This window comes from Natrix helvetica (genome assembly GCF_964273705.1).
Source record: "Natrix helvetica genome assembly, chromosome: 6".
Lineage (NCBI taxonomy): Eukaryota > Metazoa > Chordata > Lepidosauria > Squamata > Natricidae > Natrix > Natrix helvetica.
The window spans coordinates 34001141-34145319 of record NC_138553.1 but is presented as its reverse complement, the minus strand read 5'-3'; the positions used below and the strand labels follow the sequence as shown (position 1 = coordinate 34145319).

The 144179-nt window shown below is 40.3% G+C and overlaps 3 protein-coding genes across 8 annotated transcripts in view; 2 read left to right on the top strand and 1 right to left on the bottom strand.

Moving 5' to 3' along the window:
• LOC309395017 (retinoic acid-induced protein 3-like) overlaps nucleotides 1-7934 on the top strand; it is a 9356-nt gene extending 1422 nt beyond the window's left edge. The window contains exons 2-4 of the mRNA XM_081958755.1: nucleotides 1297-2256; nucleotides 4169-4218; nucleotides 5496-7934. Coding sequence (XP_081814881.1) covers nucleotides 1329-2256; nucleotides 4169-4218; nucleotides 5496-5591 — 1074 coding nt within the window. The 5' untranslated portion in view covers nucleotides 1297-1328 and the 3' untranslated portion in view covers nucleotides 5592-7934. The remainder of the gene's footprint in view (nucleotides 1-1296; nucleotides 2257-4168; nucleotides 4219-5495) is intronic.
• A 22444-nt stretch (nucleotides 7935-30378) lies between these two features.
• On the bottom strand, nucleotides 30379-61129 carry HEBP1 (heme binding protein 1). Of its 5 annotated transcripts, none has more exons than XM_081958758.1 (8): nucleotides 60691-61098; nucleotides 52401-52564; nucleotides 48934-49105; nucleotides 48391-48520; nucleotides 44622-46037; nucleotides 35076-35214; nucleotides 34778-34958; nucleotides 30379-33423 (listed from the first exon to the last, which is right to left on the bottom strand). In XM_081958758.1, the coding sequence occupies exons 5-8, from the start codon at nucleotides 44685-44687 to the stop codon at nucleotides 33243-33245; spliced, it is 567 nt and encodes a 188-aa protein (XP_081814884.1). In that variant the 5' UTR covers nucleotides 44688-46037; nucleotides 48391-48520; nucleotides 48934-49105; nucleotides 52401-52564; nucleotides 60691-61098; the 3' UTR covers nucleotides 30379-33242. The 5 variants fall into 5 exon arrangements, 4 of the variants coding, with proteins under 4 accessions (XP_081814884.1, XP_081814883.1, XP_081814885.1 ...); XM_081958757.1 differs by lacking the exon at nucleotides 48934-49105 and having other exon boundaries at nucleotides 44622-44723; nucleotides 45390-46037; XM_081958759.1 differs by lacking the exon at nucleotides 48934-49105 and having other exon boundaries at nucleotides 44622-44723; nucleotides 45843-46037.
• Nucleotides 61130-69557: 8428 nt separating this feature from the next.
• On the top strand, nucleotides 69558-103755 carry FAM234B (family with sequence similarity 234 member B). 2 transcript variants are annotated; one of them, XM_081956807.1, is made up of 13 exons: nucleotides 69558-69705; nucleotides 72886-73278; nucleotides 74648-74746; nucleotides 81025-81213; nucleotides 83447-83577; nucleotides 84012-84159; nucleotides 87587-87728; nucleotides 91596-91739; nucleotides 93045-93126; nucleotides 94415-94570; nucleotides 99537-99639; nucleotides 100553-100776; nucleotides 101909-103755. In XM_081956807.1, exons 1-13 carry the CDS (start codon nucleotides 69669-69671, stop codon nucleotides 101912-101914), a joined length of 1854 nt encoding a protein of 617 aa, XP_081812933.1. In that variant the 5' UTR covers nucleotides 69558-69668; the 3' UTR covers nucleotides 101915-103755. The 2 variants fall into 2 exon arrangements, with proteins under 2 accessions (XP_081812933.1, XP_081812934.1); XM_081956808.1 differs by lacking the exon at nucleotides 69558-69705 and adding an exon at nucleotides 69955-70154.
• The last annotated feature ends 40424 nt before the right edge of the window (nucleotides 103756-144179 follow it).

The window sequence follows — 144179 nt, the reverse complement described above, 5'->3', positions numbered from 1 at the left end:
TGCTTTCTATCAATGTATGGCAGGGATCAAACCACACTCCTTTTTAATTAAATGGAGATTTTAAAAAAAACGCCATAATTTGCAGATTGACAATATATTAATTTAACGAAGTTGGGCTGTGGCTTTGGAGAGGATTTGTGTGTGATTGGATTGCGTTATATTCTTTTTATTGTTGTCGGTATTAGCTTACCCAGAACTGTTAGGCTTGTGCTACAGAAATCAGTGGATATCACATTTCCATTTTTCAGTAGATTGCTGCTGAAATTCAGGTACGGTTAAAAAAAAATCAAGATGTCAGCCATGACCACGTGATTGAAGCCCCACTTGTTTTGTCCAAAGGTCACACGTAACTGTAGCTGCCATTTTTATATTTTTGCCCTCCCCCACAGGAGCATCTGTGTTTATGGGGTCAATTAGGTTAAAGTGGCAGGTGTAACCAGGTTTTCAAAACCCTGTTCCTTTTTATATGTGTTTTGCATGCATCTCATGCATGTAAAAAAGGGTGTGGCTTTGATTATTTAGGCACGCCTGCCGTTTTTGTTGTTTATCTGCCCTGGATGTCTCTGCCCTGCCAATGCCTTCTTTGCTTATAGGGGCTGCTGCTGCTGCTCCTTCAGAAAAATAGAGATTATTGTTTACAACAAAGCCCTGGTGCTTGATGGATCGGGTTGTTCTTAAATTATACAGACCCTTGTAGTGTTTTTCCTGCTATTTCTTCTTCAAGGTAGAAAAATGTGGAGTCCATAAAAAGATGTGCCTCTTTATTACAGTAAGGGCCTTTCCTACGGGATGATTCCTTAATCTCAGTTTAACTGGCCTAGCTCCATCCCATTATTGGGAATAAATTCATGAGTTTGAATTTTAAATTTTATGGTTTGGTTTTAAGGTTTAAGTTTTTAATTTTTATAAATTTGTACAGGGGATATTTAATTCAATTTTAGTTATGTATATTGTCGAATGTATGGTTTTTAAATTTGTACCTGTACACCGCCCCGAGTCCCTTCGGGGAGAAGGGGCGGTCTAGAAGTGTAATAAATTAAATTAAATTAAATTAAATTAATTATTGGATCCAGATTTTATGCCCCAGCATTGTTGCCAATCAGAACAGATGATGTTGGGCTAAGCAAATCAGTGGTCTAACTTGGGATGAGATCATTTTATATTTTCATGTAAAGTAAATAAGAATTTTACCTATATAAATTACTTGATTCCTTTTACAGTAAAATGGCTGATTGTCTAACTTGTTCTGTTTTTAAGCATATATTTATAACCCCAAATTTGCCTTATTTCCTACAGGTTTTCTTTTAAGATAAGTCACCTGAAGTGCCATGCCTACTTCTGAACCCCCCCAAGGCTGTGGCAACATATCCTCTGACTACTATTTCCTCTGTAACACCAAGGTTTATTGGGGAATTATTCTGGAAGCTCTGGCAACAGCTGGTGTGTTTGTCACAATCATCCTCATTCTGGTGCTTTTTTCCCTTATCTGTAAAGCCCAAGACAATGCAAAACGTAGCCTGATCCCAATCCAGTTCCTCTTCCTCTTAGGCACTCTAGGAATTTTTGGGCTCACATTTGGTTTTATCATCAGGCTCAATGAGCAAACTGCCCCCACACGTTTCTTCCTTTTTGGGGTCCTCTTTGCCCTCTGCTTTTCCTGCCTTCTGGCTCATGCCTTGGACCTCGTCAAGTTGGTGAGAGGAAGACAGCCATTTTCAGCACTAGCGTTGCTGATTATGGTCTTTGGTTTGACTGTTGTACAAGTGATTATAGCCGTGCAATATGTAGCAGTCAATATCAAAGCCTTGAAGGCTCTACACCATATGATGGATGAGGAAAGACGAAGAGACTTTATTTTAATACTCATCTATGTACTTTTCCTGATATTTCTCCTCTTCATAGTTTCCATGTTTGTGTTTTGTGGCTCATACAAGAGGTGGAAGAGGCATGGTGTCCACTTATTCTTCACAGCCTTCTTCTCCATAGGCATTTGGGTGGCATGGATTGCTATCCTGATGCATGGTATCAGCGATTTAGGTAGCCCATCAGAATGGAACGATCCTCTCCTTGCGGTTGCTCTGATAGTAAATGGCTGGGTTTTCCTGATTCTGTATACAATACCTGAACTCTGTGTCCTCACTGCTCCACGGAAGCCTGGAGATTACCCTCTGGAGAATAATACTTGCCAGCCAAAGGGCCTGAAAAAAACTTATGGAATAGAAAATCAAGGTTATGCTCAGGAAGACAACACACAAGGTAAGACAACAGCTACTATATTCCAATGAAAAGAAAATGCCAGCTGAAAGAAAATAGTTCAAGCAAAAGATTCATAATACTATTCCAAAAACTAACATTATTGATGAGTAACATATACAGTACACTGATTGATCATTAAGCATTAGTTCAATTACTGGATGTATTAATAATCTTTAGATATACACAACAAGACCTTTATTCTACAGTGGATTCATTTGAGATGATGATGATGAAGAAGAAGGAGACAAAGAAAACAATAATAAATTAAGCAACTTTATGTACCTTGATTCATCAAACAAATTGCTTAATAATTTTTCAAGTATTAGAAAAACACCATTCTATAACATTATAAAGTATTATTTTTGCTATTTTAATATGCAGTGAAAAGCACATTAAAATTTTATGCAAGGTTTCATCAGTTAAAACCTATCTGCTGATTAATCAGCCAAGGTTTTAATTGAACAATTTATTAATTGAAATATGCAACTTTATTTTAAAAAATTCTCTGCTAAAGTAATCTGTAACCAGAATTGATTTAATTAAAACATTATTTGTTGAACTGCTTGAAAAGCTTTAGTTGAACCTTTTGTTGGCATGAAAAGATAAATTTGTGACAGATACACATTGTGAGTGTCTAAATATTTCGTTTTTTTAAAGAGGAGTTAGGATATCTAAAATTGTTCACAGGCATCAATAACAAGGACTTTTTGCAGGAATCTTTTGCAAGAATTACTCATTTCCCTTATTTCAATATGCACAAGAATATCTTATGAATTGCATACATGCAACAAGAGTTGGATTAAATGAGGAAGATTTTAGATTTATTGTATATGCAAGTCCTGCCTCCAAATGTCCTATGGGCTTGTCTACTTCTAGAACATCCACCTATCACTATTTACCCTTTTTTTGCTATAAAATCTTCATAGGTAACAATCAACATACCTGTGGTTAGCTGTGATGGCACAGTGGTTAGAATGCAGTATTGGAGGCTAATTTAGCTCATGGCTAAATTCAGGCTAATTTAGCTCATGGCCAGGAGTTTGATCCTGACAGGCTCAAGGTTGACTCAGCCTTCCATCCTTTGAAGGTTGGGGGCAATATGCTGACTCTCTAAACATTTTAGAGAGGGCTATAAAGATCTATGAAGCAGTATATAAGTTTAAGTGCTATTGCTATTGCTATTCCAACCTGAGATATGCCTCCCAACCTCTCCGTCATCTCACCCCATTTGATTTGCAGCAAGAAAGAGGGCAAAAGGGACATTTTCCACATTAGTTGGCAAGCCCTAGGAATTGATAGGGTTGATACTATGGCATCATGGGGCGGGGAGGGGGAATCCCAGGACCTAGGAGATGGCATGTGACTCATTTTGTATGTATGTTACAATATGCATTCTTATAAAGAATGTATCACTCAAATGGTGATACATTCTTTATAACTCTTTTAAAGCATAGATTCCAAAAATGGAAATAAAAGAGATCCCAAAATTAATATGAAATGTCCTTTTTCAACCTAGTTACACCCAGAGGTGTTGAAATGGTACATTTGAAATGTGCTAGGAATTGAGCACCCATAGCAATGGTTACTGTCTTCAAAATGACTGATGTGGCTTTTTTTTTATATCACTGCAATGTGTCCAATAGATGTCAAAAAGGGGTGGGACTTTGATTGCTCAGTTGTGCCTATCATTTTGAAGCCTCCTGGGAATTCTGAAACTATCGTACCAATAAATTATTATTTTTTGTTTATTTACTTCAGTGGACATGTGGAGCATGGCAGGTTGGGGAAAGCTGGCATAAGTATTGATGCTAGGCATTGTTATTTTGAACCATACTAAATCTATTTATTGACTGTATACTAATTCAAAAGTTCATTTCCTTTTGCCCTCTTTGCATCTCTTTCATCGTTCCAGAAGAAAATTCTGACTCATATGTCCCTTATTCAACTCATTTTCAACTGAAGGTAAATTAAACAACTTTTCTTTCGTTAGGGTAATAATCAAGGGCTGAAGGAGGAAAGTTTAGCATGTTTAGAAAGCTAAGCGTCTGGGAAAAAAGGTGGTATTCATATAGGCTTATTAGTTAGTTAGTTAATGTTGCTTTTGATGTGATAACTAGTTATGGTAATATTTTTGTCAAGATGAACAGTTTCCTGAGCAGAAAAAAGTAAAGTGTTTCTAAAAAGCTTTAAAGTGCTTGTAAAATGCTTGATAAAAATTCATTCTGGGACCTACTACAAGTGATTTGATTAGGCTTATAACAGCAAATATTGCCCTCAGAATACATTCAAAGGTAAATTGTGATTTCAGAGAGAAATGATACATTTCCTAGTTACATTTCTTTATATCTAGTGTTACCAGGTAGATCTAGGCTACAAAAGTGTAGGTAACTACCACATGTAGCTTAGTGTTGCTGCATTTTTTTTGTCATCCAGATGTTTAGATGCCTAGATATCCCAATCCTACTTATACTTTGAAGAGCTTTCGGTAATAATTTACCAAGCTCAGCATTTTTGTTGTGGTCTCCAAAGTATCAACTAATTCATGATTGCAGAGCAGGCATTGCGTTGGTACTATGGAGGCTACTGAAGGCAACCAAAATCAAATTAGAAAAAAAGCCACTGAGACCTTTCCTACTCTCTATTGGAGTGAGGTTGATGGAAAAAGGATGACTGTGCAAATTGTAAGTAAGTGCCATTTCTTATCCCAAAGGTGCTTTTTCAAGAGGCAACTGGACTTTCTGTTTTTTCTTTGAAGACGTTTCCCTTTTTTCTTCTCATCCAAGAAGCTGAAGAAGCTTCTTGGATGAGAAGTGAAACATCTTCAAAGAAAACCCCAAAAGTCCAGTTGCCTCTTGAAAAAGCACCTTTGGGGCAACCATGACCTGGATGACTGAGAATCTCTATAGATGTGCCATTTCTTAGCATACCTGAACAGTCATTAAGGGTGTTCTTGGACCTGCTATGAATTTAGTTTCTCTTTAGTTTAGAGATATGCTGTATAAGCTAGCCATCTAGTACAAAGCATTCTACATTTAACCGATTCATGGTTAAATATCTAAGCTCTGGCTTTCCTTTATATTATTTAATGAGATAGTAAATACTGCCACTATGTCTTTGAAGGAGAAAGGTCCACTCTTTATAGATTACTTAGGTTCCTCACCTGTAGGAGCATAAGAGTCTGCTTTTGGGGATAGATGTTACTTTGTAATCTCAAAGTTATATTTCTCTTCCTTTTTCAGGACCTTGAGCCTCAACAGGAGTTCTCCATTCCCCGCCCTAAAACACGTCCCAGTCCATACGAAGAGTATTCTGGAGGGAAAGGTATCAAGCAATAGCCTCGCAACGAAGAAGGAGAAGCAATGTTGAGTTGACTGAGGTGTTGGTATAGCGGTGCTTCAGTTTTGCAAAATCAGGGACACTGCTCACATTGCCATGGATGAAGGAAGATTGTTTTCATTTTCTTCTGTAGCTCTTCTGGCTCAGCACACATAGCACTTTATACCTCTGAATTCAGTAATGAACCTCTTCCCCCCTCCCCCTCCCTCACACAATTATAGCTACCCTCCATCAAATCTTTATTAACTGGGCCTTCACCCCTTTGATCCATATGTGGGGATGGGAGGCTTGAAGTGGGTTTCTTCCTCTGTGTTTACTGGTTCCCTGTGTAATTTCGATTCCCTCTTTGCATGAGTTCCAAATTGTTCTCTGTGTATGGGGAGCTTAGACCCTGTTTTAGATTTCTCACCATGATGGATGGGAAGGCAGCAAAGCTGCAATGGAAGGACCGTTCTTCCCATCACTCAGAAGACAGTTGGAGGGGACCTTGGAGATCTTCTAGTCCAACCCCCTGTTCAAGCAGGAGACATTATAATGATGACATTTGGGCTGGTTACCTTGTGAAAATGATGATGTCTCTAAGATCTATCAATATTTTTTTTGCTCTATTTGTCTGAGCTCACTTTTCCTCAGCAGAGAGATTTATCCCAATCACAGGGGCAGCTGAACATAGAAGCCGAGAGCTTTCTGACCATTACTAGTCCCTGAATTAACTGTATTTGCTTATTTATTTTTCTATCTAAAGCACTGAAATTAGGATGATCATCATGATGTTTAAAATGCAATTTCATGACCTTCTGTTTTCACAAAGGGGGTCTGGTGAGGCAGTCATAAGAGGGGAGTAGCTTTCGATTGAAGTCTGATTTATCATTTTCCACAGTGTATAATAATAGAAACTATTCATTTGCACCACCATTCTTAGCCTAAACTACCTGGGATGAAGGGAAATGACGCATCTGGGAAATACTAGACTGGGGAAGTTTGCATCAGTGAAGTAGGTGAGCCTAGATAGCAAGAACTTCTGAAATGGTTGCAATGGAAGCAATTGACCCTGCAGTATTTGATTCTTGAGAATAAGCCTTATTATATATAACCTTTGCCAATATCTGTTAAAATGTGTACCAGACACTCTAAGAAGAACAGCAAATGATACACGCCTTAAAAGTGATTTATTTTAGAGAGAAACAGAAGGAAAAATCCTTAGCTCAAGTCAGTGACACCAAAATCTTTTACATTGCTTGATTTTTATAGGAGACAGGTGTTTACATTTCCCCACTGAAATCAATGGGAAAACACAAGTATACGGTATTCTGTATTTTGTGGGAAAGCAGTCCCGGATGGTTGCTTATACGCTTTTGTCTGCCTTATGTAATATTTATTTATATAGTTCTCATGATACCTTGAATATACACATGTAATAAATATATAAATATATATTATATGTGTTTGTACCTCCTCCTTTTGTAATTCCTTTTCATGTAGTATAGCCTACCAAGCAGATGTGCTCTATGCACTTATGATGTACAGAGAGTTCATTATAAGGCCACTAGCATATTTTAGAACATATTATTAAAGGTTATCATCCATGGAGCAACTTTGCTTCACCTGAATTTTACAGCTTGCCAAGAAAAATATCTGGGGGATCTTGCTGCATTTAAAATATGATATCCGTAGCCATAGCATTCCTCTAATCTACTAGCTCAGTATTTGTAAAAAGAAATTGTAAAAAGCGAGAAAAAGAGGAAGGATACAAAACTCGTTCATTTCTTCAGTGCCATAGAATCACTGGCCGATGTGCATGCGTGCACCAGAAACTGGAAGATCATCTTCCCAGCACGGGCATGCGCAGCGAGAAGCTGCTCTTTAGGTTTCTGGCGCACATGAGGCGCACACGAAATGCTCCCATTTTGGCATTCGATGCTGAAAAGGTTCACCAACACTGTCCTATGAGATATGCAGTTTCTGGCTATGGAAAAGTTGTCAGGCCCTAGTTTTAAGGTGCATTTCCTTTAAAGGCTGCAGGAAAAAAAAAGGCAGATCACACTCAGGCACTAAGTCCAAAGGTTTATTTTATCAAGTCGCTATCAGCTACAAATAAATATCCTATAAACATGCTTAAGCTGCACTGAGATTGCTTTTGGTTCAATAAAAGTAAACTTGTAAATGTGTGTACCCAAAGCGATACCCTTTTAAACACCAGAAGGCTTATTTCTTGAATAAACACATTTAACCAGCTAAGCCAGATGCCTGCAGTGATAATCAATTGGCAAATCATGTTACAAATACCCTTGTGAATTGTTTTGAGAATTGACATAGCTAATAAAACTGGTGAAATTAATAAATATTCACACTCATTTTCTCTTCTTTCTTAACTTGCATTTGGTTTTCCACATTTGCTCTCAGTCTGCAGGATTCTTCCTTTGTTGACCTCTATGTGGCTTTTCCAGCTTCTCTTTTCATTCATTCTCGGTATCTTTGCAAGTTTAGTGGGGGTAGGGGTGGGGTGGGGGTCTTCCACAGGTGTTCTTCCTCCCCTCCATGTTTAAAATCAACATATTGCTATATGGTAATCAAAGCAAAAGTATTTCCGTTTTTGTTTACCATGGTGATTGCAGGCAGTGTTGCATTATGAAACAAATATTTTCATCACTTTTATTTTAAAGCAAATGGACAGAAGAAGTGCACGCTTATTTTTGCCTGCCAAGCCAAAATATTTGATAGTGTTCGGCCAGATAATATTAATGGGAAAAACAAATAATCTAGACTGGAATCTTCAAAGAATTCTGATAAGGGCCTTGTGCCGGGTTCTGTTTCTGATAAGATTCAATCATAATTCTCACCTTGGCATTATAAAACTCTCAGAAGAAACTGCCTGGAACTCCAACTCATGTACACCACTTTTGGTATGAACAGTTTTGTGCGTGTACTGGACAGGGACGTGCGGTCAGGGGAGGCAGGTGAGGCCTCACCGCTCTCATCATGAAAAGAAAAAAAAAGTGAAAAGGTGCTGAGGAGCCTCAGGGAATGGGACCATGTGTGCAGGAGGGAGGTGCAGGAGGCTCCTCTAGCCTCAGCCTGCACACGTGGTCCCATTCCCCGCCTTCTTGATGACATCACCAGCCTCACCAACCATAAACCTCACCGCACATCACTGGTACTGTACAAGTTTTTTTTAAAAAAAGTTTTGCTTCCTGAAAAACCTCTGGTGATTATGATACTTCAAACTGAAAACAAATATAATTTCAGAATGACTATATCACGTGGGAATCTTGAGAAATATGAAATTAACGTTTAATGACCGTAATGCATTTAATCATATAATGTTTCTGACATGCAACATGCGTTCAAAAGGACTAAAAGTGATTCGTTGCTGATTTTCATTTGTACTCTGTTCGATGCATCTTACTACAGTGTGTTTTGATGGATTCCAATTGATCTAAAGCTGTGTTTCCCTTGTGGCAATGTCCTGATAAAGGTTTTCGCCATGTTTGTGACTGACAGCACCTAGAGTTTCAGAAAGGAAGTCCAAGTATGAATACAGAAAACAAATCTTCAGTGACATGTTGATGCTATAAGAAGTTTGTAAACCATCTGAATGTAATGTGGTGCTCTAGAATTGCCAAGAAAATTCTCAATGACATCCTTGAATGCTTTCCAAGCAATTCTCTCTGAGTCCACTAACCGATCTTTGAACCACTTGTCATTGATGCTGTATCTCAAAGGTGTCAAACTTGCATTGTCATGGCGGCATCGTGTGACATATCAGGATGTCCCCCCCCTTCGCTAAACCAGGGCTAGGGGTGGCCAGCGGCTGATGCATTTGGCCTGCCGGCCCAGAGTTTGATAACCCTGCTCTATTTGATCTGTGGACCAACAAAAATGCCTTCTTCAATCAGTTATTGTTGGAAAATCTGCCTTAGATATCAAAAGCCTTCGTCTTCCTTCTTCAACGCTCACACAAAATTTTTCATCAGTCCAAGTTCGATGCAAAGTGGAGGCAAAAAATATCTTTATTGAATCAACAAGTGTTTCATGCTCCATATTTTTTCTGTCCTGCAAACCAAATTCTTTCGAAATGACCATTTCTTTTTAATGCAATGCAACTGTCTTGTATGGCTGTTCTATTTGCATATGTAACAACAGTACCTGATATATCCAAGCTGCATGCCAAGGAGCAGAACTGCTACCTTTAGATCTCCACAAATATTCCAGTACTTGGTGTACTGGAGGTGATTCAACAACAGTTCTATGTGTTCATATGTTTCTTTTATGTGTGCAGCATAGTCAACGGGAATTAAATTGCCGAAACACAAGTCTTAACTTTCTAATAAAATGTGTTGGAAAAAATACTGGCAGAGTCCTTCTGATTTTTTTTACAAGCCATATGTGTTACACTGCACTGCTTTCCACTTGGCAAAATATATCCCAGGATAATAAAACAGGATGCTCTATATTATTACAAAGGTTTCACTGGAAATGGAAAGTTACAGGTTATCAAACTTTAAAAAAAATTGTTAAGTGGAATAACTATTACAAGTGAGGCAGGGCATTTATTGTCTCCACCTTTCCAGTAGGCCTGAGAAATCAAAAGTAATTCTATGTCCTGGACTTCCTAGCCTTGAGGGATGGTACTTTGTTGGGAAATCATTTCTACAGAACAAGCACGAACTTGTTGTAGAATGAACATACACACAAAACGGGCCTCTTTGATATAACTTAAAATAATAATAAAAAAGGTTCTGGGCAACCAACATCAGCCCCATTTCTCAGTAAGTTTATATCAGCTCAAAATTGAGCCTGAACTTCTTTGCTGATGCTCGTGGTCCTGTTGTCAACTACTGGCCTTAGTTAGTGTCTGGGTGACTCTGAGCAGACATTCAAGCCCCCAGATTTTTAGGGCCTTACTATAGTACTCTACAGTAGCGGGCGTACCTGTGCCTGCCAGGAGCACCAGGTACCATTCTGGTACGGTGCTCAGGAGGGCTCACCCGCCTGCCCGAGCTCCTTACCTGTATTTGAACTCTTCGGCGCTTCCGGGCACAGAGTGTACGGCGCCTGCGAGACCCTCCACCGAGCAGCTGGAGCATTGTGGAGCCATTGTGGAGCCGTCGCAAAGGTAAGGTGTGTGCGTGCTGCGCGCATGCATGTGGGGGACGCCAGGCCCTGTTGCACCATACCGGTTGCAACAGGATCCAGAACCCACCACTGGTACTCTGGCGCCATTCTCTAGCAGTTCCAGCCAAGAACTCACAGAAGGAAGGTGTAAGATTTCCATTTGAGACCCTGGAAATTAGTGTTACCATCTATATCAGCGATGGTGAACCTTTTCAGCACTGAGTGCCCAAACCGTAATGCGTGCTGGAAACCTGAAACCAATGCACCAGCCAGCTGGTTTTCGGGTTTCTGGCACTCTGCCACATGTGAAGATGCGCGCAGGAAACCTAAACACCAGCTGGCCGCGCACATATATGCTGAACTGGCGCAGTGGTTAGAGTGCAGCAGTGACTTGCGGTGAGGTTTATGGCTGGTGAGGCTGGTGACATCATCTAATTATCATCATGAAGGGAGGACTGTGACAACTTTCCCACTCTGTGTGTGTGTGTCTCTCTGTCTGTCTGTCTGTCTGTCTGTCTCTGCCTCTCCCCCCTCTGTCTCTGGGCAGCTCGACATGATTAAGGCTGTTCTGCTCCTCTTCTGCACTTCTTGCCCACGGGCACGCGCTGCCCTCTTCTCTCTGATAGAGCCCATCTGCGGGGGGGAGGGATCCCCCTCACGTTCCTAGTCTTCCCAGATGGGCTTCGGACTAGCAGAGCCGCTTCCTCCTTTTTAACCAGGCGGCTATCAGAGAGAAGAGGGCAGCGCGTGTCCGTGGGCTTGTGCAGCAGCTGAATCCTCGCCTCCTGTTCTTTGGCTGTTGCACAAGCCCAAGGGCACGTGCTGCCTGGTGCTTGCTGAATCCGGAGCGGCTTCAGAGAAAGAAGGCGTGCGAGAAAGCCCCCCCCCCCGAACGTTTGAATACAGGAGGCTGCAGGCTCCTTTGTCCTCGGCTATGCGATCTCTTTCGTTCTCTGCTGCCCAAAGGAGTGAATGAGGCAGAGGGAGAAAGGAAATTGCGTCGGGCAGGGGGAGCGAGCCAAGCATTATGGACAGAAAAGATGGATTTCTTCCCCACCCCAATTGGAAACGAGGCAACTGTCAAAGCAAGGGGACGCCCCGCCGCCCCGTGCTTTGCTGAGCAAGTCTGGGGAGGTGCTTTGCTGGTAGCCAGGCCACGCCACGCAAGCTACTGCCACCCTGCTGCCCTGTGCTTTGCTGGGCAAGCAAAATACCCCAGGATCACGGTGGCGGGAACAGCAACTCCTTCCGCTGTGCTGTGGAGAAGAGCCACAGGAAGGAGGGGAATGGGACCACGTGTGCAGGAGGCAGCCCTTCATGTTGGCTCAGGAAGGAGGGGAATGGGACCACGTGTGCAGGAGGCTCCTCAGTGCCAGCCTCAGATCAGTGCAGCTGCAGTCCCCTTCATGTTGGCTCAGGAAGGAGGGGAATGGGACCACATGTGCAGGAGGCTCCTCAGCGCCAGCCTCAGATCAGTGCAGCCGCGGTCCCTTTCATGTTGGCTCAGGAAGGAGGGGAATGGGACCACGTGTGCAGGGGATGGAGACCGTGGCTCGCGCTGATCTGAGGCTGGCGCTGCACACGTGGTCCCATTCTCCTCCTTCTTGAGCCAACATGAAGGGCTGCCTCCTGCACATGTGGTCCCATTCCCCTCCTTCCTGTGGCTCTTCTCTGCAGCGCAGCAGAAGGAGTTGCTGTTCCTGCCACCGTGATCCTGGGGTATTTTGCTTGCACGCACAAGAAAGATGAAAGAGAAAAGGGGAGAATTTTTTTTCTTTTCATGAAGGCGAGGCTCTGCCTCCCCTGCCTCCCCTGACTGCATGTCACTGGAGTGCAGTACTGCAGGCTACTACAGCTGACTGCTAGCTGCAGTTCAGCAGTTCACATCTCACCAGGCTCAAGGTTGTCTCAGCTTTCCATCCTTCCAAGGTCAGTAAAATGAGAACCCAGATTGTTGGGGGCAAAATGCTGACTCTGTAAACTGCTTAGAGAGGGCTGTGAAGCATTGTAAAGCAGCATATAAGTCTAAGTGCCATTGCTAAAATACAAAGATTCAGAGGACACAAGCTAGTCAATTGCCTATTAGAGAGGCATCAACCCAGTCACTGTTTTTTCATGAGGTTAGTTTCAGCTGAGGAGTAACAACACTTTTCTCTCCCTTATTCCGTTCAAAAGTATACTATAAATGGTTAGTCTCCATTCTATGGGTGACATGTTTTTCAGTACACATGCAACCGTTGCATTTTTCTGGGGATTCTGTACATGCAATTGTTGCATTTGTCAGAAAGGAAGGTAGGAAAAAAGAGAAAAAAAACCTTTGATGGGAAGCTATATAAGAAAAAGCAAAGTATAAAAAAGAAAAGAAAAAGAAAATAGAAATCCTTCAAAGCTTTCTGTTGGAACAGAAGAATTCTGCATCCCAATATTGCCTTTTAAAGCCTGTGACTTATAAAGGTGAAACAAACAGCAATTTTGCAAACAGGCATTTTCCCCAGAACACAATATGCAAAGCAGCCAGGATACAAAAAACAATGTTAGTTGTGGTTTCAGATAAACCAAAATCACAGTCAAAATAAAGTGATCTGGCTCTAAAAACTAAAGGATGTTCAGAGATCTGTGAGGACTAGAGCAGTGGTGAGATTCAAAATGTTTTACTACCGATTCTGTGGGTGTGGCTTTGCTTTGATGGGTGTGGTTTGGTGGGCATGACAGGAGCATGACCCTGTAAAATCTCCACCCCCTCTCCACTCCAGGGGAAGGATACTGTAAAATCTCCATTCCCTCCTGATCAGCTGGGACTCAGGAGGCAGAGAATAAATGGGGGCGGGGCCAGCCCGAGGTGGTATTTACCGGTTCTCCGAACTACTCAAAATTTCCACTACCAGTTTTCCACAATTGGTCAGAACCTGCTGAATACCACCTCTGGACTAGAGTGATGCAAATATTAGTGGGGAAGTGCCCCAGAAAAACTACACTCCTTACACTCATAAATTTAAAAATAATTGCCGTTTCAAGAAAGTAATGTATAAAGTAGCCCTTGTGCTGTGAGTTTTAAATTGCGTTTCATTCTTGCATGCCATAGCAAGTTTGCATTTTGGTTTGGTTCTGAATTTGTTAAATTCAAATCCATGTCAAATATTAATTTAACAATTTTCATCTGCCCCCAAAAGGCATTATTCTGCCGTGATAATGCTCATTTAATTTCTTAGTGGATGACACCTGGCTCAGAAAGGGATATCATTGTCCTCCTGCATGTTTTTAGTACCTCAATCAGTGTTTCTATTTGAAAACAGGTGGCTCCTATTAAACCTGCCACCTCCTGATAATTGAACAGGTGATATCTGGATAAATACTGATTCCTGAGGGGTGCAAATAAGTACATTGTAGCAAAAGGTTTGTGTGTGCCATTATTTCCTTTGCAGGTTAGCAAGTGGCCACTTGATGGCAGACTTGCATCACAACCCTCTGGCATTGCTTTAACAATTGTTCTGACTGAATTCTGAGAGTATATAAGTCCCTCTCATTCTTTCCCTCCCCACTTGGGTTTTTCTCATTCATTCCAGTCGCCACAAACATCTTTTATATTAAAAGAGGCTGATCCATACGTGATCCATAGTACTATAGATCACAGTACTGTAGCTTCCTCTTTCCCAAGTAACTGGTATCCTGATATATAGACCAGTATTTTACAGCAGAGATCCCCAACCCTCGGGCCGTGGCCCACTACCAGGCCATGGCTGATTCAGAAATCAACCATGGAAGCAGCAGGCTATGCTCGCATGGGCGCGCGCACACACACACACACACTGGCCTGCTGCTTGCACGGGCCAGTTTCCCTCTCCCCTCCTCCACTGGGCTACCAAGATATAAAAGTTGGTGTAAATCCACTAACTTGTATTACACAAGAGTTCACAATAAGAAACACATGCTCTTCTTGGTCCACCAGAGTTGCATTCAGTGACATAGTGGTAGGGGATGAAAATGTTTGAAACTTTGGAAAGGTTGTTGGGGATTACATTTTATTCTTCTACCCAGGAAATGCAAAACAGCATGCTAAGGTGGAATGCTGCTGGTTCGGCCCGAATCAGCCAAACCAGTAGTAGCAGTGGCAGGAGACTCTGCCCACCCACCCGGACGCTTCTGTGCATGCGCAGAAATGAGGCGTGCACAAGTGCACCCAAAGCAGTAGTAAACGTATTGGCAACCCAGCTTTGAGGCTAGCAGTGTTGAATTCTGGCGGTGCAAAGTATAAAGGATTGGATGATATCAGTTTTTGCCATCTGCATACATGCAATTTTGCCTGAAAAGCTTTAGAGCAAACAGTTGTATTTGCAATGCCACTTGAGCACGGAAGCATTATTGAAGTTTTTGGTTGAAAAATAAATAAAGATGAGCTCAATTTCTGCATTATTAATTTTAAAATAAAACATTTGAAAAAATAATTATGTGCTGATTGCAAATTTATAACAAGAATTGTTAAAAAAAATTTTTTTACATGTTTTGATAGTTTAAAAGAAAATATGTGGTTGCTAAGTTTCACACCAAAATGTAAGCACTTAATCATGAGTACATAAATACAGTAAATGCATTTATTATTGTTTGAACAACTCAAATAACAATAAGAAAACCTCCATTTTCCAGTTTTATTTTCTTATTTTCAAGTCTTGAGCTTTTGTGGCAAATGTTTTGATATTTTTCGGCAATAATTAATGTATTTACTTGAATCAATTAAGTGTTCTAGAACTGTAGAAAAGTGCATTCTGCTTCTGGTGTATATTCTGCAGTGTCATTAGGACTTCCACAAATTGTGTTGATTACACAAAGGTTTTCAAGAAATAATGAAGTTCTTTTGACTGGAAATATTGTGAAAATGTTTGTAATTTAAGCACAAGTTGTGAAATGCCATAAGGATTCAAATATCAGAACACTGTTTATTCATATGACTACAAATAATTAGTAGACTATGACTCGGTGATGTTAGAATTCAATTTATATACTGAATATATACCGATATTAAGAGAAAGAGGACTGGAAGAAGATGATCATGGCTCATAAAATTGGAGGCGGAAATTTCAATATCCTGTAAGTAAGTAAGTAAGTAAACTTTTATTTATAACCCGCGCCCTTTCCTAAACAGGACTCGGGGCGGTGTACAGACATATTAAAAACCATGTAGATACAAAATATAAATGTGCATAAATATATAAATATATAAACATATAAACATATAAACATGCTGGCTATGCTCATGATACTACTATGATAACCAAAAATGCAAAAGGAAAATACTAATTGGGATTTGATGATGCATACAGTGAAATGGGAACTAGGCGATACCTTCAGGTGGCAGAACTCTGGAACTTGACTCTATGGTAATTTCATTCCCTACAATGGCCTCAGAGAAGAGAAAAAAAATGAGATAAGACCCAAGCAAAAATAATATATATGTTAAGTTTTTAAATTAAAATTTTGATCATGAGAATTTCTGTTCTACGGAAAGTATTAATTTCACTGCTAATGTAAGTGTCAGCCTGCATCTTTGCTTTCTTTCAAGCTTGCTGCCAGCTGCCATGGAAACGGGTGGGGGGGAGCACTGTGTATTTGGGAGGGGAAGCATGCAGGAGGTGGAAACGGAATTTTTGTGAAGCGATGAGGAGGTTTGGACTCAGCAAGACCAACTTGGATTATTTAGCATTTCCAAGGCCAATCGTCCTGGCATTGGAATGCACAAAGGGCGAAAGGTGCATCTGAACCAGATATTTCCCCAAAACATCTTCTTGGCCAATGATTGAACTCTGGTTGCCTGGCTACTGGGATTTGTTTCAATGTGGTTTTTTTGCACATGTTGTTTTAGATCTTGCCTTACTCTTGCTGCATTCAGTTTTTTTCTGAGAAATCCTGGAGAATGGATGAGCTAAGGAGCTAAGGAGTGACAGATAAATCAAATTGCTTTCCTCTGATAAAAATTCCTTTTATTTTCCATACTCTAAGCATCACTTTATAGACAGTGGCCACGAATTTTATAAGACAATATTTTTTTCTGATTTTTTTTCTCACTAAGTGATTTAATAGGCCCCAGGTAAGTTATGCTCTCATTCTCTCATTTATTCTTGAAGTATACAAGTCCTGATCAAAGTTCTTATTTCTGTGTTTCCATCTTCAGTCCCCCTGGGTTTAATTCAAAAACTACATCTGCCGTTGTTTCTTTCATCCACAGAATGTGCTTCTCTGAATTTCTTTCTGATGGAGAATTACCTCCTCTGACCCCTTCCCTTGAACAGCTGCCATCATATTATCTGTATTATAGAATGTGTATATGGCTATATAATTCCAATATATCTCTTAAACTTTGTATCATCTATTGGTGTGAAGATATAAAAAGGTATGGATCAGTGGTAGGATTCAATTTTTTTTTACTACCGATTCTGTGGCTGTAGCTTGGTGGGTGTGGCATGGGTTGGTGGGTGTGGCAGGGGAAGGATACTGTAAAATCTCCATTCCCAACCCACTCCAGGGGAAGGATACTGCAAAATTCCCATTCCCTCCCGATCAGCTTGGACTCGAGAGGCAGAGAATAGATGGGGGCAGGATCAATTAGAGGTGGTATTTACCGGTTCTCTGAACTACTCAAAACTTCCACTACCGGTTCGCCAGAACTGGTCAGAATCTGCTGAATACCACCTCTGGAATGGATGTAAAATATAGTACATGGCACACATGAAAAACAGACAATTCAGGTACAAGGTTTTGTTCCAGTTAATTTCTACTTACAAAGCAAACGGAATAATGACAGAATGAAGTGATTTGTAAAAGGGCTCAAGAAGGACGGTTCTCGAAGCATGAGACAAATCTCAAAACACGAAGCAATTCACAAAGCTAGATATGGTTCTATGTGAAATGAATCAGGTGATAGCAACTGATGAAGAACCAAGCTGGGACTGGCCAATTCTTGTCAGAGCTTGTAAATGTGGATAAGAATTGTAATCCTTCACATATAATCACGCAGAATAAGATACCATGCACGATTTGAGTTCTTCTCACTTTGACTTTGAATTGGGTGGGGAGACATGTATGGGTGTGTATGTATGAATACAAAATTTTAGTTCAGAAGTGAGTAATCTAAGTTGTAGAACTGCATTTGTTTTCACGCCTCCCATTGCTCTAGAAAAAGAACAATTTTAACCAGAAAAATAAGAACCGAAGTTGTTGTAAAGGCTCCTTTTATGATTCTCCATATGGGAAATAGTGCTGCTTTTATTTGCTCTAATAAATCACCTTCTCTTACAAGCTGAAATGTAGCCATTTGCTTTTTCATTCCTTTTTCCTCCATCAATGCTATTACATTTGCACTAGTCACAGCTAATATAGCATAATGTTTTCAGGCAAAGATGCCCCAAGCATTGCAGGTCACAATGGCAGAATCACATCTATCTGTCTTCACTTCTGTTTCTAAAAGCATCACTAACAGGAATCATTTATTTCTCCTTGTTCCCTTCCCAAGCTTTCAGAGTAGCCATTTACTGTAAGCCTCTTCCTCATGGCCACGTTGAACAGGAATGAGTTACTCCTTGATCCAGCAGAAAACCCAAGTTCTCTCTCTCTGCTTTTCCTGGTATCTGTTGTAAAAGAAATAGGGGAAGTAAGAAATTGGGTCCTTCTCTTGCTGAAGTGGGAAGAGAAAAAAAGGATAGCAATAGCACTTAAAGTTATATACTGCTTCATAGTGCTTTACAACCCTCTCTAAGCAGTTTACAGAGTCAGCCTTTTGCCCCCAACAATCTGTGTCCTCATTTTACCCACCTCAGAAAGATGGAAGGCTGAGTCAACCTTGTGCCAAAGAGATTTGAACTGCTAAACTGCAGCTAGCAGTCAGCTGAAGTAGCCTGCAGTACTGCACTCTAACCACTGCACCACCTTGGCTCTCTATTCTCACCCTTCCTTGCAAGAATAAAATTGTCAGAGCCACTTACCTTCACTGCAGGCTGCTCACAGGGGAAGGGCCTTTGCTGCCTGCACATCACCCTTGCAGGAGTGGTGCAGGAATGAAGGAGCAGGAGAAATTGCTGTATTCTCCTAGAGCAGTGATGGTGAACCTTTTGGCACCAAGTGCCAAAAAGGGAGTGCACTCACTCGTCGGGGCTGCAACCTGGAAGAAGAGCTGCCCAGGGGGCATGAGCGCACCGGAAAGTCAACTTTCCAGCACGTGCATGCACACCGGCCAGTTAGTCTTCCGGTTACTGGTGCACAATGATCAACTGGCCGCTGCGCATACTCATGCCGGAAAATGGAAGACCAGCTTTTCCAGTTTCCGGCACTGCTGCATGCCATCTGATTGTCACACGTGCATGTGCACCAGAAACCCGGAAGAGGAACGGGCAACACCACGCATACCAGGTGACATGGCTCTGTGTGCCATCACAGTCCTAGAGGGAGCACTAGTAAATTGGTTGAGCAGCAAGATGACATGTTTCTATAATGATCTGAAAGCCCACTGGATGATTATTGGGTTCTGTTAGGGAACAGGCAATTATGTCATATAAGGAAGGGCTTCCACAGATAGCACTTCTATGATAATACAAATCTTCCAGGAGAAAAAAAAATTAACAAAAAAAGCTTCTTCCAACACGTTAAAAACAAGAAAAAAGTTAAGGAAACAATTGGTCCATTGCTAGGAGAAAGTGGCAAGAAGGTGACAAGTAACAGGGAGAAAGCAGAACTATTTAACTCATGTTTTGCATCTGTCTTTACACAAAGGGATAAAACAGTCCAACCTATCAAAAAATCACCACAAAAATCAGATTAGCACCACAAAAATCAGATTAGGAACACAAATTGAAATAGGGAAGAAAATGGTAAGTGAGCACCTGTCTACCTTAGACGAGTTCAAATCACCAGGACCAGTGGATTACACCCCAGGGTTCTGAAGCACATGAGATCTCAGAACCACTGAATTATATCTTTCAGAGATCCTGGAACACCGGGGAACTATCAGAGGACTGGAAAAGAGCTGATGTGGTTCCCATCTTCAAAAAAGGGAAAAAATAGATCCAGGAAACTACAGACCTATCAGCCTGACCTCAATACCAGGAAAGATTCTAGAAAAAATAATCAAGCAACGAATTTGCGAACACCTAAAAGCAAACAAAGTAATAGCCAAAAGCCAACATGGGTTTGTCAAAAACAGATCATGCCAGACTAATCTTATTGCATTCTTTGATAATGTGACAAAATTAGTGGACCAGAGGAATGCCGTTGATATAGTTTACTTGGACTTCAGTAAGGCATTTGATAACGTAGACCATAACCTACTACTAGATAAAGTAGAAGAATGTGGGTTAGACAGCATCACCACCAGATGGATTCGTAACTGGCTGACCAACTGCACTCAATGTATAATCCTCAATGGAACTGCATCTACATGGAGGGAAGTATGCAGTGGAGTACCCCAAGGCTCTGTTTTAGGCCCAGTACTCTTCAACATCTTCATCAATGATTTGGATGAGGGAATAAATGGGGAACTCATCAAATTTGCAGATGACACCAAGCTGGCAGGAATAGCTAACACTCCAGAAGATAGGCTTAAGATACAGAAGGATCTTGACAAACCTGAACATTGGGCACTATCTAATAAAATGAAATTCAATGGTGAAAAGAGTAAGGTTCTACATTTAGGCAACAAAATTGAAATGCACAGGTACAGTATAGATGGTACCTTGCTCAGTAGTAGTAACTGTGAAAGGGATCTTGGAGTCCTAGTGGACAACCATTTAAATATGAGCCAGCAGTGTGCAGCAGCTGCCAAAAAAGCCAACACATTTCTAGGCTGCATAAATAGAGGGATAGAATCAAGATCACGTGAAGTGTTAATACCACTTTATAATGCCTTGGTAAGGCCACACTTGGAATACTGCATTCAGTTCTGGTCGCCACAATGTAGAAAAGATGTGGAGACTCTAGAAAGAGTGCAGAGAAGAGCAACAAAGATGATTAGGGGACTGGAGACTAAAACATATGAAGAACAGTTGCAGAAACTGGGTATGTTTAGTTTAAGAGAAAGAAGGACTAGAGGAGACATGATAGCAGTGTTCCAATATCTCAGGAGTTGCCACAAAGAAGAGGGAGTCAAACTATTCTCCAAGGCACCTGAGGGTAGAACAAGAAGCAATGGGTGGAAACTAATCAAGGAGAGAAGCAACTTAGAACAGAGCTGAAGAAGCTTCTTGGATGAGAAGAGAAATGTCTTCAAAGAAAAACCAGAAAGTCCAGTTTTTGTGTGTGTGTGTGTGTGTGTGTGTGTGTGTGTGTGTGTGTGTGACAAATGGTAAAATCACACGACTCCCGAGACACTGCAACTTTCTTAAATGTGAGCTGGTTGTCAAGTCCCTGGATCACAATCACGTAACCATGGGGACACTGCAAAGATCGTAAGTGTAAGGATTGGGTGATAAGCACATTTTTCAAGGTTGTCATAACTTCAAACAGTCACTAAAGGAATGATTATAAGACGAGGATTACCTATATGGCTTCCTAGCCTGCTGGTGTTCTGAACTTGTCTGTCTGATGGGTAAGGAAGCATAATTTGAATTCAAAGCTCACTAAAGATTCCACAATTATTCCCCACCCCTAAGTTTTAAAAAAAAGCTATGAAAGGTTAGAAAAGAAATTATATCAAAAAATTGATTGTAAATTGACTTTTCCAAGCAGATGCCCTTTCAATTCTCAGAGATGAAATGGTGATACAGGAAGATGTTAAAAGTAGTGCTAAGGGCAAAGGTATCATTTCATGCTGTGGGGGAGAATGCAGTGGTACAGTACTCTCATGTTTACTCTTTTCATTCATCCCCACAAGAGCATCATTGTGACATTGGGCCAGGGGTGGGTTCCTGCCAGTTCAAACCTCTTCTATAGAAGAGGTTCCACAAATCTACCGTGCTGTTTAGAACCGGTTCCAGCTGCTTTCCCCGCCCATCCACACCATGCTTGGCCCACCCACTGCTCACTGATTGGCTGGCTCACCAATCGCACCGCCCACCTCTAAGAGTCCTATCTAAACCTTAAAGTCTTAAACCTGTCAAGTTTGAACATCCCTGGGGTTTTTTTTTCTAAAGGGTTAGGGTCTTGTAACTTGATAGCTTTAAAACTTGCACACTTCAGTGCCAGAGTTCCTGAGACAACATGACTGGAGAAGGAATTCTGGGAGTTGAAGTCCACAAGTCTTAAAGCTGTCAAGTTTGAACACCCCTGGTTTTTTATCCTAAAGGGTTAGTAGTGCAAGGGTCTTGTAACTTGACAGTTTAAGACTTGCGTGCTTCAAATGCCAGAGTTTCTGAGACAACATTTTGGTTGCTAAGCAAGAGCGTTGTTAAATGAGTTTCACCACATTTTACAAGTTGGCCATGCCCACCCAGTCACATGACTGCCAAGCCATTCCCACCCAGTCACATGGCTGGCAAGCCACTCCTACAAAGCAGGCCACACCTACAGAAGACGTTCTAAATTTTTTTGAAACCCACTACTGCATTGGGCTGAGAGAAAGTTAACTTGGTCATAGATTCACCATCACAGAAAAACCAGAAAGTCCAGTTGCCTCTTGAAAAAAGCACCTTTGGGTTTCTCCCCAATTGTTTTACCTTGTTCTTATAGAAGCCCCTCCTCCCACTCTACCAGTACAAAAAGAAAGAGAATGAGAGTACACATTGCATGCATACCTCATGGCCTTACACATGAATCTTTTCACAGCTAAGCTTGATACATTTTCTTTTCTTTCTCTATGAGACGGCACTGACCTAGTTTTGTAGGCTTTACAGATTTATTTGTACCTTTATTATATAACATTACATTCTGGAGGAGAGATTTCAAATGTCTACTATAGAATGGTTAGAAAGCATCTCCCAAGATTGCTGCTAAGAGGATTTAAACTTCCACAACTTAAAGCTGTAGAATGAGCAGGGCCCACCTTGCAGACAAAGAAGCAACAGATTCGAATATGCCACGTTTTTCTGCATTCACATTGGATTCTAGTTCGGTTTCCTGGAATTTGTCCTTCTCCAGCCAAAGTGTTTTTGATACCCCAATCCTGTAAGCTTTGCAAAACATCTTATTTTGTTTTAAATGAGGATATTCCTGAGAACTGCACTATCCAAGCTAAGAAGAAAGCAGACGTTCAGACTGGTAATAAGGAGAGGAGCATTATGAATCATTAAGTACAATATTAAAAAGAAATGCAGATGCTTTTTGAGTATCTGCATTATCACGTAAGAATAAAATATCAATTTCAAATAATTATACTTTTTAAAAACTTTTCTTGTTTTTTGTATTTCTTGACTGCATTATGGCTGTAATGAACTAAAATGGAAACAAATATGTTACATTTCCCCAGTGTAACACATTTAATTACACTATACTGCATTGTAATGCACTGCACTTCTCTGTATTACAGTGTAAAATGCAATATTATGCTATACTTCAGTTTAATAGACTACATTATAATATTTGAATACTGGTATACACAAAATGGAATGATAGTTATAGATTAAGTGGATAGTTAACGTAAGCTCCTTTCTCCAAATAGAAGAGGTTGTAATAGAAGACAAATATAATACCGTGTTTCCCCGAAAATAAGACAGGGTCTTATTTTCTTTTGACCCCCGAAGTAAGCTCTTGGCCTTATTTTTGGGGAGGTCTTATTATTTTTGAAGTGCAGGAGGCAGCGAGCGTGGTCACCTCATGGCTGCTGCTATGTTGCAATATTTTCAGGGAAGGCTTATTTTCAGGGGAGGGCTTATTTTAGTGCATGTGCTCAAAAGTCCAATTGGGCTTATTATTCGGGGAGGCTTATTTTCAGGGAAACAGGGTAGATTTTCACAAATGAAGGCTAATATATGTATCCCAGGATGATGTTGCAGGATCCAATCTGGATCAGTCACTGAGACCAGAATTTTGTCTTCTGAGCTTTAGACGCATGTTGTAGCCCATTCTCAGGGAACCTCTCTGTGGATGGGCTCCAGCATGAGTCCAAAAGCTCAGAAGACAAAACCTCTGGTCCCAGCTGACCCAGATTGGATCCTGTAATAGATTCTATTCTGAAAAAAATAGAATATTTCTGACTGGCCTAACAAAAAAGGTTAGCGGGCACCTCTTTTCTAGCATTCCTACTCAGGAAACATGGAGTACCTAAATAGGCCATGTTTCATCTATTTCTAATAAGGATATTGATGTTCCAGTGTTCCCAAGGCAATACATTAGGGCTGTGAACAGTTTTATAGTAGGCGCTATACATCTCTTGTTACTTATAGTCTTGTTAACACTGGTGTGCTTTAGACGGATGTATTTGAAATACTTATTTTGAAGGATAACCAGTTGTACTGATAATCCTATTGCAAAAGATAAATGGCTGTAATTTTTGTCTACAGTCAGGTTGCTAAGCAAGCAACAGGATCTAGCTTAGGATGTATTTAGTTGCCCTTGACTATGAAGTGACATGAAAAAGAGTATATTTCTGGGCTAGCTATTCAGAGGAGAATCATCTTTGAACAACAGAGCTGTGAAAAATCTGAAGGTAACTACCTTTTAATTTGATTGAAAGATGCAAGAAGCCCTTTTCTGGTTGTGTTTAATTCTGCTTCTTAAATGCTTCCTTTATCCAGTATTACAAAAGGTTACCAGTTGATTGACGATAAGAGTTTACAAAAATATTCTACAAATGAACAAAAATCAATTCTCCAGCCCAATCCAAGAGCTTGTTTTGGAAGTAAACTCAGCAGATCCACATTTTTCAATCACAAGCTCTTTGCTAATTAGTTGATAATTAGCAAAGAAGGTTGTGCAGATTTAGACTGAATCATCTCATCTTTCCAGGAAGGGAAGTTAGTCAAGGAGGAAGCATCTGATGTCAGCTGTGGTGGCCCAAAGGTGGAGCTCTTGCCTCACAATCAGGAGGTTGTGAGTTCGATCCTAGGTAGAGGCAGATGTAGGGTTTCCTGCTTCAGCAGGGGGTTGGACTAGATGATTTGCAAGGTCCCTTCCAACTCTGTTAATCTGTTATCCTGCCAGACTAGCCCAAGGGATCTTTTGGTTCAGCCCTTCTAAACTGGTTTTTTCCTGTTGTTTTGGGATTGCCATTCTAGAAGGACAATTCTGGGAATTAACGAATCAACACAATTACAGGTAGTCCTCAACTTACGACCACATTTGAGGCCAAAATGCATGTTGCTAAGTGAAACATTTGTTAAATGAGTTTTGCCCTGTTTTCTTACCATGTTGTTAAGCGAATCATTGCAATTTTTAAGTTAGTAACATGGTTGTTAAGTAAAGCTGGCTTCCCCATTGACTTCATTTGTCAAAAGGTTTCAAAAGCTAATAACATGACCCCTGGACACTGCAACCATCATAAATATGAACCAGTTGCCAAGCATCTGAATCAGTGGTGAAATTCTTTTTTTTTTTTACTACCGGTTCTGTGGGCGTGGTTTGGTGGGCATGGTAGGGAAAGGATACTGCAAAATCCCCATTCTCACCCCACTCCTGGGGGAAGGATATTGCAAAATCTCCATTCTCACCCCACTCTGGGGCCACTGGCAAACTGGTATTAGCCAGTTTTCCGAACTACTCAAAATTGATGCTACCGGTTCTCCAGAACCCATCAGAACCTGCTGAATTTCACCCCTGATCTGAATGTTGATCATGTGACCATGGAGATGCTGCAACGGTTGTAAGTGTGAAAAACGGTCATAAATCATTGTTTCAGTGCCATTGTAACTTTGAACAGTCACTAAATGACTGTCAAGAACTACCTGTAAAGCTCACAAGCTTGGAATGGCTAGTTTAGTTCAATATTCTTTTTCTGATAAAAGTCCGCAGAGTATATGAGCATGTCAAGTGTTACTTGGCGTTTTCTAACAGGATATGGCAATGCCTTTTAGCCATTTCAATTGATCATCCTCAAAGCAGATGATTATATTGCTCCATCTATCTAAAATAAATGCATTTTGATAATGACTCTTTGAGAAAAGAAGTACATTTTAAAAAATCCTCTAGGCATATAATTTGTAAATTTCTATCCTATTCTGCTCTGTAACGGAAAGTCTTTGCTTAGCTTTTCCTACTCATATAAATGCTCCACCTCTTTTCTAGTCATTTTAACTGTTATTTTGTGCATTTTTTTCTCAGCTGGATGATTGCAATTGTTATTTTCCAGCTGGATTGTTTTCCAGCTGAGTAATTTCAACTGTTCACAACATTATTCACACACACACACACACACACACACACACGCACACATACACACACAGCTTGTGTCACCTATTCACGAAGTTATTTTGGAGTATCCTTATTTGACTATTCTTAATAATTGGTCCACAAATTGGCTGCTTCATTGTTCTTCCTTGAATTGTAATCATTTATGAATAACTAAAACAGCAGAGATTCCAGTACAGATTGCTGAGGGATTTTAAATGTTTCTCATACTGTATAAAACATTATTACTGCTTCCTTGATAGTTCTAAATATGACTTTTATTGTGCAATTCTCTATTACATTCACAGAATTTTATAAGCCCAAGACATATTCATCTCTTTGTAAACTTTTGTGGGGTTGTTGTTGGGTTTTTTTGTGGTCATTTTTGCCATCTTCTATGAATAGAAGAAAATATATGCAGCTGAGGGCTGAACTGCAGAGTCCTTGGTGCTCTCTGAGCTTGCAGATGTTTTACCACCCAACTAGATGATATCATCAGTTGTAGGGAGTGTGGAGTTTTCTATAGGCATGCTTACCTGTTGTAAATAACCTGGAACATAACATGCTAATTTTCTGATTTGGGCAACTTTTGAATGTACATTTATAGCACCTTTGGTCGGACATATAGTATTAAGATTTAACTACATACTAAAAAAATCAGCTCTCTCTGGAAACAATTATATAAGACAGATATGGAATGGAATGTTGAATAAAAACACTTTTCTCATGTAAATTGGTTTTATGGGGAAATCCAACATTAAAAATTGGGAAAAATTGTAATATGGAAAAATTGGATGAAGACAGGAATATTGACATTCGACCAATCGATTGATACTGAGGATGAATTTTTAACATAAGCTATGCTGAGAGACTGTATAATCTATGAGATGTAACTCAGCGGCAACATTTACAGCAACAATATTTCTTGGCAATATTACAGAATATTGAACAACAGAACTGGAAGGGACCTTGGAGATCTTCTAGTCCAAACCCCTGATATCATATGACCACTAGTCCTTTTCATTAAACTTGTTGTTGTTAGTCGCAAAGTCGTGTCCGACCTATCATGATCCCATGGACAATGTTCTTCCAGGCCTTCCTGTCTTCTATCATTCCCCAGAGTCCATTTAAGCTCACACCGACTGTGACTCCATCCAGCCACCTCATTTTCTGTTGTTCCCTTCCTTTTTTGCCCTCAATCTTTCCCAGCATTAGGCTCTTCTCCAGTGACTTTTTCCTTCTCATTAGGTGCCCAAAGTACTTGAGTTTCATATTCAGAATCTGGCCTTCTAAAGAGCAGTCAGGCTTGATCTCCTCTAGGACTGACTGGTTTGATCTCCTTGCAGTCTTCTCCAGCAGCACAGTTCAAAGTTCATTAAACTAGACTTACCCAATTCCAGCAACCATTTTTATATGTTTTAGTCTTCAGTCCCCTAAACATTGCTTGGACCAGCAACATTTTCAGCTTCTGGGACACCTGAGATACCAGAACAACTAGTTAAATCTTTTAAGACTAAAAAAGAAACCCCTACCATTATTTTTTTAGAGATATTTATTACCTATTTGATATGCAAAAATTAAGTGATGAGCAGAATAAAGGTTCCTATATTGCCTAGGCAATAGAAGTGTGTCTTAACTTCTATTGCAAGCATGTCAATGGATCTCAAATTACAATTTTTACAACAACAAAAATAGAATTTATTGGACTCCATTATGCCCGTATAGAAAAGGATTGCTTAAGACAACATTTTGATAGAGATGTAAAAAGGTTAATGCTTTCCTTAAAACATGTTCTTACAATGTCCTATACTTACTATATTTTGCAAGAAAGCATAGGGATATATAAATATATATAAAGGGGATGCGATGGCTCAGCGGTTAAAAATGCTGAGCTTGCCAGCTGGAAAGCTAACAGTCTGGGTTCAAGGCCTGCCAATCTAGCAGTACCAAAGCATTCAAATGCAAGTAGATAAATAGGTACCACTTCAGTGGGAAGGTAATGCTTTCTAGTCATGCTGGCCACATGACCACAGAAGTGTCTTTGGAGAATGCTGGCTTCCTTGGCTAAGAAATGGAGATGAGTACCAACCCCTAACTAACTAGTCAGTAGAAACCTTTAAATGTGACTATGACAAAATCTAAAATTTTCAGAAGATAACAATGTCTTGAATTACATACTTAGTACATTGAATTTAACAACTGGGGAATGTAAATGGATTCTCCATGCCCTTACTATAGCTAAAAGACTAATATTGCAACATGGGAAAGATATACTTATGGCCCCATTTACTCAATGGATTGAAGACTTGATTTCATTTGCTATTTATGAGCAGGTTGCCTATAGCCATGATTGCGAACGAACCTATGCCATGTGTGCCACAAGTGGCACACAGAGCCATCTCTCCGGGCACGTGAGCCCTTGCCCATTGTTCTGGTGCACTGGCTAGCTGGTCTTCATGTGTGCAGGAGTGCAGGAAACCGGAAGAGCAGCTGCCCGGTGTGCATGCACATGCTGAGAAGATGATCTTCCGGTTTCCGGCACACGCATACACACCAGCCACCTGGTCTTCTGGTTTCTGGTGCACATGCACATGCAAAGACCAGTTGGTGAAAAAGGTTCACTGATACTGGCCTATAGACATAGACTTTGTGTGGATAAGTAGAATGAAATTTGGGATTCATTTATATAAAACAGAGTTGGTTCAAAAAGTATGATAGTTGTACAGTATAAGTGTGTGTTTCATTATACTGGACCCAGTATAGTGTGTTGTGTTGTGACCCAGCAGGATCCTTTGCAGCTACTGAGTGACTCAGATAGCGATGAACCCTATGAGTCGGCTATGGAGGAGGTGGAGGACCCTAAGCAGAGTCCAGATGCAGTGCAGGGACCAGAGAGGCTGGTTGGCCACCAGGAGGCGCCTGAGGCATGGAGCAGTGGGGAGGATCAGAGGGAGTTTGTCCCTGATGCAAGATTAAGAAGGTCGGAGAAATAAAGGCAACAGCTGCTCCGGAGACAAGCTCCTAAGAGATAATGAAGCTCAGGTGGTTGTGGCGTGGCCCCTCCCAAGAGCGTATATAAGACGGGACTTTGGGAGGAAGCTGTTTGCAGGACACAACCGTTCGTAACAGTATTGAGAAATTCTTGTCTGGTCTGTCTTGTATTCCGTTCTGTTTGATTTGGGTTGCTGCCAACTATTCTTGCATGTGAGTCTTATCTGGGCCTTCAGCCAACGGAGTTGTAATCTTTGTGATTAAAGAGTGGCAAACAGCCAAGCCTGTGTCGGCGTTCATTACTGGATGGAGGGGGTTCTAAAATAATCATTTTGGAATAACATATAATTTACATTTGTCATATTAACACCCAAATGTTTTCCTTTCTCTGGGCTACAGAATTTATTCAAAAAATGGACAGCTCCATTTAAAGCAGATATACCAGAAATATATTATTTTGCAAGGAAAATCCATTATAAATGCTAATTAACTCGATGAAACAGTGGTGCAAAACTTCATTGTTTTTTTTTAAATAAGTATAATCAAATGGTAAACTAATTTTTTTTTTTTAAAAGGAGGACAAATTAAGCCCCAAACCATGAGCCAAATATTCTTTCAACTGGAGAACTGCTGCCAATTTGCATTCTGTAATTTAGGTTATAAGTGAAATTTGCATTTAAATAATATGAGCGTGACTTCAGGAAGACAAGTTACTCATATTATTTATGTCAGAAAGTTTAAGGCAAGTTAAGAACCATAAGAAAAAAAACTCAAGCAGATGTTGAGACCACTCTGGTTTTCGGTGCACTCACTCATTTCTTATGCTAAGGTACTTAAATCTTCTAATGCTGTCTTTGAAAAATACAGTAATTCAGCATCTCCGTCTTACACTGCATCACTCATACAAGTAATGGAAAGTACACCAGAATTCTGCAAAGCTGTGCAGTACAAATCACTGTGCAACAATCAAGCATCCAGTGCCATAAATCAGAACTATTTGGATAATTAGCAAAGCAAAGATCCATTTGATCCAGCTTTCTGTTTATAACTGTAATGAGACAGCAGGTTTGATGTTTACAAGCAGGACATAACAAGCCTTCCGATCTTTGTACCCAAGACTCATCCTTTTTCTCAACTAAAAATTGCATTTATTTTTGCCTGATCTAACTTTTCCAGCCTAGAGCTGGAGTGAAATGTTTTGTGCTTCCCTAAGCCTGTGTATCTGCTATCTAGGATGATGCTCTTATTTCTATTATAGGCACTGCAATATGCAACAGAAAGTCTATCCGCCACAAGCATACTTTTAAATAGAACAAGTGATTGTATAACCTCATATTTTGTTTCTTTTAATAATTTTTGACAGATAAATTATTAATCTTTTCAACTAATTTATACTTATGATAGAGGCAATTATACCCTTAGAAATGTAAAAACTTTTTTTTTAAAAAAGGGATACGTAATAGCAGTTCTGAAATCCATATTTAGGTAAGTAATTGCATAATTATGCAGATGCTGACAAGCCTTAGCAAAAGACACTGGGTATTTCCTGGCTTGAAATTCACGCACCTGTGTAATATTCTGTTGTTCTGCTGCAATGGCATTAAGAATATGCATTCTTGATTCCAATTCTAAGAAGCATGGCCAAAAATAAACCAAGAGAGTATTGGTCCTCAGAATCCCACTAAAGAATAAAGCAAAGAGATACATTCATATTCCAAGGATATTCTTGGAATGTTCTTTGAGCATTAGTATTGTTTTGGTCTCACCCTCTGAACCAAATCTGGAAGATCAGCTTTTGGTAGAGTTGGACTATTGGCTCCACACCTGAACTACTTGAAGTTGGTCATGATCCCAGTGAACCTGAGTCTAGATAACCTCAAAAAACTTCATTATCTGACGAAAACTCTTGCCAGTGGAGGCATGGCATTTCTTCATATTCTTTAACATATGATAGGTATTGAGGAAAGAGGAATTTATATTGAGATTCTAACATCCCTCATTATTAGAAGAGAGAGAAATTAATGTCTTCAATCATACTAAGCGCACACATAGCCACCCCAAACTTTCAGAGTATATTTTTAATTTGTTATTTGTGCTAAAATTGAGATTTCATTTTAAAAAATTGCACAAACCAAAGATGTATCAAACATACAACAGAATTATAGGCATTAGAAACCAGAAATGATTGTACATCATGTGGCAAAAATAGGAAGGGGATATGTATGAAAAACTAGCAGAAGATGGAGTTTCTTATATAAAACATTAAGAGTAATAACTTTATTTCCCATGATCAATCTTCCAAACCTGGCACCATCTTCCCATTGTGCTGAGAAGCTGCAGTTCCACCACATCTGGAGAAGGTTGCCAACTGAGGAAGCAGATCTAGATCTGCTCCACAAAGTGATTGAGACAAAGTCCACAGAGTTTACAATAATGGCCTTTGAGGCATCAGTAACCTGCTAAATTACATTACCTTAGCATGGCAAGCAATGATCAGACCCATGGAAGAATTATGACAGAATATTTGCTACACATCCAGAAAACATTAGGTTTTTTTGACATATTCAGATCAGATTGAAAACCTGTCTGGATTTCTGGAATGCTGTTAGAGAGTTTAGTAGTCACACCGATTCAAAAGTAGCCTATTTACATATTGTCATTTCCCAATAATGAAAATATCAGCAGCAACACAGGAACTGCCTTTTTCAGCTTTCTCTCCTGCTCTTTATCATCTGGGAGACACCAGGGGGCCTCACCAAGAAACATTTTTTGATTTGGCATTTCTTACCTTGCCAAGTTATCAATACTTTGGGTGATTTGCCTTTTTAGGTCAGTGGTCAAAAATTGTCTTTTGGGAACAGGCCCTTTTCAATGGAATATAGCTTTATTTTGATAACATACTTTGTTGCTCTTTATTGTGATGGCATTGGTATTCTTTTTTTTCCTTTTTTATGAGAGGAGGATCAGAAAGTAGGCTATAAATCACCAAATAAATAAATTTGTTGGCTGGGAAATAGGAATATTTGCCTTATTGAGACTTTATTCTGCATGTTATGCCATTCATGTACTGGTTGTGATATCTGCAGGTATGATTTAATGTGGGACTTTTGGACAGATGTTAAAACCCCCACCACTTATCCAGTATATATTTTTTTAAAATCACTTTTGAAGGGCTCAATAGAGTTCCGAAGAAATAATTTTCAATTTTCCATTCATTTATTTCTGCCTTTCCAAATGTAACTAGGGGAAACATAGCTACATTTTTTAAAGTGTTGACTCCTGGTGACTGCCTGGGCAAGTCCTTACACTGCATCATGTTAAAAAGTTCTCTCTCAGGAACAAGAATATGTTCCCTTGTCTAGGGTGAAGACACCTCCCTTATAAATACTTAAAAAGGATATACTTTATTCCTCTGCCATCTATACATTCCCATAGTATCCAGTGTTCATCCTTCCCAAGACTGCTACACTTGGAGTTGGTAACTATTGTCAGGATTGTAGCAAGTCCTGTTACAGACCAAGGTGAACTATTGAACAGAAAATGACTATTTTAAGTTTGAAGAGCCTTGGTTTAGGATTATGAATTGCCCAGTCAACAGCCATCTGTCATGGGCATCTCATGAGATGAATGAGGATATCTGCATATTGATGTCAACAGATGTCATGATGCAGGGCTGTCAAACTTGTGGCTCATGGGCCAGATGCATCATGCGCTGGCCGCGCACACCCTCAGTTTAGCGAAGGGGAAAAAAGTCCCGATATGTCACATGATGTCACCATAATGATGCAAGTTTGACACCCCTGTCATGATGCAAGAAAGTAGTTGCGTGTTTATGTCATTATGGTTTGTTACAGATGTTGTCATCACTGATAACATGAACCAAGGGGAAAATAACTTACTAGAATAGAGTTTAGTTCGGCTGTATTTTAAGGTTTGGGTTAATAAGAACTGACAGAAAAGAGATAACCTGGATTTATTTGAATTAATATTTGGTCTTCCCACAATTCAATAATTGGTCTGTTCATTTGTTCTGGTGCAATAAAAACTATTTCTTATGGCTATTGTTCTTTGTAGAAGGCACTTTATTCTTCCTATTCTGTAGAGGAGAAAAATCATTCCAAGAATTATAAATATATGGCTTTATGAAATAAATGGCAAATACAAAAGAATTTTATGAATATATGTTCATAAAAAAAGAAGAAGAAAAGCTGAATGAATCTCAAAAGCAAGCCCTCTTAGTTTTCTTGTTTTCACTTTCATTGCTTTCCATGGCACTGGTGGATATTTTCCTAGAGTTTCTTTCAGCTTTTTTAATTGGTCACTTTTTTCAACAGCCAAACTTCATTGCGCCGCCCATAGGGTTTCATGGGGGGATCGTAACCATTGCAAAAGTAGAAGTGTTTGTGGAAGGATGCCTCATTTCCTAAAGCAGAGGTTAGCTTGGCTGCATTATTCACATAGTCTATTTCTTTTGCATAGCCTCCAAACAGCCTATGAGGGGGACAAAAAGAACAACAACAATTAAAAAAAGCCCACAGTTCAAATCATGTGTGAATGAATTCCAGGGAGATGAATCTGAAAATGAATGCATCAGGGATGACAGTATTTGTATTTGACAGGAAGAAAAGAGTGAATGATTGAAAGTTGTATGTCAGTGATGGCTAACCTTTTTGGTGTCGCGTGCCAAAAGGCCGCGCATGCGCTTGCATCCATACTGCAATGCGCATGTGATGCCCCTGATCCAGTGCATGAACACATGACCCCACCGCACTCCCTACACACATGCGCACGTGACCCCCACTGAGCCCAGTTTTGGGCCTAGTAGGCCTCCCTGCAGCCTCAAGGGATCAAAAAGGGGCCGTGGGGGATGCACCACACCCCTACTCCCCGTGCAGGTGTGCACAACCTCTTTCTCCCCCTGTGCATGCATCACCCACAGGCACCCCATGCATGTGTGGCAGGGACCTGAAAATCAGCTGGCCGGCGGGAGGAATGCACATGCATGGTGGAACTGAGCTGGGGCGATGGCTTGTGTGCCCGCAGAGAGGGCTCTGCATGGCACCTGTGCCATGCGTGCCATAGGTTTGCCGTCATGGTTATATGTAAATAGTAAAACAATAGAGCAAGCAGATTCATTTGTGTACGTCAGTAAATTTTAGTACTTTAGTAGCTCATCCATTCTCAAGACCTTTGTTTGGGTTGTTTCACAGTTATTCCATTTTACTTCTTCGCTCCATAGAATCTGAAATAGCCGAAGTTCAAGATCCAATTTGATACACCTAATACCGGGTCTTAATTTTGTTGAATTGTCAGCGTATGTAATACCTTACAGAATTATATTAGCAAAATTAAATTGTAAAATGGAACCTCTTGCTTCAATTAACTTAAAAGCTAATGATTTCATACAGTAGTTATAATTCCCATTTGACCCTTGCATCCATAAGAATCATGCCTTGACACACAGATATTGCCTTTGAAATATATGGAAGCGATTGTGAAATTAAAACTATATTTTTGGGTTGTGCTAATAGAAAAACGCTTTGTACCACTGCATGATGAAATAAGCACTCAAGATAACTCACTGATCCAAACTTAACTATGATTATAATCTGCTGAATATTAAAAATGAACAAAGATAATAAAATCCAAAGTATTCTTAGGAAATCTTGGGTCTCCCCAGTTGTTCAATCCTCATAGTCTCTGTAGCCAAGGTCAATACCTTTGTTAGAGAGGCTGATGAGATTTCAGGTGGAATACATCTGGGAAGTACCAACTTAAGGAAAGTGAAGGGCGGGCATGGACAAATCTATGAGTCCTTCACTCAAACTTGTCTAAAGAAACTTACGTAGAATAAACAACCATTTCTTCCCTTTTCTCAACCCGGATGCTCTCATCACTCGGTGAAGGGGGGTTGTCCTGGTACTGGCTTGGAATCCGTAGCAGAACTTTCACCTTGTGCTGCAATGATCCGTCCTCTGCAGGAAAGACTGTGCTACACACTGGGGCCATCATGCCCATGCCAGCTCCTGAGAGTCAATGAATAATTGGTTCTTCATTGAGAAACAAAATGATGTTCACCTATACATACATTTTTTCAGTGTTGCAAATATACAGCTAAGCAACTGAGTTATAAAGAACCTCACCTTGATTATTGCTTCCTCCAACATATTTAAGAAGCTTCAGCACTGCTTCACGTAAAGCCTCGTCAAAGGGCTTTCCGGAGAGTTCAACACTGGCAAACATCCCACCTTCATATGTCCTTTCCTCATAGGCTACATCATCCTAGTATCCCAAGAGATTTTGGGGGAAAAAAGACTAATTGATGCATTGCTATAAATATTCATACAAAAAGTGGAACTCCTTGCAAGAAGTAATACTGGTATATAGGTTGGCTACTTATCTAAGAACTAGGAAGCTCTTTAAGAGAGATAATGAATTATCTATATGTAGGTTTTCTATTCAAAGAGTAGTTTTGAAAAATAAATCCCATTAATCCCATTACCCAATTCTAACCATAACACCATTCTACATGTGATGCTGTACAATTATTGAATAGTCAGAGAGGCAATAATAAGCCAAGAACTCTGTTCTTCTAGCCTAATTCATCTCCTGCCCAAGGCTTTTGCCACCAACTGTCCAATGGCCGATATAAAGTGCTATAATGATTGCAGTATAAATATTAAAACAACATAAACGTAAGAAAGTGAAAGAGGATGCATGCGATAAATAAATACATGCTAATGTCAAGCACACAGAGAAACTTCTTGACAACAGAATATCCACCAAGAAGTAGAGAACTTGCTTCAATCGTGCAAAGACTGAATTCATGAAATAAGTGTTGGGAACCATGTATATGCAGGGATACTCAGAAGTTTTGCAAACTACATCTTCTGTTTAAAAAGAAAACCTGCAGCAGTCTATATTACAAGCCAATGAGATACGGGCTGGCTTAGTTGTCCCAATATACTTAATGGGGGGGGGGGAGTAAATGGGGCAGATGTGGAACTGTGTAGCTGAGATAAGGCCATAGCTGGCAGGCTGGCATGCAGAAAAAGAATGGCCCCACTTCCTGCATGTTTGATTGAGTTTCCTTATTTGCGTATATATGTGCAGATCTCTTTTATATAGCATTTTATTATTTCAATTGCTCTTTTTATTCACTCTGGTATTGTCTGTGAAATAAAGGGCTTGAAATCTCAATGAGACCATTCCGCTGCCCTCTTCCACATAGCGCGGCAAAGGTTGCTGATATGGTAGAGCACAAACTTTGCCAGGAGAATAACTCTCCAGGTGCCTGGGCACCCCACACTCATTCAGTGCAAGTTGTAGCTTCCCTTCTCCCAATTCAACCAGGCAGGCAATACCAAAACCTCAAATGCTTTAAGTGAAAGGGAAACTGTGTCTTCTAAATTAGCCCCAGCCCCACTCCACCTTTCCTCCTCTGTTTGAAAAACCTTTGCCTCATTAAATCCTTCAATAAAATGCACGCACATATTGAAGTTGGCTGTGAAAAGACTGCTCAGCACTGATGTAGCTTGCCTCCTGAAGCATAGTCATGCTGATCTTGGCACAATATTGGGAGAAGCAGGGCTGGAAAGAGGTATTTTAAGCCCAGAATCATCATTGGGGCCATCCCCACACCTTTCTTGTTCCTACAAGTTGGCATACAACTCCATGCAATTAGAGTAGATTTTCAATATACACATAGAACTCCTGTTCTATTTCATTCTCATCTATTTTGCAGTTCTGGGCACTAAATAAACTTTCCTAAATTCCTTAGGGAAAGGTGGGATACAAATGTGGCAACTATGAGATACATTTGGTGCATGCTGAGTAGCAGGAGAAAACACTACCAGCTGTGAAATAGCTACTAATTTGCCTTCTATGCCTTTCATAGAAAGAAAATGTCAGATTTGACTAGCATCTTTGCTGTTGGTTTTCTATATCACAGTGCAAGGATTGGGCTGTGGGTGTGTTATTCCTCAGTGTGCAATTTCCATACAAGAAAGAAAATGTTCACATTATTAGATAGAATAGTCACAGCCACAAGCCTACAGCTGGGAGCTATAAAGGATTTAAGATACGTGGCTTGCTATGTCATGTAAAATACTTCCAAATATTGCAAGGTTTCTCGGCAGATAATTTTGCATCGTCCATGTTGCACCTGGGCCAAATGGAATTATGTGGTAGAAGTTGTGTCTGGAGCCATAAAGGCCAGGACGAAGAGAATAATTAAGATTAGATTAACAGAGTTGGAAAGGGCCTTGTAGGTCATCTAGTCCAACCCCCCCCCCCCCGCCCAAGCAGGAGACCCTACACCATTTCTGACAAATGGCAGTGCAATCTCTTCTTCAAAGCCTCCAGTGATGAAGCTCCCACAACTTCTGAAGACAAGCTGTTCCATTGGTTGATTGTTCTGTTAGAAAATTTCTCCAGATTTCTAGGTTGAATCTCTCTTTGGTCAGTTTCCATCCATTATTCCTTGTCTGACATCAGGATTACCTCCGATCTCCGCTCCTTCCGTGTAAAGCTCAAGACCCACCTTTTCCAATTAGCTGGCCTGGCTCAACCATAGTTTTATCCCATTGCTCCTGACAATCTTTTTAAATTTGGAATTTTAACTGAGGGTATTTTAATTGTTAATTTTAATTCATTGTATGTTTTTAACGAGTGTTACCTCCTCTGGATACATGTATGTGTTTGTATGTATGTGTATATGTATTGTATGTATATGTATATAAGTATGGGTTTTTTATTGTACGCCGCCCCGAGTCCTTTTGGAGAGGGAGCGGCTAACAAATTAAATTTATTCTATTCTATTCTATTGGCATTCAGGTGCTTTGGCAAATAGCTTAACCCCTTCTATTCTGTGGCAGCCCCTCAATTACTGGAACATTGTTATCGTGTCTCCCCTGGTCCTTCTCTTCACTAGATTAGCCATGCCCAGTTCCTGTAACCGTTCTTCATGTTTTAGTCTTGAGTCCCTTAATCATCCTGGTTGCTCTTCTTTGCACTTTTTTTTTCTGGTCTCAACATCTGTTTTATAGTGTGGTGATCAAAACTGGATGCAGTATTCTAAGTATGGTCTTAGTACTGCTTTATAGAGTGCTATTAGTACCTCACTTGATCTTGATTGAATTCCTCTTAAGATTCAATCAAACGTAGGATTGTATTGGCTTTCTTGGCTGCCACTGTAGAAATGTGTACTTTTGGTTTTTCTTGCCTAAGTGTAAGACTTTACTTTTCTCTACATTGAATTTCATTTTCTTACATAGGGCCCAGTGTTCAGGTCTGTCAAGAACCATCTGGATCATAAGCCTATCTTCTAGGGTGTTAGTTATTCCTGCCAGCTTAGTATCATCTGCAAATTTGATAAGTTCCCCTTCTATTCCCTCATCTAAGTCATTTTGAAGAGTACTAAAGATATTGAAGAGTACTGGGCCTTGTGGTACCCCACTGCTTACCTCCCTCCATGTAGATGTAGACCCATTAAGGACTACCCGTTGAGTACAATTTGTCAGTCAGTTATGAATCCTTCTGGTGGTGATGCTATCTATCCCACTTTTTTCTAGCTTACCAAGAAGTGGGTTGTGGTCTACTTTGTCTACAGTATTTTACTGGTCTACTAATTTAGACACTATGTTGAAGAATGAAACAACATTGGTTTGGCATGATCTGTTTTTAACAAACCCATGCTGACTGCTAGTTATTACATTACTTGTTTCTAGTTGTTGGCAGATCTGGTTTTTTTTTACTATCTTTTCCATATTTTCCTGGGTATTGATGTTAGACTGATTGGTCTGTAGTTTCCTGGGTCTGTTTCCCCCCCCCTTTTTTTTTTGAAAATGAGAACCACATCAGCTCTTTTCCAGTCCTCTGGTAGTTCCCCGGTACTCCAGGATTTTCGAAATATGTGGTGCAGTGGTTCTGAGATGTCATCTGCCAGTTCCTTTAGAACTCTGGGATGTAATCCGTCAGGTCCCGGTGATTTGTATTCATCAAGATCAGTCAGGAATCAGATTGAAGCTCACATTTGTTGATTCAGGGGACAATGGATTCCAGGATGGTACCAGTTTCAGCTTTATAGGAGTTGGGCTGAAAAAAACCTATCTGGAGTTCTCATTCAGCTACTGTGAAAAGATCAGATGGAAGCCATAGGTAGGGAAGCTTTCCTCAGTTTTGAATGGCGTACCTGTAACGGTCTTTCTTGAAATTAGAGCTGCTGCCAATGATCACTTGTGACATCCTATTTGGAGCACCATAACTCACTTAACAAGAACCTGCTCTTGAAGACTGTCCCAAAATTCAATTACTGTGTACAGAACAAACTCATATACTAACATAGAGAATTCAAGGCTACTGTTATAGTAGTACAGCACTGGTTGGTTGCTGGTTTGTTCCAAATACAACTGAGGTTGCTGGTTATAACCTAATCAGATTGCAATCTGATTATCTTCACGCATACCTATTCCAAATAGAATCTAATAGCTGGTGGGCCAAGGATGCATGTTTAAAGCATAAACCCACATTGTCCTGTGTGGTATGACAAATGGCAGGTTGGAACCAACATACTGTGTTGGCCTTTCTTTATGGAATAGTTTCTCCCAGATGAGAATTTCCCCCACCCCCAATTGTTAAAGATTCAATCTGGGTGGGTCACTGGGACCAGAAATTACAGTCTTTTTGTGCTGGAGCTCATCCTCAGAGAATTTCTCTCTCACCCGAATGTGTGCTTTGAGCTATTCTATATGTAGCATTTATATGGCACCTGATTGTATGTGGCCTTTTAATTGGTTGGGCTGTTATGGCCCACTATAAAGTTGTTGGCTGCTGTTTCCTTCTGTTGCCAAGTCTTCAGCTCCTAAGTACCTGATAAGCTGGTGGTAAATCAGCACTCCTGTTGATAGACAAGGGGCCCTGTTTCAGTCTTGTTAAATTTGATTTGGTCCGTTGGGGACTGAGATTAGTATGTTATCCTGGAATGAGAAGATTGTTCTTTTCAAAACATCTGGATCCCATCGGATTTGAGCTTGACTGAATTGAAGAGTAGAACAACTTCTCCTTAATGAGCAGCAATTGCAAATATTACCCATTCTAGCAATCACTCAGTTATTGTAGAATAGAATAGAATAACAGTTGGAAGGAACCTTGGAGGTCTTCTAGTCCAACCCCCTGCCTAGGCAGGAAACCCTACACCACTTCAGACAAATGGATATCCAACATCTTCTTAAAAACTTCCAGTATTGGAGCATTCACAACTTCTGGAGGCAAGCTGTTCCACTGATTAATTGTTCTAACTGTCAGGAAGTTTCTCCTCAGTTCTAAGTTGCTTCTCTGCTTGATTAGTTTCCCCCCTTTGCTTCTTGTTCTACCCTCAAGTGCTTTGGAGAATAGCTTGACTTCCTCTTCTTTGTGGCAGCCCCTGAGATATTGGAACATTGGTATCATGTCTCCCCTATCTTTCTTTTCATTAAACTAGACATACCCAGTTCCTGCAACCATTCTTCATCTGTTTTAGCCTCCAGTCCCCTAATCATCTTTGTTGCTCTTCTCTGCACTCTTTCTAGAGTCTCCACATCTTTTCTACATTGTGGCGACCAAAACTGAATGCAGTATTCCAAGTGTGGCCTTACCAAGGCATTATAAAGTGGTATTAACACTTCACGTGATCTTGATTCTATCCCTCTGTTGATGCAGCCTAAGACTGTGTTGGCTTTTTTGGCAGGTGCAGCACACTGCTGGCTCATATTTAAATGGTTGTCCACTAGGGCCCCAAGATCCCTTTCACAGTTACTACTACTATTGAGCAAGGTACCACACATACTGTACTGGGTTTATGAAGTCTGTTAAACTAATCGCTCTTGGTTAAGCCAAAATTGACTCGGTTTGCATTATGAAGCCCTTTCTTCCTGTCCCTCCCTCTGGGAGGCTCCCACTTCCTTGTCCAGTCGAGTAGGCGACCAAGGCCATCCCTGTGGCCCTAGGCAGACCTCGCCCCCTTTCCTACCTTCTCCCCCCTGCTCAGAACCCGGCAGGGCCAAACCTCCGCGGTCCCAAAAAGGGAATTTCTGATCATTCCAAACATGCTGGAAGGGCTGTGGTGGATGATCCGCTCCGTAAGAAGCAGCGCTTCCCGGCCGATTGGCTTTCGCGCAGACAGAGAGACGAAGGCTGCTGCGGCGCTCTGCTCCGCCCTCGGGCCCGGCGAGGGAAGGGCGAAGGACGAAGGGAAAGCGAGCACCAGCGGTTGGATAAGCCGGTGTGGACCAGAGCACGAACAGCGCCGTCGCCCGTTTCCCTGTTCCCGCGAAGAGGGGGGTGGGTGGGATGGGGGGGGGAGGGAGTGCCAGGCAAAAGAGGAAGAAAATATTTTGGCAGGAATTTTTGTTGTTGTTGAGGGGAGAAAGAGAAGACAAACTTTACTCCCCTGCCGCCTCCAACAGTCCGAAGGGTAGAAATCAATAATGATTCTTTATTATCAGTGCACAACATTAAAGTGCACAGCAGAAATCAAAGGGACGGAAGCTTTTCCCACGAGTGGTAGAAGCTTCCTGAGTGAAGTAGAGCAGGAGCAAGTTTGGAAAAAAAGTTGCTTGCGAAACAGGAGCAATTTGGAAGAAGGCAACGAGGATAGCTACCAATTTACTTTGCTGCTCTCCTGTAATCAGACGTTTCAGGCAGGCCATTTTAATGTCGGTGACCTTTTTCTGATCTTATTATCTACGTTTGTTCTTTGTGATGGCTTAACTCAAAGCATATCTTGTTCTGTCTTTCATTGCATAAAGTAGTAGACAAAATAATTAGTTTATATTGATTAAACTGTTCCCTTCCACGCTGTTCCTCTTACCAGTATGGAAGGGAACAGCTGAACAGATCAGAATTTATTGTTACTGTTTCTGCTTAAGAATTTAAACAGCACTTTGATCCAAGGTAGTGGTTTTCTTTTTTTTCTGACAGGTAACTTAATACAAGGTACATCCGCTAATCCTGATCCTTTAAATCAGGGGTCCCCAAACTTGGCAACTTTAAGACTTGTGGACTTCAACTCCCAGAATTCCTCAGCCATCTGACTGGAGAATTCTGGGAGTTGACGTCCACAAGTCTTAAAGTTGCCAAGTTTGAAGATCTCTGCTTTAAATGTAGTTGAAAGACATCAGGTTGAGGCAAACTTGTTGATGCTGTGATTCCAGCCTGAGTAAGAGCTGCAGATGCCAAGGGCTGAACATTATTCCATGTTACTTGTGATATTTTATAATGGATAAAGTGGCAAGGAGGTAATATAATCATTGTTTATTTAGCTGAAACTACCAAAACCCAGACCATAAAACAAACTTGATATCAAGATTTTTTTCTAAAGTCTATCCTTTTTCTCAACCAAAGGACAATAAAGAACTTTAAAATAAAATTTGAATAATCGGGGGGGATGTTTTGGAATTGCATTTATGTTACAATTTTCCAGGCCTTTTTGTACATGTCAGCTCTGTTATAGTTGTGTGTCTATTACTGTGTATATTAGTGCATTCTTTTAATTAACTATCAGGCCCTTCTGTTGTAAATTAGATAACCAGATGACAGTTGCCACTCACTGCAAAAACCAGATTGTGATGAATAAAAAGTGGATGGAACAAACTTTCACAGCTATGTACTAAAATAAAGGCTAATGAAAGACTAATGAAAAACTCAAATACTTTGGCCACCTAATGAGAAGGAAGGACTCACTGGAGAAGAGCCTAATGCTGGGAAAGATTGACGGCAAAAGAAGAAGGGGACGACAGAGAATGAGGTGGCTGGATGGAGTTAGCAAAGCAGTAGACGTGAGATTAAATGGAGTCTGGGGGATGGTATAGTATAGGAAGGCCTGGAGGAGTGTTGTCCATGGAGTCGCAATGGGTCAGACACGACTTCGCGACTAATAACAACAACAAATGAAAGACAAAGGAGTGGAAATGGCACGCTTTAAAAATTTTGGGGGGAAAGTTTCAGGTATATGTGGATTACTGTATTTTGGAAAGGGTTTACAGCCTGGAAAATATCACCTGTGAGGATTCAAAAGAGCTACAATGTCTGTAGGGCAATACAGAACCACTTATTTTTGGAGTAAAAAGTTAAACATTCTAAAGAAATGTAATTTTCTGTAGAAAAGGGAAAAAAATGGAATTACTTGAACGTGCTCATCAGTTCTTGGCTAGCTCATGATTAGTCTCAAGCTACAATTAAAGCAGCTGTGCAAAACTTAAGAGTTTCCATATGAATTTGCTTCCTTCCCATCTATATTTTGAATCAAGTAGATTTAAATGCCCTGCTGAAGATACCTCCAGAGAAAAGAATGAGCCAATTCCTTTTAAAGTTTTAAATATGCTTTATGCTTCTGATGATTGACTATAAAACAAATTCTTCAAAACAGCAGCCGGTGGAGACACTTATTCACACACTCCTGAAAGAGCCGTGGGGAAATAGATCAGTGCAGATCTATAGTGGAGTATCTTGATTCAGTAAAGTTTTAATCATTCACACAAGCCTTAAAATAATTGAAGCATGTTGAAGGTGCCTATTTTGACTCCATGCATTGAATTTCTTAGTTAGCTGTATAGACATTTTCACTTCTAGTTCACTCAGGGCGTTGGCTGAATCTACTGTAGTGCGGTCACCACCTCCCTATCTGGGCAAAAGTTTAGGGGAGGAAATTAGTGACAATTCTCTAAAATTAATATGATTAGCCAGACCTGCTTTTTTCAGAGCATACTTAGGGCAAGATTTGCTTTTTATTATTATAGCTTTCTTCTGACCTTTCCATTCTCCTAACTAGATTTTGTTTAGGCAGATTTGTTTAGAGAGAAATAAATTGTTATGGTTTTTTCCCCTTGTTTCTTTTATGATCCTCAACCCTCCCCCAAATCTTATCTATATCTTCATTTGTCTGGCATACGTACCCCATTACTTTGCAAGTGTGTGACTATCTCAGTTTTTAGTTGCTTTAATTCCCAGAGACAGCCTGGATGCCTCTGCAATTTTTCTTGGCAAGGTTTTCCAGAGTGGTTTGCCTTTGGCTCCTTCCTAGGACTGAGTGTATGTGACTGGCCCAAACTCACCCAGCTGACTTGGTGCCTGAGGTGGCATTAGAATTCACATTCTCCCTGGTTTTAACTCAGGGGTCGGCACCCCTAAACACTGAAAGAGCCACAAAGGTCCTAACTAGAAGCCCCCCATTCAATTCTGGAGCCAACTGGAAGCCCGGTTTCCCCACCATAGAGTCTCCTCCTAGCACGTCATCCTTTTTCCTCTACCTGTCCTAACCGAAAGCCCTATCAATTGTGGAGCTGACTGGAAAACCCACCCCTTGCCATAGAATCTCCCCTGGTCTCCCCCCCCAACTGGAAGCTCCTCTCAAAATTGTGGTGCTGAATGGTGACAGGGAGCCGCAAGAAAGAGCCACATGTGGCTCCAGAGCCGTGGTTGCTGACCCCTGTTTTAGCCTGATGCATTAACCACTACACCAAACTGGCATTCAAAATTAAATTTTCTAAATGGAGGGAATCATGCACAAATAGTTCTGTGTTTGTCTGTTTGCTTTCAGACTGATTTATAATTTTGATTCAGAAGACTATTCAACTCAGTTGGCCTGCTCCAGTGACCTGAACCATCTTCTACTTTAGTATTGTCTATTTACTGCCATGTATATTTATACTCACTGCTCCCAATAAGGTGCCTTCTTTTTTTTCTTCAGATTCTCCAATATTCTTTCTTCTGTCTTTCATACAATATCTCTGTGATTTTCACCATTTCTGATGAATCTTGAAAAAGAAATACTTCTACGTTCTAGCAAGAGATATGCCCACATTTGCAAACTATGAAATTAGTATGACACTCAGTTAAATCAAACCTGGTGGTAAACTTCACTATTAGGTTTCCAACAAATGCTAAAATTGATTTGCTTGTTCTCTCTCCCTTGCAGTTCTGCCCCATTCCTCTAATTTTTGTTAGTTCTATTGCTTCTTCTTGTGGTTGAAAGGTCCTAGGTCACATGTCCTTTTTCCAAAGTGTATTAGCTAAGAATGAGCTGCTAGCTGAGGAATGTGACTGCTTCCTCTCATCTGATCATTGAATCAGCTACTATTATAAGCTCCCTCCTCGGACATACATTCAACAAACAATAGTATACTCCTTTAACCAGAAAACCACAGAATCAATCATTCTTCCTCAAGGTTCAGCAGATCAGTTTCACAACCATTTGATTCCCTTGCAAAACTTTCCTGACCTTTTTTTTTTTTTTTGCTTCTTCTCATAACAACCATCTTTCTATTCTCTTTCTAAAGAATGCTGGCTTTTAGAGTTGTTTTTTAAAATTTGAATCTCATAGCAAATCAAGATCAATAATTTTGAAGTACAAAACTGAATTGAATGTTGATGCATCAAAATTTCAAATCTGAATACACAGCTTATATGGATTGAAAACTCACAGTGGGAAAGGAGATTTCTTTAGACTTCATGGGCTACATCAGGGCTGTCAAACTACCAGCCCGTGGGCTGGATGTGTCACGAGCTGGCCATGCCTATGTTTGGTTTAGCGAAGGGGGGGCAAGTCCTGACAAATCACGTGACACTGCCGTGACGCCGTGAGTTTGACACCCCTGGGCTACATGGACCAGCCTAAAGACTGGAGATTTTTGTTTGTGAAATGGTGCTTCACTGAATTTAGAAATAGGGTTGAAAACATCAGTTGAAGAGGAAGAAGGAATTATTTTTTCAAATAGCAGGAAGTCACAAGTTGAAAAAGCACCGAGGAGAAGCATCTTCAGTGAATTAGCGTTATATCCTTTTAACCAGGCTTTTATTGTGTGGTTTCTTAAAAAATCTCAGGAATTGCTAGTCTTCTTCCTTCATAAAAGACAAATTAATCCCTCTGAGCTTGCCTCCATGCATGAGTCCTCTTCTCGGGTAGTCTTTGCAGCTGGAGATTAGTCAGCTTTTGACTCCTGGCCTTGTAGCGGATAACAAACGGAGCCCTTTCTATGATCCTAAGCCTCTCATTCAGTTCTGCCAGTCTTGACTTTATTGAAGCTACTTGTTTCAGGAGATTATCAATGGCTTCTGAAGCAGGGTGGAGGCTGCAGATTAAAAAAAAAGTGTCATGAGGTGGTGTACAGATCGGTATTCAACAGAAACCATAGCAATCTGTTGACCAGCAGTGGCCTACTGCAACAAAGCCTATGTCACAGTTTATGATAAAGTATCAACAAAGTCTTTCCCTTCCTGGAACTCTTCAGATATGGCAGACTGAAATTTCTGCCATTCCTAGCGAGAGTGGCACTGACAATTTAGACAGGGAGATGTAATCCAATTCTTCTGGATCAGGGGTCTCCAACCTTGGCAACTTTAAGACTTGTGGACTTCAACTCCCAGAATTCCTCAGCCAGCAAAGCAGAACTGGCTGTGGAACTCTTGGAGCTGAAGTCCACAAGTCTTAAAGTTGCCAAGGTTGGAGACCCCCTGCTCTGGATAACTAGTTAGCTTTTGATAGGAAAAAAAAATCTAGGTTTTTTGCTAGTTGGGTTATCCAGACTTCCTCTGAGGGAACCAGATTACACTGGTTGGGTCTTTTGATTTGTACCAGATTTAGATATATTTTACCATCAAGGAAGCAAAATAATCTTTTGAAAGATGGGGCACGTTGTACATTAAACTTGCTTTAAAAGCATAACGTAGACAACTATTTAAAATATTACAGGTTAACATGCAGCTGTTTGCTAGTTTGAAAAATGTTTTGATACAAAGCAGAAGATACATTCACCGACAGAAAATAAAATCCCTAAATAATATTGTTTATATGACTATGCATGACACTGACCAGGACATTTTACGAAGTAGTCTACAATTTAAATTCAGCATTAAAGACGTCTAAGCTACCAATAGTACAAAGTATTTGAACACTGCAGATAAATGTCATGAACTGCAGATACATGTCATGAACTGCAGATACATATATTGGTATAAATTGTTAGGATTTGAAGCTCATGATGTTAAAATAGACCACATTCTCCTTCATGTGATCAGTATTAGTCATCTGAAACAAATATGCATTCTAAGATTAATAATAACTGATAGAGGATCATTTGAATGTTAAAGTGCTTCATTTATGTTATTTCAGCAATCCTTATTACATAGACTAATGATATTTTATTTATTCATTTTAAGCAACACACAAAGAGAAACAGTTATGTTGATATTTTTCTATGGATCTTTGTGCTTGAATTCATGTGTCTGAAGTAGTGTCTGATAAAGGAATTTTTTTTACTGTGCATTCTGTTTGTGTTTATATAAATGCCTGCCTACTGATTTCAGTCACCCCAGGTAATAGTATATTCAGTGTCTGTGTGCATGGCTGTTTGAAAGAGAGAGAGGGGGGGGAGGGAGGGAGGGAGGGGGGCTTGTGCTGAATACATCTTTAATCTTTGGAAAATGGATTAGAAAAGGCATTTTATTATGTATTTAGCATGACATTTAAAATCCTTTGGAGACTCCTGTACACTTAACTACCACTTTGCATTTACTTTAACAGCATATTTTACACAGGGGAGCATTTCATGCTTACAACTGATACCATAAATGTTTCAGGAGATAAGCAAATAGCACTCATCTTTTCTAACATTAAAAATTCCATTCTTATTTAAAAAGAGGTAAGTGCAGTAATTTATTTGTTGTCAATGGGAACCTCTTCCTCCTCTCCCGTATAACCTGCATCCAATCCTACCTACCCCACTCAACTCTCTCTATTTTTCTCAGATTTGTACAGCTACTTTTGAATGATGAACAGCAATTTCTTGCTTTCTGGTGGATAGACCATCACTTATCTCTTGATCTTTACAAGTCTAACTCATTTGTTAAACTGAAGCATCACTATCTAAGCCTGTTTAGATTTATCTACAGTATCAGAGATGCAGCCTGATCCTTCACACATTTACTCAGAAGTCAGTTGATGAGATCAAAAGAACTGTCTTGCTTCTTCAGTCCTGCTCAGGCTTGTGCCTATTTTCTTGTAGGCAAATCTTAAAGGTGCCAGCATTATTCTAAACACATTACACATTTCTATAATACCATTATATTTGCTGTTTTTATTTCTAGAAAACACACACACACAAATGCACACGCTAACGACAGAGTATTGTGGTTCCAGGAGAAGAAATGATAATTGATAGCTGAAACTCATTTTGTCTTCATGGAGGTACATACAAGTGAAACATGTCTCAAGCAAGAGGAAAGTGGAAACCCCCCCCCCCCATTTCTCATGTACTGCTAAGCCTCTTAGAGCCTTGGGTGGCCAATGGCAAGAAAAGTCTGGAGCTGTAGTTCAGCAGCAATAGGTGTGAGCCACAGAATCTCCCCATCATCAATGTTAATCTAGTCTTTCCTACAGAAGGACAGATGATACAGAATGATGAACTGCCATTCTCTTATTCTTACCTGGACAGTTCTGGCAGCAGGGTGTCAGGGTGACTCAACAAAGAGAACTTTATTTGCCGAAAGATGCTGTTCCCCCACTTCTCCAATAGGTGTGTGATGCTCTTGGTGCCTCGAATGTTGACCTTGTCAGCTAAAGAACCCAAATTGACATGATTTCGTGCAGAGAAAAACAAAGACTCGGAAACAAAATAGTTTTCTTATCAACTATCAATACACAGCTACTTTTGTGAATTAAAGAACAGCTTTGAATAGTGCAATCTGCAATGCAGGTACATTTTATTCAAGTCCTGATTATGGCCAATATTGGGAGCGTACCAATAAAGGAGAATAGCTGTGGCTCAGGGTTGAATTGAGGGGTTTTTGGTGCTCTCTGAGCTTGCTTGTTTTCTTGCAGACATTTCATTACCCAAACTGTCACTGATGATGTTACCTAGTTTGGGCAATGAAACGTCTGCAAGAAAGTACAGAGAGCACCAAGGACCCTTCACTGCGAGGGGAGGCAGGGAGGAAAAGAAGAAGGCTAAATGAGAATGCTAAACCTACTCCATTAAACTATTTTCTTCATACAGATGAGAGCAAGATTGCTTTCAGTTTTCTAAGATTAGCTTTAAAAATTTTTTTAGACTTTTTAGAAATGTGGGTGGCTGATCCATTGTCGACTTCTCTTTTGTACTCCTGCAGATTGCCTAGTTTGCACTTCTGGGAAGAAGAGTTCCTGCCAATTTTTGGAAGGAAACAAGAGGAAACAGATACAGCAAACCTGCATTAGGCTTTGATTTCATTGAGGATGTACACATCTCCCACCAAAACCCCACACAAACCACATAAAATAAGTTCCCAGATTGAGGCTTTATTGCCATCATTTAGAAACCTACTAAAGTTTAATGTTTTTATTACAACCAGGGCCGGATTTTCCTATAGGCTAACTAGGCTTCAGCCTAGGGCCTCAAGATCAAGAGGGGCCTTTTATTTTTATTTATTATCCGTGCCACATTTTTTATAAAGGTTAGTACCAATTACAACATGTTTCATTTAATATATTGATATATATCACAGTAATGATGTATTTTATTATCTCTCATGTAATTTACAAACTTAAAAATGGGAGGTGAAAGGGCCCCATAAGTGGAATAGCCTAGGGCCTCTTCATCTAAATTCGGCCCTGATTACAACAATGCATGTTGACTACTTCTGAAATATCACTACCTTTATTTTTAAAATATTGTCTTCAGATGCACTCTCTTTTGCTAACTTTAAATTCCAGTTTAAAAATTAGTGTAATGTTGTGCTTGAATTATATTTGGATAGGTGGTGCTAATTTTCTATACTTATTTTTATTAGTCTGATTTTTGGAAAGATAGGCACTATGACTGCATATAGAGATAGGGTAAGTTAAGGGTATCAAAAGCTACAGAAAAATGGGTGGTTTTTTTTAGCTTTCTCCCAACACTTATCTTTGGTGCACCAGTATGTTCTAGCACTCCTATCTCAATGACCACATAAAAATTGGAAAAACTGGCCAACTGAGATAGGGTTTCTATGGAGAGAACTCTTCCTGGGTTTAAGCTTTTTAGTAAAGTTGGGAAACTGTCCATGCTTCATTGCTGGAGATGAGTTTACACATTTCAAAGAATAAAAATGAAGAGAACAAAAGTCTGATTAGGTACTTTCAAAAGTATAAGCATAGATAGGAATGTCCGAACCTCTAACTCTGCAAATTTATCTATTATTTTACTAAGATGTAACTATTCAGTGGGGCTTGTACTAAATGAATGTGGTAGATTTTGCCTAAAATACATCCCAGTAATAGCTGCACTGACAATACAAACTGGAGTAATACTTTTGTTTGTCCAGTTGCGAGATACTGGAGCTATGCGATATTTCAGAAAAGCAATGGCAGTCCTTTGAGGAAAGACAATCGAACCGTTTCAGGGGGGGAAATGCAGCGGCAATGGATTAACTATTGTCATTATTGTATGAGAATACAATAATGATACAGCATGAAAACAGTGATAAAAGAAAAAATATTTGGATTCCCCCCTCCCCCCAATATTTGATAAAACGTAGCTCACAGATTATTTCAAAGGCACATTTTTGAGAAATGTTGATTGCTGATGTAGATTTTTTGCACTTATTTTATAAAGGAGATTGAGTAAATCAACCTCCATTAATTGTTTTTTCCCGAGTCTAAAGCCAGCTCTCCTTTATTTCTAAGGGACAATATAATGAAATTATTTTTTCATTGTGGTCTAATGAGCATGAGATATGCTATTAAGAAATTTTAGAGTTTTCTTATTTCTCATGGAGAACTTTGGAGAAATTAATCATCAGCATTTGATGGAGAATTTTGAAAGATATGTGCTCTTCTCTCAACCTTTATATTAAATGCTAGAGCTGTGCAAATCAGGTTAAATCTCACTAGAATGATGGATCTCTGAATTGGATTGTTGAATTCAGTTGATCCAATCTGAAAAGATCTGATCTGGGAAAAGTCTTTCTGTGTGGGAGAAAAGGTCATTACCTCTACGCTGATGATACTCAGCTGTATATTTCAACCCCAAACCACCCCAACGAGGCTGTTGAAGTGATGTCCCGGTGCTTGGAAGCCGTCGGGGTCTGGATGGGGGACAACAGACTTAAACTCAACCCCTCCAAGACCGAGTGGCTGTGGCTACCGGCACCTCGGTTCAGCCAGCTGATTCCATCGCTGGCCATAGGGGGCGAACAATTGCCCCCTGTGGAACGGGCGCGCAATTTGGGCGTCCTCCTTGATGCCCGGCTGTCAATGGATGACCATGTGGCAGCCGTGGCGAGGGGGCGTTCCACCAGGTTCGCCTGGTGCGCCAATTGCGCCCCCTACTGGACCGGGATGCCCTATGCACGGTCACTCATGCGCTGGTGACGTCCCGCCTGGATTACTGCAACACTCTCTACATGGGGCTGCCCTTGGGACGCGCCCGGAGACTGCAGTTGGTTCAGAACGCAGCCGTGCGGGCTGTGATGGGGAGTACGAGGTACTCCCACGTAACACCTCTCCTGCGCGAGCTGCACTGGCTACCTGTGGTTTTTCGGGTGCGTTTCAAGGTGCTGATTACCATCTTTAAAGCGCTCCATGGCACGGGACCTAGTTACTTGCGGGATCGCATCCTCCCACATACATCCCTGCGGCCAATTCGCTCACACAGGGAGGGACTTCTCCTGGTGCCGTCCACTAGGCAATGCCAACGGGCGACACCAAGGAGTAGGGCCTTCTCTGTGATGGGCCCAACCCTCTGGAATGACCTCCCCCCCGACATTAGAACCACTTCTGACCTCCGCTCCTTCCGGCAAAAATTGAAGACTCACCTGTTCCGATTAGCAGGCCTGGCATAATTACAACTGTCCCTCCTGGCAAATGTATTATTATCTGGTTATCTTAGGGTTTTTTAATCTGTTGTGTCTGTTTTAGGGATTTTAAAAAATTATATTTATTTAGCTTTGTACAGTTCTTTTAATTGCATTTTAACCTCCTCCAAACTGTACATATTTAATTTTTTATTGTATTTTTGTGATATTCTCTATGGACTGTACACCGCCCCGAGTCCCTTCTGGGAGAGGGGGCGGTCTAGAAGCACAAATAAATTGAATTGAATTGAATTGAATTAAATTGGCAGATAAATTCAAATTGATTTATCTGTTTTATCAGAGCTGATTATGTGATTTGGAAAACTGAATCTAGAAGTTATATTGTTACTTTGCATTATATTGTTACAATACCAGACATACATATATGGACAACATTTTCATCTTGCATTTGTTTGTAGTTTAGTGTTCTGTACTCAGATTGTAAAAATAAAGAAGTCATTCAGTACCTTACAAAAACATTCATATTTGTATTAATGCAGAACCATCTGTGCTCATGAATTCTTTAGAGGGTTAAACAAGCAAACTGAGATAGCCTTCCTCCCTCAAGAATGTGACTCATGCAATGTTCCACAACTGCTGTTTTCTTGCCTTATTGCATCACTTACCTCCGTCTCTGTAGTCCCACTCCTGAATCTGATCCAGAAACTCCTTCTTACAAAGGCTGTTGGGCAGGGAGTGGAACAAGAGAAGAAGTGGGAGAACACCTATGAAGGGCTTGGTGAGAACTTTCATCTTCTAGGTCAAGAAAATATAATCCAATTCTGAATTTCTTTTAAAAAGAAAAGAGAAAAGAAAGCTAATTCAAAGAAGCAGAAAGAACAGCATATAAATTAAATGTCTATGGAGATTCTCAGTCATCCAGGTCATGGTTGTCCCAAAAATGCTTTTTCAAGAGGCAACTGGACTTTCTTGTTTTTCTTTGAAGGTGTTCCGCTTCTCATCCAAGAAACTCAGAGAAGTTTCTTGGATGAGAAGTGGAACATCTTCAAAGAAAAACAAGGAAGTCCAGTTGCCTCTTGAAAAAGCAATTTTGGGACAACACAATATAAGCCCTTGCTAGGCTATACATTATATTCAACACACGAGGAATTATGTTTTTGGATAATTTTTATCTTTGAAAAAAATAGCAAGTTGTAGAGATCACTAAGGAGAGGATGAATGAAACTCTCTTAAAACCTACTATATGATGCCAGATGCAATTTTCCCAACCAAAAAGTTTTGCCCAATTTAATGAAATTTGAACTTACTGGATAAAGGTCATTAGACGATTGACATATTAGTAACACAGTGACCCCCATATGTTCTGTTAATTTTCACAAATAAGGCTTTAAAGAAAGATGCAAGTCTTCCCATTCCTTAACTTCCCAGGAACCAATACAACAATCTGTACCCTAATAAGGAACTAATACAATTGCGAGGGAAGGTTAATCCTTCCCTATTTCTTCTTGGTTGACACAATTATTGGATTAGAAGGCAAAGTGCCACACCATCTCTAATCCCATCCTGCTTGTTTGGTTCACTGCAGTGAGCCAAAGACTAGACTCTGAGAGAAGTAAGCTAAAAGCCAGCATTCTCAGTTTAGAGCTGACATATCTACACCAAAACCTGCTCTCTTTCAGGGTCACCAAGCACAACAGAAAGACTGATGGGCAAAGTCTGGGATAGACATTTTGCACTGATGTCTCAATGATGCACACAAGTGTGTAAAGATGGAGCTTGCATCATGAAATTGTCTCTTATGCTGTGGAAGAAGTCAATTCTTTTCAAGATCAGAAGCACTGAACTATATTGTAACACTAAATACCAGATGACCCTTTGTTGTTTTTCCTCCAATGGATTAGCATAATTGTGGTTGTGAAAATGGCTACTGATCGTTATTGCATCTCACACTTGAGTTTTGTTGAGCTGGGTGTACGGTACAGCTGATCACAACAGGTTGCAGCACCCAGCCGGCCTTAGCCATCTTGAAAAAGCTGAGCAGCTGATTATAATTAAATAAGAATTACAAAGAAATTCCCAGACTTTGGGCTATATTGGGAAGTTAGGAAACCATCCGAGACAATGGCAATCCATTTCTGTCTTAATGCCAAAAATGCTGGATGGCCATCCGTGTTTATATAGGTTCCATGGGTTGAACTGTGACTGATTTTGCATTATTATGGATATCTGATGATTGCTATAACGAGCGCTTCTAGCAGCCAGTAAGCAGTTGCAGTAATTCTGTTAGTTCTGTTAAATTGCAGAGGATTAAAAGAAACCCCAGTACTCTCAGGATTACTAGTAATAATTCAACAAGATTTATATCATTATAAACTTAAGTTCTCATATGAGAAATGAAAAGTAGATATTTCATGTAGAATTCATGTGTCAATTACTTATGGTAAGCTTTGAAAAACCTAAAATATCCTTCCAATTAAGTATGATTTGCATTACTTAATGACCTAGAAATCATCATAGCGTCTCTTCTGAATACCCTTAGGAATTATTGGGAATTGACTCAAATATGAACAAAGGTGAGCACTTTTCCAAATTGGGGAGTGCAGCTATAGTTTAAGAAGATTTAATACTCAATGGAACATTAAAATTTATTTCATGCTTTCCCATCCCATAAATGCATGGTGTAAGTTTCACAGTTTTTAGATTAATGATGTTACACCTTTCTAGTATTATGACATTTTTTCCCCATCGACACGGATATCTCCTTCTTCTCATCCTTTAGCAGGAAAGAAGTGAGTTAAAAAAGTTTTGGAAATTGTATTATTGACAAATGCTTAAGTATGCAATGTATCTTTGATCCTAATGATGGACTTTTAGGCAGATTAAATGGAAGCAGGTACCATGATCTCTGAAATAAAAATTGCATAGTGGATTACAAGTTGCCCCAAGATGTTGTTGGTAACATTATACAGGAGGAGTTATACACCAATATTTTTTCACAGCAAGATTTGTGAACATATCTCTCATGTGAAATATGGACAGCCTCACTGATTTTCTACAAGCTGCTAAAGATTTTTCTTAATCCATTTGTTGAACAGTGCTATATTTCACTAGTATGATCCTTAGTGAGTTTCTCTGCCAATTCGTATTAATAATTGAAATTTCTCCTTTCCTAATAAACTGCTATTTCTTTTTATATTAAATTGGTAATGAAAATGCCCAATCATTTTCTCCCAGCAGAGACAGATCAAAGTTTATTATATCAAAAGGCTGAAATTGTAGCACAAATCTCATAGGTCAAATAAATGAAAGTGGAGGCAATCTAACAGCTCCCACCCCTTTACTGACTCAGTCCTATGAGATAAAATATCTCATCTCTTTCTCCATTGAGGATATAAAAGGCAGAAATAATCTCTCACATATCTGGAAAAAACTATCTTCTTGAGTGTAGATTCTCTATAAGGTATTTACCTTATAAAGGTACCTTTAAAAATTGCACATATTATATTGTCAGGGCATTGTTAGACCAATCTTCCTACCCAATTTCTTTGTAACAATACACTTTCAATTTATATTGATTAATTTGTAATATGCCATCATACCTGGTTAGGTAGTTGCATTTGGATTACTATGATGTTTTCCTTCTTTACTATTTATAATTTAAAATAGAAGATTTTTTAAAAAATGTATTTGTCTTTCAGACAGAAGGTGTTGGAACAATCAATTAATTATTGTTCAGAGTAGCTTCTTATAGTCTCCAGATAGTTGAGTATGAACCAATTTTGTTATATTTAAGTACAATGACAATAAATATTATGCTTATACTAGAGGTTGGAAAGAAAGTTATAATCAGAAGCCAATAAGAGTTTGTCAAAAACAGATCATGCCAGACAAATCTTATTGCATTCTTTGACAATGTGACAAAATTAGTAGATTAGAGAAATACTGTGGATATAATTTACCTGGACTTCAGTAAGACATTTGATAAAGTAGATCACAACCTTCTACTTGATAAGATATAAAAATGTGGGTTAGACAGCATCACCACCAGATAGATTCATAACTGGTTGACCAACCACACTCAATGTGTAGTCATTAATAGAACTGCATCTACATGGAGGGAAATAGATGGTGGGATACCCTTAGGCCCAGTACTTTTCAATATCTCCATCAATGATTTAGACAAGAGAATAGAAGGGAAATTCATCAAATTTGCAGACCATACCAAGATGGCAGGAATAGCCAACATTCCAGAAGATAGGCTCAAGATACAGAAGGAACTTGACAGACTTGAACACTGGGTCCTATCTAACAACATGAAACTCAATGGTGAGAAAAATAAGGTTCCAAACTTAGGCAACAAAAACCAAATGCACAGATATAGGATAGGTAATATGTAACTCAATAGCTGTAACTGTGAGAATGATCTTGGAATTATAGTAAACAATTACTTAAATCTGAATCAGCAATGTGCTGCAGTTGTCAAAATAGCCAATGCAGTCCTAGGCTGCATTAACATAGGGATAGAATCAAGATCATGTGAATTCTTAGTACCACTTTATAATGCCTTGGTAAGATCATATTTGGAATATTGCATCCGATTTGGGTTACTGCAATGTAAAAAAGATATTCAGATTCTAGAAAGAGTGCACAGAATAACAACAAAGATGATTGGGGGATTGGAGGCTAAAACATATGAACAACAGGTGCAGAAATTGTTATGTGTAGTTTAATGAAAAGAAGGTTAGGGGAGACATGATAGCAATGTTCCAATATCTCAGGGGTTTTCACAAAGAAGAGGGAGTCAACCTATTCTCCAAGGCAGCTGAAGGCAGAACAAGAAGCAATGGATGGAAACTAATCAAGGAGAGAAGCAACCTAGAATTAAGGAGAAATTTTCTGACAGTTTACAACAATTAATCAATGGAACAACTTGCCTTTGAAAGTTGTGGATGTTCCAACACTGGAAGATTTTAAGAAAAGAATGTCTGAAATATTATAGGACTTTCTGCTTGAGTAGGGATTTGGACTAAACTAGAAGATCTCCAAGATCCCTTCCAACTCTCTTATACAATACAATACAATACAATACAATACAATACAATACAATACAAAAGCAGAGTTGGAAGGGACCTTGGAGGTCTTCTAGTCCAACCCCCTGCGTAGGCAGGAAACCCATTTCAGACAAATGGCTATCCAACATCTTCTTAAAGACTTCTAGTGTTGGGGCATTCACAACTTCTGGAGGCAAGCTGTTCCACTGATTAATTGTTCTAACTGTCAGGAAGTTTCTCCTCAGTTATAAGTTGCTTCTCTCCTTGATTAGTTTCCACCCATTGCTTCTTGTTCTACCCTCAGTTACCTTGGAAAATAGTTTGACTCCCTCTTCTTTGTGGCAACCCCTGAGATATTGGAACTGCTACCATGTCTCCCCTAGTCATTCTTTCTCTTAAACTAAACATACCCAGTTCCTGCAACCGTTCTTCATATGTTTTAGTCTCCAGTCTCCTAATCCTCTTTGTTGCTCTTCTCCGCACTCTTTCTAGAGTCTCCACATATTTCTACATCATGGTGACCAAAACTGAATGCAGTATTCCAAGTGTGGCCTTACCAAGGCATTATATAGTGGTATTAACACTTCACGTGATCTTGATTCTATCCCTCTGTTGATGCAGCCTAGAACTATGTTGGCTTTTTTGGCAGGTGCAGCACACTGCTGGCTCATATTTAAATGGTTGTCCGCTAGGACTCCAAGATCCCTTTCACAGTTACTACTACTATTGAGCAAGGTACCACATATACTGTACCTGTGCATTTTGTTTTTGTTGCCTAAATGTAGAACCTTACTCTTTTCACCATTGAATTTCATTTTATTAGATAGTGCCCAATATTCAAGTTTGTCAAGATCCTTCTGTATCTTTAGCCTGCCTTCTGGAGTGTTGGCTATTTCTGCCAGCTTGGTGTCATCTGCAAATTTGATGAGTTCCCCATTTATTCCCTCATCCAAATCATTGATGAAAATGTTGAAGAGTGCTGGGCCCAAAACAGAGCCTTGGGGTACTCCACTGCATACCTTCCTCCATGTAGATGCAGTTCCATTGAGGACTACACGTTGAGTGCGGTTGGTCAGCCAGTTATATATATCTTATACTGACATCCACTCAAATGGAGCTGTCCAGCAAAATTCCAAGCAATATTGCACCCCTCCAAAGTAATATAATAAAGTTTCTTATTACTGCCAGCATCTGAACTAGAAGGACTAAGAAATTTTGAAACAATTTTTACTTGCCATTCCCTTTAAAATAAAACTACTAGATTCATTGTGGTTACAAAGTCCTACTTCCAGACCTCTGCGATGGCATCTTTTTCAAGTCCTAATCATATAATAATTTAAAAATATTAATTAAAGAGCCAGGGAAGAAAGGTGGTAGTTGGTATTCCCTTGAAAACTGAAGTTCACATTGTAGTGACTTGCAAGATGTATGAATGGGACGAGTGAGAAAGAGCCATTCAGGCTGCCAAACAAGTTCTCTTCTCAGATCTTAAGCTCCTATATTGGCAAGGAGTGGAAGTTCTAGAACAGGGGTCTCCAACCTTGGCAACTTTAAGACTTGTGGACGTCGACTACCAGAGTTGAAGCTGGCTGAGGAACTCTGGAAGTTGAAGTCCGCAAGTCTTAAAGTTGCCAAGGTTGGAGACTCCTGTTCTAGAGACAGTATGAGGAACTGTTGGGTAACTGTCCAAGGTAAACAACTGTGTACTTACCTTGAATATATAGAGAATATACAAAAATGGGATGGAACTAATTTTCAATATGTCAGTTGTTGAAAATAGCTATTGCTATCCCTGATTTACACGGGCTTTTCAGATATACTTTTACAAACCTTTTTTTTTTAAAAAATCCAGTAACCAAATCAATTTATATTTGTCTGTATCATTGGCAATAATAGTTATTTATCTTTTTTACTGCCCTAAAATTATGTTCTGTTTCCAGTGAGCGAGATAAAAAGAAAAGAAAAAATAGCAAAAGCAAAGATGACAAAGGGAGTGCAAATGTTGTGTTCTATTTCACTGGATTTTCAGCCAATTTGTCACTGAATAAAAGTGATTTATTTTATGACTGCTGTTCATTTAGTTGGATAATCATGATATTAAAGGTCTAAATTGGGGGAGGGGGAGTAATACAAAAATAAGTAATAATAATTTTAAAAACTGTATTGATTTCTCTTCCCCTCCCCCATCTTATACATTTGCCAGTTTGCAACATTTGTAAGCATTCAGGCCTCCTTAAAACGCATACTGCAGGTGGTTATATTTACCATGCTGTATGAGACATTGCATGTATGGCAACCATTCTTGCTTAAATTTAATTAGATTTCTGTTCTACATGTATCCCGTTAGTTTTGCCATTGCTGCATATTCTTCATGTTTAAATTCCCAACAGATCATGCTGGATTGTGTTTTTCTTCTAGAGTTGAGCAGTTTATTCTCACTGCTATGAACATATCATTAAATTGTTATTTTTTTTTCTGAGATTAATGCCTAATGAAAACAATTGTGGTTTCATTTCAAATTTAAAATCCAAATTTTTCTGCATTATACTATGTATGTCTTTCCAATACTTTTGAATTCTTTTTTTACATGTCCACTATATGTGATAAAATGTTCTTTCTGTATCATGGCATTTCCAACGTTCATTATTGTAAGATTTGTCCATTTAAAATATCATTGATGGAGTGGTGTAACATTTATATAACATTTGGTACCAATTTTCCTTCAAATTATAAATTAATGTTTATTTTTTAAATTGATTTTTATAGATTTAGTCTATTATCCTTCCTATTGTTATAGTGTAACTGTGACTTTGAAATTTCAGTCTCTAGTTGATTTATTTCAAGGATCATTGTGTGAGATTTTTCATGTACATTCCATGTTCCTACTGTCTAAGTTTGTCTTTACAGCTTCAAATTTTCCTTTCGTTCCTGGCAGCATCAGCAACTAGACATCCCAAAAGGTTTATTCTAACCAGGCAACAATTATGCCTTTGAGTTTGCCTGCCATATTCATTGCTTCTTAGGCTACAGGCCTATGCACATTTACCTAAGAGTGAATGTTAATTGGTAGCTGCCTTTATTATAAATGTTTTTATTTTTAGATTTTGAAAAATGAACCTTTTTATATGAAATGAAGAAAACAAAGAGGAAAATTAGATAAATTAAAGTGAAATAAATGAAATAAATTTTAGTAAACAAAAGAAGCAATAAAATCCAGACAGATTCAATCCTGCTTATAGCTTCTACTCATATATTATTGAGTACATATTATTAAGCAACAAGTTGCTTTGGAAGGAATTTGGTTTTTTTAAAAAAAGCCCCTGTAAAAAACCCTTAAAAACCCAAAAAAGTTGGCTTTTCAGCAAGCCGGCCTGGCCTGTTAATTTTAACTTATTTTAAATGTATTGTCTTTTAAATTCGGTTTGGTTTTTTTGGATATGTATTTAATTTTTAAAAAAAACTTTTGGGATGTGTATTTTTTAATGTCATATGCCACCCTGAGTCCTTTGGAAGAAGGGCGGCATATAAATCCAATAAAAACAAACAAACAAACAAGGAATAAATAAATGATTGAAATGAGTTAAAATTTATGATTGTTACCCTACAGATATATCTCAAAAGAGGCTTAGTTATTTCATAACACAGATAACTTATAGATGTCCAGAATCTAAACATTTATGTACAAAAGATCTATTCAAAGGTTCTCTCTCCTCCTCTCTCTAACCACTTGAACTACTGCCTCATTTGTAAAAAAAAAAAAAAAGCACATACATTTTCACATTTGGGTAACTAGACTCATCCAGAGAACTGATAGAAATATTCACAGGTCACATAATACCCCTTGTATATTGGACATTTACCTTATTCCTGGCTAGGTAAGCATGATATTCTATGTAAAGTTTACCTGGATTTCACAGGACGATGCTCTCAAGAAGTCTCTGTTTCCTCTTCTTCTCTTTCACAGACACTCTTCTATGTTCAGTGATGTATCCTATTATGTACTATTGTGCTTCTTATTCCACGTGTTTCCCCAAACTGTGTTCAGAGCTTTGTCCAATTTCTCTTTTCTCAGCCTCCCAATTTATCCATTCAAGCTAAACGTATCTTCCCCAGTATAGGAAAATAGCAGAGAACTGAAAATATCACTAACTGGCTTTTTTCAAAGCTACGGTACTTCTCCTGTCCAGCATCTTCTGATTCATCTTTCTACTTCCTGTTATACCCCCACAATCATTTGGCAGCCCCAATGATGATATAACCCCGTTTGCTGTCCACAGTAGTTCCTACTACTCTGTTGTTTTCTTTTATGGAAGACAAAATTTGTTGCCAACTGTGAATCTGTTCCCCAGGGTGATCCTGCTGTTTGTCAAATTAATTCTTCCTTGATTACCTCATTTGGGATATATTATGCCAAAACTTTTTTTGTCAAAGTAAATAAGGAAAAGAAGGGTGTTTCTGTTTTTTGCTTTTTCTTTTTTTGGTCATGCAGTCTCTTACTCTCAAAGTTTCTGGATTGTCAAACTAAACAAAACCAGAATTACTCAACTGTTTCATAATAGCACAATCCTAAACATGTTTACTTAGGATTAAATATTATGGAGTTCAGTGAAACTGCAATGAAAGAACTTCCAAAGAAATATATGGTATGATAAGAAGCTGTTTTTGTGTCTGAGCTTCTGTGTTCTTATTCATCTTTCAAAAGTGAACTGAAAATTTCAGAGGTACCATAGAATAAATCCTATATATCACTCCTTCAAGGTAGACAAATTTAGAAAATAGGAATTATTAGGAATCTTATAATGTACTTTAATATTGTTAAGGTATTGTCACAATCTTGTAAAACTCAAATATCCTCCCTACTTCAACTTATATCTGACCCAATCAAACTGGAGTAGTTTTGAGTTTCTTTTTATGCTTTATTTTTCCAGGGCTCCAATCTATTTTCTGTAATATATTGGTACTTCGCTCCTCTGAGTCAAACATGTTGCCTTCCCAACCAGAATTACTCTTTCTTGCCATGAGGCAGATCTAGCAGCTCATCATAGTAGGCCAAGGTGCCCAAGGTAGGCCAAGGTGGAAAACTTGTGTATTTTTTGGAGTATAAAATGCACCTTTTTCCCTCAAAAAAGAGGCTGAAAATCTGGGTGTGTCTTATACATCGAATGCAGCATTTTTTGCCTCCTGAAGCCCCACCCCCTTCACCAAAATGGCTGTGCATAGCTTGTAGGCGGCTTTCGGAGAGCTCCTGGGGGCTGGAGAAGGCAGAAATGAGCAAAAAAGGGCCATTTTTGCCCCCCCAACCCCCAGCACTCTATAAGCCTCCATAAGGCTATGCATGCAATTTTTTTTGACAAAAAACAAGTCCATTTTCATGAAAAATGGGCAACATTTACTCGTTTTTGCCCCCCCCCAAGGCTATTCATGCCTTTAAAAAAAACTGGCTGTTTTGGGGAGGTTTGCAGAGTGCAAAAACTTTTTTCCCTCCTTTTGGAAAGCTCTTTAACTGATTGATAAGAATTACATTGATCAAGTGCTGTGGCAGCAAAAACAAAGTCTTAGGTGCTTCAGATTGTCAGCGATGTCCTTCTCTAGCACATGGATAAATACACCTGGAAACATCTACCTACATACCTACTCTCTCTCTCTCCCTACCTACCTATTGTATTTCTCTCTCTCTCTCTCTCTCTCTCTCTCTCCCTCCCTCCCTCTACCTATCTACCTATCTACTCTCTCTCTCTCGCCCTACCTATCAACTGTATTTCTCTCTCTCTGTCCCCCTCTATCTACTTACGTACCTACCTATTCTCTCTCTCTCTCTCTCTCCCCCTACCTATTTACTGTATTTCTCTCTCTCTCTCTGTCTGTCTATCCCTCTACCTACCAACCTACCTATTCTCTCTCTCTCCCCCTACATATCTACTGTATTTCTCTCTCTTTCTATTTCTCTCTCTCTATCCACCTACCTACCTACCTACCTACCTACCTACCTACCTACCTACCTACCTACCTATACCCTCCCTCCCTACTTACTGTATTTCTCTCTCTCTTTCTTCTCTTTCTTCCTCTCTCTATCCCTTTATCTACCTACCTACCTACTGTATTTCTCTTTCTTTCTCTCCCACTCTATCCCGCTATCTACCTTGGTGCGTCTTATACTCCGAAAAATACGGTAGATGAATTAAGAATGCCCATCCCAGCCTACCCCCTATTGCTAAGCAACACCAACTAGAAAGACTAAGGTGGCAGGAAACAAAGTGTTCATTGTCTAGTGAATCTAAAGTTCATAGAGTTGGTGCTTTCATGGATATTTCATATGGTATTGTTAAGCCAATTGTGATGCATGTAGTACTTGTGAGGGATAGCCCTTCCATTTAATTAAATATTCATTCCACCTCTTCTTGCACCCTGAATTAAAAAAAAAAAACCAATACTCCACCTTGTATTCCTCTTCCATGTCTATGAAACTAGACAGGGAGAAGAAGTTGCTGAATATGAGGAACAACTGCTCCGACCACTGGCTACCAGAACACTCTCAGCAAAAGTTGCAATCAGAGTACTCTCTGACATCTTATTTTAGAGTTTTGGCAATATTACAATATATTTTCTCAGAGAGAAAGAGGAACATATAAATGACTTTTGTGAAACAGTTGTCTGTCAGTACAGAAGAAGGAGGCGAATCAGTGCATAGGTCTCCATTTAAGCTTTGATTATGGGTTTGCTGTTGTGATAAGTAAATCTTATCTTATTTATCTATTGGTGATCTTCCCACCTTTAGCTTCTTCAGAAGGCACTTTGAGGGGTGGGGCTGGAAAAAATTTCAGATATCGTGATTGTGATAGAGGGAAATGGACAGGAAATGTCAATTTAGGTTTGCATGATGGCACATTTGCCAATTTATTTTGTGAGTTAGGAGTATAGGTGATGTATAAATTGACGCAGGATTGAAATAGCACCTACCTGATCTTTTATTGAGAGACTATCCATTTTGAAAGTTTTCCTGATTCTTGGGGTCTGTCCTCACTTGTACACGACGGCAGGCTCTTGATAAAATGTCCTTCATCTTATTGTTGATATGCTGCTTTATTAGCAAATCTTTGATGAGGGTACAATAATTCCCTTCAGCAGGGAGAAAGTAAGGTAAAGTAAGAGGGACTTTTCCTCTTCCACTGAAGCCTCAAGGAGTAAAGTTCAGTGAAATCAGTTTGCACAAAAATGGAGATCTGGATGTCTGAATAATGGCTCGGATGAAAAGGTATTCCAGTCATCAAAGGTGTTTTGCTTTTGATTAGACATTTAAATTGGCATTCTTAGTTAAAGTTACACATTCTGTTAAACAGGAATGACACTTCTAAAAAATGGTAATATCCAGAACATTTTGGAGATCTAACTTTTCTAGGTGTTTGCATGTAAATATGGAATGAACTTTTAGGGATCCATCTACACATTATTTATAGAAATATGATACCTCTAATAGTCCAAGATAAAAAAACACTTTTTCCAACTTGATGTACTATTTGTCCTCATGTTGGTGTTGTATCACATTCCTGACTTGAATTGAATATAAAGGATATCTGGAAAAATTTTTGAATGTCGTTCAGATAAATTACTACATAATTATCCAAAATATCAGAGAATAACTTACCCATGAATCTGGAGAATATGACAGGGCAGGTAAGTACGCCGCAGGGCATTACTATGCATTCAAATTTGTCACATCAAGCTGTCAAAACTGATAAATATCCATGTTCCCCTTTCATCCAAATGGCTTTGTAAGCTCTTTCAATTGAATGAAAATGCATTTAAGGAGAAGGAGTGGCAGAATGTGGGAGAAAAGTTAAACAAGGGCTTAGCCTAGAATCCCTATGAAGCCATAAGCAAATTATATGGAGCAGGTATTAACCATTAGTTGAGAAGACTCTTGTGGATAGTCATGATTAGCAATAAATCAGTTTGATTGGACTTTCATGTGTGGACCTGATGTTTTACACCTGACAGCTTTCTTCCAAGATAATCCAGCAAAGAATGGCGGGTAATGGGCCCTAATAATCACAGGGGTTAGAAGTCCATCATGAACAGTTCTCATAGAAAAATAATCTTTTTAATTAAAAATGTGCAGGTACAAGAAAGAAAGAATTTTTTTTTGGTCAGACTGATACAGAAATTATTTTAAAGTAGCTAATTTCTGAATAGTTATGGAGTATTGCCTTTTGACTGGGACACGGGACCCAAGCGTACACATCACACCCATTCAATGTACATATCCAGATGCAAATCTTGTTCTAAGCAAAATGCTGTAAGAATAGAATAGAGAAGACTCAGACTCTTTGTTTTCATTCTAACAATCTGCTTTATATTTCTGGGCTCCTGGCTACCATTTGACAGAATGAGAACTGCGCAACCTTGATCAGAATTTCTGTGAGGAAAACCACATGATTTCCCTGGGTTTATCAACAATCTTGCTTCAGACAGCTAAGTTCACACTGCCATTTGTAGACATGTTTGGCTATTGGGAAGTACATATTTTTTTCTGGAGACTGTTCCCAATGCAACCAATCTTTCCAATTGCTCAAAACTGAACTGATGGATGAGGTTACAGGGGTACTGTGGTGGGCTTCCAAAGCAGTCTGCAAGAGCCACAAGTATCAAGCCAGAAGATCTAGTATTAAAAAAGTAATGTATATTATCAGATTTGTAAGAAGAGGAGCTTTTTGTCAAGATGTGTTCTCCTGCTTAATGGGAAACAGCACTTACTGCCAAAACAAAAACCAAGAAAAACAAATAGTTTTAAGAGGTGTCCAAAGAATAATCTATATCACATGGTTTTCTTACAGTTGTTTTCATTTCAGAAGGGCAAACACGTTGCAGTTTCCTTCATCAACATTTAGCAAACAAAATTCCTGGAAATATTTAAAACCTGAACAAATAAGATAAGGAGCACTTAATAAAGCTGTGATGGCAGATGGTTTCATACTGAATAGCAATTTCTATGCTTCTAACATTTACCTATGTAAAACATTGTTAAGAAATGTGTATTTTGAAATAGCACTGGCTAGAGGCATGACCAAAAGCATGGAAAAGAATAATTAGCAACAATGTTTAGATAGCTTTTCATTAACCTGTATGTTTTTTTCCCCAATGAATGAATAGGATTATATTTGGGAGATATTTATGTCATCATTTTATCTAATATATCTTGGGCAATAAGAACCCATAGCTGTTCTTAAATTAAACATAAGAATCTTGTCTTGGGACAGAATCTCCAAATCATTAGCCAGTTGGCAAAATTTTCAGACTGCAGAAGTTCTTTCTCAAGATTGGATTGATACTATTTTAAACAGAGTTGACTATGGGAAACAATTACTCCATCTTTTGCAAATAAAAAGTTGGAAAGTCCTTTGATGTCAGATTTTTCTATGCTTTGTTCATTGATATAATTTATGAAGAATAACATATAATATTCACACATTCTAGATTTTGCGTGGGAGCTATCACTAGTCTGAGGCAGTGAAGCTAGAGAAAATCTCCATATCTTTGTTGCAACAAAATAAAAAGTCCAGGAAACTATCCAAAAGCAATAGTTTAATTTAGAATCAATGTTTAGAAAACAAATCATTCCCATGTCTTTCAAAAATGACTTTAAAGTGCAGAGATAATAAGTCTTATGATAGCTTAATAATCCAGACATTAATAATGGATTTTGGTACTAACTCTTCTGCATAAAGAAAGATCTAGGAACACTGTTATAAAAATAAACATCCTCTGGGTGATATGGCAGCATACAAGTCAAATAAATAAATGAAAATTATTTAGAAATAGAATTTACAATATTCTGTACGTTTTAACAAGGGCAGTTGCATATGGTAATATTGACTTTTACAGTGACCAATAACCACTGGGACATTAATGCAAAGGTGGTATTCAGCAGGTTCTGACCAGTTCTGGAGAACCGCAGTTTGAATAGTTCGGATAACTGGTAAATACCACCTCTGACTGGCCCCGTCCCCATCTACCTTCTGCCTCTGCAGATTGGGAAGAAATGGGGATTTTGCAGTAACCTTCCCCTAGAGTGGGGAGGGAATGGAGATTTTGCAGTATCTTTCCCGTGCCACGCCCACCAAACCACGCCCACCAAGCCATGCCATACCCACCAAGCCACGCCCATAGAACTGTAAAATTTTTTTTTTGCATTATTGCTAATCTGCTTCCCACCATCACCACACTCACCTTATCACACCCCAAATCCTCCTGGAGGGAGTTTAGACTCCTCCTTTCTTGCCACCATTTCACGTAATCGACTCCAACTACAATTAAATCTTTCCTCATCAACTTCCAGGTTTGTTTAGGTTGTTTTTTGATGCTGCATAAAGGTCTTTGGACACACATTGCCATAAGATAGCGAAGATGGTACATGATCCTGTCCTCTTCAGTCTCCTTGCCACAGGGACAAGATGGTTGCTGCTCAGAATGATGGGCTCCATGGAAGCTGTAAAGCTCAGGACAGCCTCCAACTTAACTACTAGTTTGATTGCTCTCCTGCTGTCAATCACTTTTGGCACCTGGGTCCCCACGTCTTCTGCAACACTTCCCTGGGTCTTCACTACTCCTACAGCTGAGCAGGACAACACAGCTCCCCAACCCCAAAAGATATTGATTGCATTCAAGTCATTATTGTCACATTATTGTCACAAATCAAAGATTTTCACTGCTCCACTGCAGTCAAAATGCAGCTAATCTCCATGAGACGATTGGTGGAGTTCCCACTTAGTGTTAAGCATTTCTACTCCCCTGAACTACTGATGGGTTATGTTGTTGCGCTATCACTATGTCACCAGTTCCTCAGGCAGCCTGATCCACATCATCTTATCTGGCTTTTGTGTCTTTCTTGGTTGCCGATCCATCTGATTATGCCCAACCATCCTGGAACCTCTCAATGTTGTTATTCTGGGCTTGCTAATTCATAACCCTAAGGCTCTATGAAAACTATCCAAGCAGTAGTTGCAACAGAGAGAAATGAACCCCGTCCTGCCAGAGCTGCAAATGCTCTGGGAACAGAACAGTTGTTCTCTCCAATAGCTGCTGGAGCCTCTTTCCATGTCTGCCAATGGTAGAAACAGAGGTTGAGACCATCTATATATCCACTCAAGTGACTACACAGCTCCTACAACCATGCTTCAACCACAAACTCCCTTATGTTGACACCATCCCTATTCTATCCCGATACTGTTGTGAAAAAGAAAGTTCCTTTTGAGCAGGTCAGATCAATCACTATTGTACTATTTCTCCAGAGCGCTAAAAAAAATCTGAAGAAGAATTTGCAAGGACAGCCAAACTGTTAATATAGATCTTATTTATAATAATGCAATATTTCCATCCAAGAAATAATGGGTAGAAACCTGTTAAAGAGAGATCTAACCTAGAAATAAGGATAAAAATTCTGTTCAATGGAACAGCTTGCCTCCCAAGGTACTGAGTGCTCCATCACTGGAGGTTTTCAAAAATAGATTGGACATCCATTTGACAGGAATGATATAAGATTTCCTGCCCTGAGCAGCAGGTTGGACTAGGAGACCTCCAAGGTCCCTTCCAGCCCTATGATTTTATGTTTACCAATTCACTAACTTGCATGCACTATAGTTTCTTTTTAAATGACATTACAGTGTCATTCATCTTTGAAAAGGTATTTTGTGATCCAGATCAAAAAGACTTAGCATCACACATACTCTCATCCATGGATTGTTTCAGATCACCGTCAGCTTCCTTCTGTAGGCTGTAGTGGTTCTTAGCTGGAGCCAAAGTCCACCTTGGCTGCAAATAAAAACTGTGTTGAATATTGAGGTGTTAATGTTTATATATCTGGGACTACAAATATTGATGGTGCTATTTGCAGAAGCGAAAATGTTGGTGCCAAGAAGAGATGCCCCCTAATTTGCCCAGAAAGGACAAGAAACGCATTCCAGTGGTAGAAAACCATTCTGATCCTGGACATACTGCAAGCAGAAACCCTAATGGAGTATCCTGGTCGGAAAGTTCATTTTCATTCTCCGATCCTTGAACGACTGTTGGCTAGGGACCAAAGCACTTGAAAGGCGCTTCCTCTAAAGACGCCTACTAATGCCCCCCTCCCCCCAACGTTTGAAACATAAGTAACCTTTCCAGCCAACTTCCTCCCTACCCGCCCCCCCCCCCCAATTAAAATACGGCTCCCCAAATGGGAACTGTAGTCCCAGTATATCAAGGGCAGAAGCGTTCTGTTTGGTCTGGCTTTTTCTGTGGGAAAGTAGCGGGGTAAAATAATCTGACCGTGAAAGAAACAGCAAAACACTTGTCGACTCTCGTCCCTTCCAATGCCTGGCAGCTGTCTCTTTCGAAGGAAGGGAGTATACAAACGGAAAGCCTTTGATTGAAAAAAAAAGTGATTTACTGTATTAGAATTGCCGAGGTGTGTGTGTGTGTGGGGGGGGGAGTAGGAGAAGTCCTGGCGCCAAAGTATGCGCCAACCGAATATTAATTATCTCCCAGAAGTCCCAATATTAGCAAAATTTGGCTCATCTCTGTAGTGCCCTAGCCGGAAAGGATCTTTTAAAAAAACTGGTACCCAGCATTTTAGGGAAAGCTGAAGTGAATCCCTTGCATCATGTCATATGATCCAGGCACTTAGAAAAACAAAATTCCTTACGCTGATCACCTTAAGGCGGTTTCAGTTGTAAAATATATGCACCCGCCAAGCTAATTACAAACGCAGACTGTCGGCTGTTTTCTCATCTACGTAATTTTCGTGCAAGCACGCTAAAAGACCATTAACACCTTAATGCCCGCTGTCTGCAAAACTACACTTCCCAGGAGGCAGGAGAGTCGGGCGCATGCGCGTCTCCTGCCTCCAGCATGGCTACGGTGTTGTCACGGGCGCTGAAGCTGCCAGGTAGGGGTCTTGACTTGCAGCGCGCCAAACGGTGGTGGGAAATGCAGAGTGGGCAGGATGAGGATGACATCCTTGGAGTATGCAGGGCTGGGGGTTTTAGACTCGGATTTCTGAGTCCGAGAGAACATCCGGGTCCCATCTGGAGAATAGACCCACCAACCTCCTCCCCGCGTATATCCGGGTCCCAGCAGGTGCCCTTTATCTCCGACCATGATAGAGAAAAAGAAAGATGAATGGATTGAAAGAATAAGGATAATTATTATGGGGAGGGGAGAGGCGAATGAGACAAATCCTGGCTATCTTTGTTAAGCGTTTGTGTGATTGCGCAGGTGCAGAGACCACCCAGTTCTTTTGCAGGGAGGAAAGGTTAACCTTGATGGCAGAAGGAACTGGGGCAGCGCTGGTCCCAGGGAAAGTGATGGGGTTGAAGCTTTGAGATAGAGGAATGAGTAGGTATTGTTTTACTGTTGCGAAAGAGATGGAAAATAGGTCTGTCTTTTTGTGCAATCTTTGTTCCCAAGAGCAATTTGGATCAAAGTATTGCTAGCCAGCATTTTTGCAAATATTTACATTTCACTAGGAATAACTTGTTTTTGGAAGTAAATGAATTATTTGAGAACTCACAGTCAGTGATAATGGGAGCCAGATACTTTCTGGCTATGATACTATGTTGCAGTCACCTTCACTTTCATACAAGGAATTTTCAGGGGGCTAAAATAATGCTTTTGGATTTTTGGAATATTTTCTTTTGTTTATTGGCAGAAAAGGGGAAAAGGTAGAGCAGACAGAATAATAATGCAATCCTTGTTTATTGGCTGTGGTAACAGCTGTCCATTTGGAATCAGCCCAGCTGTTAGTGAAAGTGCTGGGAAGATTGTGGTTGATTTAACTGAGTTTTTGTCATCTCTCTAAACTTCAAGAGATATAACTATAATTAAAGTCTTTTTTAAAGCTTTTCATGGTTGAGTGAGGCTGCATATCACGCTGCGTACAATGGTCAGTGAATAATAACTTTCTTGTACAGCTTGGCTTATCTTGCCCAATATTTTCTGTTGGGCTAGTCTTAACCTTAAGAGTGAAGTCATTTAGGTGAGATGGATGATATAGGAACATGATGAATAAGCATGGTGGTTTTTTTTAAACATTTTAATAGGGTTAACGGCTGTAACCTTGTGTAAAGATGCAGAGAAACTTATTTAGAGAGAATTGAACGGTGAGAACTGTGAGTTGTTCTCTCTTCAGTGAATTGGGAAATTCTGGAAAATTAATTGAAACATTCCAGTTACACGCAGACTGAATGAGTGTATTTTGGCACATAATTTGATTTGGTGAGTTAAGAGTCCGAGAAATTCCAGACAAAAATGAGAAAGTACACCTAAGAAGATGACTTTTTCTTCTGAAACTTAACATCTTGCTATACGTTTGGCCTATTCTAACTTCTAGTGGTTGTAACTAGCAAAAGTAAATCACATATCTTATAGCAATGTAAAGAGAACCAGTTTGATGTCATAATTAAAAGCTGGATAGAAACTGGGAGACTGAGTTCTAGTCCTGCTTTAGGCAGGAAGCCAGCTGGTTGATTTTGGACCAGTCACATACACCTAGTCCTAGGAAGAAGACAATAGCAACCACTTCCAAAATCATGCCAAGAAAACCTCAGGAAACCTGTCTGGGCAGTTGTGAGGCGTTAAGGCTGACTTAATGGCAAAAGAAAACAAAAAAAAGTTTTGTAGAAAAGCCCTGATATCTCTTATGCTGGAATTAGATTAATAATGGTTGACTTCAGATTCTGGTTTTCCTTTATCTTGTTTGCTCTGGCATAGATCTACAAATTCCCAGGAAGAGAAATCCCTGGAGAATTGAGATAATACACTTCTGATTGGGAATTCTCCCAGCTGTCTTGCTCATCAGACTGAAACCACTTAACCCCCTTTTAAAGCATTTCCCCCTTTCTATCAAATACAGCCTTTTCTCTGCATTATTTTTCCTTGTAGAATGCAGTCATAGAGCGTGTATCCTATATTTTCCTTTTTAACCAAGGGCATTGAGAATATTTAGCTCCAGTTGAGTTTGTGTAGTATGTTTTTTTTTTTACATTTGATATTTGATTTGGAATAGGTTTTTGTTACTGACATTTTAAAATGTATTTTTAATCCTTACTGAAAAATAATGAAAAATAAAGAGTTCATGAAGAGTGAGGTAGCAGATAAATGGAATAAAACTGAAAATTTCAACTGGAATATCTGCAGAGATCTAAAAGTAATAGCTTTGCTGCTTGGAATAAAGCTTGTGTGTATATCAAGTACTGTTGTTAGACATGAGATGGGACAGTTGTGCAAAGGAGTGGCATTGCATTAAAAATGAGCACAATTATATTTCTGTTCAGTCTGAAAGGCTCTATCAATGTCAAAGGTTTTCAGGAAACAAAACTTTGGAAAAATTTCATTGTCCAGAGTAAGTTTACAGTACTAGGCCATAAACAATAGGCTACAAAATCAAAAGTGTTTTAATTATTGTGCTTTGAAAGAAGTGGAGAAAAACTTTTTAACTGCCTTACCAAAAAGATGGTTAAGAGCAGAGTTCACCAATCTTTCTGGCTTTGCAGACCAGGGATGAGGAGGGGATGGTTTTGCATGAGAGGCGGGCAAGCGTGTGTGCACACACAGTTTTATTTGTGCGAGCGGCAGGTACGTGCACCTGCTGCTTGTGCAAATGGAGTCCATGTGCCGACACTTGTGATGTTCCGAAGGGCTCAAGGCCTGGTAGTAGGCCACAGCCCGGCAGTTGGGGACCCCTGGTTAAAAGGACAGGATTTTGGCATATGGAGGTTAAACCATAAAGGAACAACATAATAGCTTCAGACATAATTGATTTCTATTACAGAAATGAAGGCATTAGCAATTATATAATCCATACCTTTTTTTTCTTAGAAAAACTCTGCCTATAGTGAAATGGCTGTGAATAATTTTGTTAAATAAAAATAAATGATATAATTCAAAATAAATTTTGAAATATAGACAGACTTTTTCTTCTGTCCAACAGTGTCATCTCCCTGCAGCAAGCATGCCCATTTTATTAGATAAAATAAATTGCCTTCCTTTCCTTTAGATCATTTTTAGTGGTCCTGAAAATACCACAAGTTCTTTCAACAAATTTCTCACTTTCTGTCTACCTTCTCAGGTAAGAAGAGTCCAGACCTTGGAGAGTATGACCCTCTCACTCAGGCTGACAGTGATGAGAGCGAAGATGACTTGGTCCTCAATTTGCAGAAGAATGGTGGAGTTAAAAATGGGAAAAGTCCCCTAGGGGAAATCCAGGATGTCGATTCTGATGTGGAAACTTGTATGGCCAAGCAGCATCTCTCGGAGGGTATGACGGAAGAGTACCCAAGTGAAATGAACAATGATTTGGAGCAGAAGACTGCCAGTTCCTTGATGCCTTATTTGCGCACAGCCATCTTTTTACTCACTGTGGTTATCTCCATGATCCTTGTGCTGGTGTGTGCTTTCCTCATTCCTTGTCCACCAAGAGACTTGCATAATACTTGGATTCACAACTTAGGACAAGTAGCAGGTAAGAAATAACTGGAAATAACATTTTAGATTATGAAATGTATACCCTACCAAGAAATGTACTGAATGTTTTGTTGAAACTATAGATTCCAATAAAAGAGAATATTGGTATCTGAGGGTTGAAATGAGGGCTCCTTGATGCTCTCTGAACTTGATGTTTGATTATCCAAACTAGGTAACATCATCGTGCTAGTAAGATGTGCGGTTTGCTGTCAGTTTATATTCTGGTGGCTTGCCTGTCAGTGGTGGTGGTGGTGGTGGGGTCTTAGAGATTATTTGGTTGGCTCTTTGACCGTTTCTTGATTGGGGTATTTTATTTATACCATATTGAAAGTTTTATTTCAGTTTAGTAAAAGCGATCTTAGATTATGTCCAATTAAGCAATTGTTCCAAATTGTCTCAAATTCCATGAACAAAACATATTAAAGCTTATTTTTAAACCAGGTACATGAATATAGCTATTTAATTCTGTGGCAGTTATTCTGTTCAAAGATTTATTTTCTTTGATTTTGAGTATAGCAATTACACATACATTGGATTAAATACTCTATCCAGTTGAACTTTTAATGGCTAGATAATTAATGTGCATGTGTGAATCTTTTGAGTCATACATGGGAATATTAACTAAATTTGATCTTTGGCAGAAGAAAAAAACAACTGAGAGCTTAAATTTATGTTAATTTACTATTCCAGGAAACAAAACAATTATCTTTTATTTCTTAATTTGCTTAATTTGTTATTCTATAGCTGGAAATGCCATTTTTAAATGCTGTTTTTGGTATTTCCATGTTTCCCACTTCAGAATTATATGGAAATGGTATAACTACTTTGATATTTAGTATAGTGCAAGATATTTCATTTGTGCAAGAGCTATTATGTTGTAGAGTGAAGAGCAGGATTTGTAGTTTTTAAAAACCACAGTATGATAGGAAGTAATCCTCAAAATAGCTTTACATTAATAACTTATCTTTGCTGTTGCATAGATTCCAGTTTGTTACTTTGGGCCAGTCCTGACATCAATTTTGTTCAATTCCTCTTTTTCTCATATTGAAATATTGCAGGACTCTGAGAGGCATCTCATGTTATGGATTTTAGATGTTCTGAATTTTCCTTTACATTTGTAGCAATAGTAGTGACATTGAGTTTCAGCGTGTGGGGTCGAGATCAAAAGCTTCTCAAGAATGTAGTTTTGTGAGATGTTAGCTTAATTGATGTTATTACAGTGGTCAAGAAATATATCTGAGTGGGCTAAGCTGCAGAAAGTAGTGAGATTACATTTACAACAAGATTTTTCAATAGTCATCCTGAATATGCTTAGAATGGATGGGAGGTACACTTTGGAAAAGTGATTATTCCACCTTATTTTTCAGATGGAGTTCTGTTTCCACCAGAACTTTTTGATGTAAATAATGATGGTCTTCCTGATGTCTTACTCTCCTTCACAGCTTTGAAAAATGCTAGCGTATTGGGTAAGAGTGCAAATTGTAATAAGTAATTTCAGAATTGAGAGCTTAATGAAATTGTAGCAAGCTGTCAGTCCACAAACCCAACCTTCTCTCTAGCAAACTTGCCTGCAAGGAACAGGAACAGAATGACCGTTGTCTTACCTGAACGGTCGTTCTCATGGCGCTGCGGAGAGTCCAAGGATGGGTTAACACAGCCTGTTTGCCCATGGACTGAGTAGATTTTTCCCCTCTGGCCACGCCTCCTTTGCCTCTTCCGGCTCAGTTTTAAAAACGAGGTCTTGTCCGACGAAGACGTCCTCAGCTCACACCTGTGTAAAGATACAATCTCGGAGCTAAACAATCACCCTGGGTGGGTCTTGGACTCTCCGCAGCGCCATGAGAACGACCGTTCAGGTAAGACAACGGTCATTCTCCATAGCGCTGCTTGGAGAGTCCAAGGATGGGACATGCCCAAGCTATGGTGTCCCAGGGCGGGAAGAAGTGACATTGTCCGGAGCCTCAATAACCTTCTGTAATACTCTACGGCCAAACGAGGCTTCGGCAGAGGCAAAGGAATCGATCTTGTAGTTTCTAATGAAAGCCATGGGAGACGCCCACGTGGCCGCTCTGCAAATGTCCAGAATAGATGCTTGAGTAGCCCAGGCCGCGGTCGTGGCCGCACTTCTGGTGGAGTGTGCTGTTACACGAGGTGGAACCGGCTTGCCCTGAAGGTCATATGTCATCTTAATGCAAGCTCGCAGCCACCGACCTATGGTTGAAGATGACACCTTGCGACCCAGCGAGCCTGGTTGAAAAGACACAAAGAAGGCCTCGGAGTGCCTGATGTCCTTAGTTCGTTTCAGGTAAATGCGGACTGCCCTTCGCACGTCCAATTTGTGCCACCTGCGCTCCTTGGAGTGTTGAGGGCTGGGACAGAAATTCGGGAGGATCACCTCCTGAGACCTGTGAAAATGAGAATTCACCTTCGGCATGAAGGCGGGGTCTAACCGTAGGATGACCGTGTCTGGGTGTATGATGCACAATTCTTCCTTGGCCGAGAAGGCCGCAATCTCAGATACCCTTCTGGCTGAAGTAATGGCTATGAGGAAGGCAGTCTTAAGGGTCAGATGCCGAAGAGAGGCCTTCCTCAAGGGTTCGAAGGGAGCCACTGTCAATGCCTGTAGGACAAATGGTAGGTTCCAGGTCGGGTACCTGTGCACCACCTGGGGTTGAATGTTGTAAGCCCCCTTCAAAAAGCTCTTGACCTGAGGATGGTGACTCAGGGATTGAAGTTGGTGTCTGGCTAAGATGGTGGATAATGCAGCAACCTGGCGCCTGAGTGAGGCTGGCGCCAGTCCTTTGTCCAAGCCCTCTTGTAGGAAGTCCAACAACTGAGGGATGGACGCTTCCACACTGTCAATGTCCCATTGGCTGCACCAAGTAGAAAAAGCAGCCCAGGTCGCGTCATAAATACGAGTAGTGGCCGGACGTCTGGAAGCTTGGATAATCTTAATGACGCTGTCTGAGAGGCTCTGGTCCTTCAGAAGCTGCCCCTCAAGCGCCAGATGGCTAACTGCAACCATTGGGGCTCTGGATGGTTGATGGCCCCCTGACGCAAGGATACCTGGTCTGGAGGAATTTTCCACGGTTGTTCCACAGACAGATCGACCAAGTCCGCGAACCAGGATCTTCTGGGCCAATGTGGAGCCACCAGAATGAGCTCCGACCCCTCCTTCAGCAGCTTGTAGATCACCTGCGGGATCAGAGGGAGGGGCGGAAACGCGTAAAGCAGACCTGGAGGCCAGTTGGACCTCAGGGCATCCATCCCCTCCGCTTGTGCTGACTTGTAGCGGGAGAAGAACCGCTGGAGCTGTGTGTTTGCCGCCGTTGCAAACAGGTCGACCTGTGGGAGACCAAACCTCCTTACCACCTGTGCGAACAGGTCCGGATGAAGTTGCCACTCCGAGTTGTCGATGGTCTGACGGCTCAACCAATCCGCACTCACATTGCTGGTTCCGGAGATGTGATCCGCCCTCAGCGACACTAAGTGGATCTCTGCCCATCGTCCTATGGCCTCCGCCTCTGACATGAGTCTTTTGGAGTGGGTCCCTCCTTGCTGGTTCACGTGAGCCTTTGTGGCCACATTGTCGGTCAGTAGCAGAACGTGGTGCCCCTTCAGCTGTTCTGCAAATCTCCTCAGCGCAAGCCGGGCTGCCCTGAGTTCTAGCCAATTGATGCTCCAGGCTGCCTCCGCGCTGGACCACCTGCCTTGCGCCAACTGACCCTGGTAATGCGCCCCCCAACCGTAGAGACTGGCGTCGGTCGTTACCACGATCCTGTCGGGTTCTCTGAATAGGCAGCCCTTCTCCACTGCTCGAGACTGCCACCAACTCAGAGACCAAGTCACTCTTGGTGGGATGTGAACCTTCCTGGTGGAGTTGCTGATCTTTGCTCTTTGCATTGGAAGCAAGAACCATTGCAGCTCCCTTGCATGAAGACGTGCCCAGGGAACTATGTTGAGGCAAGAAATCATGATCCCTAACAGTTGGGATAGTTGCACTACCTGCCAGGACCTATTCCTGCGACACAACCGGATTCTGCTCCTGAGGTTGCGGATTCTTTCCGGAGATAGGGACACCTGGCAAGATACCGAGTCTATTATGGCGCCCAGGTGTTGTATGCGTGTGGCAGGAGTCAAGTTGCTTTTTTCCATGTTTACGGAAAACTCGTGGTCCTGTAAGTTGTGAACTGTGATGTTTACATCTCTCACCGCTTGTTGATGAGTCCTTGAGTGGATGATGATGTCCAGATAGCACTCCAGGTGGACTGGAAGCTTGCGCAGGTGGGCCGCCACAGCTGCAAGAAGCTTCGTGAACGTTCTGGGTGCAGAAGAAAGTCCGAACGGAAGCGCCCTGTATTGGAAGTGCTTTCCGTTGTAACACAGGCGCAGGAACTTCCTGTGTGCGGGATGGATGGGTACATGCAGATACGCCTCCTTGAGATCGATGGAGGTGAGCAGATCCCCTTGTCGCATGCAGCTTAGGATCGACTGAAGAGACTGCATTTTGAAGCGCTTGTAGGCCAGATGTCTGTTCAGGCGCTTCAGATCTAAAATGGCCCTCCACCCCCCTGAACTCTTGGGGACCAGGAAGAGAATGGAATAGAACCCCCTCCCTTCCTGTTCTGGAGGAACTGACTCTATTGCGTTGATCTGCAGAAGATGATCTATTTCTGCCTGCATGAGAGCCCTCTTTACAGGGTTCCTGGATAGTGGGCAGCGAACAAAGGTCCGCGGAGGGGAGGATAGAAACTCCAAGGTTAGACCCCTCCTGATGGTATTTAAGACCCACTTGTCCGAGGTTGTTTCCTCCCAACGGTCTGCATAGAATTGCAGGTGGCCCCCGATGGGAGGAGACCCCAGACGGTCACTTCCCACGTCTAAACTGACGGTTGTTGGAGCCCCCACGAAAGGGCTTCCGAAAGGACCCTTGATTGGATTGTCTGCCCCTGGAAGAAAAGTTGTTTCGTTCCTGGGACCTGTCAGAGGACTGGTTAAACTGTCTTTGGGAGGAATAGGAAGAGGTGGAGGCCTGGGCACCTTCCTGTGCCCGAAAGGCCTGTTTCCTGAACGAGCCCTGACCTTTCCTGTCATGCTTCCTGAAGGTGGAAGGAAGAACCTTCCTCTTATCCTTTGTCTCAATTAGGAATTTCTCTAGGGAATCCCCAAAGAGGTTGTCCCCTTTGAATGGAGCTGAAGCCAGCTTCCACTTCGCCTTCATGTCCGCCTGCCAGTGCCGGAGCCAAAGCAGGTGGCGAGAAGTGATGTTAGACGCTAGTGCCCTGGAGGCGAATTTCGCTGCATGCAGGGATGCATCAGAGGCATATTCCACAGCCGTAATGATCTTGTTAAGATCCTGTCGCCAACGAGATGCTTCAGATGGGGGCTGAGATCTGAGTTGGCGTAGCCATAATAGGGATCCCCTCGTAAAGAACGAGGCAGAAGTGGAGGTTTTGATCGCCCAGGCAGCCGCCTGGTGCGTTTTGAGACAAGCCTTTTCTGCCCTCTTATCCTCTGCCTTTAACCCTTCCAATAGCTCAGCCGGGAGATTAGAATTAGAGGTCAGAGAGACCACAGGGGCATCCACTTCTGGAGGTTTCAATACATCCTCCAGCCTAGGTTCTAAGGGGTACAGTGATTTGTCTGCGCCACTGGGGTTGGCCAGGGTACCTGGCTGCGCCCATTGGTGCTGAATAACTTCCATGAACATGTCAGGGACTGGTATCAGTTCTGGGTCAGGGGTTGTTTTGCTGAACAGCCCTGCCATGAGGTCCTGGGAAGTAGAGGGGACTTCCTTGTCCTTAGGTTTGGCACCAAGCTCAGTAGAGGCTCTGGCCTTGTGTAAAATGGCCTTGAATAAGGATGGCTTAAAGAGACCAGTGAAGGAGGGCTTGTCTGGAGGCATATCCTCATCCTCCGAGAGAGCAAATTCCTCAGCAGTCTCCTCCTCCCACGTAGACACCTCTGTGGTGATAGAAGTGCCCGGGGAATCGAGGACTCTGGTCCTCTTTTCCCCCAGGGGGCGAACAGGCCTAGAGGCCTTGCCACCCCTGCCTTACTGTAGCCTCATGGCCTCTACCACACCCTGGGAAATAGCCTGCGTGATGAGATCCCTCATTTCTGCTGACATAGCTGGGCCCTTGTCCTCTACAGGCCTGGATTGGTCATAGGCCTGTCCCCTGGCACCCCTAGGAGGATCTCTCTGATCCTCTGCATGAAAACAACATTGAAAGGAGGGGATATCCTCCCTGACTGAAGAGCTAGGAGAACCTGGGTAACCCAGAGAGGCTGCAGGGGATCCTGACATGGAATCCCTATCACAGAAGGATGGAGATCTATCCCCCATTTCCTCCCCCTGCTCTATCTCCCTCTGAATGGGTGGGGAAGGGACTGGCCCAGCCTCACTTGGTAAGGGTGCAGAGGGAACCTGGGGCCTAGCAGACTTGTCCTTTAGGGAGTCCTGCCCCTTGTCCCCTTGAATTTTTGGGGCCTTGCTCCCAGCTGAAGAGTGGGAAGCTTTCCCCCCAGCGCCCTTGTTTCCCTTTCTCCCTTGGCCTGAGGGATCTGGCCTACTGCGCTTTGCAGATGGCCCTGCCAGCTCCTCCCTTCGCTCCAAACCTTCATCAGCCATCCTTGGTTGATCCTGAGTCGAGGAGGTCACTGCTGAGGGAAGGGCAGTGGACGCTGGCCCGACGGCTCCAGAAGCGTCTGCAGACTCAGATGGGAGGCTGGATCAGGCACCAGGACACTCCTTGCCGCTTCCCCTCGGGTGGCTGGGGAACTTCAGGCTTGCTGGAGACCCAGGCAAGCCCTCGCAATCCTCCGCAGCTGTCTGTTTGAGGCGGAGAGGCTCTGCTGCTTGCTGCTGCTTTCCGGTGGGTAAAATGCTTCAAAAAAAAAATGGCCGCCAGCTCTTCTGCGCGCCAAAAGCCTCACTTAAGGTCCAGGCGCTCCCTACTGGCTGCAGCCGAAAAGCGCGCCAAAGCAGCGCTTTTCAAAATGGCCACCGCTCTCCCGATCGGCAAAAGACGCCGTTTGGAGAAGCAAGGGCTTTTTTAAAAGCCTCTTCTCCAAAGCGACCAGGGAAACACGGGGATTGCCGTCCTTCCCTGCGCTCACCAGCAGACGCCGGACGAGCGGCCTCGCTTGTTCCCCCAGCTGCGACTAAGCAGCTGTGGAACCGATCGCTGCCTCAGCCTTACTTTAGTAATTCTTCTTGGTAAAAATAGAAAAAAGGAAAATAAAAAGTCAAAATAATAAAATCTGGGGAAAAATCCTGATAACAACTTAATATTAACACATAAAATAATCTAAAATTACTATTGGAGAACCCAGTCTATTTACTCAAAGCTGAGGGTTCCCCAAAACTAGTCCTATCGGGCGGACTGAGTTTTTAAAACTGAGCCGGAAGAGGCAAAGGAGGCGTGGCCAGAGGGGAAAAATCTACTCAGTCCATGGGCAAACAGGCTGTGTTAACCCATCCTTGGACTCTCCAAGCAGCGCTATGGAGAATTTCTCCATATCTGGGTGACAGTTTTTAAACTAAATATTTAGTGCCTTTGATTTCTTACTGAACAATCACTTCAATTAATCAGTTGAATTAATTCACTTGCGATATGTTGCAATGTATATTTTACTTTCCAAGTAGTCTTGGAAAAATTTGAAAGTAGCACAACCCTCCACAGCAGGTTTTTTTCTTTTCATTATAGAAAGATCAATTTGCCTCTTCTACATATGTCCTCAGGTGTCTCCACGCCATGGGTAACAATAATGGCACTTTCGGGTATGAACGGCAGCATCTTATGGTCCAGTCATGTTAAAGAAGAGATTCTAGGTGTGCAGTGTAAGAATTTGGACTCTGCGTTTTCTGCAGAGCCCGTCTGCCTTGTTACTGGGACCTCTACATTCCTCAGTCTTCTGAGTGCCTCATCAGGTAAGGTGACTTAGTGTAGCTAATAATCCACACTACTGAAAATGGGGAGTTTGGTAGCCACTTTTCTGACTCATGGGTTTTATTAGAAGGAATAATGATACCTTGTTGGACAGCTGCTTCTTTTTCTTCCAATACTTGATCTTTAGATGAGAAGTGTCACAACGTTCTACTGTTCCATTGAATTGTCAACCTTCAATCTTGAGAGCTAATATGGATTACTTTTAAAATAATGTAATCTTCAACAGTGGACACAAAAAGGCTCAATAACTTCATTGTAAGACACAATTTTGGAAACAGGCACAGATTTGTAAAGTGGCAACTATTTTGCAGGCCAAACTAGGTTTTATTCTCCTCCCGCCGCCTTTGCCCCGGCCATCAACCTATCACTCTCTAGATCACTATTTCTCAATAACCATGAAAAACATAAAGAACAGGAACTGATGGTAGATCAGACTAACCACACCCACATGCAGTCTAGTAGTATAGCCAGTATAATATGAATTGTATGTTGGAACAGAAAATTAACAAAAATTTCTGTCTCATCTAAAAATCGTATTACTTCATGAATCAAGAAAAAGCTAATATATTAAATCTTATGTTACGAGAATCTAAACTTTGGTTGTATGTATTGTATTCATATGTAGAATTGTAATCCATAAATGGTTTCCAGCTTAAGTTAAATTCTACACCATATTTATTTTTCAGTTGCTAGATTATTCTTGACATTTATGCATGTTTCCATAGCTTGGCTTGCCATTTTTATAGTGGGGAATTATATATTATTTCCAATAAATGCACAGACTGCCTTGGCACACACATAGCCAACTCAGTGTACTTTTTTGGAATATAAAGTTTGGCAATGTTTAATAGAAGTGGCTGACTAGTAAGAGAACTGGGTTGTTAAAAATAGTTTCATTTGTAAAGCACATAATCCTTGACTTATAATTGGTTGCTTAATGACCACATAAAGTTACAACAAACATAAAAAAGTTACTGATGACCTGTCCTCAGTTATGACTGCTGCACCACCCGTTAAATTGAATACTTTATTTGGCCGTGTGATTAAACACACAAGGAATTTGTCTCCAGAACTTGCAAGACAATAGAGGATGATGATGATGATGATGATACATTTTAAGAAGATAGTTGGTTGATATCTAGGATGCTGGCAGCAACCTGTATCAACCATCAGCACCAGTCAGTGATATTTGTGACACATTTTAAAATGTTCAGCTAACTGAGTTTCATGTTTAATGAATAAAAGAGATAATAATAAAGATAATAAAAGGAATAAATAATGAATAAATACATCAGCCACACTTTGTGGGTTGGTATACATACACATTAAGCAGAGAATTAGACGTTCAGAAGAATGATAGCACGAGGGGAAAAACTGTTCCTATGTCTAGTTGTCCTGGCATTCAATATTTTATAGCACCGTCCCGAGAGAAGGAGATGAAACAGTTTGTGTCTAGGATGTGAGGAGTCTGCAATCATGTGACTACATTATGGACGCTTGGTAATAGTCTTGCATTTATGACAGGTTGTAGTATCCTGTGGTCATGTGATTGCATTTTGTGATTTTTTTTTTAAAAAAAAGTTTTACAGCCAAAAAGACCTATTGAATAAGCTGGATTTGGACTTATGACCATGTGGCTTGCTTAATGACTTAAGTAACAAATATTGGAAAATAGTCATGAAATCAAGTCTGATCACATGTGACTTGACCTTAGACTGCAATGGCTTATAACCAAAATCCGGAGCTCAGTTGTGGTCGTAAGTCAAGTCAGTAAATCCAGAACTGCTGGGCTTTGCAACATTGTCACCAAATATGGGGGTGGGGGGAAACCAAGATAAAAAGATTCCCAAATTTTTTGAGTTCATGTTGCCCCTCGTGGTTCCCAAACTGTGCTCATCGGCAATAAGAGTTTTGTTTATTAAGTAACAACTGTGACACTTCTGTAGGTTTGCTGGGGCAGCCCTGGGGCAGTGCATGGTTGGGAACCATGGACCTGACTTAATTATTGTATTTCCAGTGACCTTTAGAAATTAAATCTTTGGAGTTGCGATCCTAACATACCTGGAAAGTGCTAAATTGAATATTTGATAGATGTGACCATCTTGGTTGAGTTTGTTCAATTGCCACCTTCCCGTTCACCCTCACCTGTAAACCTTAGCCAGCTGATAAGATGCTTCTTGGCTGATGCAAATGTCATTGTATATCACCCTTTAGGGAAACCGGTTTGGACCTTTGATTCCCCCCACTTTTCCAATGGAATCTTGGCTGCTCCAGCTGTTATTATACCTGATGTGGATGGAGATCGGGTCAGTGATTTGATGGTCTTGACCCTTGGAAAAACACAGGTAGGGTGCATTTCGCAAGAAAAGAGGAAGATTTGAACACACTATTTTTTTTATAGCTTATCCCAACAGGGTGGCCAAGATATTTAGAGAGTAACAGATTAGGCAATGCTAGAATAATTGCTTAATGAATGGTCTTCCACAATGTGCCAGCCTTTTTTTCTGAAGCAGAAAAATATTATAAACTTTTGTTAATTCAAAAGTGGCTAACTCAATTTTCCCTACAGCATCTGACCCTCAGATAGATTGGCTAAAGAAACCAATCTAACCCAACCAAGAAACCAAAGAAATAAGAAGCCTGATAAAATTTAACAGGATGCAACTAGAAAATAATTTAAAAATGTTTTTCATTCAGGGTTTCTTGGATGTGCATTGGATAGAGCGTGATTGGACTTCCATCTTCACATTCCCTCTACCTTTTTTCTTTTCTTATGTAGCCAGAATTAGGTTTTATCCTGATATCGGGTAAAACTGGAAACCCAGTGGGAGGACCTGTGAAGTACAGCATCAATAGAAGTGGAAAACTGATTGATCCACAGACTTATATCACCTGCCATGGAGCAGTCTACATCCTGTTTGGCTTTGGTAAAATGTCCATTTGCTTTCTTATTCTTATTTCTAAAGCATCCTGAAATTAATACCACTTTATAATGCCTTGGTAAGGCCACACTTGGAATACTGCATTCAGTTTTGGTCGCCACGATGTAGAAAAGATGTGGAGACTCTAGAAAGAGTGCAGAGAAGAGCAACAAAGATGATTAGGGGACTGGAGACTAAAACATATGAAGAACGGTTGCAGGAACTGGGTATGTCTAGCTTAAGAGAAAGAAGGAGTAGGGGAGACATGATAGCAGTGTTCCAATATCTCAGGGGTTGCCACAAAGAAGAGGGAATCAAACTATTCTCCAAGGCACCTGAGGGTAGAACAAGAAGCAATGGGTGGAAACTAATCAAGAAGAGAAGCAACTTAGAATTGAGGAGAAATTTCCTGACAGTGAGAACAATTAATCAGTGGAACAGCTTGCCTCCAGAAGTTGTGAATGCCCCAACACTGGAAGTCTTTAAGAAGATGTTGGATAGCTATTTGTCTGAAACAGTATAGGGTTTCCTGCCTAGGCAGGGGGTTGGACTAGAAGACCTCCAAGGTCCCTTCCAACTCTACTATTGTATTGTATTGTATTGTATTATTACATAAAAAGAGTTTGAGCCATAACCCCTGGCAGCATTACTTTGGTCCTGATGACAAACATTTCATGGGCTTTGCCTCCAGGATACTTATTTCTTTAATTAATAAATGCCAAAATCATAACAAGGATAGCGATTTATACTCCTAAAAATGTCTAGTTGGCATGGTGGGTAAAAAATGAAATCACTATGGGCATTACTTTTCTGTCAAGCCCAACCCTATTCAGTATATTTTTAAAAGCTATCAACTCTTTTTATTTCACATATACATATAACTGTATATTGCTTAGAAAGCTACCAATTTCTTTCATATAAAAAAGCTAAAAATATAATGATACCTGAGCAGAAAGAAAATGGCCCAAAGAGTAGAGGAAACAAAAAAAAAATCAGCTCCTAATTGACAAGATGATTTTGGAAACCTGCAATAGAAGGAAAGTCAACTTGAATGCAAAAGAAGGCATTCAACTCCCTGCCACATGAAATACAATCAAGGCAATGAACACCTGGGCAATTCTAGTCATTAAATACACAGTTGGAAGTATGGACTGGACGCAAGCAGAATTAAAAGCCCAAGTTAGGAAAGTGAGAAAAATAATGACAATGATTCATGGTCTTCATTCACAGTCATGTTGACAGACTACTTAGCAAGGATCATGGATGTGTATGAAATGTTGCAAGTACGTTAAAAGTAGAAAAAAAGGGGGGATTGGAAGAATATCTGAAGGACAATGAAGAAGATACAAGCTTGCACACAGTGAAGGCTTACTGCATACCAGAGAGACCAAACTGGCTTACAAGAAAGACCAAATGAAAAATAGAAAAGAGATGTGGAAAGGTAATTACATGATCAGTACACAAACAAAAACCTAGCAGGCAAAGTAGAGAACAAGAAAACCTGACAATTGCTAAGAGCAGGAAAGTTGAAGAGAGACACAGAGGGACTAATTCTGACTGCACAGACTTAAGCTTTAAGAACAAATGCATACAAACAACAGCTTTGGTGGGACATTGACTTGATCTATAGGATTAACTCAGCCTATGCAAGAACACACAATGTTCCAAGTGAAGTTCATGTTAAATTTCTTAGAAAGACTGCAAGAGATGAGGTTCTAGGAGCTCAAAGGGGAGGACCACTAAAATATAAAGATAAAGAAATAACCATTCTTAAACAGATTCCAAAGAAAGTAAGAGATAAGAGGAAGAAATATTCCTCTTTAGCAAAAAATTATATAATAAAGGGGTCTGGTTTAGGTGGCTATTACCAGAAGGCATGTTGATTTTCTGGGAGGGCAGCAGAATTAGAATTAACACAGTTGTGGAGGCGGAGGCTTTCACTAAAAAACACAATGCCCTCCTAGATGAAATGGGGGATGCTACACAAGAGACGAGGGAGGGAGGGGCTGAGGCTCTGCCAACAGACGGGGGGGGGGGGGGGGGAAGATGCAACAACTAGAAGACTCAGGTCACAAAAGTGATTTGAAACATTATTGCAATTGTTGTTACAATGTACCTTTACGGAAGTGATACAAAACAAAATGATTGAACTATACTGATGATTTAGTGTTAAACTCAAAACTGCTAATATCTATTCAAATGTTGATGTTTTTCTACTCTTGTTTGTAAAAGTTGTGAGCCTTGGGGGGACTGCTCTCTCCCACACGATGTAGCTGTCAAAATGTTTTTACACCTTTTTAACCCTTTTCCCTTGAAAAAATTTGTAAAAATCAATAAAACTTGTTTTTTAAAAAAAGAACAAATGCATACAAAACTAGAATTGCGAAGATGTTACCAGACTGCAAATTCCATCTCTGCAAAGAAGCTGAAGAAAGAGTGGTTGCCTGTTTAGCTGCTGCCAGACAATCACACAGACTGACTGCAAATAATGGCATGACAGAGTAGCAAGAATGGTGCATTGGAAGATCTGCAAGAAATCCCAATTGTTTGCAAGCAAGAACTAGTAAAAACAAAGTAGACAAAGTAATGGAAAATGAAGAAAATAAAAGTGCTCTCGGATTTTAGAGCTCAACCATACAAGCACCTGCCACAGAACATCCTAGACTTAACAATTGTTGATAAGAAAGGCAAAAAAGTTTGGATAATGGATGTTGCAGGACCTGGAGACAGTAAAAGAGAAGGAACTCTCTGAAAAATCACAAAGTACAAAGGCCTACAAATAGAAGTAGAACTACGATGGCAAAAGAAAGCAAAAATAGTATCAATATTAATACACATCTTGGGTGCAATCCCAGAACATCTGGAGCACCATTTAAACACCAGCACCGACAAATCACCATCAGTCAATTACAAAAGGCAGGTTTATTTGGAAAAGCTTACATCTTGCTGCAATACCTTTATCACGATCAAACATCTGCCCTTCCCAGGTCCTCAGAAAGGACTTGATAGGTAGGTTAAAATGCCAAATCCAGCCTAAGCAACTGGCTGACTGTGTGATCAACCATAATAATAATTTAGATAATAGGTCACATTAATACCAATGCAAAGAGTCTTGTAGGAGTATTCTATAGTGCAGAACTAGTTCATATGTTCTGCACTAAATGAGTCCAGTCTTTTCTTGGAAAACATGAAGAGTAAATGTAAAGAGCTCTAACAGAAAAATCCACTGCTCCAGCCTAAAGACTCCAAGATCAACTGAACAGAAATATGATTATTGTAGAATAGCTAGAATTTTTATCTGTATACATAATAAAGGCCCTCATAGTAATGGGAGTCCCATTGAATTTCTGTAACTTTCCAGCCTCTGACTGATTTCGCACCTGCTTTATCAAACACAACAGAATTTTAGACTTTGCATTTCCTTTCTACCTAGGTCGGGTCTATGCAGTTTCTTTACGAGATATCTTTGCGCAGGCCAGAAATCACGATAATTTCCCTCCAGTGCTGCAGCACGAAGAACCAGAGTGGGAGAAACACAGATCGATCAATTTGTTAGAGTTCATTGATATTTACAGGTGGGACAGTTACCTTTTCTCTACAGTGAAATTTGTGAATCACCCAGTTTTAATTCGATGTGAAATGACCAAATCTTCAGCTGACTAAAGATTCAAGAAATGAGTGTGATGATACAGGTTTTATTTTTTTTTAATGGTTGCCATTGCTCAAAGGGGTGTTTTTCCTTTCATTATGTAGACCATTGAAGTTGACTGTCCAATAATTTTTGTTATTGTGATCCAAGTCCAATATACATAAACTGAAAAATTAAGTTTAAACTAAAATTGCAATTGGGCAAAAGCAATGTGTCGTGCACTGGAAATATCTATGTATTACAAAAAAACTCTTATTGTCATGACCTTTAGTTGGATGAAAGAATGAATGACAATTTTTGGCCCATGACTTCAGAGAGAAGAAGGGAATGAAATTTGGGGTGCTTGCGGCTTTTGCTGGGCTGCTGCTGTGGTCATATGATCTCCATTTTCAATGTTCTGTGACAGTTTCCCAGCCAATCTTGCAATCTCTTGCTCCCTCCCTCCCTCCCTGCCCCACCCAACAGCAGCAACTTACCTGCCCATTGGGAAGGAATATGGGGGCAGGGGGAAGGGATGGAGGAAGCAAGGGAAGGAGGGAGATTTCCAATGCCCCTGCCAAACTCCCACAAGAAAATTCAATAGAGAAACCAGCAGGAAGTTGGAAGTTGCTCCTGCATCCTACTGCATTTTTATCTATGTATCCTTGATCATTCTGTTTCACTGTTTTAGGTAAGGAAATATCTTTGAAATAATGACTGAGTGGGGAATTGGTTGTCTATTAAACACTAAAAGTGAACTACGTAAAACTATACAAAACAAACCATTTTTTTAAAAAAAGCAAAAAATGACAACATAAAAATCCGAATCATAAAGTAGCTAAAATTAGCCCTAAATTTACAGATGGTAACTAATAATTAAGATAGTAAGAGCTATCTAATTTGAAAACAAAGATTAATATTTAGCGGTTAAAAATTATAGTTAAATAGGAATAGTTGTTTCAGATTAAATTACTTAAAATATTTATGAGCCTGGGCACAGATGCATCTGTTAACATCAGCAGAGGGGTTGTACATGGAGATAAGTACATACAATGCTATTCTAGGTCCTGGATAAGTGTGCAGGGCTGTGAAACCTAGGACTCTATTGGCATCTTAACGTGGGCACTGATTTATCTGTAGGTTGTATAGATATAAATCAGGGGTAGGTAACTATGGCCCTTTTATGACTTATGGATTTCAATTCCCAGAATTCCTGAGGCAGCCACACTGGCTCAGGAATTCTGGGATTTGAAGTCCACAAGTCAAAAGGCTCAGGGTTCCCTATCTCTGATATAAATAATGGTCTGCTTTGGCCCAAATTAGAAAACTCTGTCAGAGTCCACTGTGTTTATTATACTGCTACACAGAATTTTGCAATGTGGTACATAATAGCGGGGAGGTTGACTGTCCTGCAGCATTGAACATTTGACATGCTGCTTCTTTGTTTTTCTCTAGAGCAGTGTTTCTCAAACTTGGCGACTTTAAGTCCTGTGGACTTCAACTCCCAGAATTCCCCAGCCAGCTATGCTGTAATAGCTATGCTGGCTGGGGGATTCTGGGAGTTGAAGTCCACAGGACTTAAAGTCGCCAAGTTTGAGAAACACTGCTCTAGAGGCACAGACCCGGGGCCTCAGGCACAGGCAGCCTCTAAAAGCTTTGAATGCAGCCCTTGGGACCTGCCCAAAAGTGATTGTTGAACTCTAGTATCTAATCTGGCAGAAGGGAATTATTATTCAAGACCATAGGCTGTAATTCTATTTCTTTATTTTAGTTAGTTTAATCTAATTTAATGAAATTAAATCAGTTTGGATTTTTCCTGCTTTTACGTGTTTTCTGGAAAACAACAACAACCCCAGATATCTAAAAACTTTGCATACAGGCAGTCCTTAACTTACAGCCTTTCATTTCACAACAGTAGTGACATGATCATTTTTGCCCTTATGACTGTCACAACATCTCCATGGGCGCATCATGCTTCGGGTTTCCTCTCCTAAGGAGGCGGGCATCAAGAAGAAGGGCCTTCCTCCATAGTGGCTCCCTCCCTGTGGAACATCATCCCTGCAGAGATAAGATTGGCCTCCATTTTGACACTCTTTTGCAAGGCTCTGAAGATATGGTTGGGCCAGTGGGCCTATGGACCCCAAAATGACATGGAGTCCATCAAATGGCTTGTTTGTTTATTGTCACTCTGTGTGTGTGTGTGTGTGTGTGTGTGTGTGTGTGATTGTGTGCCCTTGTATTGTTTTGGTATTGGGATTTTATACTTGTCCACCCAGTGTCATATAAATAAAAAGTAATCAGAATTTAGGCACTTGTCAACTTGCATGTATTTATGAAGACTGCAGCGTCCCAGGGTTGTGTGATTCCCATTTTGAGACCTTCTCAGTTGGATTCCAACAAGCAGAGTCAATGGGGGAAGCTGGATTTGCTTAACAGCCACATGATTCACTTAATAACTGCAGTAACTTACTTAACCACTGTAGCAAAGAAAAAGGTTGTAAAAATTTCCAACTGCCTTGCTTAGCAACAGAAATTTTGGTCCCAATTATGGTCCTAAATCAAGGACTACGGATATACCCTAATTATTCCTTAGCAAAGTGCAGGACAATTGCCTTAACCCTACCACAAACTTTTAATGCTGGAATTTGTTTTTAGTATTCTGTTCAAATTATGCTGCAATGTTTCTGGTGGGCTTAAAAAGTAAAAGTGTTTCTCGCAAACTTCCCAGCAATAGCAATAGCACTTAGACTTATATACTGTTTCACAGTGCTTTACAGCCCCCTCTAAGAGTCAGCATATTTTCCCCAACAATCTGAGTCCTCATTTTACCCACCTCCGAAGGATGGAAGGCTGAGTCAATCTTGAGCTGGTGAGAATCAAACTGTCAAACTGCCGTCAGCCAGCAGTAGTAGCCTGCAGTACTGCATTCTAACCACTACACTACCAAGGCTCAATACACAAGTTGTTTAGATGTTGCCCCAGACTATTTACAGAACCTTTTCCTTTATGTCAGTGGTTCTCAACCTGTGGGTCGGGACCCCTTTGGGGAGTCGAGCGACCCTTTCACAGGGGTCGCCTAAGACCATCGGAAAACACATATTTTCGATGGTTTAGGAGCAGAGACACCAATGTTATGGTTGGGGGTCACCACAACATGAGGAATTTTATTAAAGGGTCGCGGCATTGGGAAGGTTGAGAACCACTGCTTTATGTGAACTTAACTAGCAATCCAAACCATGGTTTGACTGAGAGTTTGTCTCAGCATCTACTACCCTCATTTGGTAAACCTATCTTATAAAGACACTAACAATTCTTCCTTTTTTTCTTGCATAAATGTATTGGCTAAGGTGCTCTCTCCAAGCCTCAAATACCCAACATAATTGTTCTGTGGTTAAAATTAGAAGATTCCAAGGACAGAAATCCCAATAACAACCAGCTGAATGGTAGCACTTACCCAGCCTCTGTTAATCTAGAAAAGTTAAACAGAACTAATTTTTTTTAAATGATTTTTTATTGCTTTTACAATAATAACAGAAAAATAAAACAGATGGTGCAGACCTGGTTAATACTTGAAGCAGAGATCACCAGAAACTTCTAGGCTTATACGATAGACTGGAAATTGTGTGTGTGTGTGTGTGTGTGGGGGGGGGGAAACCACATTAGAAGAAAAAATGAGGAACCTGTTCTGTAAAGCGCTGCTGCCATAACAAATGAATCCGTGACCAGAAAAACAGTAGGAATTGAGTGTACTGGGAAAGTGATTGACATTACTGTAATTTACTCATTACTTTTGTTTGCTCTCTGTATCTTGCAGTGGTGGCGTTGTGTTTCTACAGGCAGTGAAATCTCCTGACAGCAATTGCAGTGACCTTTTGATCACCACTGAACATGGTTTGACTTTATTGAGAGGTCAAGATTTGGAACAGCGTTGGACTCTAGAGCAGCCGGATATTGACAGGTTACTGGGTTTGAGGGGGGGAAGGAGTATGACCTTTTCTGCTTCTCCTGTTAAGATCATATGTAATGGCGGGTTAATAGGGAACAACTGTTGTTAGTGTTAATCTATAGGCACTTCCTCTCAGCTTTGTGGAATGTTTTCCCTTTTAAATCAGTTTTCCTTAAATCTGGTTAAGCTGGCTTGGGTTTTGGGCAGTTGGCATTCAGTGCTTCTAGTGAATCATCAAGTTGGGTCAGGTTGATCTGGAGAACAGCTCTAAGCAATCGAAAGATATATTCATCTGAACCTTTGATGGCTGGTGTTTTTTTTAATTATTCCAATAATATATTACATGTCTGTAATGTCATACATTGATTCTCAGACATGAAAATAAGTTAAATTGTAGAGGAAAGTAATTACTGACGTTAACATCAACATTTATCATTATGGAAGCAGGGAACTCATTCTATTTTTGGCTAAGCAGTTATTCACGTACCTGCCACATTCTTGTTAGTAACCCTTATTAGTGGAAGTTTCTCCTTTTAGAAATCTGGCTGGCCTTTGTTGCCTTCAAGGGAGCAAGGAATATGTTTCCCCCTTTTAGTTGTTTGACTCATTTAAGTTATTCCCTTGGTGTTAGACGAACAGGTACATCTTTCGTTTATGCCAAAAGCTTACTAGATGCAGCAGCAGCAGCCCTAACTAGATGAGAAATATTATCACAAACGTTTTAAACAAGCTACCTCTGACTATGAAAGTAGTTATGAATTTGCAGTTGAAACAGGAAGCTTGGTATTACCAGTAGCATTAAAAAAAGGTTTTGGTTTGAAGTTGTTCAAGTCCAAATGTGCAGTGTACCTGTGTGTATATGTGTGTCTGTAATCCTAGTCGTGTTAAAAAGATGCATAAAAGAGTCATGAGGCTTTGAAGGCTACCTGTTTTTGTATTACGTACAGTACGTGCATAAGATTCATCTCCAGGCACTACTCTGAACAGGGGCATAGTGGCCATAAAGGACCCAAAGCTTCAAATGAAGTAGAAACTTGGCTGAATCAGATTCTACTCAAGTGGGAAAAATTGCTGCTAGGAAATTCAAGATATTATTAGGTCCCAAAACTGTAACTTTGTTTTTGCTTTAACAACTACTGGTCTCCTGGTTAAGAGAGCAGATTAAGTGGACAAACGCTCTGAAATCTTCCGACGAAATCTAAGCTTGTAGGAATGCAGATGTGCCCCAATGAAGGAAAAGTTATTTCTTTCCAGGCATGGACATAAGATTTTTCCTTTGTCTACATTTCAGTCTGAATTCTTTCTTCATTTTTGCAGTCAGCCTTGCCCAGGATACTTCAATGATGATCAAACTTTGGACTTCATGCTTCAGGCCCAGCATGGAAACGTCTCTAGAAAGGTACAGTTACGGCTTTCGTACAGTATAATCAGTGGTGGGATTCCAATTTTTTTACTACCGGTACGGTGCTGTGGCTTGGTGGGCGTGGCATAGCTTGGTGGGCGTGGCAGGGAAAGGATACTGTAAAATCTTCATTCCCACCCCACTCCAGGGGAAGGATACTGTAAAATCTTCATTCCCACCCCACTCCAGGGGAAGGATACTGTAAAACCTTCATTCCCACCCCACTCCAGGGGAAGGATACTGTAAAATCTCCATTCCCTCCCCACTCCAGGGGAAGGATACTGTAAAATCTCCATTCCCTCCCCACTTCCGGGGAAGGATACTGTAAAATCTCCATTCCCTCCCCACTCCAGGGGAAGGATACTGTAAAATCTCCATTCCCTCCCCACTCCAGGGGAAGGATACTGTAAAATCTCCATTCCCTCCCCACTCCAGGGGAAGGATACTGTAAAATCTTCATTCCCACCCCACTCCAGGGGAAGGATACTGTAAAATCTCCATTCCCTCCCCACTCCAGGGGAAGGATACTGTAAAATCTTCATTCACACCCCACTGCAGGGGAAGGTTATTGCAAAATCCCCATTTCCTCCTGGTCAACTGGGACTCGGGAGGCAGAGAATAGATGGGGGCGGGCCAGTCAGAGGTGGTATTTACTGGTTTTCCGAACTACTGGTTCTCCAGAACTGGTCACAATTCTGCTGAATACCACCTCTGATACAATCCTCTGCAATCTTAACTATTCAGGCAGGTAGCTCCAAAGTAAATGTTGATAGACTTTCCTCAACCCAATGCTGGTTGGAAATTCTACATTTCAATAGCACCAGATCGGGAAAGAGTTGTATAGCTGCCCAATGTGCAATTTACAGTCAATCCATTGTGACAAGAGTATTACTTGAATTCTAATTCAAGATAAGCCAGATGGTTCCCTCGCCTTGGTATTTTGGATTTTAATTCCTACAAATTGTTGTCAGTGGCAGCATAATGTAAAATACGTAGTTCATGCCATTTAAATGTGTCTGTTGTTGATACAGCTATGACCTTTCTTCTAAACAGTGACCACAAGAAGTTGCTTATGCTTGTCATGTGATCATTCATTTCCAAGAGTTAAGGGCCCAAGCTAGACATTAAAGGCACCTTGGCATTTAATGTGCATCTTTTAAGAATGGTAATGAAAGGGAACACAACAGGTGTGCAAAGGGTGTTTAATGTCCTTTTTCACTTCTCTTCCACTCCCCCCCACCTCCTGAAGTTTTATCTTGCTAATTCTGGGTTTCTCTGTTTTCAGATTCTGGTTGTGGATGGTAAATCAGGACTGCCAGTTTGGAATTATGAGCTGCCGTATCACATGAGAAAATCAGATGCACAGTCAGTGTTGACTTTGGACAAAAAATCTGTCTTTCTTTTCTGGGCTAATGAGAAGCAATCTCTCTTTAAAAGCTTGGTGAGTGCAGAGTTCTTGAGTTTGGAGGAGGCATTTGCCCTGAAATCACACTAATTATGTTTGAAAACAAGCTGCAGTTATATAAGGGCATGAAAAACATTTTGCCCATTCTATCTTCCTTTTCTGATTTTATGTGTTTCCGTACTTTGAAACAATTTTTGGGGGAAAGAATTATTTTCATTTCTGTGAATATTTTCCTGGCCCATTTCTTTATTTAAACACATATTTACACACCTGTCATCAGCCTGAATCAAAGGCTTCTTCCCTGAAAGTTATGGACCATCATCTACCCTGCTGTGTAGATCAGGTTGATAGATAGAGGGTTTTTAATTTTCCCTTGTAGGGCTGAGAGAGAGACAGACTGGCCCAAAGTCACCAAACCAGTTTTAATGCCTATAGGATAGGGGTGCCAACTCACATCATCATGGCATCACATGACGTATCGGTACTTTCCCCCCTTTCCCTATACTGGGTATGGGCGTGGCCAGCTTGTGACGCATCTGGCCCACAGGCTGCAAGTTTGACAGCCCTGCTATAGGAGGACTAGATCCTTGGGTCTCTCTTCTCCTAGTATAGTAAACATTTGTCTCTCTCTTTCCCTTCCCATTCCCCACCCCTACATTTTCTACACTTTAAGAACAACTTCCTTTGGCAAAAAAGCATCAATTTAATGCAGTATAGCAGCTGCAAAACCCAGGCATTATGCATTTAAAAGCATATACATGATAAGAGATAAGAAATAAGTTTTTAAAAGCCAATAAGTGTTTGGACCCACATTTTTTTTCCTAGGCAAGGAAATTCATATGAGGCTTGAATTTCTCTTGTACCTGCCTGTCTGGGCAATAGATTGACAAGTAGGGCCAGAGTAATATAGATACAGGCAATGCTTAAATATATTAGTCTCGGATTATGAGATTATCAGAATCTTAAACTGGAATTGGAAGCAAATTCCAGTTCTGAATAGGCGAGCTATTTATTCCCATGTATCCTAGTTAGCAAAGCCATTGGCAAATTATGGAATTTATTATTTATTATTTATTATTATTATTTCTTCGCACTTCTAGACCACCCCCTCTCCCAAAAGGGACTCGGGGCGGTGTACAGTCCACACAGCAAATACATAAGTGAATAAATATAAATATAAATATAAATATAAATATGGAGGAGGTTAAAAGGATTGAAAGAACTGTACAGCGAGAATATAAATATGGCTTTAAAACCCCTAAAATCAATTAAATTTAAAACAATACCCTTAAAATACCAGTTAAAGTATATTTCCAGGAGGTAACAGTTATAACAATTATAATTATGCCAGGCCAGCTAATCGGAACAGGTGAGTCTTCAATTTTTGTCGGAAGGAGCGGAGGTCCGTGGTGGTTCTGATATCGGGAGGGGGGGGGAGGTCATTCCAGAGGGTTGGGCCCATCACAGAGAAAGCCCTACTCCTTGGTGTCGCCCGCTGGCATTGCCTAGTGGACGTTACCTGGAGAAGCCCCTCCCTGTGAGAGCGAATTGGCCGCAGGGATGTATGTGGGAGGATGCGATCCCGCAAGTAACTAGGTCCTGTGCCATGGAGCGCTTTAAAGATGGTGATCAGAACCTTGAAACGCACCCGAAAAACCACAGGCAGCCAGTGCAGCTCGCGCAGGAGTGGTGTTACGTGGGAGTATCTGGTACTCCCCATGACTACCCGCGCGGCCGCGTTCTGGACTAGCTGCAGTCTCCGGGCGCGTCCCAAGGGAAGCCCCATGTAGAGAGCATTACAGTAGTCTAGGCGAGACGTCACCAGCGCATGAGTGACTGTGCGTAGGGCATCCCGGTCCAGTAGGGGGCGCAATTGGCGCACCAGGCGAACCTGGTGGAACGCCCCCCTTGCCACGGCTGCCACATGGTCATCCATTGACAGCCGGGCATCTAGGAGGACGCCCAAATTGTGCGCCCGTTCCACAGGGGGCAATTGCTCGTCCCCTATGGCCAGCGATGGAGTCAGCTGGCTGAACCGAGGTGCCGGTAGCCACAGCCACTCAGTCTTGGAAGGGTTGAGTTTGAGTCTGTTGTCCCCCATCCAGACCCCGACGGCTTCCAAACACCGGGACATCACTTCGACAGCCTCGTTGGGGTGGTTTGGGGTTGAGATGTACAGCTGAGTATCATCAGCGTACAGATGATATTCAACCCCAAAACCACGGATGATCTCGCCCAGAAGCTACAGACCTAATCATCTGAAAACATCAAATTGTGTCTCCCGTTGAAATTTCACATTAGCTGCCTTAGAAAGGGTAAATGTTACTTTTCCATTTCTGGAATCTTGATTATTTTTCAAATGTTTGCCACTTCCATTAAACTTATAAAACCATAATGGCTTTGAGTTGGACATGTTTGTCAGATCAAACATGTTGGAAGATGTAGCTATGTTTATTTTGAACCGGTGTTCAACCTGGCATGCTATGGAATCGCTGCTGCCCTAGATATAAATCCAAGCTAGGGAACACATCTTGCATTTTAGGAGAATTATTTAGCAACTACAAAAGTTTGAAAACAAAAGTGTTCATGCTTGCATCTGTCTTTTAACAAAGCGGCTTATTACTCTGTCAGTGAGCAGTAGTAATATTCATTACTGCAATGCAGCTTTGACCACCTTGAGATAATCTTCATGCTAAGATTGCATAAACACTCGTTATTCATCTCAGTCAAGCTATTTCGGCTACACACAGTAAAAGGAAGGATAACATTGACCAAACTCTTAATGTTAAATTTGATAAATCCATACATACAAGGAACTGAATAAAATACGTTTAATAAACATAAAGGGCTAGCACAACTGGAGAGAAATCTGGTAGAGATAGTCCTAGACGTATGACCAGAATGGAGCCCAAAATTTCTTTTGCTAAGTAGAACATTAGTTAAGTGAATTTTGCCCCGTTTTACGACCTTTCTTGCCACATTTGTTAAGTGAATCACTGCAGTTGTTAATTTAGTAACATGTGAATCTGACTTCCTCATTGGCTTCGCTTGTCAGAAGGTTGCAAAAGGGGATCACATGACCCCAGGACACTGCAACTGTCATAAATATGAGTCACTTGCCGAGCGTCTGCATTTTGATCACATGACCCTAGGGATTCCACAATGGTCTTAAGTGTGCCAGTCTTAAGTGTGCTTTTTTCAGTGCCAGTCTGAACAGTTACTAAACAAAATGTTGTAAGTCGACGACTACCTGTACTCCTATGTTATTATTATTATATTATTATTATTTTTACATTTAAAACAATGCAATACCGCGGAGTCGGAGTGACCATACATTCACATTATGTACAGCTAGTTTCAACCATTAACAGTTAATCTACTTAATACATTGTCTGTCCTTCTGTCCAATCACAATATATACATTTGTTCCAGTCTTGTCATCTTGTCTTATACCAATCATAAAATCTGTTCCATACTTCAAAATATTCTGATTCCCCTTTATTTTTAAGTTCAAGAGTGAGCCTATCTGCTTCTGCACAGGCCAACACTTTTCTGATTATATCAAGCTCTGATGGTGTATTTTCTTTTTTCCAATACTGTCCATAGCTTATGTGCGCTGCAGTTAGTATATGTATAATTAGATAAAGTGTATCTTTCTTAAACCCCTCCGGTATTATGCCTAGGAGAAAAGTTTCTGGTGTAAACATAACTTGTTTTCCCACCATTTGTTCTAACCATGATTGAATCATTTTCCAATATTTTTTTGCCTCATTGCACGTCCACCACATATGATAGAAAGTGCCTGGTGTTTTTTTACACTTCCAACAATTAGGGGCCAGATTTTTGAACATTTTGGAAAGCCGTGCTGGGGGGGAGATACTCCTATGTTATTGTGGTGTTTCTATTCTGACATGATGACATGATAGCAGTGTTCCAATATCTCAGGAACTGCCACAAAGAAGAGGGAATCAAGCTAATCCCCAAAGCACCTGAGGGTAGGACAAGAAGCAATGGGTTGAAACCAATCAAGGAGAGAAGTAACTTAGAATTAAAGAGAAATTTCCTTACAGTTAGAACAATTAATCAGTGGAACAACTTCCTCCAGAAGTTGTAATGCTCCAACACAGGAAGTTTTTAAGAAGAGAGAGATTTGTCTGAAATAGGGTTTGATGTCTAAACGGGGGGTTGGACTAGAAGATTTCCAAGATCCCTTCCAACTCTGTTATTCTATTCTATTCTGTTCTGTTCTGTTCTATCTACTCTACTCTATTCTCTGTTATTGTATTCTATTCTTTCAAATGACTCTTCCTCACCCTGTCTGTGCTTTTCCGCCACTGATAGCACATGATCATTGGAATACCAGTAACGAGAAGAAACCATTAGAAGGTTAAAAAGTAACCTTTTCTCATTTTTTTTTCATTTTAGCTTCCTTCATATCACATGACTGTTGCAATCATTATTAACTTCAGTTTATCCAATACAAACAACCATATAAAGTGCAGTCCTGATCCTTCCTTAATCTATGGATTTGGGCAAACCACTGCTCCCGCCCATCCCCTTCTCTTGGAATAACATAAAATGAAATAAAAGCTGCCTCTCAATAATTTTTTAAAGGAACCCTGGCAATTATTGTGAATCTGGTACTTTAACTTTCCGAACAATATTGAGGTTCATGGAGGAGGCAGCAAGATGACATCATGATCATTGACATGTATACATAGGCTGATTTTAATGGGAATTTGAAGGTGGTAACAACTGGAAACGTCCATGTACTGATTGCTGTTTGACCATTAGAAGTTTTTCTCATCTCTATTCCAAGTTGCTTTAGATTCTTTTTATTATGCTGTGCAATCTTGTGTTTTGCAGTGTAGCTGTCATTATCTTTTATCACTGGCCAGGCTATGTAATTGGTCTACAAGGTCTACTTTAATTCTGTTGAAATGAGTGAGATGAATTAAGCAGGGACCTTTTATGACTGCTTCTGTTGTTGCTGCTGTTTTAGGAACCCAGACCAAGGAGTCACCATCTTTATCTTCTTCATCCTACTTTCCCTTCAGTCCTTTTGGACCTGAGCAATACGACAGACCCAGTAATTGCTTCATCTAGTGAGTATGCCAGCAAAAATCGGAAAGGAAAAGCCAAGTTTGCTTAAATAAATGCCGAAAGATGTCCTAGTTCTGGGATGCCAAATCCATGGTCCACATGCCACAAGTGGCACACATCACCCTTTCTGTGGGCATGTGAGCTGTCACCCCAGTTCAGCTCTGCTGCTCATACACCGGCCAGCTGGTCTTCAGATCTCTGCTTCGCATGGGCACGGGGTGGGGAGCGTGTGTGTGGGAGGGAGGCGGGGTGCATACGGGGCATGCACACATTGCATTTTAAGGGTTCGGGTGCGCACACGGGCATTCGCGTGTGCACTCATGCGTTTTTGGCACTTGGTCCGGAAAAGGTTAGCCACACTGTCCTAGTTTGTGATGGCTAATAATGGCTCAATTCCCATTTTTGCTGGGTTGTTTGTAGTACTTAAGCCTTTTAGTTAAATATTGATCTCTCCTTTGAATGCACAATGCAGTTCATTATTTGCATATTTCATTAAACTGGTCTAGACTGTCAAGGAACTAAAATACTGAAGGTGTGTTTTTCTTGGCATCTTATATTCTTCTAATGAAATTGGTTGCGTTTTTTTTGACTATGGGTGTTAAATGTTTTGTTGCAATTACAATTTCTAAGATTTGGAAGCAGTTACAACGTGCTGAGACTTCAGATTATTTCTTTTTGCTTGTGTTGTAATTGTGCAACCAAAAATGCTATGTGATTGTGACCTTGCATCTGTGCTGCAGAGCCATTTGTATTCATAGCACTTTCAGACCGCTGATCCCCGTTCCTAGCTTTTAGCTGTAACTAGAAGCTGAACCTGAATTCATTTAAGAACAGCTAATAAATATTAGCTTTAGGAATCCAAATGTGATTTATTGTTTACTGGTTGTTGTTTTTGTTCCCCTTTTCGTCTGTTAGTTGGAATAAATGATCTTCAAAAAGATGCCTTTTATATTACGGTAACAAGAAGTCCCACTTCCGAACACCAGCCAGGGGTTCTGTCAGTTAGGAAGCTCCGCCTGAGGTGGGCCTTGATGACACAGAGCCGGGATGTACCTCTGAAAGACACAGATCCCAAAATCAATCAGGGGGAACTGAGGCGAATTCTTTCTAGGATCAAATTTATTGATTTTGCTCAGAAGGTGAGATTCCTTGGGGTTTAAACATGGGCATATAAGAGGGTGGACTGTTCTATTGAAGAGGAAGGCAAATGACGTTTTGGTAAATTACAGAATAAAAGAGTTGAGAAACTGCTAAGCTATATGATTTCTCTGTTTTCATACGGGAGGAATTGGCCTTGGTCATGCTCTGATTCTACAGTGTCTGCCTTATCTGGAGAATGCTTAAGTGAGGTCTCAAGTAAGCAATTGCGGATTAAAGTTTAATGTTCTAATTTGCCTTCCCCTAATACAGAAGTTAACTTGCATGACTCAGAAATGTGGTATAGTAGCTAAATGTAGACAATATGGATGTTTATGTTTTTATTTGCTTTCCTAAAATTTAGTATTGTGCTTTTGGGTCAAAAAGTTAAAATAAGATTCAGGTTGGGCTGTGAGACTTTGGGGGAGGAAAGAATCCTGTATCCATGGATGAACTGACCAATTCCTCAAATACATAAAAAAGATCAATTTTCAGTGACATCAGAGCTGTTATGTGGAAATACGATTGAGACTTACTGGCCAATTGCCTTTTTCTGTACTTCTGCAGAGTAGTTCCATATATTGGAAGATTGCCAGAATCTCTGAAAAGGAAGCCTTTATTTAAAAAAAAATAGAAGAAGAAGAAGAAAATGAATAAACTCCAGTAGATAAATTGGAAATTGCTTTCTTCATTAAGATTGAAGTTTCAAATATAGTAAATGGTATTCTCAGGCAAGCGTAAACTCATTTTTCTAATCTGTTGTGATTTTGGGGGCAGGAGAACGGCATGTATCCTAGATAGGTTCAGACTCAGAGAGATTTATATAGTTCACATATTATTGTAAGCCATTATGTGTTTGGTTAACACAATATGTGAATTCCAATTGCAATTTGTGTATTGTAGCTTACAGATTGGCTTGACGTGAGAACCTAGCTAGTTATACATTATTCAATAAACCCTACTTAACTAAAATCTTGGTTCTGACTACTGTCTGGCTGACATGATATAGTTGATGTTTCATTCCCCCTTCTCCCAACATGCTCTTACTGTTAATTGTGCCTTGCATAAATACTAATTTATTACTAATTTTACGAAGCCAGACTTATCTGATACCTTTTCTTCTCTCTACCTCAGTTCTAGCCATATATCTCAGGTGTTCTGAGGGACAAATATGGAGCTCAGTGTCTACAACCAAGCTGGTCAGTCAGACTTTATGAAAACTCCGGTTAATGAAGAATGGGAACTAAGCCCAGATGTTTTAGCACTGGGGAAGCCGAACTGTTCTTCCTTAAGTATCCTGACTTGAAGGAAAGCTGCTTGTTCCTTTGTTTGCTATTCCATGTCTGCATACTTCTTTCCAGGTGGATTGAATGTATGTATTTAAACACGGATATTGGGGTATTGCTATCTTAATTTATGAAATATATTAAAAAGTTCCTATTTATATTGTAGAAGTATTTAAGCTCCTGTTTATATTGTAGAGGTATTTCAATGTACTCTGCCTTTTACCACTGACCCCTTGGCTGGCACCCTTCACTCCGAGTTCCTTCATTTTTTTTTAACCTCCTTTTGTTTTGGGATTACTCTTTTTTCCCCATTTAGTTATTCCTATCTTCCATGTCTCAATCCATAATCCACAGTGAATGATATTGTGTGTCCTAGTGCCATTTGACTGCATGCATTCACATTCATTCATTCATTCAGAGTCAGATGCATTAGCTACTGAAAGTTAGTCCAGTGACCATCAAATCTCTCAAATGAATCTAGAATCAATCTATTCATAGGGGAGTTTTATATAACCAATGGATAAAACATTTGTTGTCATGCTCTTGTGTACTGACCAAATGAATTTTGATCAGGCATTCCCAAGGAAACAGCATGACCGATGCTTTTGATGTTAGTATTACACAGACTCCCAAAATATAACTTGTCTATCATTAAACAAGGTGACGACAATTATACTATCTTCTCATAATGTATATTCTCAGTTTTGCTTTAAAATATTAAAAAAATACCAATTCTGAAAGAATATACAATTGAAGCTTTTTCATAAAAACACAAGAGCCCTAACGAGTAAGACCAAGCATCTGTTTATTCTAGCATCCTATTCTGGCGAAGCGTATGCCTTTAGAAAAATTGCTAGCCATTTCCTGCTCCTGTTCCCCAATACACATTTGGGTGACTCCATTACTTACATTCCTCCTTTATGAGAAATCTTGATTTATTCCTGGATCAGGTACAGATAGGACTACTGCCTTGCCAATGTAAGAGGAATTGCTGTACTGGATTGAATTCAAGATCTGTACACAGTCCCTTTCAAATGTTTTTTTTTCTTTATCAGCTTTTATCCTCAGAGTAATTCTGAGGCAGGGCCTCAGTCTACTGCTCTATTTTTTATTTGTATATGTTGGAAAGGAGTTTTGCTAAATATTAGCACAATTTATAGCACTTGTCTTCCTCACTGCCACCTCCTGGGTTTGTTCTGGTTTTTCAGATAACTTAAATATGTAAGATAGTCTTCCCTAATTTGGTGTCCTTCAGCTATATTGGATTGCAACTCTCTTAACAGTTTAAGGCCCTATTGGGTAGCAGTAACAACCTAACACAATCATAATATGTATGTCGTAAATGTTTTGAGTGTGTTTCTCATAGCTGCTTCAGGTGGCAGTTTGATGTATCTGAAGGGCACCCAATTGGAGAAAGCAGTATCCACATTGCTTCCAGAGTTTCTTTAACAAGGAAAAATCTGTGTTGCTCATCCTGCTGGCAAATTTTGAAAACTACTTGAAATGATGACACACAACCCGAGTTTCTCCCTTCAGTTCAGATTTGATTTATATCATTTGATGCTTCTGAGCTTTCTGTGATTGTTTTTCTTTTTCTTCTCTCCCTGTATTTCCTATGCACTTTAAAGAAAAGGCTTGTCTGTATGTTGTTATAAGCTATAAACCTTATCAGAATGAATAAATATGTACAGCATATCTCTGGGTCACCTGAGTTTTCTGGCTTCTCTATGGCAATTGAAAGTGGGTCTCGAAAAGAACAAAATTAGAGTCTGTAGGCTGTCAGCAGTTAAAAGTGCCACGAGAAGCTACTGTGGGAATATGCACATATCAGCTGTGATCATAGACAGCCTTCTGCCTAGAACAGAACTTACAGAAGTACTCCCCCCCTCCCCTCTGGGGTAAAATCTGATTTATGGAATATTGATAGTTTAGCCATGACACTACCCTGTTTCCCTGAAAATAAGACCTCCCCAGATAATAAGCCTAATCAGGCTTTTGAGCACATGGGCTAAAATAAGCCCTCCCCCAAAATAAACTCCTTGAAATATTACAACACAACAGCAGCCATGACGTGACCACGCTAACCGCCTCCTGCACCTCCAAAATAAGACCTCTCCGAAAATAAAGCCAAGCACTTATTTTGGGGGTCAAAAGAAAATAAGACCCTGTCTTATTTTCGGAGAAACATGATATGTTAATTGGCCCTTCAGTTAATCGTAAAGCTATTCTTCCTAATAAGTAAAGTTCATATCCACGGACGCACATTATTTAAATTCCAACAAAGTTTGACAAAATGCAGGACATATGAAATGAAGACAAGGAGAAGCTAAACATAACATTCAGTAAAATAAATCCACATTGTTCAGTCACTACGCGGCATATGTGAGAAAAGCCCAGGTTGTCCGAGATAAAATGTCATTGCCAATCAGTATATATGAGTCTCACCAACTTTCTGTTATTTCATGCTGTTAGCAAGTCCTGAGGCTGTTTTGCTGTAGAATAAAATGGAAACACATTTATAGGCCTGTATATTATCTAATAACCTGCATTTGTCATTGGATTTTATAAATGCTGGTTCCCCCATCATTAAGTAAATAGCACAAGATGGCAATTTAGACTTTAAATATTCATATTTCTCCTAATTCTAATGGAACAGAGCACCCCATGCCTATAAACAGTGAACAACTGTGGCCAGCCAGCATAGTCTAGCTATTACAAATATTCCCATACGTCAAAGTGCTTCTTACTAGTTGGCCTAAACTTCCCCTCCTATTGTCTCTGGAGCATTGACTTGCCTCTAGGCAGATGACAAGGCTGTCAATTGGAAAAAAACTTGCCAGCTCTGAAATATATGGAGTATACATGCTACTTGTATGCTTACACCTGCCTGAATGAGACTCTTGGTTATTTGTTCCTTCTGGAGAGCAAGAGCATGGGAAAGTGTTACTGCCTTAGCTGTTTTGCTTTGGTGTCCAAAGGTCCTATTTTTATGAAAAGCCACAACAATAAAACAGCCCCAAAGTCAAGCTGTTTCTTATCTTAGCTGTGAATGCTGTTATGCAATGAATGCTAAAAGCAGAATCCTTGGGACGTGGAAGGCTGAGACATTATTTCACGGCAAACTGTGAATAGATTAATTTGTTTTCCATGAATGTTAGTTAATGCTTATACCACATGCCCGGTTTAATGACAATGTCATTGGAATGATATTAATTTATGGCATTTCTAGATAAATCTGTAGTAAAGGTGGCCTGTCAGGGCACTTCCTCTCAGCCATGTTTAATGTGCTTTCCTCCCATACTTGAGGTGGAAAAAAAACAGGTCAACCTAATTTGTGCTGCTTCCCACAATCTACCTTGAGGATGATAGCTTTAGCTTTATTGATTAGCCTACAGGCCGTATCAAAGCACAAGGTTCAAACACATATCGCCAATGAAATCATCTACAAACAATTTAAAATAAGAGTAAGGTAAAATGCAATAGTTATGGGATAAGATACAATATAATTTAATACATAAATATATAAAATAAAATAAAATGACACAAAATTATATTTTGGTGTCACCCTTACAGTTTTTCCCCAATCAGTCCCACACATGCAGATCTCAACCGAACCATTTTGTTTAAGTACTGTGCTGTGTTAAATGTTATTTTCAGGTTCTGGCAGCACATAAAGTAACTTGTTTTGATATGGGGATCCCAATGGGCCATTTGTTTGGTATATGGACCAAGGTACCTGTCTCTCACTCCCCTATACAAGCCACAATCAAATAGGATGAGAGAGCCAGGTCTTCTACCTCTGCTGCTCCACAAATGCAGAGATGCTCATTGCAGAGTATAGAGTGGAATCTCCCATATCTGACCATTGGTTCAAGCTGTTTGAATCTTGCTCACGTAAATCTCTCTAGGATGTTTTGGTAGTTGCCTGCTTGAAAAGTACATTCGTATTTGCTCAGCCATTTCAGGCTACCCACCTTACTAAGAATAGCTATATCACTGTGTGCTTCTGTATCCTTAATTCTTTGGGCAGCTCTTTTTTTGAGTTGTTCTCCTGTTATGCAAGAGACTGTTGCTGCCATCACACAAAGGACATGGAGTGGTTTCAAGAGCAGTAAATACAGGTAGTCCTCAACTTACAACAGTTCATTTAGTGACCTCTTGAAGTTGCAATGGCACTAAAAAAAAGCAACTTGTGACTCTTTTTCACAGTTATAATGGTTGCAGCAGCCCTCTGGTCACATGATCAAAATTTGGACACTTGACAATTGGTACATATGACGATCACAGTTTCCTGGGGTCATGTGATCCCTTTTTGTGACCTTCTGGCAAGCAAAGTCAATGGGGCAGTCTGATTCACTTAACAACCATGTGACTAACTTAACTACAGCGATTCATTTAGCAACTGTGACAAGAACGGTCCTAAAATGGGGCACCATTTACCACAAATATCTCACTTAACAACAGATATTTTGGGCTCAATTGTGGCTGTAAGTCGAGGACTACCTGTAATAGATTCCCTGCTAATCTTTTTCTTCTCCCCATTCAATTTCAGCCACTGGTGGGAAAATCATGCAATACCCATCCTCATGAAGGTGTGGTGGGGCAGGGTTGGTTTGCCATTTTATTATTCACTGGATATTCATAAAGGAGCTGGATAATGCTCTGAATGGGGTCTGGGAGGAGTTGGTCTAGCGTGGGAATCTCCTGTTTGAGGTGCCCAGAAGTAAATGAAGAACAACAATTAAATGAAGTAAAACAAAATAGTTACCCTGATAAGAAGGCTACCCACCCAAAGAGTGATTTTACAAGAAAGGCGAACAAGGAAATCTCTAAGAGTAAATAGAGTCACTTCTTGGCTATGCTGTTTTCTGTAACTTCTCTCTTCCAAGACTGGATTGGAAGAGCAGTTCCATGAGTTAAGATGCTCCCACCAATAAAATAAAATAAAATAAAAATTGGGGGAGGGGGGGGCTCTCCTGCTAGAAGGGGGAGTTTGCCTTTCTCTAGGGATTAGTAATCATATACTGATTTTTTAAAAGTTCAAGTGTGATGGAAATATTGATTTCTTCTCATGGAAAAGATCAATATTCCCTCTGCAGATTCAAGCTACTGCTCTGCACTTCTGTGGCAGAGGAGGCTACTTTAAAAAAATTGTAGAGACCGGGGCTGTCTTCCTTCCCTCCCATTTGAACTTTTTCCTCAGTGTCAGCATGGCAAAGTTGCCAATAAAACAGCAACCTTGAAACAGATCAGGGAGGAGAAGTGTGGTCTGGGAGCTCTGCAGCCACCAGCAAACAGAGAAAAGCAGTCAAATAAAAGAATGCATTTTTCCTTCAAAGGAAGGAAGCTACTCCCTTCAAAGGGAGTGGATGGTCCAGTAGAAAAAGAAGTACAGGTATATAGGCACAGCAAATCAAAGTGCAATGTGGAAAACTGGAAATGCAATCATTAACAGAGAAGAATAAAGCAGAACAACTCCCAAATAGAGAGGAATTAAGGCGGAAGGCAGAAGAGGGTTTGTAAAAAGAAAATACAGCTAGTAATACTACTGAGTATAGTAATAGTAAAAAGGAAATGTTGTAATAATAGTTATACTGTAGATCAGGGGTTCCCAACCCCTGGTCCATGGACCGGCACCGGGCAGCAGGATGCCAGAAACTGAACTGCACAAACAAGTGAAGCCCCATCCACAGGATGCAGACAGCATGGAAAATCGCACCTCCTCTAGTCCATGGAAAAACGTCTCCATGGAACTGGTCCCTGGTGCCCAAAAGGTTGGCGGCCGCTGCTATAGATTACGGCAGTGATGGTGAACTGAGTGCCGAAAAGGTTGTGCAAAAACATCGCTCGCGCACGCGCTCATCAAAACCACCCTCCAGAAAAGCCAAACTTCTGGAATCTAGCATGCATGTGCATCCAACGGTCAGCTGGCTAGTGCGCATGCGCAGGCTGGTTTTCAGCACTGCTGCATATGCCAAGGGATCGCACTCTGGAAAAGCCAAACTTGCGGGTTCTGGTGCATATGTGCACACTGGTTTTTGGCACTGCCGCGCGCGTGAAGGACAGCTGATCATTGCACGGGCATGCTCGCCAGAAATCCAGAAGACAAACAGACAAGCTTGTGCATGCCGGGTGACATGGCTTCGTGTGCCCCTTTTGGCATGCATGGCATAGGTTTGCCATCACGGGATTATAGGATAAAGGAAATATTGTAATAATTGATTAGTAGTAGAATAGAGTATCGTAATCATTATAGTGGTGGTAATTAGCATAGTAATATAGAAATGATAGCTTTAAAAATAATCCATGTAAAACCAAATGGTACATTTTGGGATAATTGGAAGAAACAATTCAAGATGATCTATGGTTAGATGTTTCGTGTGTCCTTCTATCCTTGCTAAATAAGGCATTAATAAAAGCATACAGTCCTGGAAAACGTGCAACTGACCAAAACTAAATCAGCTACATCAATCATGCTTGACAGCCTGGCATTTATCTGATTTTGGCAGATTCAGCAAGCAACTTAACTAGTGTAGCCTGTCACATATAAAATAAAAGGTAAGGCTGTACTAGGCATCACAGTCCATTTCTAGGAACTGGTAAGGATTCTCATATATCCCTAGGCAACAGTGGATGATGGGCAGTTGCAAGGAAACAAAGGAAATGTTTGCTGTTATCTACAGAAATAGCACTTAGTTACATACCGCTTCATACTGCTTTACAGCCCTCTCTAAGTAGTTCACAGAATCAGGAGATTTTCCCCAACAATCTGGGTCCTCATTTTACCAACCTAAGGCTAAGTCAATCTTGAGCCGGTGAGAATCGAACTGCTGGCAATCAGCAGAATTAACCTGCAATACGGCACTCTAACTATTGCACCACCATGGAAATGCAACTAAATGTGGCTATTGGTTATTCTCTCTAGGGCCTGGAAAGCTTCCATGGCTTACTTCTGTTTCTCTGACACCAAATGGATCAAGCTGAAGAGTGGGAAACACATTGTAGATTCCCACTCATGCTGGCAGCAGTCTGGACCAGAATCATTTGAAAAAACTGATCTCCCTGGATCCTACTAAAAACTGGTGATGTGCTGCAGAATTTTTTTTAAAAAGGGTGAGGAGGAGAACAAAGCATCCCCTGCTAGTGACACTGCATATGTTGTAGAAAAAAATAGAACAATTTTATCTTCCTGGCAAGCATTTTAAAGACTACCAATGATAATGGGGAAGTAATTATTGCAGCATAAACATGTGGGGATGCATACATATGTATAGCCTGTGACTTCTGACTACCAGATACAGTTCTCAGGGCTGGAAATGTGACTCATCCTTCTCCTAAATAACAAGGATGATGCATGGACATATCCTTGTTACTTGTCTGATGTTTCTGAGCAACAATTCTTGATATAATTTATCATTGGATGTACTGACTGTCATTACTAGAAACTGGAATTCAGCAAATTTCTAGCAATTGATAAGATTCCCCGACATTACTAAGAATCAACAAATTATTGATATAAAATTCTAAACTGGAAAAAATCCCAAATAATATCTTCAGTGTTGAAGGCTGAAATATAATTAAGGGGTTAAAAAAAGGGCTGGATTAGTTCAGGCAACAGTGTCTTATATATATATGGAAGGGAATGATAAGCATCAGGCCTGCCATGTCCTTGAGATACCTGGACATTTGGAAAAAAAAATCTAGATCCTAGGTATTGTACGAAGAATAAATCACTGTTGTATATCATCTGCAGCAAGACTCAGGACTGTGGAGCTACAAGTGATCTGGTAAACATTTTCATAGTTGTTAATACTATTGATCATAGTATGTTACTGGACCACCTACAAGGAGTGGGAATAGAAAGCACTGGTTTGCAGTGGATGTTCGCCTTCCTGAAATTTTGGTGAGTGATAGAAGGAGGGGAAAAGTCATGCTTCCAGGGGTTTCCAATAGAGAGCGCAACAATGTTCAACATTGCCATTGACTATTCTGGACTGGAGCCCCCTGCTCACATTCACCATGCCTTAGTTATCTAATGGTCTCGCTTATCTGATCATTCCCTAGGCAGCATCTATTTCCCCATCTCCCAAGGTCTTTCCCACATATCATTTATATATATATGTGTGAGTGTGTGTGTGTGTGTGTGTGTGTGTGTTGTATTTGTGCTGATAAATAGATAAAGGGAGACTAGTATAGATCTATTTCAAGCTATTTAGCTCTCATCAGCTAGCTATACCCTTACTGGGAATCGAACCAGGGCTGTATTGCATATTAAGCCGATGTAATTGCCACTAAGCCACAGGCTCTCTTCCTTATCAGCTAGGCCAGGGATATAGGTATGTATTTGTGTTACAACCCCTGGTATGCCAAATATGGGAGGGAGCTCACTACTCCCCCTTTCTGTCCTTTGGCTCATTACAGAAGACCATCCAGGCAGAAAACCATATTTTTATTTTTAATGTTGCCTTTGCTATGTTTGTGTTGTATTTGTGCTGATAAATAAATAAAGGGAGACTAGTATAGATCTATTTCAAGCTATTTAGCTCTCATCAGCTAGCCAGTAATCCCAGTAAGGGTATGGCTAGCTGTGTGTGTGTGTGTGTGTATTGAAACTAGGTTAGTACAGGATACTTGCAATTGTTAAAAGTGAGAACAGAAGATACCAATAATACCATAATAAAAATGTAATCCAACACACCACTATAATAATAATAATAATAATAATAATAATAATAATAATAATAATAATAATAATAATAATAATAATAATAATAATAATAATAATAATAATAATTTTATTTGTTAGCCGCAACCCTCTCCCGAAGGACTCGGGGTGGCGTACAATCAAAACAAATAAAATACAGATAAAGACAAACATACATAAGAACAAAGACATATACATGTGCATGGAGGAGGTAGACTAATGAGTGAAAACAATTAAAAAACACAATTTAAAATCCCATTGAATAAAATTACCAAATTAAAAACCCGTCAGGAGTGATATGAGGTTATGGTTGAGCCAGGCCAGCTATTTGGAATAGGTGGGTCTTGAGCTTTACAGAAGATCTCCAATAGAAAAAAACCAAAATTAGTAATGGCTATTCTCCATTTAATCTAACCTCTGTATGAATGAATTTCATTGTCATGATAATGGCCTATTCAGCCTGTTTGTAAGATAGCTTTAAACCATCCTCATCTGTACCATTGTTAAAAGTAGTGTTTTCTTCTTGAGGTAATAGCAACTACGGACAGTTCTATGATATGTCAAATGGGACACCCTATATCACTCATGCTATTGGTGATAACAGTCAGGAGACTGTAGGGGCAGAATTAGCCCAGGGCTTGTAGGTGGTTTGGGATGGTGCATACAGGACTTCCAATCACTGAGAAAAAGTTGAAGTGCCTGATTATGTTGTCAAAAAAAGGCAAGATGGTGGTCATGATGGAGTGGTCAAAGCTCTACTCATTTTAATGTGTGTCATACACACAATACATAAAAACAAACAGCTTTAATGTCATTATCTGGCTGACATTTTAACTTTTCTTTTCAATTCTGTGCGTATATTCCTGGGCGTTATTTTTGAAAGAGGCCTATTTTTCTGCTTTCAGGAGAGTGCAATTTTTCTAAAATCTCAATCTCAACAAGCCTCTGAACAGGTGACCAGGGTGGCTAGCAGAGATGCCAGCTTTTGAAAATGCCAAACCTCCACAACTCCCTACGTGCTTGGCTATTTTAGTTAATTAAAACCAAGGAGAGAAATGGGGAAGGGAGAAGGGGACGATTTATTAGGGCTCCACTCCTGTCTGTAAATCAGCACTAATTAATATCAACCATGGGTGATCAGTCTAGTCAATCTGCCAGAATTTTGCATTCATCAGAGGGACTGAAAAGGCTATTTGTTCCAATTCTTTTAGCTGTCAGCCTGTGTCCTTTTTAGCAAACACCTTAAACAGATTTGTTTGCAGTAAGATTTAAAAGATGCCTGATAGACAAACAGCAAAGTTGCACAAAGAAATCAGATTTCACATGTGTTATTGTATGGCAGATGTTTCCTATCAGTTGGTAATGTTGAGAAGCATGGATGGGTAGCAAAGCCAGAAGAGATCAAACCAAGAGCTTTGTTTAACACACTCTGCAGAAACTCCATCATCCCTGCATCATATGGTTGCCAGCCAGAACAGAAGCTCTAGAGCAGTGTTTCTCAATCTTGGCAACTTGAAGATGTCTGGACTTCAACTCCCAGAATTCCCCAGCCAGCATTCGCTGGCTGGGGAATTCTGGGAGTTGAAGTCCAGACATCTTCAAGTTGCCAAGATTGAGAAACACTGCTCTAGAGGCAGGTTAGGAATTGGCAATGGGGACCACAGATTTTATGCTGGGCATTTTTTCTGCCAACTCAAAGGGTAGTAGATAGTATTTCAACTCAGCAGTGAGAAAAGGTCTACTTTGTTTATATGTCTCCCTCCTTCCCCATCTCTCTTTCTCAGAGATGAATGCTCAATGAAGCTATGGCATTTCTCATCTGCAATAGAAGAAACCGTAATGATCAAATGTCCCCAAAAGGAAGGAAATGTCAGTTCTCATGACCGCGGCCAATGTAGAGGTATGTTACATTTTATAGTTTTTAACATTTGTTTTTTTCAAACATATTTTTATTAGAATTGTTCAGCACAATAAAAAATTAAAAGGAAAAAGAATGTGGAAAAAAGAACTGAAAAAAAAGAAGAACACACAGAATTATGACTTCCACCTTTCTTCCTATCAAGTAATTGCAATCTTATTATTCCCCCCTTCCACCTTGGCCTTTTTAAAATCCTCAGTCTACAAATCATCAGTTCATAGCTTTTCTTCTTTCAACACAAAATCCATTTAGGGTTTTCAGTTTTTAAAAAACATCCTTATTTTTTTCCTGAGCTACTATTTGCTTTTTCCACAAGCTCTGCCAATTTTATAACCCAATCTTCTACTGTAGGTATACACATTTTTAGAATGATCTACTTTTTTTCCACTTGTAAGCAAACATGCATGTATTTATTTTGAGCAAACATGTATATTCTCCCATTCCCAAACTTAAAAAAATAATTTCTATTCATGTCATTTTCTCCATAGGTTATTATAGCAGATATGCTAGGAAAGATAGAAGGGTTTGAGTAGATAAATCCTAACATCCTGGCACCTTATGTTTCCTGTTAAAGGCGATCAGGATATATTACTAATATTGTGGCTGCATTCTCTGAGAACCTGGCAGGACAAGAGCTGCTCTTGGCAGCCTCTCAGCTGGAGATAGATAGGAAAAGTCCCTGAAAAGATGCATTCCAGGAGAATATAATTTTCATATCAAAAGCCACCTTTTCCCCGAGTGCCCCAATTTAGACATATAAACAGTAGCCTAGAACTGTCTCTGCCAATGGTCTCCTCCCACCATTACCAATTATTTTCAGAGGTAGAGGAATTAAAGTTGAATGATTCCCCCAGGTCAATTTCCTGCACTTTAAACTGAAAAGAAGGTGAAACAATAGGGTTTGGGATATGGTGTTAGGTTGTGTAAACCCCACCTACACTTGTTTGGCTAATCTTTCCTCACAATCTCTTTTGGTAAGAGAATGGGAGAGTGAGTGAGGGGGAAAAAAAGCCCTTACACTTTCAGTTTAGAAAATCTTTCTGTAAGGTAGGCCTAACATTTCTTTCTATATTTTATTTAAGGGGGAAAAGTGCTATTTTTTTTCTTTGAATATTTTTGCTTCATGACACCTTAGTACAGAATTTTCTTAGAATGTCATTCTAGGAAATAAAGCTTTGCTATATTATATAATTGGGTTTGTAGGGAACAGGTTTATACAGTTCTACCTGTTTATGCTTCACCCATTTTTTAAGTCTTCATGGTATTTGCTTTTCTCAATTTTCTTTTGGCAAAAAAGCCCAGTTCTTTTCTGATGACTACACCTTGCCTCACCCAATTCTTTTTAGTTTCATGTTGCTTTGCAATTTATGAAATTTATCCTTTCCAAAGGGGTCCCTTGACATATGAATATATAGATCCAAAGCACAATCTCTTCTCATGTACAACAATGCAAAGAATGGATATGCTGTGATAATTTTTTAATGTGAGAAATAGGGCAGGAAATTGCAAAATAGGTTAACATCCCAAGGCTACTTTTTTTAGAGAATTATTTTTAAGCACAGTGATATCTTATGAACTTTAAAACTTCGTATCTGCTAGTCAAATGGGGATATTTCTGTTCTCATGATCTTAAATAGATAAATATTTAAACTGGGAAGATATTAACGAAAGTGAGACTAAAAGAATATTTACAGTACTACAAGTATCTGCAGCACAATGTTAATAGCAGAGTCTAGGTTTGCATTGCCTTTAGTCACATTTAAAAAGTCTGCTTAGATGACTGTTACTACAGCTAATTCTTTGGTTCTCAAGCTTTACATTTTGAACTGTTGAAAGAAATATCCTTCTGAGTTCAGCTCCAAGTGGGGAAAGACACTGGAGACATGGAGGTTGCTTGGAAAGATGGTTTATTGGTGGATAGGACCACATGGCTTGAGTCCTGAACAGAAAAGGTGATCACATGCTTCAGTGTTGGTGGAGAAGAAGAGAGGGGCAGACTGAGATGCTGAGTCCCTGGTTTTATGCCCTCTCTAGCCTTTGATTTTGAGCTTGTTTTCTAATTGGTAGTCAGACTCCCAATGGGGCCATGCAGGGGCAACTCTCTAGGCTGCATTTTGAATCCAGGTTTGGTTGAGTTCTCAGATGCCATGTGGTGAGTTGGGTAAAGGGTCAATACTATCATGCTTTATTCCCATCACTCTGGAGCTGAAGGGGAAAACTCTTTATTATGTAAAGGGACTGACTTGGCCACCTTAATGGCCCATTGACAAAGTGGATGGAGGCAGGAAGCTACAGGGAGCTATTCTCTCTTTAAACATGTTTCTTACTTTTCACATCCAGGGAAATGTAATATTCTGCCTTTTCAATATTTCTTAGGATATTTCATTTTTCTGGGAGGGGGCTGGGTGATAACTTTCCACAGAACAATTACAAAACTTCCCAACTTTCTAAATGTTTTTGGCACTACAGCTCCCATAATTAGAGTACTTCCTCATTCGAATGTAATTTTAATGAGCATCAGGTAGGGGTGAGGCTGTCCTGTGCTTTCAATTAGAAACTGGCATTGCAAATCATGAAGGACCTTCCCTCCCTCAATCATTTCATTTACTGTATGGGCTGGGAGGAGTAGAATCTGATCTAGAAATCATGTAGGGATTATGGGTCTGATAACTACAATGCAGTGGCTTGAAGAAATATTTCTCATTCCCTAGGCAGCCAAGGCACAAACCATGGAATAAAGCAGATCTCCACCAGTGTCTCTCAAAAATGCCACAACTCTTCACAGCTTCATATGCAGCTTCCCACACAAATGTACTGTAGATAAAATTTCTCAAGAGGGATTCTTCAGTTGCTTTGAAAAAGGGACGAAACAGGTTAGTTCAGAATACTACTCTGTTGCCTCCAAGTCCTTCGGTTTCTCTACTGCTCTCTTTGGGTAATATATCTTAAATATGCCTTAGAGGAAGTTCTCTGTCCCTCCAATCCTTTTATTGACATCTAGAAGAAAGAATACTACCAGCATACTAAACAGGCCCAATCACCAAACCAGCAAATAGACCTCAAATGATGGATTTTCCCCTTTTCTTTTTGGCCTGAGTACAAAATAATTTCATTTGGACTGTAATCTTTTTGGCTCTTTAATTCTGCTTAGGTGATTACCTTAAATTGTGCATTTCTAGCCTGAAATTACCTTTTAAAATGGAAAATACATTTTCATAGGTCTGTAAATGTGAGAGCCATCATCCACTTTAGAGATTTTGAATTTGGGAATAACTCAGTAGGAACTAAAAAACCCCAAATTCAAAGTGAAGAATCAAGAGAGACAGTTAGATCTTATTTCTCTGGTTGATTCAAACACATTTCTGAAATGACAGCTTTATAAGGATTTATTAGATTAATTATTAGATTATTTCCTTTATCAAAGGGAAAGTAACCAACAGTCATTTCCCCTAATTTCGGATGGGCAGGATGTTGGATTTAGCCACCAATCCAATGGTGGGATTAATTTACCTTCCCTACTGGTTCGCAAATGTGAGTGCACCTGCCGCATCTGCCTTGTGCGCAAGCACAGTGCTCTGGCATTATGTTGGGACTGGTGGGCGGTGTTAGATCAGGTAATGGAAAGGCACACGCAGGCTAAAGGCAACAACAGCTCTTTATTGTAACAGAACAAGTATGTACAATCCAGCGAAGGTTCAGCTTGACAGCAGCCCTTTTATAGGGAGCTGTCAGACCCTTCGACCAATGAGATTAAACCTCTGTTCCTGCTGGAACAGAGAACCTTGGTGGAAACCATTATAACAGTTGCTAGTATCTAACACCCCTCCCCTCTTAGATGGAATCATCCTACTGGTAACATACCTCCCACCGCCACTGCCGCTATTGGTTTGCCCGAAACAGAGAGAACCGGCTGAATAACACCTCTGCACCAATCAATTTCCTAACAAGTAGTAGGTATTAAATAAGGCCAGGTACTGAAGTAGAAGGAACTTTCCCTGTGCCCCTCACAACTCCTCCTCCACATCTGTTAAACGTCTTGAAAAATAGCTTGGCTGATGAGTAAACAGAACAAGGAGGGCTCTGGAAGCAGAAAGGAGTGAATGAAAAGTTCCATTCCTATGTGGTGTTGCAAAGGAATGCTGGTCTGGCAGAAAGCGACTATAGGTAGCCCTCGACTTTTGACCATTTTTTAAGTGACAATTTGAAGTTACAAGTTACAACGACACTGAAAAAAGTGACTTATGAACAGTTTTCACACAATCATTGCAACACCACGGTCATGTAATCAAAATGCAAACATTTAGCACTGGCATGTATTTAAGACGGTTGCAGTATCCTGGGGTTTACGTGATCACTTTTTATGACCAACAGGCAAAATCAATGGGGAAGCCAGGTTCAATTAATAAATGTGCTACTAACTTAACTGCTGGGATTCACATGACAATTGTGGCAAGAAAGGTCATAAAATGGGACAACACTCACTTAAAACTGTCTTGCTGAGCAATGGATATTTTGGGCTCAATTGTGGTCATAAGTTGAGGACTATCTGTAAAGTATTCTGTTCATATCTTGTAGCCAATGCCATCTAGAAGTAGTTCAGAGGTGGCTGCTAATTTTTTTAATACTGGTTCGGGTGCACTCCCGCATATGCACATTGCCATGCATGATGCTTCTGCACATGTGCAGAAGCGTCCGGGTGGGTGGATGGAGCCTCCCACTGCCACTACTACTGGTTCGTCCGATCTGGGCCGAACCGGCAGCAATCCACCTCTGAAGTAGTTGTTGGATGATCATGTAGTGCAGGGGTCCCCAACCCCCTCCCCCCATTTGTGGCTGTGGAAGTGGTAGAAGAACACATGTGTGCATACGCAGCTACATTTGTGAATGCAGTGCACGGAGCTATCTCCTCTTCCCCGTCTGCCACCATCACTGCATCCACCGATCTGCCGAGCCAGGAAGGTTGGGAATCACTGATGTAGTGGAATTCCTGATTTAGGGGATTGTGATTGGTGCAGGTGTTAATATAACTGTCTTCACATTGTGTATTCAGGGGGATAGATACGGTGCTCTTGTATGAATCCTCAGAGGTGTTAAAAAAAGAAGAAAAAAGAGAACCCCCTCTCCCCTTTCCCTCCCCCAGCCACTCAAAACCTCTTGCTGGCAGAAATAAATCCTGAACAAGTGCTGGGAGAAGTACACTAGAATACATCCAGATTGTAACAGAAGAAAAGGAAAGTATTACTTTAAAAAAAAAGTTACTGGTGAATGTCTGTGTTGTGTTAAATGTGGGACATAAGGGCCCAATCAGGGTATCTATGGCTTATTTAAAGCCACCCGATGAATGCAGCAATGAAGGAGATTGTAACAAGTGATTTTGATACCTCCTTTGCCAGTCAAACAGTCTTCCAACATGGTATGTTAGGTGAACCAGAAAGATGTTATCTAGCTAGCTGAAAAGAACTTTTGATCTCAAGAACTTAAAAGTGCAAGGAGGATAAAGACATAATTAGCCTTCCCTTATCAGACAGTTTGCTTTGGTTGTACTGACATACATCAGGGTGCTCTTAACAGAAAAATACCTTTCTTGAAAGAAATGTTTTTCCTTCCTTTTTGAGTGGGAGCGTAGAGAGTAAAATAATTGTTGCTAACAAAGAAATCAGTTGTAGAGAAATGGGTCATATGCTTCCCATTATACGTGGCAAAAGAAATGTACTCACACTGAAATTAATAGACCACTTCCTTTCCCCATTTTTTTCCCTTAGATTGGAGGTTCTCAAATTGTGGATTGGGAGCTTATGGGGATAGTAGGATGGTGTCACACATGCTCCAATGTTGCACAGATGCTGGTGGACTTCTTCAAACACTGATGCTTATCCAGACTGTGTGGGATTCAAGGTGCCATCCCTTTCAATGATTTGCATTCTCGGAGGAGAGAGAGAGAATTGGAAAAAAATCTCTTTTGATATTCACTTCTTTCAAGCAATGGGACAATGATTTTCTAGAACAATTGCGAAAGAAAGAATGTGAGCTGACTTTATAAACTATACATGGAAACTTTTTGAACTGTTCTCTGATCCCCCGGGAGGGCTGAGCCAAAATGGCGTTTCTTCCCCCTTTTCTATTGCCGCTATAAATGAACTGTCTCTTTTAAAAAAAATTCTGGGTTGGAATTATCATACCCCAGTGAATCCTAGAGGCATCTCTTCGTATATTTTTCTTTGGACTGGAAAAAATTGAACTCAACTGGCATGGAACTGTATTGAAAGATTAATATCCCACATTGGATTTTGCCTGCCTGTGATCTTGCCTGACGGTGCATTTCTACAGACGCCATCTTTTTGTCTAGACTTATAACTTTCTCTGAGTTTCGTAATGCCTGCTAAGAAGCCCCCCCCCCTAAACCGGCTTCGGCCCCAACATCTTCTGTCTCAAGCCCTGTTCCCCAACAAACACAATTATCTTCTTTTTTACAACCTAAAGCCTCTGAGGGAGAACAGCTTTCTCAAGAAATGTTTCAACAAATGTTCCAGACGATCATAAAGGGACAGGACGAAATTAAAAAGCAGTTGGCAGACATAAACGAACAACTCAGAGAAAATCAACAACAAACTTCGCAAAATAGACAAAAGATAGACGTCCTGGAGGAGAGTGCTGTGGGGATGAGAGAAGAGATGAAGGCACTACAAAAAGAAAATGTCAGAATTGAAAACTACATGGAAAAAATGGAATTTGAAAGGATGTCTTTCTTTCTTAGGTTTCAAAATATACCTAAAACGGAGGGTGAAGATTTGAGGGAGACTATGATAACAATGTTAGCAGACTATATTAAAAGACATAAACAACAGCTAGGGTGGGATATTGATCTGATATATAGAATTAATTCAGCATATGCTAGAACACACAATGTTCCAAGGGAAGTTCATGTTAATTTTTTTAGAAAGACTACAAGAGATGAGATTCTGAGGGTTCAAAGGGGGGAAACTTTAAGATATAAGGATAAAGAAATAACCATTTTAAAACAGATACCAAAGAAAGTAAGAGATAAGAGGAAAAATTTTTCCTCTTTAGCTAAAAAATTGTATGAAAAAAATATCTGGTTTAGATGGCTAATACCAGAAGGGTTGTTGATTTTCTGGGAGGGTGGTAGAGTGAGAATCAATACAGTGATGGAGGCAGAAGCCTTCATGGAAAAACACAAGACTCTTCTAGATGGAACAAGAGACAGTACACAAGACATGAAAGGGGGATGGGGCCATGGCTCTGCCAGCAGACAGGGGGGACGAGGCAGCAATGAAACTTAGGTCACAGAAATGAACTGAAACTACATTGCAATTGTTGATACAATGAAATGGTTAGAAGTGATACAAAGTAAATGATTGAAGATGTTAAAGAATTTGAAGTAAATTTTTACTGCTAATATGTATGTAATAATGATATTTTGATATATACAAAAATAAGAGAGAGATACGAGATCCCGGGGGAGCACCACCTTCCATATGATGTAGCTGTCAAATTTTTTCTCCTTACTTATGTACCCTTTTCCCCAAAATATTTGTAAAAAACAATTTAAAAAAATTTCAAAAAAAAAATGATCATGCCAGATCAAGGTGCTCTTGTCTAATCTCGAATCTCTTGATTTGCAGATCTTAAAAATCCACATCATCGGCATCTCTTCACCTTTTCTCTGTTCCAGATTCTGGGGGTTCTTAGGTTGGTCCTGGCACTGCTCCATGTGTGCTCCAGACAATCCAAGTCTCTGTCTCTTCTAACCTTTGCAAAATGATGATGGGAAGTAGTAATGGCAAAGACTAGGGCTGATGTTCAGGAGCAAATTGGAGCTGTTTCAGGAATAATTGAGACAAAGGATTATTGAAACAAAGGAATAATTGAGACAAAGGAATAATTAGAAAAAATGGAGGACATCTCTGATCTCGGTTCTGCAAAAGTTTCAGTTTTGGTGTGCCAATTCTGGTTGTCCAGAATATAATCTAGCAGTTTTATTTGGTCAGCATAGGTGTGTTACTAAGCTCATTATTTTATTTATTTTATGTGACATGATTTATTATTGTTTCCTTTGTGGTATCCTGAAGAAACAAAACCAGGAACCTCAGCACTATCTTTATTTTAAGGTAAACAGAATCTTACCATACTAAAAGTATTCTCTCCTCCCCTCTTTTTGCTATCTGGAAAACGAGGGAGGTTCCTATTCCAAAATGCTTCCCATAGTTTTCCTCTATCCATGGATTGAGTTGCCTCTTATGAGATAGTCTATAGATCCTTCTCCTGTCTCTTAAAGTCATTCCCATATACTACCACCCTTGGGAAGCTATAGCTTAAAAACAACCAGAAGATACGGTCCAAATCAGAAATTTACTAAGAATAGACTCAGATTTCCTGGAACATATATTTCAATAACATTCATTGTGGATGTGTTCTTCTTTTGGTTGTGTTGGACTAAATAACCTTCAGTTATCATGGACTTTGATCATACTGACTAGGCTGTAGATATTGAAATCCAGTACATGTAGAGGATATCATGTTCACACAGACTGGACAATGCTGATAGAAATTGTTGGCTGTGCAGACAGTTCAAATTAAATTCTCTTAGGATGACAAACTGCTGTTTAGAGCTAATCTACAGTATGGTGCTTAATGTTTCAGTAATAAAAAATGAGATAACATTATTTCTCACAATAACAGAATTATGATGACACTTATTCTATATACTAGTAAAATGTTTTGAGTGCATTTATTGCTACCTTTTAATCTGAGCAAAGAGACAAATCAGATTCTAAGGGCCCTGCAGAGTTAAAATCATTTAATAGATATTATCCCAAAGAATTTCTAGGAGCTGTAGTTCTGCGAGGTTGTATGGAATAAAAGGCTTGGGAGAATGCCAGAGTTTTTCAGGATAAATATTCATCCAAATTATAATTCTCATGATCTTTTGAAGGATATCATAGTAACCAATTATTAAAATAAAAACCATCATTTGCTATAAACATTGATAATTGCAGAAAGATTAGTCCTGTGACTGACATTCTTGGGCCATCATAGTGCTTCTTGAGAATATCTCAATTACTTCAAGAAGCACTGTAAAATATGCTGCAGTCATTAGGAATGGCCAATGCTCAAATCTCTGCTTGGCAAAAGAGCTCAACTGGTGAAGTTATTCCATACAACCTAGTCTTCCACTTGGAGTTTTTGCTATTATAGTAAAAAGAAGAGACTTCCCAAAAGCTAAGGTTGGCTATAACTGCCATAATAAAAGATGCTTAGAAATTGCATCACAATTTTCAGATTGAGAGTTTTTCCTCAGAAGCTTCAGATTCAGGAATTATAGTTTATTATTACTACTACTATTATTATTATTATTATTATTATTATTATTATTATTATTATTATTATTATTATTATTATTATTGTTGTTGTTATTATTATTATTATTATTATTATTATTATTATTATTATTAATAATAATAATAATAATAATAATAATAATAATAATAATCTTTAATTTATAAACCGCACCCTTTCCTAAACAGGACTCGGGGCGGTGTACAGTCATATTAAAACAGTATGAATACAAAATATAGATATACTTAAATATACAAATAGGTAAACGGAGGAGGTAGGATATGGACTGTACAATATTTAAATTAAAATACAAATAAACATTAAAATTACCCTTAAAAACTACCCAATAAGATGTTTGCCAGGAGGTTAAAATGGGACTATAAATCAGTTAAGCCAGCTAATTGGAACAGGTGGGTCTTAAGCTTCTGACGGAAGGAGAGGAGGTCGGTAGTGGTTCTAATATTGGGGGGGAGGTCATTCCAGAGGGTTGGGCCCATCACAGAGAAGGCTCTACTCCTGGGCGCCGCCCGTTGACACTGCTTAGTGGACGGCACCCGGAGGAGTCCCTCCCTGTGAGAGCGGATTGGTCGCAGGGATGTATGAGGTGAGATGCGATCCCGCAGGTAACTAGGTATTATTGTTGCCTTTCTGATATCTTGGACATTATTTTCCAGAAACCATCAGATTTCCAAAACTCAACTCTACAGAATAATCTGAGATCCCTCTTGCAGAAACTGAAATCACCTGGCCGCCTGTGCTCTGATCCAACTGGCATAGACAAAACCACACAACACATTTAAATTATGGTTGAGGTATTTGATCATGTGTTCTCCCCATTTCAATATTTAAAACCACTTTAATTTAAGAAGCATTCTGATCTATGCCTCCTCTTTTAATCTTTGTGATTTTAAATATTTTTTATTCATTATCCATGAAGTGGTTTCTTATTATATGAGACAATGGGTTTCTCAAAAAGAGTGGAATCATATGCTTCAATGTCCAAAACAACTTGGTATCTTAAAACTAAATTTGATGTACTTTGATTTTAATTGGAAACCATTTTTGGATTATAGCTTATTTTATGGGTTGTTTTTTTTTTTGCAAAATTTGTATTTTTCTTTGTATAGAGATGATATTATAATACTATGGGATATTCAAAACCTAACAGAATCTCACTTTGGATGCAATCTATCATAGTTTATAATTTTACTTCATAATTTATAATGAATTAATCATGGTTCTTCATATTTATATTTGCTTCAAGTTTAATAAGGCCTTTAATTATTAAAAGAAATGTATTAACTCATTCATCATAATTAACTAATAGTATACAAGAAATCTATAACCACATTGGTACATTTTTAAATCCCTTGTTTACTAATAGCTGCCTTACCCTTTTGTTTCCTTGATCTATTTTCTATTTGTGTTTGTTTATACATTTTCTCTAAAAAATTAATAAAATTAAGAAAGTACACCAGGGGTGGGTTGCTGCCGGTTTTACTATTGGTTTGCCACCCATGCGCAACGTATGCACTCACACACTGTTCAATATAAATTGTTCTTCGCGCATAAAATGGCAGCGGCCCAGCAGTGGTGAGGGAATTGGTTTAGGGGGCGTGGCAGGCCTGGGTTGCTGCCGGTTCTGCGACCCAGGCCTGAATTCCACTACCGGTTTGGCCAAACTGGTAGTGGAGCAATCTACCTCTGAAGTAAACTCAGAAACATTTTCTGGATTACATTGCTAATTGGCAAGGCAAAAACTTGCTCTGCCTGTTCTTGTGCCTTTAACAAAGAGGCATTTCAACATTTTTTCCTACAAATTATCATTTAAGAATATGATTCACTTTCTGAATATTTTACTGGTTTTCAAAATGCCCATTATTCTTTCGAGATTTATCTGATAGAGCATTTATTTACACGATGAAACCAAATGGGTGCTTGTTCATTTACTCTGTTTTTCTGGGGTTGTATGAGGAGGAAATCAGTGAAACTCTTTCTCCCCTTTTTAGCCGTTAGGTGGCAGTAAATGTCTAAGGAAACAATTGAAAAAAAAGCATCAATTTGAGGGCAGAGTTCTATGCACGCTTATCTTGGATTAAGGTTTATAGAAGGTCTGGATCTCAACAATCATTGAAAAGATAACAGTGGTGCTGATTTCCTGAGTTATTAGAAGACTCTAGTCAGACCTCAAAATTCTGGATAACAGACATGTGTGGATATAACGTCCTTGGTTATTTTGGGTGAGGGAAGGATAGAAAAGTGTAGTTGTTAAGAATATAACAAGACTGGATTATCTAGCTTGCCAGATGATTAATTTTGGTTCTCCTAACCTTTATTACACAGTTTCAAAGAGAGGGAGTGCATTTTGTGCAAGTTTAACCATGATCCCTGTCACTTATTTTTTGGCGGAGCTTCTATGAATTTAGGCACATGCAGAGTACATGATGCTGTTGGCCTTCTGAAAGAGATATTTGATGCCGCAAAGAAAAGCTCTGTCTATAACAGTAACAGTTGTGAAGGTTATCATGAATGGTGATCTATACCCTAAGAAAGCATGAGGAAAGGCACAGATGTACAAAGGAGGAAGCCAATTGATGAGCCTGGAGAGAAAAAAAGACGGATTACAGAAACCAGACCATTGCCTTTTCTTTGGTGTAAAGGGAGGCAGTATAGGGGCACAATAAATACCAAAGTTTATAGTACATGGCGTCACTGTCTATCATTAAGGGTAGGTTAGAGTCCTGTTAGTAGAGAAGAATGTAGAGGTGATGGAGTAGCCTAGTAAGATAATCTTATAGTATCATCAGTCGTTATATTATGGGTTGTACGTGTCATAATAGGATTTACAGTGTTTTCTATATCATTCCGGTGTAATATTTCTGGGGCATACAACCCACAACCGTACTTAGTTATAATAATAAATAATAAAATTTATTATTAGTTCTGAGGTCTTTAGCATTCTTTTGTTCAGGAGTCTAGTGATCACTGAAATTGTGTGTTCCAAAAAAAAGATACAGTACTTTGTTGCATCTAACTTCAAATGCCTTGGTTCCTAATATAAAGTAGACATTTTCTCCCCATCACAATTAAGAATATGATGGTTGAACAGTATAAAGAATGATTTGGTGAACCAAAAAAGAGCACCTAAAACTTTTTTCTTTCTTTTTTGTTTCCTGCCCATATCAATGGAGCTGAGAGATCTTCCATGAAACACTCTAATTTCATTTGCTTAGGTCAGGGGTGTCCAAACTTGGGAACTTTAAGACTTGTGGACTTCAACTCCCAGAATTCTGGAAGTTGAAGTCCACAAGTCTTAAAGTTCCCAAGTTTGGACACCCCTGGCTTAGGTGAACAAAAAAAACCCCTTCATCTAAGAGATGATAATACTCAATTTCTCCCTGGTGGAGATTTGCACTGCAAATGTGGCAGCAAGGTATTTTGAGAAGGGGCTGTCAGGAAAACTATTGAAGAGGGATAGCTGTGATGCAGCAAAAGCAGTGATGATGATGTGGCTCTTTAAAGATTAAATCTCTGTGATGGCTAAATCGGTTGCTTGAGGAATGAGTATGCATCTACTGTACTCATGGGGTGGGCCAAATTTGGAGGGCAGGGAGCTATATCCAGCTCATTATGCATGTCCCCGCTTTTTAGCTGATCAACAATGCTTGAAGGTTGGAATAGGTACCAAAGACACAATGGTTAGTGTCTTGTAAAGCCCTTAAAGGTGAACCAATTTATGACACGGTAGTATGGTGAACTGGACTCCATCAGACCTGTCTGATGAAATGGACCACAAGCACTAGCTTGTGCCCTCTAAGAGGACACAAACAAACTAGTGCCCTCTTAGATGTGCTGGCAGTAAAATATAAGACTCGTTGTTAAAGAGAATGTTGAGAATGAAAGTAGGATGTAAGTATAGCAAAAGAAGGGAGGAAACAAGGATTTCTGTCCCTTTGGCAAGTGGACAGAGTGATTGTTGTGCCCCCCCTTTTATTTTGTTTTGGTCTGGTCTGGTCTGCTTTAATTTCATTTTGATTCTCTGCTCTCCTGGTTGGTTGCATTCTTTTATATGTTGGTTTTTAGTTGTAAACTATCCAGGGTCCTTTGGGAATTGGGTGGCCTAAAGCTTTAATAAAATAAAGAAATAAAAACTTTGTTCATGTACCTATGGATTGTAAACCAGAGGTGGTATTTAGCAGGTTCTGACCAGTTCTTGAGAACCAGTAGTTTGGAGAACCGGTAAATATCACCTCTGACTGGCCCCGCCCCCATCTATTCACTGCCTCCCGAAACCCAGCGGACTGGGAGGAAATGGGGATTTTGCCGTAACCTTCCCCTGGAGTGGGGTGGGAATGGAGATTTTACAGTATCCTTCCACTGCTATGCCCACTAAGCCACGCCCACCAAACCACTCCATGCCTACCAAGTCACGCCCACAGAACCGGTAGTGAAAATTTTTGAATCCCACCACTGTTGTAAACCTAGTAATAATGTCAAAGAAAATACTTGAAGAGCAGAGTGGGATAATAGCAGCAGGATCCGCCCTTGTCTCATATATGTAGAAAACAGAATTGTGAAATGGTTATGCACCCTCCCATTTTGTTTCTTTGATGGCTCTTTGAATAAGCAAGAACCAGCAAGAGAAAAATAAGGATTTTTTTGAATTGTTTTTAATAAAATGAAGATTGACCTGCAGCGTATCTTGTTTCTCACCATGGCCAACCACATATCATTGCAAAGTAATAGACATCATGCAATAGATATCATGCAATATACACAGTTATATCAGATTTATTTATTTATTAAATGTTTATGTCTGGACAGACATGATGTAAGTAATCAATATAAAATTAGCATGATGATATCATGGCAATATGTCATTATTTTGATGTCATCATGGCTTGTTTTGAATGGCACAGTACAAAGCCAAGAAGCACAGAATATGAAGCAATAATTGCTAATTGTTGCAGTTCAACATAAAGAATGAAGATAAATAATGAACTATTCTAGGTCATGATAGGATCTTCCTTTCCCCTAATAAGTCTTATCCTTTTAAATAGTGGAGAAGAACCAAAAACTTTATGGGTGAAACCTAGCTTATCAGATAGATGCGAGTGTTGAAGAACACTTGTGGAACTGTTGAATATCATTCAGTGCTTAGAAGACCAGAAACTAAGAGGAAGTTCTATAAATTCATTATTTGCCATCATAGCCATCTTTAGATTCAGCCTACCTGGACAATTTTTGTTCATGTCTCAATCTTTCCTTTATAGGATTCAAACTGAGGTACAGCTCAGAGGTGGTTTTGGTTGCACTTGTCAATGACCTGTTTGGAGGAGAAAAAGTTATTAATTTCTTCCTACGTGTCCAATAAAACACCAATAATTGCTAGCCTTCCCAGCTGAGCTTACCTGTCTTTGAGAAATCTGATGAGTTAATGGCAAAGTCGCCCTTATCTAGTCCTACCTTCAGCAGTTTGAAGTACATTTGTCACCTTTTGCAAACAACGAGCGTTGCCTCTGTTCCTCTTATTTATGACACAAAAAGATGATGAGACTTTAGAAAGAGTGCAGTAAAGAACAAGAAAGATGATAAGGTGGTCTGGAGGCTAAACTGTATGATGAACTGTTGTGAGAACTAGATATGCCTAGTCTAACAAAAAGAATAACTGGGATTAATAACTGGGAGAGCATAGCAGTCCTCCAATACTTGAGGGGCTGTCATAGAGAAGAGGGGGTCAACCTATTCTCCCAAGGGCAGGAAAAGAAGTACTAGGTGGATGTTTATCAAAAAGAGATTCAAAATATTCTTAAAAAGAGGATAAAGTTCACTCCCCAGCTATTCTTGTTAGGCATAATCACAGACTGCACAGCTATAGAGACTAATTTGATTTTGAATTTAATAACCGCAGCAAGATTGTTGGTGGCGCAGTACTGGAAGAGGGAAGAACTGCCTACTATTCAAGAATGGACGCTAAAAGTAGTGAACTTAGCAGAGATGGTCAAAATTTCAGCATATTTGAAGGATTCTTCAGATGAGAAATACAAGCTGGAATGGGAAAGATGGATTGACTACATTCAAAATAAATATTGGACTAAGAAATTCCAATTAGCTTATGAATAAACAAGGAATGTTACAATTTATCCAAAGTTAGTTTAATAAAAGGGGAGTTAAAGTACAAGAGTTGATAGGATGCTATAGTTTGTTAGCTTATCTTAGTGTATGATTGTTAAATGTTTATACCCTGTATTTTGCTCTCGGAGGTAGGGGGGAGGGAGGGTTGGGGTAGGGGTAGGGTTGGGGTGGAAGGAGGGAAGGGGAAGGGGAAATATTTGTAAAATCATTAAATTCTTTAATTAAAAAAAAAGAGATCCAACTGAAAATTAAGGAAAAATTTCCTGTCAGTGAGAACAATTAATAGGTGGAATGGCTTGTCTTCAGAGGTTGTAGGTGCTACATCACTGGAGGCTTTCAAGAAGAGATTGGATAACCATTTGCCTAGAATGGAATAGGTTCTCCTGCTCAAGAGGGGGTTGGACTAGACAACATCCAAGATACCTTCCAACCCTGTTATTCTATGTTCTCATTTTTGGCCTTTTGCAGTAAGTTACTGTCAATATAAATCCAATGAACACTTCACAGCAACATATAGAGATTGGAGGAGGGGTGTTGGTCAAGCACTACAGAATATATTGGTAACAGCAATGGCAGAGCTGAATTTTATTTACATGATCAACGTCCTGTTTCATGCACTCTATAATACCATTAAGGATAATAGCAACATGCTATTTCCTCTAAAGCAAAGGCTCACATACTTGTATGCTTGTATCTAGAGAAAATGATTTCATTTTCTCCTATTTCTTTCCAACTATTTGCTCATGTTTGGAAATGAAAAAGGATTTTGAAATGTCGGCTTCACTTCAGAAAGTCATTTTTTCCCTAGCTTTCTTAATGGATTCCATGATTCAAGTCATTATGAGACCATAGGCTATCATGCTACTAAGATGACAGGCATCTCAGGGTTTCTATCGTTGGCAAAGAAAGACCACGGCATGCTTTAAGGGCACTTTATTTGGAAATTAGGACAACATCAGAACAGCAGAAATTACATTTGGCTAGCAGACCAATGGCTACTAATTATAATGTCTATGAATTATCTCCAGCTTAGAGGAACATGAATATCTGTTGCTATCGGGTGTGTGTGGGAGGAGGTATTAAACTCTTGACTTGTTTGTGGTGTGAGATTCCCCAAAGCAAATACATGGCTGCTGAGAGAAGCAGGATACTGGAAAAGCCCTTGGCTTATTTTATGTTCTTTTGGAAGAAAAATCCAGTCCAGTTGCAAGCCGGGAGAAAGGAGCTAGAAATAAAATGGAGGCTGACTGGTTGCAAGGAAAGAAGGTTTATTTGGTTGCCAGAAACTTCAGTGATAGAAGCATGTTTCTGGGGTGGCTGACCCCCTTGGCGGATGGATCTTTATAGGGTTCTGGGATTTTGTGATTGAGAGATGGTCTAGGGACGTGATGGCGAACCTATGGCATGGGTGCCACAGGTGCCATGTAGCCCCCCTCTGTGGGCACTAGAGCCATCGCCCCAGTTCAGTTCCATTGCGCATGTGGGTGCACCTCCTGCCAGCCAGCCAGATGGTCTTTGAGTCTCTTCCATGCATGCAGAAAGAGTGGGGTGGAGGGGATGTGTATACGTGGGGTGGGGGCATGCGGGGTGGGTGTGCACATATGCAAGGGGCCATGCATGCATGCGGGGGGCACATGGGGGGCACACATGCACAGGGTGGGGCGCATGCAGGGGGGCAGCACCCGCATTGCATTTTGGGGATTTGGGCACTTGGTCCGTAAAAAGTTAGTCATCCCTGTTCTAAGGCAGGGGTATCAAACTCGCAGCATCATGTTGTTGTCACATGAAGTATCATGACTCCCCCCCTTTGCTAAAATGGTGGGCATGGCTAGTGTGGGATGCATCCGGCCAGATGTTTAACACCCCTGCTCTAGGTGGTTGTACAATCAGTGAGCTTTCTGCCTTTTGCTATTCTAATGGTGGTGGGTTCATCCTATCATATCCTAAACGTCATATATCCTGTCTTGAGAATTTGGGTGGGGGATGTAAATTCTTAATCCCATCAACTGTGTGGGCTGAAGGTGTTTTGTTTATGAATAGATTGGCCCAGTCTTTCTTAATAGGTACAACATATCCATCTACTGTATAAAGACTTGAGGCGTCTGCTTGAAGCAATTAAGATAGACTGGGGCTGCTTTCTGCCTTTGTTAAGATTTTCCCCTCTTCCTTTCTCCTTTGGGAAAATATAATATTCTGCCTCTTTTTAATATTAAGAATACTTTAATCTAGGGACGGGGACGGGGGCTTCCTACAGTTCTTAAGATAATAACGGTTGCTAGTTGTTCCTCCCCCTGCAGTGATCAGCCTCTGGCAATCTGAGGAATTTCACCATGAACATGGCCTTTTCCTGCCTTGCCACGTGGAAGCAGCAGGCAAGAGGAGCAGGGTTGTTCCAAGACAGAGTGAAGGACTTTGGAAAGAGTAAGGATGAGGGTGAACTTCCAGAGGGAGAGAGTTTCATAAAGTGAAAAACATGGCCTGTGAGACCTGCGAGAACAATTATCGAAGAAAGCAAGAATGACTATTTGCAACCAAGCTTGTATTTCATGGCTTCATTGGTTAAAAACAAGCCAGCACTCTGAGCTCATTTGTAAACCTGAAAAAAGAGCACTTTTCCCCCTCAAGCTGCAATCTGAAACTGCAATGATGTCTCTTCACCACATCATGTGATAATTGCCACTTCATTTCAAGTGCTCTCTACCCCTCTTACCTTGAACTAACCTATCCATTTGAAGAGATTCCCATGCAGTCACCGTGCACATTAATCAATGGCTCTTTCTTTGTATCTATGTCAAACTCCAAGCTTCCCATGTAACACAATGTTCCTGATGCAGTTATTATTTCTTTGCATTTCCTTGCCACAAGAAAGTTTCCAAAAGGAAATGCCTTCTTTCTTTGCTGTTCCAGGCCCATGTCATTTCTGAGTTAGGAGCACCAGAGAAAAAGGAAACAGAGACTTCTGGGAATTATTGTGCATGGTTCATATTTGCTTAACAAGCAATTGTAAATACTTCTCCCTGAATTCAGTATTACTAAAATGGGCAGCAGAACAGAACTCTTCATGATGGCAAAAAAAATTCTTGCTTTAATTTTTTTCCATGGCAGCGGAAACTATTTCTTTGACTCCATGAATTCCCATGTCATCCAGGAGAGAAGGCTGCATTTTTATGAGGGTGAAAGGGAAGAATTTGGAGATGTTTCCAATCTTAATGTCTACATTTCCCATGAGGAATGAAAGGGTGAGATCAACTTTGATCACTGTTGCAGCCCCAAAATTTAGCAATCGCAGCCAGGTATCAAAAAAAGAAGGCAATAGAATGTATCTGGCAAATAAGAGTTAACACAGTTAGTCTTCAGCTTAGCAACTCTGTTGCTAAGTGGGACATTTGTTAAGTGAATTTTGCCCCATTTTGCAACCTTTCTTGCCACAGTTGTTAAGTGAATCACTGCAGCTGTTAAATCAGTAACACAGTTGTTAAGTGAATCTGACTTCCCCATTGACTTTGCTTGTCAGGATGTCACAAAAGGGGATCACAGGACCCCCCCAGTCGCTGCAACCGTCACAAACATGAGTCAGTTGTCAAGCATCTAAATTTTGATCATGGAGATGCTGCAATGGCTATAAGTGTGAAAAATGTGCATAAATCACTTTTTTTCACTGCCGTTACAACTTTGCATGGTGTCATAAGTCAAGGACTACCTGTATTAGATAGTCCTGAACAAGACAGAGAAGACCTGCCATGAAGTGGGTGGTGTCCTTCTGACAAGCAGCTCGTCACCGCAATATTTTGCTTATCGTTAAGAATATTTGGCTGCATTCTGAAGAGCTCCAGAGGCTGAAGGAATTGGGGAACAAGGAGTTTTGTACATGTCACATGATTTGCAAAGAGAGTATTCTTAGAAGTACATTGGAAGGAAAACAAGGGCATAGTGGGCGGGAATCCAATAGTCACATCTTGGCCTAGAATCATGTGAGCTTCTCAGGTTTTCAGCTTGGCTTTGAAGTTTCCAAAATTAGTAGAAGTGTCCTTAAAAATGTCACAGGTGCTGTCTTTATACAGAAACCTTTCACAATTAATGTCAAATGTTCACAGTACACTGTCTAGATTAGGAGTGGCTGGCTGGGGAATCCTGGGAGTTGAAGTCCACAAGTCTTAAAGTTCCCAAGTTTGGACACCCCTGGCCTACATCATTTTTCAAATCATTATCCCAATAGTTATGAAGATGAATTGATTGATTAAATTTATATGCTGCCCATCTTACCTAGAGGCAATTCTAAGCATCTTGCAACCAAGTAAAAAGCAACAAGATAAAACATTTTAAAAAACCTTAATTCTTAATTCTCGGCCTTAATATTGTCAGTGCTGAGGGATGATAAAGTGTCAGCTGAAAGTCCTCCCACTTGAACCACTAAAATAATTTGTGAATGATAGTTTCCTACTTTGGCACATAGGCCCGATTGCACATCTGCAAAAATCGTCTGCAAAAATCGTTTGCAAAAATTTAAGGACTCTGCTAAAGTTATTTAAACAGTGTACTAAGATTGGCTTTGGAGAGTAAGTTTCCACATCTCAAAACAGAACATCAAAATTGTTCTTTGTTCAAGTATGAAGCTCTTGCTCTCTCTTCCTTTCTTTTCTACCCAGATATGGGAGATGGAACATGGCAACTATTCAGAATATTTCTAATGTGGCTGCCTTGCATTGTTTCCTGATGATATAGCTGCCCTTGATTTACAGCCAAATATTCTGTTACCCTTTTGAAACAGCACAAAGTTGTACCTGTTAACAAAAGGAATCATTTCCATTGGCGAACATCAAGCTATCCCATAGGATTGAATCTAATGCAGAAAACCTAAAAGTTATTGTACTATCTATGGAACACTCAGGGTTGTTCTTTCATTCTGAGTACAATAGGCAGGAAGATCCAAAGCAGGAATAAAGTTGCTAAAATATATTATTCTCTTGTGCAAGCAGCCAGGTATTTACCTCTGCCCTACCCAGAGTTTCCTCTTTATTAGTATCAACAGAAACACACCTTAGTAGTGACCCCTGGAACAAATGAGGAATGCCAAAGTAGATTAACAGCAGCCCTGAAGTGGCAACCATGCAGGTAATCCTCAAAGGAACATGCAACTATTTTTTACGTGGTGTGGAAAGTGCAAAGACATGAATGCTGAAGTTGAAGTTCGATCAACACAAGTGATTGAAATCTGAAGTCAAAATGGCACCAGGAAACGATAATGATAATAGGAAATACTTTATAAGAACAGACATTAAAAAAAATATTGTAAAATAGTGTGTTAGATATTTGTTCTAACTGCAGTGGTTTCTACCAAGGTTCTCTGTTCTGGCGGGAACAGAGGTTTAATCCTATTGGTTGAAAGGGTCTGACAGCTCCCTATAAAAGGGCTGCTGTCAGACTCAACCTTCGCTGGATTGTTCTCACTTGTTGTACTTAATAAAGAGCTGTTGTTACCTTTAAGCCTGTGTGTGCTTATCCATTACCCAATCTAACACAGCGACGAGGATGGGATTGGAAGGCAACTAGGTGAACCAAAAAGAGCGTAGCAATCCAGCAAGTACATCCAGCCCGGAGCTCAGCACGACTTCGAGCAGTGATTTTTGTGCGACAAACTCAAAACGCCATCTGAACACAAAATGGCCATGCACACCCCACCAACTCCGTATGACCCAGTCTCTGAGCACTGGGACTCGTACATGCTACGGTTTGACTGCTTCCTCGAGGCAAATGACCTCATGGGCCTTTCTGAAGGCCGCAAGAAGAACATGTTCCTTGGATACTGTGGCTGGGAAGTGTTCGAGATGGCGAAAGACCTCTCTGAGCCGATACCACTACAATCAGTCACCTGGTCCGTGCTTCAGCAGATGCTGAGGACCCACTATGTGCCCAAGCCATCCAAGCACATTCGTCAGCATGAGTTTAACATCAGAAACCAGAAGGAGAGCGAGTCAATTAATGAATATGTTGTGGTGCTCCGCAAGGCTGCAGCGTACTGCGAATTCTGAGACCTGGAAGAGCTGATTCTGGATCGCATAATTTACTGAGACTCTGTAGCGCTAAAGTGCTCCACAAGACCCACGAAAGACTACACGTGTACATTGCAAGGCTGCAGAGCCTGAGAGCTCAGAAGATGAGGAAGATGACAGCTGCCACATGTGGAGTAGCCACGCCCAGGCGGCGTGCAAATCCAAACTGCATCTCCCGCCTTGTGCTAGCTGCGGAGGAGATCATGTCAGATCGGCTTGCCATTTCCACGACACAACCTCCAGTGCTGCGAGCGAAAGGGGCACATCGCCAAGGTGTGCCGGAGCAAGTGACAGTGGTCAGCGGCAACCTGCAGAGCCTCCTAGGGCTAGATTGGTTCCAACCCTGGGCCTAGAGGTGACCGCTATCAACGCCTTGAAAGACGATGGTGCTGAAGCCATCTTTAAGGAGTTTGAGGACGTCTTCAGTACCAGTCTGGGTAAGTATGTGGGGACTCCAATTTCCTTTAGTTTGGACCCCAACATAGCCCCAATAAGGCTAAAACCCAGGAGAGTACCTTTTGCTCTCCGCCCCAAAATTGACAGGGAAATCGACAAGCTCGTAGGCCAGGGAATCCTAGAGCCGTTCGATCACGCACACTGGGAGACCCCTATAGTGACACCTGTCAAATCTGATGGGTCTGTCCACATCTGCGCAGACTACAAGTGCACAATAAATAAAGCGCTACAACAAAGCGCCTACCCTGTACCCATTGTACAGCACCTTCTTCATTTATTAGGCCCTGGAAAATTTTTCGCAAAATTGGACATGGCGCAGGCATACCAACAATTGCCTGTAGATGGCACTACAGCAGAGGCCCAAACCATTGTGACGCACAGGGGTGCATTCAAATGTAACCGCCTGCCATTCGGCGTTAGTATCGCTCCTGGACTGTTCCAAAGCATCATGGAATGGCTTTTGCAGGGGATTCCAGGAGTCACCCCCTATTTCAATGACATCTTGGTATCGGCTGCAAATGAGGCGCAACTTTTCAAATGTGTACGAACAGTTTTGGCTCGAATTAGAGACAAAGGCCTCCGTCTCAAAAAAGAGAAATGCCAAATTAACGTGCTAAGGGTTGAATTCTTAGGGTATCTAATTGATGGCTCTGGGATTCACCTGAACACACAAAAAATTAAAACAATTCAGGACGCCCCCACACCTCGCTATCAAACTGAGTTGCAGGCGTTTCTTGGTCTGCTTAATTTCTACAGCGTCTTTCTTAAACAGAAAGCCACCGTTGCTGAGCCCTTACACCATCTCCTGGCTAAGAACGCGAAGTGGTCCTGGGGCAGAGCTGAGGCTGCCGCATTTGCCATGGTAAAACGACTCCTGTCAGCGGACTGCTTCCTGGTACAATACAGCCAGACCCTGCCATTAGTGCTGACCTGCGACGCTTCCCTGTTCGGTGTTGGTGCCGTCCTCAACCACCGCATGCCCAATGGAACCAAAGCCCCTACTGTATTTTACTCCAGGACCTTATCTGCCACAGAGTGGAACTACAGCCAGCTGGACTGTGAGGCTTTGGCTGCAGTGGCTGGAGTAAAGAAGTTCCATGAGTATCTATATGGCTGGGACTTCGAACTGGTTACGGACCACAAGCCGTTGTTGGGCTTGGCTGGGGACTGACCTACCCCGGTGTCATTATCACCCCTCATGACCAGATGGACCATCTTCCTAGCTGCCTGACGTCTTGGTCTCTGACAACAGGCCCTAATTCACAGCCATGGAATTTGAGACCTTCCTAGCTGCTCAGGGAATCAGGCATGCCCTGGTCGCACCATTCCATCCAGCCTCCAGTGGTCAGGCGGAGAGAATGGTGAGATCTGCAAAAGAGGCCCTCTCTAGGATGGGGCCCGGGAGATTGGCAAACACGGGTTGACCACTATTTGCTAATTCAGCACATCACACCCAGTGTCACTACAGGGAGAAGCCCCTCCGAGCTTCTCATGGGTCGCCGGCTAAGGTCCCACTTAGACCGGCTACACCTCAACTATTCTGCCTCATCGCTCCCAGACTCCACAAGCAAGATTCAGACATTTAGCATAGGGGATTCGGTATATGCCCACAACTACGTCGGGGGAACTCTGTGGATTCCTGCCACAGTGATAGGCATCACCGGGCCTCACTCTTACCTCCTAGAGCTTGAGGATGGTAGGTATTGGAGGCTTATTGACCAACTCCATGGCCACCTCTCCAACTCCTCTCTTAGACAATTAGAGGTAACTCCTGCACGAGTTGACCAAAGCCCTACCCAAACAGAGCAGACACTCACTCCTTCCACAGCCAGCTCAAGCCTGAGGGGACCGGGAAACTTATCTGGTTATGTTGCCGGCCCACAGCAAGCTCTGAGAGAACCGGCTCTGGAAGCTCCAGCCGCGGCCTGTGAAAGGTTCCAGGAGCTTCCACCAAGCGGAGCTGCAGACCAAACAGGTCCGTCCGACCTGTCCACGGAAACCCCTCCTACTGAACTGCGCAGCTCAGGCAGAGCTACCCAAAAGCCTGCCTACCTGCATGACTATGTAACAAGTAGGATTGTTCCATCCAGGAGGGGAGGGGTGTTAGATATTTGTTCTAAGTACAGTGGTTTTCACCAAGTTCAATCCTATTGGTTGAAGGGTCTGACAGCTCCCTATAAAAGGGCTGCTGTCAGACTCAACCTTCGCTGGATTGTTCTAACTTGTTGTACTTAATAAAGAGCTGTTGTTACCGCTAAGCCTGTGTGTGCCTATCTATTACCCAATCTAACATAGTGCATCTTTTACTCTGAATAACATAACATAGCCTTTACATCATAAAACCAATGATGATTAAAGTAGGAGGAAGGGACTGGCCACGTTGGGCACTACCAAGATTGTTTTATGAGGGAACTTATTTTTGACCTCAGAAACTCCCTCTTCTTATCTCGTGCATCTTCTTCCCTGAGTCCTGAGATATCCTCAAGGAAAAAAAATGAAAAACCAACAAAAAGAACAGTGGAATAGTGACAGTAATTTCCATTCCTACTCAGGAGTGTAGTGGGAATAAACTGGAAGCAAAGAAGAAATTGATGCATAAGGGCAGAAAGAAAGAGCAAGCCCTAAGAAGTTCTAATGAGAGTGGTGCTAGTTTTAATATTCTAGCATGCATATACTTTGTTTCCTTGAAAATAAGACAGGGTCTTATTTTCTTTTGACTCCCGAAATAAGCACTTGGCCTTATTTTCAGGGAGGTCTTATTATTTTTAGGGTACAGGAGGCGAGTGTGATTCCTTGCATTAAACAGACTGAGAAAGGCTGTTTTTAAAAGTCCAGATGTAAGATTTTGTAAAACATTCTTTTCAAGGCACATGCACCACAACATAGACGAGAATTCCACTGGATGTTCACTATCTTGATTCAGCTGCGATTGTGACATTGCTATTAACAACTGATACCCCCTGATGGTCACATGGCCTTTAAAGAAGACTCTGCATTAGAGTGTGGTGTGGGCACCCACCCCCTAAATGCACATGCTTTCAATCTTGCATACTTTTCTCTTATATTCTGAGGGCACTATTTCCAATGTATGTTCCTTACTCTTAAGGAATCTACCTGCCTTTCAATTTTTCCATAAGTAACTTCCAAAAGTTTGTTAATGCAAAGTTCCAAACCAATCAACGTAATTGTAATTCTGATTCCTTAACTATCAGAGTATAAAATTCATTGGTACAGTATGGCACCCTCATCTCCAGGAAGAATCCCAAAATAGATCCTTGGATTTGCCATAGACTTTCCTGTCCGCCTCTTTCTGGGACATTCCTAACTGTTATAGTGTTGGGTACAAATATTTGAACACGGCATTAGTCTTGTCAAGCACTTTTGCTCCAGTACAGTGGATTATAAAGTCAATATTCTTATCATATAAAATAGTAAGCTCACAGAGTGTACTTACTTCCTTGTGTCTGGAGGGGCAGTGGCAGTCATGCAAAGAGCAATTGCATATATATGCACACACACACACGTGTGTGTGTGTGTGTATACAGTATATGTATGTGTGTTTTGGTGAGGTCTCACTCACCGTCCTCAGGCTGGTGTTTTTGGCTTAAAGCCGTGTGTGTGTGTGTATGTGTGTGTATACTGGCTCAGTGGCTAAGACGCTGAGTTTGTCGTTCAAAAAGGTTGACAGTTCGGCGGTTCGAATCCCTAGCGCCACATAACGGAGTGAGCTCCTGTTACTTTTCCCAGCTTCTGCCAACCTAGCAGCTCGAAAGCATGTAAAAATGCAAGTAGAAAAATAGGAACCACCATTGGTGGGAAGGAAACAGCATTCCGTGTGCCTTTGGCATTTAATCATGTCGGCCACATGACCACAGTGTTGGCTCTTTGGCTTTGAAATGAAGATGAGCACCGGGTCCTAAAGTCGGAAACGACTAGCACATATGTGCGAGGGGAACCTTTACTTTTTTACATACATTTACCTGAAAATTAGAGGTGGTAGGGTACTTGGTGTTTATCATTCATTTTCTTCTGAAAATGTATTTATTTATTTATTCAACGTAGACATCTCCTGACTCTCATCAGTTCTGGGCTGAAAATGAAACATGAAAATGAAAACAATAAGATAACCTTCCCTTCATTGCATGACTGCCAGTTTTGATCTGGGAATACCAGAGGAGCAAAGGGTTTCAGAGTCCACTCTCACATCCTAATCTTGGTGTCCTGCAGTTTTCTATAGTTTATTTTTTAACAGTTATTCATGTGGTTGCTTGAAGGTAGCTGTCTATCCTGATTTTCTCTGACATTGAAAAGATTTACAAGAAATATTTATGCCAAGTACATTTTTCAGGAACTGAGATTTAACTTGGCTCTTGCCGATTACAGCTTTTGTTTGAAAATGGAAACCAAGACAATCTTATCTCCACCAAGGCTAGTGGAAACTTTGCTTCTTCCACCCAAGTTAATCTGTAAAAATACTTTTCTTGTTTAATGTTCAAATAAATTGCAACAAATGTGCAGAGATATAAACTACTAGTTTACAATTTGTCACACCTATGCTGGCAAGGTACGGTAGGCTGCAGGCAATGGGTGCAGTCTCAAGAAGGGTGGAGTTTCAGTCTCACAGAACTAGTATTTGTCTAAATGTGATATGGGCACTCCTGTATGTCTCTAGGAGTAGCTACCTGTGTGATATGTTATGGAGATTGGATGACCCAATCCCTTTATTTTAATAGACCTTTGTTCCAAAGAGTATAGGATAGACTTAGTCAATAGGATACTCTGTGTTGACTTATTTGTTTGTTCAATTTATACTTGGTCTTTCTGCTCCATTGGGCACCTCAGAATTCACAGTTAACCTAGCCAATAATGTTGGCAAATGGGAATTATAGGAATTTAATGTCAGATCTGGGAAGATGGTTGTTATAGTAGATTTCATTGTTCCCACCCCCAAGTCACACAACACAGCAGAAGAAATCCCATGATCTTTGGGTATTTCTAGGCAAATGGCTTCTAGTACAACTGTGCAAAAAGACACTTTGCAACCATTCTGTCATTTTCTGTTTAATGTATTTATTTAATCAAGTCACACAACCGAGGTAATGGATTTTTCCTTTAGGGTTGTTGGGTTTTTTTGAAAGAAATGATGAAAAAAATAATAGTATAATTCAAAAGGCTTAGCAATGGAAAATGCATTACAGTTCCAACCACTAAACGAATGAAGTAAAAAAAAGTTATATTTCTTGGTTAAATTTTCCCCTTCCCCTTCCCCTCCCTTCCCTTCCCTTCCCCTTCCCCTTCCCCTTCCCTTCCTTTCTTCTTTTGACTACTTTGACAAAAAAAAACAACCATTTCCAGTTTGAAAATTGACCATTTAGTTAGTCTTCAGGCACTGTAGCTCCTTTTTGACAAAAATCATGCCAATTCAATCATTTGACTGGAAAATGAGCATAGTGAGAATGCAAAAAATTATCCCACATTGTAGTCGATTTTCTTTCCCGCTGTAACTTTGATTCATGTCTGAGACATTCAAGGCACATGGCACATACCCTGCAAGAGGTCCATTTGCTCTTTCAGGTTCCTGCTTTAATGATTGTAAGACTGCTTCCCTCATTATGTTCCCCTCTTTCTCTGACTGGCGTGTGTGGCAAAGTGGTCAGATGTTAACCCTTGTCCTTCTTTCCAATATGCAGCAGTAAAGCACATGGCAAGTTTTCAGACCCTTTGCCAGCTACACGATCTTAAGAGTCTCATTTTAGCATTTGTAACTGATATACATATTTCTGAATCTTTGAGTAGAGATAGGGAAATGCAAGGTTGCAGGATCTTCTGGAATAAAACAAAACAAAACAAAAAATGATCTAGGATATGGTGAAAGAAAAGATGGTTTTCAGCATAGTAAATCTATGGAAGTAGACAGGAAATCATGAACTAGATTATTCAATATTTCCTCTTTGGTTTTTAAAAAAATCTCATGCCTTTAATGTCTTTGTATTGCTATTTCTCACTCCTTTTCTACACTTTGCACAATGTTATGTGTCCTCTAAGGGAATAATGTGATGGGTATGAATATAATTGTAAACCATGGGTCAATTAAAATGTTGCCCAGTCTCCTTGCAAACAATGTGTCTTCTACACATTTGTATTCATGAAAATGAGATCATGTACATAAGATATATACAAGCAGATAGAAAAATATATGTAATGCATAATGTCAGGACCTACCTTCTGTTCCCAAACTCAATTTTCTTGTCAATCCTGCCATCGGATCACCATTCTACTATTTAGAGGATGGGCATAGAAATTGAGCAAATAAATAAATATTTATGCATATGATTTTATCCACCCCTCATTATGGAGGCACTTTAGGCAGTTTACAGACCTTTAGAAACAGTACAAACAACAATAATGAAACAATAATAAATGTCAATAAATCATTATACTACAAATTAAAAATTCCATTAATACATTGACTAATATAGGTGTCAAGGCTTCATAATTACCCCTTGTAGCTGGGGTGAAATTCAGCAGGATCTGACAGATTCTAGACAACCGGTAGCAGACATTTTGAGTAGTTCGAAGAATTAGCAAATACTACTTGTGGCTGGCCTCAGAGTGGGGTGGGAAGGAGATTTTGCAATATCCTTCCCCCAGAGTGGGGAGGGAATGGAGATTTTGCAGTATATTTCCCCTGCCATGCCCACCAAGCCACGCCCACAGAACCAGTAGTAAAAAAAATGGAATTTCACCACTGTCTTGTAGATCCTTTAGGTAAAAATTTTTTACCAGCTTCCAGAAGGCCATGAGCGTAGAGGCCATCCTTCCTTCTGGCAACAAGTTATTCTATTAGGAGTTAAGAACTTCCATAAAAGAAGCCTGCACAAGGCCTCCTCCTGCCACACCTCCTAAGATAGTGCAACCAGCTACGCAGCTCTTGGTAGTCACCAGCATATTGAATTGCACTTTAAAATATATTGATAACTAGTGCAGCTCTCACAGCAAGTAATGTAACAGTATTGTGGTTGTCCAATAAGCATGTAGACCAGTGATGTCAAGCTCGCATCATCATGGCGTTGTGATCTGAGGTATCATGACTTTTATCCCTTCACTAAACCAGGCATGGGCATGGCCAGCATGTGATGCATCTGGCCCGTGGGGCACGAGTTTGACACCCCTGATGTAGACCTTTCCATCTCGCACCAGCTAAAGTTAGCAACCCACACTGAGTTGACTGTAGTAATGAAACTGAAAGATGGCAAGACACGAGTACCTATCTAGTATCTTCAAGGAATTTTGTTTCCACCTGCTCTTTACATAAGAGCCCAGAATACAGGAAGGTCCCAAGCTGTAAGCCTCTTTCTGGAAAGTATGGCCCCATCAAGAATCAAAATTGGTACAATCTTAGAACCAATAGATTTCTTAATTAAAAGCAACTCAAACTTGCTTGGATTGAATCAGCGTATTTCACTCTGTCCAACATCTGTCCTTACAGTCCTCAGACACCAAATCAAAGTTTCCACTGCATCTCTCACTGATAAGAGGGTACAGATGAATAATGGAATACCATCACCATATAGATGCTATCTTACCATAAACAAATGACTAATCTCTCCCAATGGCTTCATGTATTCAATTCTTTGAGGGAGTCCAGAAAGGAAACCAAAACTGAATTTTCTGTTTTATGTTCCATCGAAAATCAAACTCCGGTCTAGATAGGTCTAGATAATTAGTATAGACCTCTCTAAAGTTATGGCCCCATAATATTCTTAACAACCTTTCCTAAAACTACATGCACTTGATTTATACTCTTTGTTGATTATTCAATGTAAATTCTTCCTGAACCAGGGTAAATCAGTAGATTTAGGGTAAAGTAGTTGTACTTTGAGACGTGGTGACTCAGTGGCTAAGACTCTGAGCTTGTTGATCAGAAAGGTCAGCAGTTTGGCGGTTCAAATCCTTAGCACCGCATAATGGAGTGAGCTCCCATTACTTGTCCCAGCTTCTCCCAATCTAGCAGTTCAAAAGCATATAAAAATGTAAGTAGAAAAATAGGAACCACCTTTGGTGGGAAGGTAACAACGTTCTGTGCACCTTCAGTGTTTAGTCATGCCGGCCACATGACCACAGAGATGTCTTGGGACAGTGCTGGCTCTTTGGCTTTGAAACGGAGATGAGAACCGCCCCCTAGAGTCAAGAACGACTAGCACATATGTGCGAGGGGAACCTTTACCTTTATCTTTAGTTGTACGTTGTTCCTCTTGAAATCAATGGAACATGAATGATGAGCAATAAAGAGACCTTTAATGCAATTAAGTTGTGATTGGACTTGATCTTTGAAGTATCTTCCAGCTCACATATTACATGTCTGAATCCATTTTGCCTGTTATGCCAATTGTTCATCTTTATGAATTGATGTCACTATTTAAAACTTTAAGTGACTCTGTTGGGAGAGGCCATATTGAAGTTTCTGAATAAAAGTTAACCCATCACCCTTAGAAATCCACAGGTCTAAACTGAGACATTTAAAATAAATGTGTGGTGAAGAATTTATTTATTTATTTACTGTGCTTCTAGACCGCCCCCTCTCCCAAAAGGGACTCGGGGCGGTGTACAGTCCATGCAAAAAATACATCAAAATACAATAAATAGAAAAATTAAATATGTACAGTTGAATATGGAGGAGGTTAAAAATAGAGTTACAAGAACTGTACAGTTAGCCAGTATATATAAATATAATTTTAAAACCCCTAAGAAACACACAAATTAAATTAAAAACAATACCCCTAAAATAACCAGTTAATAGTACGTCTACCAGGAGGTAACAGTTGTAATTATGCCAGGCCCGCTAGTCGGAACAGGTGAGTCTTCAACTTTTGCCGGAAGGAGCGGAGGTCAGTGGTGGTTCTAATGTCGGGGGGGGGGAGGTCATTCCAGAGGGTTGGGCCCATCACAGAGAAGGCCCTACCCCTTGGTGTCGCCCGTTGGCATTGCCTAGTGGACGGCACCAGGAGAAGCCCCTCCCTGTGTGAGCGAATTGGCCTCAGGGATGTGTGTGGGAGGATGCGATCCCGCAAGTAACTAGGTATAATTTGAATGATAGCTTTTAAAACAAATGTTACTTTACCAAGTAGTTAAAGCAACTTGGTCAATATTGTGCAGTAGTTAAGTAATGGGTTTGCATATTTTGTCCTAGTCCTGGGATAACACTTCTAATATACTACAGCATTTATTTTATTTTTTGTTTAATGTTATATCTGTTGCTTTTACTGTTATTTTCACATGACGTGTATAAGCTGCTTTTACAAAATGGTTTAACGCAGCAGAAAAAAATGTAGTTTATAATATCCATATCTGTATGCCCTAATGAAAAATAATTTTGCAATTAGTTTTGAAACTATTTTGGCCCTTTTTTTCATTGCCATTTATACTGGGACCTGTCAGTCTTTCAATGCATACAAACAAAAACCAACAAGCAGAGCTTCAGTTATATTTCATTACCACC

Excerpts from the sequence above, each read along its gene's own strand:
- HEBP1 (XM_081958756.1), bottom strand. The coding sequence starts at position 41,017 with ATGTTTGGAATGATCAGAAATTCCCTTTTTGGGACCGCGGAGGTTTGG. Across the intron at positions 35,215-40,939 it reads TTCTGAGCAGGGGGGAGAAG|GATGATGTAGCCTATGAGGA; the intron begins GTAGGAAAGGGG and ends TTGGGATACTAG. Across the intron at positions 34,959-35,075 it reads TGGAGGAAGCAATAATCAAG|GAGCTGGCATGGGCATGATG; the intron begins GTGAGGTTCTTT and ends ATTGACTCTCAG.
- FAM234B (XM_081956807.1), top strand. The coding sequence starts at position 69,669 with ATGGCTACGGTGTTGTCACGGGCGCTGAAGCTGCCAG. Across the intron at positions 69,706-72,885 it reads ACGGGCGCTGAAGCTGCCAG|GTAAGAAGAGTCCAGACCTT; the intron begins GTAGGGGTCTTG and ends CTACCTTCTCAG. Across the intron at positions 83,578-84,011 it reads TGACCCTTGGAAAAACACAG|CCAGAATTAGGTTTTATCCT; the intron begins GTAGGGTGCATT and ends TTTCTTATGTAG.